Source organism: Magnolia sinica, chromosome 8, assembly GCF_029962835.1.
Source record: "Magnolia sinica isolate HGM2019 chromosome 8, MsV1, whole genome shotgun sequence".
Classification (NCBI taxonomy): Eukaryota; Viridiplantae; Streptophyta; class Magnoliopsida; order Magnoliales; family Magnoliaceae; genus Magnolia; species Magnolia sinica.
Genome location: NC_080580.1, coordinates 15794849 through 15908289, shown reverse-complemented (window position 1 = coordinate 15908289; position 113441 = coordinate 15794849). Strand labels below are relative to the sequence as shown.

The window sequence follows — 113441 nt, the reverse complement described above, 5'->3', positions numbered from 1 at the left end:
TTGAAATAATTAGATTATTAACTATATTACTAAAATTACTTCAATGGAATGATTTGAGCAGTCCAAACATTATTAAAATCATTGGTTAGTCACTCGGTTATGATATTATGCTGGTGGTTCATCCTATGCTTAGAATTTCATCATTTTCATTCAAAAAATATATATTTCAATGAGTTTATTATAATCATTTTGTCAAATATCATATACATATGCAGATTAGAAATATTAAATCTGATTTAGTAATTAAATTCAATTTTCTATAAACATACCATATAATTTAAATGCATAGCTACCTTTGGATTAGGGGATTCCAAATCTAAGGTGTCAAACACAATCCAAAAACTTTAAATTGAGGGTATTCCAAATTCAAGGGATTTCCAATTTAGGTATTTGGAATATGAGGTGCCAAATGAAGCCTAAAGAAATTGTCTTACCACGGGATAAGCTTAATTCAATGATATGCTTGTAATGCGGTGGTACATTGACTGGATATACCCACCATCATTTGAAATTATTGAGAATAACACATATGTGTTATATCCAAACCGCTCATCCATTTTGTAACCTCCTTTTATGGCATGGGCCTAAAATGAGGCAAATCCAAAGCTTATGTGGCCCCAAAGAAGTTTCAACGGTAGGTATTCAATCCCTGTGCATTCTATGGTGGGGTCCACTTGAGCTTTAGATCTACCCGATTTTTGGCCCATGCTCTAAAATGATCTCAAAAATGGGTGGACGGTGTGGATATAGCCTACACATCATAGTGAGACCTACACAATTGCTAACATTGAGTGGAATTGGCACGAGACCCAGGCTATTCCATCTAATCTAATTCCAAGCTTTTCGGTCTTTCCAAACATTGAGTGGAATTGGCATGGGACCAAATGCAATTCCATCCCACCTAATCCCATCTAATACCCCCAATTTAGGTATTTGGAATATGAGGTGCCAAATGAAGCCTAACCATGGTTTAGATTTGATGCTGCACGCCTACAGTTGTGGCAGACGTGTGAGCAATTAATAGAAAGAAATGGCATGGAATGCCTCAGCCGTGGATTCACATGAGTTTCAATACCAGGTCATGGGTTCAAGTACTCATTGGGGGTGAAATCCCACTTTAGTATGAGTGTATGGGTGTGAGTGATGTGTGAAAAAAAAAAAAAACAACTAGGATTATAGGATGCGGATTTTAATGTATGTGTTGTATATCCACCTGGTTCATCCATGTTCCATCCCATTTTAGTGCTTGGTCCCAAAAATGGAATTGATGGAAATATCAGGTGGACTCCACCACAGGAAACAGCTATCATTGATCACTCTACCGTTAAAAACTTCATTCAGTCCACATTAATGTTTATTGGTCATCCACCCATTGATAAAGTCACACATACACTTAAGTCACAGGTTGACTGCCTAAACAGTGGGGCCCCATAACCTAAAGGAGACCCATCAAATGCACGGTGTTGATGTTTGAAAACATCACGGTGGGCCCACGCAGTTCCCATGAGGTCAACCTCATAGTATCATTTCCCACGCACATATAGTAATACTCCCGTGTGCACCTTCTTACATGAACACTTGCATGCACCTTTACACACATGTCATAGGCACAAAATCTGAACGGTCCACATGATGCGGCACCCCTTTAAATGTCATTAAGCCAACTTTTAGTCCAGTATAATGGATTTTTGGATCTGGCTGAAAATTGGGCCCATCAAGTTTAAAGGGTGCCACATCATGTGGACCGTTCAGATTATATGCCCATAAAAGGTGTGCAAAGGTGGGTGAAAAGGTGGGGAGGTGAGCATACCTATATATATATATCAACATGGGCCCCACGGTCAAAGCCATACCCACCTAGCTGGATCTTGGGTCCCACTTAATCTGCGTTCAGGATCACAAAGGCAGGTGAGAGTGTGCATCATGCAACAATGGCACCCAGGAGATGGGTGGAGTGGATGCCAACAAAGGACATTGACTTTCGATTGAATGTCATACCATTGGATGATCTTATCCATCTCCATTTGAAATTCACCGTTCATGTAGATGGATGGTCCAGATTCATGTTTGCGATTGGCCCATTATCACATTGCAAGTACCGGTGAGCCATGAGAAAGGGACGCCAACCATATGTTTGTGTGTGGGGCCACCATCATAAAGTGTAACTCTCTGGTGGGCCACACAGCATGAACCTAGAAGCTTTAGGAGCAATTTTACACTGTTTCTATTAACGTAGCCCGTTCATCATTTTTTATTGGTTTGATCCTTTCTAGTGTACTGGTAAGATAAGGCTTCCAACTGATGGATGGTGTAGATTTTACATATTCAGCATGAAGGCCCTGCAGAGATTGAGAGTTTGATGGACTGGGTAAAACTGGGGCTGTATACGTTCCAATGTAACTCCTCTGGGACTGCTTATATGGTAGGCCCAGCTGTGGATGGGATGCATCGTTCCATCGCTACTTCTAGAAATGTTTATTGATGAGTCGCTCTCAAATGGGCGGTCAGGATTATCTGACTTGTGGGATAATTGCCCATGAGTCCCACTCAATTCATGGCTATTCAGATGAACGGTTCAGAGGCATGCTGACATGGCAATCTTGAGTCAAATTAGTTGTGCGATTCCTGTACTCGACTGTAGCCATTCAGTACTCTCTCCACGTGCTTATGGCACGTGTGCGAACGATGAGGAACTCAGGCCTGCGCAGTCAATAGGGTTGAGCACTCTACTGAAGTGACGTCACTAAGTTCTGTGAGCGCCATCAAAATTTATGTATTCTATCCACACCGTCCATCCATTTGGAGGGATAATTTTAGCGCAGAATCTAAAAAATAAGTCAGATCCAAAGCTCAAGTGGACCCACCACAGAAAACAGTGGGCATTGAACGCCTCCCATTTAAAAATTCTAAGGGCCACATAAGTTTTCGATCAATTTCTATGAGCCTCATCATAATGTATGTATTCTATCAACACCATCCGTCCAGTTGGAGGGATCATTTGAGCGTAGAATCCAAAAAATGAGCCAGATCCAAAGCGTAGAATCCAAAGAATGAATCAGATCCAAAGCTCGATGGACCCCACCACAAAAAAGAGTGGGATTGAACGTATACCATTAAAAAAATTTAAAGGCCACAGAAGTTTTCGATCAAGCCGATATTTGTGATTTCCCTTGGTTCATGTCTTTATTAACCTATCATGAACAGGTTGTATCTCAAATAAACATCACGGTGGATCTAGGAAAGTTTCAACGGTTGGCGTCACTCTTCCCACTGTTTTCTGTGGAGGGGTCCACTCCTGCTTCGGATCTGACTCATTCTTTGACTCGTGCCGTAAAATGATCTATTCAAATGGATAAACGGTGTGGATACAACACATGCATTATGGTGGCGTGAGTCTCGCTACTAAATCTATCAAGTTAATCCGCGTCAGATGATGACGAGGCCTGTCCAGTTTAGCGGGCTGGGACATCTATCTCTTCGGCTTCTTGGGCCATCAGCCGGCCTGATTTTTCGGGTCAAGGAATATAGAGAGTCGGACCCACCAGATGGACGGTCTGGATCTCATCATCCGTGCCACGTTGGCACCTGTGCAAATAGTAGGATGAGCGTGCTGTTTTGCCCTTCTCTGCGATGGGTCGCGGATTAGGTGGGGCAGGGGTAACAGTTTACCAGGGGAGGAAGCGGATTGCGTCCGGCGCGCTGGTCTTTAGCAAGGTACGAGTAGATCTGTGTGAGGGCTAACCATGATGTATCTGTTTATCCACGCCGTCCATTCCTTCTCTTGTACGATTTTAAATTATGATGTTGAAAATGGGTTAGATCCAACGCTCAATTGGACCACATCACAGTTGACTTTGCATTTAATGCAATCCGAGCTTACTATTTGGTGTGTTTCACTTGATCGCTGGATCTACCTCATTCTTTTGTTTATAGCTAAAAATGATCTCAGAAAAGGGATGGACGGCGTGGATAAACAGATACATCACGGTAGGCCCCACACAAATTTGTCCGTTCCTTGTTACATACGGCCCCGCCGGACGCAATCCACTTCCACTGGGTGTGGGCTCTCGTGGGCCCACCTAGACGTATGTGTTGTATATCAACGTCGTCTATCCGTATTTCCTGGTCATTTTTAGGGTGTAGCGGATCTAAATCCCAAGTGGATCACGTGTTCGGGATTAAATTTCCACATTTTAAAACTAACGTTGGGCGTTCAATGGCCGACAGACTGCCTACGGACGCTGCCAATAGCCAGGACAGTGCTATGTGGGCCCCACCGTCATACATTTGTTTTATCCAAGCCATTCATCTATTTATTATTATTATTATTATTTATAATCATTTATAATCATTTTAGGGCATGGGTTAAAAATGAAAAAATAAAAAAATAAAATAAAAAATCAATTCTTAAATGGTCCACACCACAAGAAAACAACGCTAATTAATTGCCCACCATTAAAAGCTTCCCAGGCGCAGCTATAATACAATCTATTTTCCATCTAACTTACAAATTTTTGTCAAAGAAATCTGATGAAGAGAAAACATAAATACCAGTTTCATTCAAAACTTTTGAAGCCCCTGAGAAGGTTCTAACTGTGGCATTTACTCGCCATGTTTTCCTAATGTGTGGCCCACCGTAAAATTTGAATCTACCTAATTTTTTATATATCAACTTTGGCAATTAAGAATGTTGCCACTTTCATGGTACTCACTTTGACGTGCTTTTGATGTGTATTCGACGTAATTTCTTCCATTCGGGTGAGCTTCTAAGTGCTATTATTATTATTATTATTATTTTTTAAAGATTTTCGGCTATACTATCCGACATATAAATTGTAATTGCCAGATGTAAGTTTAGGTTAGGATGCTAGTGACTTTTGTGTGTTTTTTATGAGTATTAATGGTGAGAGTTTGAGAAAATGGAGGATAGTATGGTGTTTTGCTTTATAATAATTATTATTTTTTATATGAATGGTGGGAATTTATAAAATATAAGAATGTTGTAATTGATGAATTTTGAAATGAAAGAATATTGTAATGGATGGATACAATAAATGTTAAAATGGAAGAATGTTGTAATGTGATTATTGATATTCACTGTGGATTGTTGACATTTAATGAGGATCGTCGATATTAATTGTGGATCACTGATATTTAGTGAGGATTGTCGATATTAATTGTGCATCGCTAATATTTACTGTGGATCGTTGATTCAACAAAAATAGTTATAACTACTTTGTTATATATTCGATTTGGGTAAATTTATATTCGTTGGAGAGATAATTTGATGAACTTCCAAAAAACTTTAGAATTATCTCATTTAAACACCGTTTGGTTGCCCAAAAGTATATCTAAAATTTATCAAGGGTTGTAGATCGTCGATATATATACTATGAATCATTTATCTGATGAAAAAAGGCGTAACTCCCTCATTATGAGGGTTATGACCGTTCATCCATTTTAATATTCTTCCGGTATAACATTCGTTAATTATAATATTCATCCATTTCAACGTTCGTTATATTTTGTTGATATAAAAAATTGGTTAGCCTTCCCTGGACCTTCGAATGCCTGCACAAGGAATGAACAAAAGAAACCCTAGCTAAGGTAGGGGACCCTCCGATGCCAAAGTTAGGCCGATGAATTTGGGTCTAGTCGAGAGTATGGTTTTAGGCATAGAATTGTGCGTACCTTTTACCATTGGAGGTGCTTATATTTATAGGTGAGAAGAGGTGGTGGCGTAAATGAAATCTCACTGTTTAACAGGAATGTGTCGTAGTAGGATCCTCCCTGGATTCTTAGTTACGATCTTGGGTAGATCCGTGTTGCGGTCGACTTCTTGGATCTCTGGATATGATCCCGGGTAGATACAGTTGGGATCAGGTCAGGAATGATAGAAGATGGGTTGTGCTGACCTGACTCTTTTGGTGAGTGGTCGAGCTTCTTTTCATGTTGAGTAGGTCAGGGGGTGTGCCGACTTGGGATTACATTGACCTACGGACGAGATACAAAGCTCGACTCCATTTCTCGCTTGATGTGTCGATCAGTGGATTTTCCGACTTGTTGGCGGGATATCGAGCCCAACCTTGTTTCTTGCTCGGTTTAAGGCCAAAAGTTGAATTTCTTAGGTTGCATCCTTCGTTGTTCAGTCTGGCGAAATGCATAGAGTCTCGACTTGGCCTTTTCTATTGAGACGATTCATTTTTCCCATAACAATATTCATTCATTTCAAAATTCATCCATTATAATATTCTTTCATTACAAAATTTAACCATTTCGCAAACTTCCATTATTTATACTCATGAAAAGAAAATAAATAAAATTATAAAAGGAACCACACACCCTCCTCTTTTTTTAACAAATTTACATCACTAATATCCACAAAAAAAAAAAAAAAAACACACACACACACACACACATACACACACATACACACAAAAGCTATTATTACCCCAACCTAAACTTACCTCTGAGTGTCACAACTTTTAGGTCAGAGCGTGGTTAGAAATCTTAAAAAAATAAAATAAAAATAAAAATAAAAATAAAAATTCAAAAGCTCGTTTGAATGAGTGCCACAAAAGTGGCAATGGTCCTAATGATATTATCATGAAAAAAATGAACAAAAAAGAGAAAAAAAAGGTTAAATGACCTTTCCGCTCAAGGGATTCACTTATTAGACCCATCCCATATATTGCGTGGGGTCTACTAGATCATCTTGTACCATATCAAAGCTGTCCACATGAAAATGATTTAAATTTCGTGCAACCTACTTAAGTTTAAGGGTAAAATTCATCATCAATGAGCTATGTCGGAGTAAAGAGTTTGAAATTAACTTACAACATTAATGACACCCAGATCCATGGATTTGGTGGTAGACTGAGTAAAAGATACCTCGTTTCAACATTGAGAACTTGGTATTGGATAATATATAGCTCCAATTTTTTAATTTATTTATTTTATAAATAAATTTATCATGTGTTCACAGCTATTCAATTTAAGTTAACATACCAGGTTGGTTGATGGGTGGCATCGATCCTTAATTTAGTGGGGCCATATTCTTTTCGTCAAGAGGATTCTTGACTTTTATGAAAGTTTTCAATTAATAACCTCCTCAATTCACTTTTATCCTGATGAGTAAATTTTGTTTGCCCCACTTGTAATGCATGTCATTTATTCAAGCCATTCATTTATTTTCTCCAGCTCATTTTAAGTTTTGAGATCAAAATTTATATATATCCAAATCTCAATTGAACAACACCATAAAAACCAATGGGAATAATGATTTTCATAGTAGAAACCTTCTTAAGGCCCACAATGATATTTATTTGTCATCCAACTTGTTTATAAGGTCACACACAAACGGCTTAAAGGAAAAAATATAACCTTTATCTAAAACTTCAATGGAAGAAATTTTCAACGGTGAAAGTTCAATTCACGCTGTTTCCTATGATGTGGTCCACTTGATATTTGGATATACTTTATTTTTGAGCTAAATACATGAAATTATATGTCAAAATGGATGCTAATGAGCGGATAAAATACATAAATGCTTCCCCTCCACAGTCAGCACGCAATCTAATTCCTCTCCCCCAGTTCACTTCGTTTTGCCTCTGTCGCGACTCAGATTACAGCATATATTGCAACCCACACGGTCCCACATGCTGAGCAGTTCGTTGATCATAACTGTTCATATTTTGGAATCAATGATATGCAGTCTAAAATTAGGAACTTACATTGAACGGATGGTTTTGATCATCACTTTCAGTAGATGAATTTAGCACAAGAGAAGAAAATTTCAATGGTTCGCATTCAATTTAAAAAATCATAGATAGGGATCATCACATAAGCTTCTCTGTATGATAATAGCTTATTTATATCAATTCTGATTAATATGGACGGCTTAAATCATCGGATTATGTCATCATGTTTGCCCCAGTGGCCGGCGACACACGTTGGACTCTAAGTCGCGACTGAGGCAAAACGATCTCACCTACTGTTTTTCCTCTACGCGGGAATAAAATAAAAAAAGAATAAAAAAAGAAAAACTCTAAAAAACCCCATTTTCCAATTTGAAAATATTGCAATATTTTAATCTACCAAACATGCATATTCAAACCTCATAAATCGTCTCTCTCTTCGATGATTTCAAGCTCTAACCATATTAAAAAATCCCATTCAGAAAATCAAAACAATCTCAAATCCATTTGCTTTCGTATGTCCTCTACCTCTCATGAATCTTGCCGGCAACCATCGCTCCTTTTTTTTTTCTCTATTTGATTCAACCGACTGAAGAAATCGAATTGCAATTGAGATAGATTCATTTTCCATTGCCATGGATTCCGTCGATTCCCGTGAAGAGGAAGCACCGCTTGTTGCTGCTGGCGAGCCGCTGATAAACCATGCAAGAGATGCTCATATCTTGAGCTTTGCATTCCTGTTCATATTCAGCGCCTATGGCGCAGCGCAGAATCTGGAGAGTACAGTGAATACGGTGAGTGGAGATTTTCAGGAACTTGTGATTTTTTTGGGGTTTTTGGTTTGATGGGTTTTGCTGGGATTGCATTTTTGTGTGTTTATTTAGGGAAATGGGAATGGAATTCTGGTATCTTGATTGATGGGTTTTGAGATCTGGTGATTAGGAATTATGTCATCCAGACCATTGGTTTTTTGGGCCACTCTGTGGATGGACCATACCAGAAGAATCTCATTGATATGTCAATTGTAGCATTTCAATTTATGGCCTGCAAATAGATGGTTTAGAAGATAAATACAACAGTGGTAATTGTTCAACTGACTCCCATGATTGGTGGAAAGATTATCCAATCTGGGAGATTATTGGGCACCGTCGATCCATGGTTGGGTCCAGTAAATGGATGGTTTGGATTACTGAACCATCAACTGCACTTGTGTACTGTTTCCTTGATGTTGTTTCTAGCAGATTCTGTCTATTGTGATGTGATTTTGGAAAATGGGGAACTTACCTTTATGGGTTTTGTAATTGCTGACAGGAATTTGGTTATCTTGATAGGTTTAATGGTTGATTTGGGTTGTTTTGTTTTATGTACTGGTCTGATTTTCTCTTTTACAAGTTTCTATTTTAGTGATTTGTCTTCCTTTTCTTTATCTCTTCTGCAAAATGGCAATTTGGGTTTATTATACACTGACACATACACATATTAGATGGGCTGTTATTGCCTTTCTAGGATTTGAAATTGATGGTTCAGATAGTATTGAGTTTGTGATGAAGTATTGAATTTAGTTGAATGCAGTAATTTAGTTCAGCTAAGAGGAAATAGGTGTTGGGATTTTGGCCTGCGGAATCACAAAGATCTAGATCTAGGATAGCAATACAATGGCACCAAGTAAACACAAGAGAACACACAGATTTAACGTGGAAAACCCTTTCGGGAAAAAACCACGGCACAAAGCGACAAAATTCCACTATGAAAGCATCAATTACAAAGAGAGAGGACTTACCTGATTCGAACAACCTCGAATCTCACCCTTGCTACACCCTTTGATAACCCGAGAACCCTTTAGAATACCTTTAGGAAGCCTTAGATTACCTAAGAATAGCCCTAGGGACCCCTATTTATAGTTTAGGAAACTCCACTTACGTACCTAGTTCGGAAAAGTCACCGCCTCAAATTTACGCAGTCCGCACAGGATCTGCGTAACATCGACTGGTTGAGCTGAGGCCTCGACTGGTCGAGGGACCCCCTCGACCGGTCGAGCCATCCCCTCGACTAGTTGAGCGACCCGGACACCAAAAATCTGTGCTTGCTGGACTTCGAGTCGAGATGGCTTCGACTAGCCTAGTGACCCGTTCACTCGACCGGTCGAGCAACCCAGAAGATTTATGACATCTTCTCTGACAACAATCTCCACCATGTCTTCAATCTTCAAACATGTAGCTCCTTGACCTCTTCTCTTATCTTTGCATCACATCATAGCTTCTCGTGCACACTCCATCCTACTTTTCTGCCATCGCTAAGCCCAGAGAAGTTTCACAGAACTTGAACTTCTTTGCAGGAACGATCTAGGTGAACATGCCTGCCGGATCCGAGTCTCCGTGCCTAACCACCTTTGTTCCCGTCTTCTCAAAAGGAAAGACGTAGTCTTCTTACCATCTCACCATTACCCAATATTGCTTGCCGGGGTACTTGCTCACAACACTGATAGCCTGTGAAATAACCTATCTAATCCAGACCTTGGCATACACTGCCAACCGCATTCGAATAAGGCTCATGAGATACATCTATTTTGGGACATGTCCTGAGGAAAACTTGATGAGAGATGCGTAGGGAATGCTCTCCGGCTTTACGTGGCCCATCACATCCTTGATTAATACCTACACACAAGGTATTCCTCCTATGATTACCAAAGCCTACTCCTCTTTCAGTCTCAATGCCGAGAACCATCTTTGCAGCCTCCCGATCGTTCATCCTGAATGTCCCACTTAACCGATTCTTTAGTACATTGATTTCAGACATGTCATAATTGGCGATTTACATGTCATCAATTCCTGACTCACCATGAAGGAATCAAACCACTGCCTAGGCGACAGGTCGAACCACGACCTCCTGCAAAGTCTTTTCTCAGCCCCTTTAACTTCGAACCGCTCTGGTTGCTTCATGTAGATCTGCTTTTCACTTTTCCTTGCAGAAGTGCAGACTCCACATCCATCCTTCCAGTTCAAGATCACATTGGCCAACAACGCCAATCACGGATCTAATAGACACCTGCTATACTGTCGGCGCGAATATCTCTAAGAAGCCGATCCCTTCTCTCTGAGCATAACCTTTCGCTACCAACTTCGCCCTGTATCTATGCTGTATCCTCCTGAAGATCCACCTGCATCCAACCGCTCTCTGGCCCATTGGAAGCTCCACCCGCTCCCATATGTCTGTCTGGTACAACGAATCCATCACATTGCATATAGTCACCTTTTACTTATTAACACCAGGTTCACCTAGAGCCATCTGTATAGAAGATGAATCCCCTGCGATATTGGAGTTGTTCATGTACCTCGCTGATATCATATGATCATGCCGTGTGATTCTTCTCACAGGTGGCTGCTCCATTTGCTCTATATCCCTGTCCGCACGTCTTAGCTTCCTGCCCTGCCTGCCTATGTGGCCATGCCTAGCATGCCACACATGTGTAGAGGTGGAATCCGCTATATTCACTGCAGCTCTACCTTTTGAAGTGCTTCTGATCAACCTGTACAAGTTACCGAGTCGTTGCCTTTTCATGATTACTCGTGCCCCCTTAGATACCTTAAGAACACCATCAATACCTGTGAACTTGCAGCCCATTGCCTCAAGTACACCAAGAGAAATCAGATTCTTCTTTAAGTCAGGAACGTGCCTGACATCAGTCAAGGTACGCTCCACCCCATCAAACATCTTGATACACACCGTACCAACAGCCACAACATTATAGGTAATATCATTGCCCATAAATACCTGTCCACCATCGCACTCCCTGTAGCTGGTGAACCAACTCCGATGAGGAATCATGTGAAAAGATGCCCCCGTGTCTAGAATCCACTCGCCCTTACGATCATCGTATGACCGTCTGATCGTGGACACAGACAAAACATTACCATCACATCCACTCGATCCATCTGACGTGGCAGCATTGGCCTCCCTGTATGAAGCCTCAGAATCTTCTCTCTTTGATTTAGAATTTTCACAATCCTTCTTCACATGTCCTTCATTCCCACAGTTCTAGCACTTTACCTTTCCTTTGTCCTTACCCTTGGATTTGGATCTAGAACCTGAAGAACCTGTACCTTGTTAAGAATTCCTACCCCTTGTAAACAGTGTATCAGAAGTTGCTCCCATGTCGCCGTTTAACTTTCTCATAGCCTTCCCTTGAAGGGCTAAGATAACGGTGTCGACACTCAGGGTTTTATTCGTGCTGCACATAGTGTTCTTGAATGACTCATACGACGCCGGAAGAGAATTCAACAACATACATGCTTGTTCTTCATCTTTCATCACTTCCTCCGTATCCAGCAATTTGCAAACCAATTTATTAAAGTTGCTGATGTGAACCTCCAGATCTCCACCTTCTGCCATCTTGAAGTTATACCATTGCCGCTTCAAGTGCAGGCGATTTTCAGAGGATTTTTTCGCATAGACATCCTTTAACTTCGCCCATAACGTAGCCGCAGTTTTCTCCCTCATGATGTTGTAGAGAGCCTCATCCGTGAGACATAAATGGATTGATGATAAGGCCTTCTTATTAAGAGTATTCCAATTATCATCAGTCATAGTAGACTTCCGCTCCTCAAGAGCACTATCTTCTCCTTGCTTGATTAAGGAACTCATCATCTTGATCTTCCATAACTCAAAATTATTTTTCCTTGAGTACTTCTCAATCTCATACCTAGTGCTTCCCATTATTACTAATCCCTCAGATTCGAATCTGTGCCCCAACGACTTCTTTGATACCACTTTTTGGGATTTTGGCCTGCGGAATCACACAGATCTAGATCTAGGATAGCAATACAATGACACCAAGCAAATACAAGAGAACACAAATTTAACGTGGAAAACCCTTTCGGGAAAAAAACCACGGCACAAAGCGACAAAATTCCACTATGAAAGCATCAATTACAAAGAGGGAGGACTTACTCGATTCGAACAACCTCGAATCTCACCCTTGCTACACCCTTTGATAACCCTAGAACCCTTTAGAATACCTTAGAATAGCCCCAGGGACCCCTATTTATAGTTTAGGAAACTCCATTTACGCACCTAGTTTGGAAAAGTTCGGAAACCGCTTCAAATTTATGCAATCCGCGCAGGATCTGCGTAACCTCGACTGGTCGAGGGACCCCCTCGACTGGTCGAGCCATCCCCTTGATTGGTCGAGCGGCCCGGACACCAAAAATCTGTGCTCGCTAGACTTCGAGTCGAGATGGCCTTGACTAGCCTAGCGACCCGCTTGACTGGTCGAGCAACTCAGAAGATTTAAGACATCTTCTCTGACAACAATAGGGCAGTTTTAGTTTCCTTATATTCATTTCTGAGGGACCTTAGGTTCTAAATTGCAACTTCACTGCTTTCAAGTCGATTTGAAAGAAGTGTAGCTGCAACTGAGGGCTACTTCACATGGTGAGTATCATGAGGTATCATTACAAGTTGGTTATTTTTCCTTTTCACTGAACTGCAGTTTTAGGGGTTGTTTGGATACTATAAGTTGAATTAGTTGGAACTTGTAAGTCACTTGCAGGTGGTGGTGGTTTTTATTTTTTATTTTATTTTTTTAATTTTAGGGGTGTTGACTTACAACATGCAAGTCACTTATAGGCAAAATGTCCAGGCAAGTTACATTGGGGAGGGGTGGGATTTCACTTATATAAGTTACAGGCAAATGGTGGAGGGGAAGATGCATAGCAGGCAGCGCTCATCTCTTTGAATTTATGGTGGAGGGGGAGATGCACAGCAAGCAGCGGTCTGTGTGTGTGTGTGTGTGTGTGTAAGTGAAATCTGGCTAGTACCACTCGTCCGCCCGAATCATCCATACCTCTGACTGGCTTCTCCTTTCTCCATCTTTCCCAACCTGTTTTCTCCTCCTTTGTTTTGTGGGGGTCGAGACAAGTGGAGAGCAAAGGTACTGTTGCATCGAGAAAAGGGAGATGGGATTTGCAGCCCCAAGCTTTGTGGCGTACTAGTAGTACCGTGATGTATGTCTTATATCCCCTCCTCTGTTCATTTTTTTCACCAGCTTATTTTAGGGCATGAGCTCAAATATGAGGCATATCTAAATCTCAAGTAGACCACACCACAGGAAACAATGGGGATTGAACACCCATCATTAAAAACTTTTTGGGGCCACATAAGTTTTGGATTGAGCTGATATTTGTGTTTATCTTCATCCAAGTTAGTGTAACCTTTGAACGAGTTGGATGGAAAATAAACACCATGATGGGCCCTAGGAAAATTTCAACTGTGGGCATCATTTTCCCCACTATTTCCTATGGCGTGGTCCTTTTGAGATCTGGATCTGCCTCATGTTTGGGTTCATCTCTTAAAATGAGTTGGTGAAAGAAATGGACGGCATTGTTATAACATGTATATCATGGTGAGGCCTACTGCCCATCCTAAAAATCATTTCAGCCCATTGATCATGTTGGGCGTGTGTACCTCGAACATAGACCGTTGGTCATCATTTTCTTAATTGTTTATTTTTTCTTCCACATGTGGCCCACTTGATGAATGGACTAGTGTACCCTTGATGGATGATTTTCCAAACATCCCCTATCCATGATAGATAAAAGCTCTAAAGACTTGGGATGTCTTGTGAGTGATTACGTCCGAACTTGGGATACTGTTTTGCCTATAGCCGAGTTAGCATATAATAGTTCCATTAATAGGTCCATAGGCATGAGTCCATTTGAGGTTATGCATAGCTACAAACCTAGGAAACCTATAGATCTCATACCTATGTCTGTGTCCCATAGGCCATATGAGTCGTCATATGAGTTTGCATGTCACATATATGAGTTGCATAGTGAGATCAGGAAGTGAATTAATTTAAGTACTGAAAAATACAAAGTGTTTGCTGATTCTAGTCGCATGTTTCATGAATTCTAAGTAGGAGATTATGTTATGATTTGTATGAGGTCTGAACAGTTCCCACATGAGGCTGTTAAAAAGTTACAAGCGTGTAACGCAGGACCATACAAAATAATGCAGGAACCGGGTCCCAATGCGTATGTAGTAGACATTCCACCTACCATGGGAATTAGTTGTACTTTTAATGTGGAAGATCTAGTACATACAAGGGTCTTGCTACTTCGCCCGTTGATCCATCCACAGACCATGACTTAGTCCCAAACCCATGGCCCTTACCTGATCAATCATCCAAGCCTTTGCCACCTTTACGCTCCTTGCTTGCTCGAAGTGAACAAATCGAAGACATACTGGATGCACAGGTGGTTTCCACTCGCCATAGGAGATTTTAGAAATTCCTCATCAAGTGGAAGCACAAGCTGATTTCAGATAGTATTTAGATCACAGAGGACGAGCTACTACATTTGGATACAAACATTTTGGAGCATTACAAGTGTTTTTAGTCCGCCAGAGGCGAACTCTTCTCAACCGAGGAGAGTTGATGAGGACATCACGTCATGTACACCTTTGCGTATGTATTAGAGGAGGAGGCGGGCCGCACCAGTTTCCTTGTGGTTAAGCGAGTATCCTTGATCGTGCTGAAGACCCCATGTGCATGTGTGAGTATCTAGAAGGCCCCACACTGGGAAGATGCACATGGGCTGCTTTATGGAGTGATGCAGACCGTTGGATTGGAGGGACGTGACGATTGGGCCGTTGGATCACATGATCGGGCTATTGATCGTGGATCATCCACACTAGTTTTCTTAGACTTTATCAGCTTATAGGATTTAGTTTTGTTTATGTTATGTTTGAACACCATTATGAGTGATTTTAGTTGATTTTATTTTGACTAGGGCTATTTTCGGTAAAATTCACAAGATGATGATATTTGTAATTTTTAAAACTTCTTGGAGCTATAAAAAGAGGAGGTGTGTGTGGCCTCTCTCTCATTGGATTTTGTAAAAAAAAAAAACAAAGAAGCTTTGCTCATTTTCTTCTTCTTTTTCCATCTTCATGAGATTTGAAGATACTTCTATGTGATTTGGAAGGGAGATTGATGTGAGGCTAATCTTCATCAATGGAAATGCGAGGTGTCCATGTATCCCCACATTATCATCTCTTTTCCCTCTATTAATGTATTTTCTTCAAAGTTCTTCAATTCTCCCATCGTAAATCTTCATCTTCTCCCAAACCTAACTTTCCCGTTACCCTTAAAATCAAAACTCCCTTTTCTCTTTTCCAAAATCGTAACCCTAAACCTAAAATCCTTGACTTTCTTACTTTCCCAAATTACCAAACCCTAACTTTTTCCATTCTTTAATTCACTCAAAATCCTTACACCCATTCTATCCAAAACCCTTATTCCCACATCCTAACCTATGAACCCTTTAATTCCTTTACCCAATTTGATCCCATAAACCATAATTTATATATTTCCCTAATACCCCTAACCCTAATTTTACCGTGTTGTATTAGGCATTTTACTTTGAAATAGACTTTTACCATATGCTAATTGGATGTCCCTACATCCATTAGATCCTAGTTTTATTTTATCTAATGATCTTGTGTGACAATGTTGGTAACCTAGGTTAGAATTATTATTCTTTTGGTTTTCGTGGTATTTGTGATGATTGTGGCAATGTTTGTGTTTTTTTTTTTTTTTGTTAATTATCATAATTTTGCTACTTGATCTCACATGATATTTGGTTCATACATCGGTCCTACATCATATAGGCATCCAAATGACCCCTTACAATTTGTTTTAGTTTTGGATCGAAACACAACCTTAGTTTCTTGATTGATTTGCAACAACATAAGGAAATATAGTTATTTCGATGGGTTTTTACTGGTGATTTGGGTTGTTTTCGTGGTATTTGTGATGATTGTGGCAATGTTTGTGTTTTTTTGTTAATTATCATAATTTTACTACTTGATCTCACATGATATTTGGTTCATACATTGGTCCTACATCATATAGGCATCCAAATGACCCCTTACAATTTGTTTTAGTTTTGGATCGAAACACAACCTTAGTTTCTTGATTGATTTGCAACAACATAAGGAAATATAGTTATTTCGATGGGTTTTTACTGGTGATTTGGGTTGTTTTATCTTATTTATTTTGTTTTTATAAGCAATTTAGGTTTGTTTTATTTTTTAGATGCATTTTTGGCAAGTGGGTGATTTGGGTGTTTTTATAGATTGGTAGTTGGCTGTTTGTCTTATTGACAGGTTTAACAATTGCAGATTGGAATTCCCACACACTTGATGATTTTGAAATGAGTGATTCAGATTATTTTAGTTTATATTCTTGATGATTTTTTATTTTTATTTTTTGCAAATTGGCAACACGTGTCATTTTATTTCCTTGGTGCCCGATGGTTCTTAAAAAAAATGCAGTACGGCATTTGTTATTCCTGATGGTTTATAAAGTTAGTGTTTTGGGTTGTTTCATTTTCTCGATAGCCTTCTTTTGTGGTTGGGTTTGCTATTTTGGCATTTTGATTCTTCTCTTTTTCCTTTGTAGGATTGTATTCCTGATGACTTCTTGCGCTGTGCTTTCTTCATGATGTGTTTTACATCAAAATGATTTTTGATTTTTGATATTTTACTCCTTTTGATTATTAGCTGGTTTTGCATTTGCTGATTTTGTTTTGTTTTTTGTCCCTTAATGGGTTTCCAAATATAGGTTTGGGTTTCTTCTGTTCTCATTGTGCTCTATGTAACTGGAAGCTAGGCCTTTTGTTTTCTTAACTGGTTTTGCAATCGATGTTTGTGCGTCTTCTCAGGAGCAAGACTTGGGAACTACTTCAATGGGAATATTGTATCTTTCGTTCACTTTGTTTTCATTAGTGGCTTCTCCCATGGTTAGGAATCTGGGATCAAAGAACGCTTTGGTTCTCGGCACTACTGGTTATTTGTTGTTCATCGCATCGAATTTGAAACCGTCCTGGTACACTTCATACCACAGTTCTCTTATCTTATTCTCAACTATGTAACTATTGGGATATAAATTGATACCATGCATGGACTTGAAAATGTTCACTTTCTTTTGTGTGTTTGGGCCCTTTATTCTAATTGCCTGATGACTGAAATCTAGGAGTTCGTTTGGTGGGGGAAAGAGAAGATTTCTATTGGAACTGATTTTATTTTATTTTTTCTTTTTCCCTTCTTCCTTGTGCAGGTATACAATGGTGCCTGCTTCTGTATACCTTGGTTTTGCTGCATCTTTAATTTGGGTTGGGCAGGTGGGCAGGCATATGCATAAGATCATTAATCATAATATTCTTGTTCTGTTCTCTTGAAAATCATTTCTTCAAGAATTGACAGAGAGACTAATCTCTTGGCTGCCCTTATTCTGGCATATCAGGGAACATATCTCACTTCTGCTGCTCGAAGCCATGCAAAAGATTGCCATTTACATGAAGGAACAGTCATTGGTAACTTCAATGGGGAATTTTGGGGGATGTTTGCAAGTACACAGGTGATTGGTTATTCTACTTCTACGAGGGTTGTAATTATTCCATTACCAGAACAATATATTCTCAGAGAAATTTTATGACCCTCAGCCTGAGGACACATACATTATCCTCAAGCCTTTCATTCATGCAAAGTGGGGCCAGTATTTTCGTGGTCCAGACCATTGATATGATGTGCCTCACCCCAGACTGTTAAGTGACCTCATGAGAGAAATTCCCATATTGGAAGATCGAGGCTATCGGCCTTTACGACCCCGTCACGTGTAACAGTTGCCACCGTTACCTTCACGTAACGGCCTTTACGGCACACCATGATCCAGTCCCATTTAATTCCAATTGTTGCTTTCTTCTTTTACCTGCTTTTTTCATGCCATTAATCAGTGGCTTTGGATTATCTTGTTAAATATTTGTGGCATCTTCCACACACTGGGGCCGACCACATCAACAGTTTGGATCGCCTAACCATCAGCCACTCATGGTTATATGCATATCCTTGGGCCAAGGATCATATAATTCCTCGTGTTCTCAATGGGTTCCCTTTTTGTTCGTCTTGTTTATTGGCATCTACTTAGCACATAATGCTGATTTTTCAAATATCAGGTCATCGGCAATTTACTCACTCTAGTGCTGTTGAAAAATGGAAAGGTATGTTATTTTTGCATTATAAGCTCTTTTAGATAGTTTTAGTTAACCCGATTTATTATCCTTTGTCGGTGATTGTTGGGTGTTTGTATTTGGGTTTTTTCTTATGGAAAAAACACCTTAGTGTGTCATATGATGTTTTATGCATTTTATCGGCTGTGTTTGAATCTTCTCTATGATAGTAGTGCTTGTCTAATTGTAGAGAAATACTGCTTATTTCTCCTTTGAGCAAATTCCTTAGATATTCTTAATGGGATTCTATGTATGTTTTCTGATCGTAATATATATTACATGTTAGAAAAATGGTGGTGGTTTTATTATATTGCCAGTGCTTTCATGTTGATAAACAGTGCTGAAAACCTGAATTAAAAATAACTTGCGCCCAAACGGTAACTATTTCATTTTCCTCTTTAATAATGATAACTAAAACGAAGAGTCATAATCCACACAACTATGTTGTCCTCAATCCACCCACATCCTCAGAGCCCAAAACTACATTGCAACATCGACCCACCACAAACTTTTCATCCAGCAACTACTCCTCAAGATCTCCCACCCATGCCCTAATACTTTTTTCCTTTGTTACTTATAAAATTTCATACCTTCCTACCTTTAAAAATATAAATAAATAAATAAAAAAAATTACACCTTCCTCATACGTCCTAATTATTACATTTTCTTTTGCATATTTTCTGATTTTTTTTTTAAATCTCTTTTCTAGTTTAGAAGTCAGTAATGGAATGGATCATATGATTCATGGTTTTAAACCAACTAAGCAAATTGAGTACTTTAGTGACTTTGGAGTGATATTTGATATCTCATTCCCATTGTGTTATTGTACGATCCTCAACCTTAGGATATATGCACAGCGTGCTTGGGTTTTACAATGGGTCCCATAGTTCATTGATCTGTTGGGTCTCATGGTGTGTCGACCATGCCCGAAAATATGCTTGATTGGGGCAATCCTAGCCTTTCAATCTGTGGCATGCAATGGATGGTTAAGCAGAGAAAAGGCCAGTCCACATTCAACCAAAAAGGCCCAAGATTGGCAGCTAGGATCTTCCAATCTGAGAGATTTTTGGCCATGGTCTACACACAGTGGGGCTAAATAGACTGATGGTCTAAATTATTGAACTATGGAGTATGGGCCCTGGGAGGGTGGGGTGTGTGTTCATGGTTCAGGCAACATTGTTCAGGTCATATAACTGATAATTGGCATTTTCACAATTTATTTGGCAGGAAGGTGAAAGCATCAGTGGCACAACTTTGTTATTCACTGTCTTCCTTGGGAGCATGATATTGGGTACCATATTAATGTGCTTCTTGCATAAAAGGGATGGAAATGGAGATCTTCAAAAACAGTCTGCCAGTTTCAGCTCTTCTGTTGGATCACTATTGATGTCGGTTATTTCGCCTCTGTGCGACAAAAAAATGCTGTTGATTATCCCTCTTCTTGCCTATTCAGGATTACAGCAAGCATTTGTGTGGTAAATGCTGGATTGCATACATATTTCTTGCTGATATTCGTAGTTATTTAAGTCAAGAGGAATTATTTTGTCCCAAGCATAAGCAAATGTCTTATTTTCTAGGGCTTTCAGCTCCGTACAGTGATGCTCGTGTTTCCATGATCTAGATTGTTGACATGGTTGGCCCCACTATGGAAGGGATGCCCCAAACATTTCCCAGATTGGAAGATTCTGATTCTTTGATCTTTGGTCATTTATTCATTGAATGTGGACGATTGTTGCTGGATTAAGTGTAGGTGACCAGTGAAAGTGAGATATTTCTATCTGGGGGACTTTTTAGGCATCTCCCATGGATGTTAGGTCTCATCAGTCAGACCAATGGTTGGATCAGTGAATCATGGGCCCCACATTGTACATTAGCGGCTTCGGGACCCCTAATTAGTCATGTATTACCTCTCTTCCACTACCTCTCTCTCTCTCTCTCTCTCTCTCTCTCTCTAATGTATCATTGCCTTTCTGACATCAGGGCTGAATTCACTAAACATGTTATAACACCAGCACTTGGGGCGTCAGGCGTTGGTGGTGCAATGGCAGTATATGGGGCTGCTGATGCAATAGTAAGTATGAAAATGCATCTTCCCCTATTAACTCGTGCAGTTAATCTTAACATCATGGAGTCTATTACAAAGTCATTGGTTTCTGATGACCTATCTCCTTAATATATCTTTGTTATTTTCGAATTGCATTTTTGTTCACAGATTTGCATCTCTTACAACTATGGGTGCTTATGAGGTTAGAGGATTCAATGAGAGGCATTCATTGAGAGATCCCTATCAAAGACCTGAATTTGCTATTGCAAGTTCCTTTTGCCAAAAATCCAAAGAATCCAAAAGATGATAAAACTTCATCAACTAGAAGTCTAGAAAGCTTTTAGGCCATGTTTACCACTTTAAATTAGTTTCTCGCATTTTTCAAAAATTACATGATTGTAAACCACAAAAATATTTTCATACAAACTAGAAGTGCAGGTTGTTGCAGATGTTCACGAGGAATACTATTGCCATAATCACCTAGGCTATTGCTATGATAATAGTCAAGATTGTCATTTTTTTGGGTGAGACCATATTCTGCTTTGTTTGAGCCATCCAACTACCAGTTATCAACTATTCCAGAAATTCCTTCATAAGACGAGACTAATCTTGAAAAATGACGCAAGTATTGGTTCATTGGAATAGTATGAATCTTGACAATTGAAGTAGATATTTTATTTGTTAATTTATTTTATTAGAAGTTGGAACCTTATCACTATAATGGTTTGTTATGTGGGGTACAGCCGCAACTCAAATCTAGAGACCCGCACCCAATGAATTGCACATAGAGTAACGCTGTCAGCACACGCTACAATGATCACGATCTCATGAGCAATCATCAGCACTATTAAAAACCATGTCATCTACAAACAACATAAACTACAAGACCTCTACCTGTAAATGCTAAGTTAGCTCTTCCATAACCAATTCAAAAATAGGTGGACTCAAAGCTCATCCTTGGTGTAGACTACGGTAACTGGAAACTCACTGCTCTCCACAAGTGGTCCTCACGTTAATTACCGCTCTCATGTAGATGTCCTCAACCATGTTGATATATCCACTTGTGACTTCTTTCCCAACACCCACTGGATTTTCCTCCATCGATTCTTTTTCTAAGTCAATAAAGACCAGTTTGAGACCCTTTCTCCTCTCCCTGAACTTCTCCACAACTGGTTAAGAAAATGGTCTTGGTGGTTGACATCCTAGTCTTAAATTAGAATCAATTTTCTAATACATTTCTTTCATGCCTTTTTCTTTGCTCAATCACTCTCGAAGTTTTATGTTTCCCATGTTAATCCAATTCTAAACTGATGTTACTCATAACAAGTCTCCCAGACAGAGATCACCTATAATTAAGTTCCAAACATGTCTAAACTGAGACTGGTCTTACTCATAGGGTGTGTTCGGGTGTAGTATTGAATTTTGTTGCAATTAATAGTCTAATGGAGTGGAAAGGACCAAGACGTGATTTCCTTACTGCTTATTTGAGTGACCACTCTCTAAAATCCAAATTGCGATTGCATTTTCTTCAAGTTGGACTTGAAATAATGGGCTGCAATTTTGAGGGCTGTATCCTCATTTCAACTGCTACTAGATGTCCTCATTTCTACCGCCACTAAATGTCAGTTTCTTTTTGTCATTTCCTCTTTGATTAAAATGAATGTTTGCAATCCATTTCACTTGTGCATCCAAATTCAGGCTTGGCGTCCTTTATCAAATCTTAAAATTTTTTTTTTTTTTTTTAAAAAAACTCCTTCCACAAGTTTTGTGTAATTTTAGTTTGATCAAGATGCATGTCATGACTTTTGATGGGCCGGTAAAACTGTTTGTGCCAGTGTTCATTGGTTGCTGGGCGTTTTACTTCTGGTCTATCTTCAATCACTCTGATCGTTTCTGGTGGAGCTTTTCTTCAGATGCTTGTACTCTTATGGCTTTTGCTGAAATACAGGTAAGATGTTTGCCAGTCAACTCTACTTTCTGAAAGTTCCTATAGGAGCGATGCTTATATACTTTTTTGAGCGCATCTAAGTGCAGGACTACACTTGCAACTTGTAAACAGTTGTATTTATTTGTCTTGTTATCAAGGTATGTGGTAACGTTAATGGTTGGCATAATGGCTGCCCGTATGGCTCTTATCATATGTGCTGTTACGACTGTTACTGGGGCTGTAATGGCTTTACAGCCTTGTAACGGACAAATTTTTTTAAAAAGGAAAAATATATCAGTCCTATATTTGTCTGTTATGGGCTTGTTAGTTGTAACAGCCATTACAAGCCTTAAATTTTATTTTATTTTATTTTTTAAATTTATTATTATTATTTTTTTATTTTTTAGATTGGGCTTTAAAGCCCTGTATTGCATAATGGGTCTCACCGTTACCTTTACGTAATGGCTGTTAGGCAACCGTTTTTGAATACCTCACTTGTGATCATTCCGGTAATATTAATATAATGGTTTCTAATCCTAGGTGCGTGTATATGGAAGCCATCCATAGTTCAAAACCCAAAAACTTACTCGACTCAACTCGATTTTTTTGAGGGGCTTGATTCATTATTTAATAACTAAATAACTTGAATGAAGTAATGTTTAAAATAGTTGTGAAAGTTCAATTTGCAACTCTCATCTGCCTCCTTTCTTCTTCTTCTTCTTCTTCTTCTTCTTTTTTTTTTTAAAAAAAAATAATAATTTAATTTTAAATAAATAAAACAAAACCCTTTTGACCCATTTTACAGTAAACTAAGTGAATTGGGTCATAATCTATGTTTTCCATATTGGTATCGACAGATGTGTCGCACCCTTGGGATACAAAAACATATTGGTTTTCCTTTGTATAGGATCTTAAACCATGCATTGTATGACAAAAGTGATGCAACTGTATTCAAAATCAATTCATGTTGTTTATAAATTTAAGAATGCATGTTGAAAACACAAGCAATTTCCCCCATTTTCCCCAAATCCCCAGATCAGAGATTTACAAAAAAAAAAAAAACCTCGTGGTTTCAAAATTGGGCACCCCCACTGTCCGATCTTGATTTCCACAAAAAAATCCGGTTTCTCCTCCAAATAATTGAAGGGACTTGGTCGGATTCACCTTAGGGATTAGAAGTCAAAGAATTGAGAAGAAAAAGTGATTACAGAGTTTTTTTTTTTTTTTTGAGAAAAAAGGGAAGGGTCGATATCGCCGTTGGTTTAAATAATATTGAATGTATCGTTGACACAACCTTATATATGCCGACAATATTGTGAAAATTTTGCATTGTATAGATGGTATTGTTGATACAATGCGATATATTGCGATACTATTGTCGATATGCTGAAATGGATGTATTTCAGTGGTGTTTCGTATCCCTGTGGTGCGATACTGATACTATCAGTTGATATTATCAATATCACAAACACTGGTTGTAATCTTTTTGAGTCTTTTTACGTGACTGAGTCAACTTGACGAGACTGACTCGGCTGAACTTTGAGTGGAATCGCCCAGTTTTAACCATGAGCTATCCACACACCACCACATGTGCCAACTTAGCACACAGGTGTGAGATTTAAGACATCGATCAGAGGGTTCCACTGTTTAGATGCCGTTGCCCAAAAGATCAGGCTGGTCCAATCATCTTGTGTTGTAAAAACAAATGGACGCCTTAGAAAAACTCGACCAGGTTTTCAGCAGTCTATTTGTTTAATAAACTGTGGCCCTTCCGATCAGTAGGCTGGTTTAATAGTTGGGCAATGACATCTATGCAGTGGGACCCACCTGATGGTTGGCTTGGATCTCATCATGTTGGCTCATGTCATGGCATGTGGATGGGCTGCCATATAGATGCTTGTGGCATTCGTGAAAGGGTATACGTTGAATGCCACTCAGTAGGTGTGTAAAGAGTTATTTGAGCTGTATAACATGGCTTTTATCTTCAATGAAATTCGGGACATTGCTTCTAGATTAAACATTGTTTGCCCATGTGGGAAGATTCTAAATTTCTTGGCTTATTCGTTGGCTGAAGGAGATCATTACTGCTGTCTTGATGTTCTTTTTGTTTCTCTTTAATAAATAGGAGTGGAATGTCTAAGAAATTGGCAGACATCTATTGGTTACTTACATTATGTTTTATTGCCATGAAGCTTAACTAGTGGAATACTCGGGTATGTATATCCACTGCTCATGAGCGTCATATGGGGCGTGGGCGATGGGGTTTTCAATACGCAGATCAATGCAATTCTCGGAATGCTCTTCAGGCGCAACACGGTAATATGACTCAAAGCCATTATATGCATGCATTTGATTAGCATTCTTTGAATGGTCTTTTCAGAGTCATTCTATGTGTTTTATTCCTATGAAGCATTAGAGCTTAGAAACTGAGAGTGTCTCAATCAAAGTTGATATTAGTCCATATCGTGGCATCAGTTTCCCTCCTCATATTCATAAATTCAGCTGTGCCAGTTATGGTTTGACATATCGTCTGAAATTGGTTTGTATCGCCTGATACGTATTGGTATTACCCGTGAATGATATGGATGTATCGGCCCAAAACAGCCTGAAAGAGGGCCAATATGGGGCGATGCAATCGGTGTGATGAATATTGCCAAGATTTTGAAAATCTTGCGATAGTATCAAGAAAAATACACTAAAAGATAGCGTTTTTAAAATCTTGTCAGATTTTAAAACATTGCGTTTTTTTGGTGATATTAACTCGAAAAATAGTAAAAAACCTTAAGGAATTTGTTATATAAATATATATTTAAAATTTAAATTTGTTTATTAATTTAGAATAAGTATTTTTTAATATTTTATTTTTTGCGAGATGTTCCTGAGAATAGCATGAGGAGAACCTCAAAATTTGAAAATCTCCCGAAAATTGCCTAGTACGAGATTTGTCACTATGGATAAAACCCGGTATCGATGGTGACTGGCATGGTACACTGAAACTGATTTGCAAACCTTAGTGCTGATTGGTTTCTGCATATTATTTTATTTGGTTACTTCCATATTGAACAATCTGGCATATACTATCGATGGTGACTTCACGTTTTTCTTTTGGCACCCCTTTAAAGCTCCATAATACTATTATTTGAGAGAAGATCCAGGAATATCAATGTTTATGCTGGTTAGTTATCAATCGTTCACAATCCATACATTCTGTACACAAGTACTAGATTCAACGTTTCATCTGTTGAGGCCTATACCAAAACTAACACCAGTCTGGGATCCAAGCCACTGATTGGAGGACTCAAGGATTAGAAATGGGTGATTAGGGAAAAGTCCAACCAATGTTTGATATTTAATGGGTGGAATTCACCAATCAATCACAAGTATGATTTTGGCCTATTCAGGGTTGGAACCCATTATTCAATGGTAGATTGCATGCATTTCAACATTTTGGTCTCGGGTTTGAACCCAGCTTGATGATGATGATGATGAAGAAGCTTGGTTCAAACCCGAGAGCCCAATGTTGAAACACATGATCTACCATTAAACAACGGGCTCCAACCATTAAAAGGCCAAATCATACTTGTGATTGATGGGCTCGAACATGCGATCTATCATTGAAGAATGTTGTGCTATTTTGTAAATCATGTTACACATAAATCTCTCTCTAGCCCAGACCCAACCTTTCAATTATTAGGGCTTCGAACTGAGGCCCATACCCAATGTGTCGGCCTTTATTACATGCCTGAACCTGACCTCTTTCAGACCTAAAACTTGATGGGCGTTTGCAGCCTTTTGCCACCCCTAAGAAAGGCAGAATGTGGTTGGCTTTAGGCTGATGCAAGCCCTAGTCTGGTCCAATTGATCATCAGGTCTAAAAGACTAAAACTCACGGTCCAGATCCAATCCACAGGCCTTGAGACTCAGCTGATACTCAGCCCAAAGCAGGCTGGATTTCGACCAGCCCGGCCAGCCCAGACCATTTGCCACCATTTTGATTTTTTGGCTGCCTAGATGTAATGCTAATACCAACTAAATATTGGACAGGAGGCGGCATTCGCGCAATTGAAGGTCTGGCAAAGTGCTACGACGGCGGTCGTGTTCTTCATCAGCCCACTCATCACAATGCATGCAATGCTGTTGGTGATGGTGGTTGGACTCTGTATTTCGATGGCCGGGTTTCTCATCCTAATACTTCACGTAGAAAAAGCCTTCTCTTCTGGATCTTGACGTCGTCCACCGGTTTATTTTTCCTGCAAAATTGTGGTGATATGTATATCGACCTGATCAGTGTGATCGATGGTCGAGATTGGATGTTTTTCTTTTTCCCCGTATATGTGGTCTTAAGATGATGTAATTTTGAGAAGGCCTGTGTTAAGGGGTTCATCCCTACAGGCCATGGCCATCCAAATGTGGGCACATTTGGTGAACATCCAAGCCGTCCATCAGGTGGGTCCCACTGGCCATTTTCCCTGGCCCAGAATCAGGCTGGTCCCCTCGTTGATGGGGAGATGAAGGAACTAGGTGTCCATTTGTTTTGCTACTCTGGCCCACATGATAAGTGGGCTGCCCAGATTTCCAAATCAGGGCATCGACATGGTGGGCCCACCTGATGGTGTAGCTAAATCTTGCACGTGCGTATTGGTGCATGGAGGTTCTGGGAGTTTTTCACGTGTGGGGTTAGCAAGCCTTCCCACTAGCACGTGAGAACTGTAGTTTTAATCGAGCATTGGGGGAAGGTGTGGGCCCACCTGAAAGGAAATGGGCCCTTTATTCGAGCAGGCTATGGTGATTATCATCATGTGGTGCACCCACAATATATCAAGGGTTAGGATTACACGAACAGGGGCCCTGCACGTGGAGATTTGAGCGTCTCAGATTACAAAGCGAGATTCTGATGTGGCATCCCAACCTTTGGATCACCTTCAAGTCACAATCGGACGGTGATTAGCCGCGTGAGCACCAATGTTGTGGTGTGGGCACCCACACAAGTTGTGTTGCTTGGAAGTCATTCGGTGTAAACGACGAAATGGGATTTTGACGGTTGGATTTGGGAGAGGATTAGGTGTTACACGGGTAGCACGTTACTGGGTGTTTCCCTGACCCTGGGGCCCACCTTGATGTATGTGTTGTATATCCACGCCAGCCATCAGTTTTCGAGCGCATTTTAGGGCATGGTCCCAAAAAATGAAGCAGATCCAAGTCTCAACCACACAGCAGGGATTGAATACCCACCATTAAAAACTTCATGTGGGGCACAAAATTTTTGGATCAAGCTGATATTTGTGTTTTACCTCTATCCAGGTATGTGTTACCTTATCAACAGGTTGGATAGAAAATAAACATTATGGTGGGCCCTAGGATTTTTAAAGGTGGGTATTCAACGATCGGGATCTAGTGGGGTCCACTAACCACTAGAAAGATTTGGTAGTCGGCAAATGATCATTGCAAACTATAGATGATCGCGTTCTTTTCAAGACATTGTAATTATCGCACATTTTAGCGGTGTGGATCTCAATCATGATGTGTATGTAGAATCCAAACCATTCATTTGTTGGGACTCCTCATGGGAACCGTAAGTCCTAAGACTCATACCTATCAAAAAGTTAGGTGGGACACCACAGAGTACTGTGCAATCATGCCTACAGCCTATATAAATTTACTTGTTGTGGCCCACCTAAAGTTTGGACTGTTTTGAGTTTCATTGTCCCTTAATCCTAGTGGGGTGCACCAGATGAACGGCTTGGATGACACATGCATAATACAGGGGATCCAATTTTCCATCTGGAAGTTCCAATGGTCTGCGTCCCTACGTTGGATCAGGCTGGATTTTTGCATCTAGGCCTAACATGGTGGGTTGCATCTAATGGACGGTTTGGATGGCACCCAAACGTCATGATGGGCTCCACACAGATTGGAGATATGGTAATTTACATGTGATCATTGCGAGTCACCCACATGATAGCCATCTGATGAGCCCCGCTGCTGATGGGCCATGCTGAAAAAAATCACAACAGAAGCTGGACGACACACTAGAAATTGGACGGTTCAAAACAATAATAGCAAATGGTCCGTAGTCAATGGGAAAATCCCATCCCTTGGTGTGTATTTTGAAGCCAACAGATCCAGCTTTTGGATCGTCCGATTAGCTGAGACTATTTCAACGGGAGCGGATTAGGTGCGGCCCTGACCCTGGGCCCACCTTGATGTATGTGTAGTATATCCACACCGTCCATCCATCATTTTTCCCCAATCATTTCATCCAGGTCTGTGTGACCTTATAACAGGCTGGATGGCAAATAAACATTACGGGGGGCCTAAGAAGTTTTTAACGGTGGTCGTTCAATCACCACTATTTCATGTAACGGTGTGGTCCAAATGAGATTTTTATCAGCTTCATTTTTGGGCTCATGCCCTTAAATGATCTGGCAAAACGGATGGACAGTGTGGATATACTACAAATACATCAAGGTGGGCCCCATCGTGAGGGCCGTACTGTATTGGGTGGCACCTAATCGGCTCCCTGGAAACAGTGGTGATTGAACTCCCTACCATTAAAAACTTCCCAAGTAATGTTTATTTGTCACATAAACCTAGATAAAGGGGAAAAAACATCATCTTGATCCAAAACATTTGTGGCCCATTAATGGTCAATCACCACCGTTTCCTATGGTATAGTCCATAAGATATTTGGATCTGCTTCATTTTTGGGCTCGTGCCCTAAAATGATATGGAAAAACGGATGGACGGTGTGGATATAGAATACATACATTAAGGTGGGTCCCACGGTGAGGACGAAGCCACACCTAATCCGCGCGTTTAACAGCGGATAATGGTGCGGGTCACAAAACAGGTCAAGTAGTTCAGTTAGTCGTTCTCCAAACTCACCCAAAAGTGGTTCGTGTGAGAAGATATCGAATAGAGAATCGCGTCACATATGTCACACTAGATACGTGTATGAAATCAAGGCCGTATATTATTGGTCTAACATTCCCTACCTACCTAAGATACAAGCTGGTTAAATCGTCAGACGGGCCAAAAGTATAGGATGAATTTGGACCGTCTATATTTTCCTCGTAGGAGTATTGCTCATACACTGAGTAGATTATCCTAATTTTCCAGAATGGCCGTTTTAATGGTTGGTTAAAGCTAATGGTTGGTCCAGATCATTCACATATGTGATATTTTGGCATGTGTATGTCCATTCATCTCTTGAGCCTCTCCTCGCGCGAATCTCCCTAGAATTCCACAATCCTGAAAGTGGTTGAGATTAGGTACTCGCTCCTCCTCAAAACAGACCCCCCTATGCACCCACTGCGCACAATAGCGAAAACAACACAACGTACCATGACCCTCTCTTTCCTACGCGAGATGATGCAGCGGCGCCCGCTGCTACTGTACGCCGCGTCGTGGACGGCCCTCCTAACGGCGACGGTGGCCGTGGCGTCCTTCTGTCCGGAGATGGCCTTCGTGTACGCGATATCCCCGTCCTCGGGTTTCTCATGGGCGTGCCGTCAAGACAGCTCCGTTAGGATCCCGTTAGATGGGCCAGGAGATGTGCTGTGCCTGCCATCTCAGTTCATCCGACGGTCGAGGATGGATCTCTTCGTCCCGCCAGCCTTCGCGGCGGCCGTCGTGGCTGCGTCCGCTTGCTTGGTTCGAGCCATTGGGCTGTGGGAAGACGATAGAGATGAGGAGACGTTCTAATCTGCGCACGTGGGTGTAACTGGCGTAAGCTGCGCACCGGGGCGATTTTTTCCTTGAGGTCGGATCCGATGCAAACGTTTCTATTTCGAGTTTAACGTACAAATCGACGTTTGGGGTCCACTGTGATCTTTTGATGAAATCCAATCCGTCCATCATTTACTACACATCCTAGTCTCGAAACCCAAAAAAATTCAGGTCGATCCAGAACTCAGGTGGGCCACACCATCTACGATCATCCCTGAAAACTCCAAAATTACGTGTTTTGGCCCACCTGAGTTTGGAAAGCCCTAATTTGTTCGGTGGCCATTCATCCTGGTAGGATGTATATTATTAATCAATTAGATAGAATATAGAAAGAATACAGTGGGCCCCACGTACTATTTGGAAGCTTTTCAATGGTGGGTATCCGCATCCCAACTGCTCCCTGTGGTGTGGCCCATCTCAGTTTTCAATCTGTCTGATTTCATGGCAGAAAGGAGCAAAATAGAGTGAAAATGATGGGCGGCTTGGATTTCATTAAAACATCACGGTGGGCCCCACACGCCGATTTGTAAGTTAAGCTTAAAGTGGAAACCTTTGCATTGGACGGGGCTTCTTTTTTTTTCTTCTCCTTCTGCTTTTGAGTTTTGTTTTATTTTCCTTTTCAGCTGTGTATGATATATGATATGAACGCAGATATCAAATAGGGGTATTCCAGTTCATTTTGATAGCTACCGTCTTCCAATATAGAAGATTGTGTGGTCCATCATGTCAACGGTCTGGATCAACTAATATGTGTTCCTTTTGTAACGACCAGGTGCATTAGCACCATACGGTTCTGATGCATCATGTCAACGCTCTGGATCACTTACAGCTAGTCTCAGGTTCACTCCACATGCAGGAACATCCGAGCCATGCAGGTGGTGCGATACACCATGGAGATGACACGGCGCGAAAAACCAGGCTAGAACACTGGTCAGGCGGGGCACACCGTCGAAAGGCTTGGTCCGCCTAATGAGGAAACGGATTGGCTACTCCCCCTGACAACAGCCAATGGCTGGTGATCGGTTCTCTGTGGGCCCCACCATGATGTATGTGTTTCATCTATGCCGTCCATATATTTTTCTGGATCATTTTATGGTATGAGACCAAAAATTATGTATACACCAATCTCAAATGCACCACATTACAGGAAACAGTGTTGAATGAACTTCTACTATTAAAAACATTTTGGGGGCCATAAAAGTTCTGGATCAAGCTGATATTTGTTTTTTCCCCTTAATCTGTTTCTGTATGACATAATCAACATATTAGATGTCAAATAAACAGTACAGTTGGCCTTAGGAGGATTTTAAGGGTGGATATCCAATCACTATTGTTTTCCTGTGGTGTGGTCCACCTGAGATTTATATCACTCTCATTTTTCGGATCGAGCCTAAAAGGATCTTTAAAAATGGATGAACGGAATGGATGAAATACATACATCATGGTGGAGCCCACGGAGCACCGACCATCAGCCACGGGCTGGTGGCAGGGGGAGTAGCCAATCCGTTTCCGCCTAAGGAGTGGATTGGCCTGATTCTCGAGGGAGAACGGATTAGGTACGGCCCCGGCCTCACCTAAGACGGTGCGGCTCTTACAATGGGGCCCACCTTGATGCCTATATTGTGTATCCATGCCGTCCATCTGTCTTTACAGATCATTTTAGGGCATGAGCCAAAAAATGAAGCATATCCAAATCTCAGGTGGACCATACTAGAAGAAACAGTGAGGATTGAATGCCCCACCATTAAAAGCTTCCTAGGACACACCATAATGTTTCCGTAATGTTTATTTGCCATCCAACCTGCTGATGAGGTCACACAAACCTCGATGAAGGGTGTAAAAAAAATCAGATTGATCCAAAACTTTTGTGGCCCACAAGAAGTTTTTAATAGTCAATCAGTACTGTTTCCTACGGTATGGTCCACCTGAGATTTGGATCTGCTTCATTTTTGGGATCATGCCCTAAAAAGATATGTCAAAATGGATGGATGGCGTGGATACAGAATACATAAATCAAGGTGGGCCCCACGGTGAGGGTCACACCTAATCCGCTCCCATTCTCGAGAGAGGCAATCTACATCGAGGGGCCCACTTCTTTGGTGGGTTGGACATGTCCTGCACAAACAAGAGTTTGGTGGGAAAGATGAGCTCGCGTGGGACTGAAACGTCTGCGGGCCTAAGTTTCAGTCCTTAGGTGGTTCGAGCCACTAAGGCCCACTGATCGGATGGTTGGCACCAGGTGGGTCCACTGGAGCGGTCTTGGCCGGAAAGTCATTCCAGTCAGGTATTGGTGGTTTTCCAAATGGATGGTTAATTAGAGTTATAGTCCACATTCAAATTTCTTAATGGATGGGTAGGATCATACAATCAAAGGGACATTATGGAAGTGGTCCACCTGCTTTATGTAATCTTGGGTGGGGCCCAGATCCCACCCAATTTCATGCAACTTGATGATGAAAGGCTTCATACAATCCACAAATATAAAAAACCCAACTTTAGATTTTCTAAAAATCCAATAAAATAAACGGATTTATGGGGCCAGATCTATATAGAAAACTAGAGATGTACAAGAGCCTAATCGAGTGGCGCTTGGCACGGCACAGCTTGGCTCGGCCAGCAGCCTACCTCTACTTAAACTCGGCTCAGCTTAGTCCTTAAACCTGACTGCCCAGCTCGAACTCGGCTCTGAGTTCGAGCCGAACTTGAGCTTGATCTTTTGAGCCGAGTTCAAGCATACCAGTTGAGTTCGAGTTTTAAGTTTTAGGGTTTTTAATATATATAATATATAATATATAATTTATTTAAATATATAAATATATACAAAATATTTATATTAAATGAACCTGATCCAAGTTGAATCAATTCGAACTGAGTTAAGTTCAGCTGAGTCGAGTTCGGTCTAGCTTAGACTTGGCTTGAAATTTTTTTGAGCTTAAAAAGTCAGCTCGACTAGGCTCGAACCGAATTTCGAGCCAAGTTGAGCCGAGTCAAGTGAGTTAACCGAGCTAACTTGGTTTGGGTGCAGCTCTAAGAAGTAGCAAAAACTATTTTAAATGATTTGTAATGTACATAAACAAGAGTCCAAGTAATAGCTATATTAAAAGAAATTTCAAATCCATATAAAATGGAGCTTATCTGTTTTATGAGACCACAAAAATTTTAGTAGAGGAGAAAAAGACATGAAGATGAGATATCAATCCACAAAACCCAGAGCAAAAAGAATAAAAAAGATAAGATCTTAAATCTAGCAAAGGTCCTGGCTGTGAAAATGAGAGATCAATGCCAAAAAACTCACAAAAACAAGAAAAATATAAGATTGTAAGTCTAGCAAAGGTCTTGCTAGCCAAGACCCACTCAATCACATTCATGTTGCTCAGCTGGAATCGACCACACGCCCGTGAGAAGAGAACCTTAGGAGAGTTCTCCCTTCATAGTCTATTCAATCCCATGTCACCCAATAAAGGAGCTTAGACGAGGTTGAAGAATCTTGCCAAAGATACAATGTAAGAATAAATGGTCCACTAATTCTGCATCCCAAAGGCACATAATACAAACATTTGGGATATGCTCATATGCCTTCTCTGCAAATCATCAATAGCAAGCACTGTGCTTTTATTAAATTAGGCCACCAAATGCAATTAGTTTTGGGTGGTCCCAAATGAGCTCCGTCCGATCCATAGAATTTTGACGGAGGGGAGATCAATTGCTACATGGAGGAGATCAATTGCTACATGGAATGATCTAAAAGAAAATCCACCAAATCTTTCCAATCTTCTCACCCATTATGATGGTTGAGAATGGAAGGAGCCTAACACTGCAAGAGGTCTAAAATGAAAGTAGCAAAATTTCGTTTTAAACTCGTATATTTGAAAAAGAAAGAAAAAGAAAAACCCTCATATAATTGATTAAAATGTTTGAAACTCGGTATATTTCAAAAGGGAGGAAAACAACTCGCGTTTTTTGGATAAACAAAATTAAACATTCTTTTTGGAAAAAAAAAGATGTGTTTTAATTTAAAAAATATTTTTGGAGTGATTTAAAAAATACAGAAAGGTGGCTGCCACCAATTAATAGAATTGAGTTGAATGTGAAAAGTTCAGTAGAATCTAGAGGTGGGATGATTTATACAAGGATTATTTGAAAATGAAGGATTTGAGAGAGGCAGAACTTACATATATTATCACTGATCCATGTTCAAATTCTAATTATTTTAATTGAAGTTTTCTATTTTAATGAGATTTATATATGATACACACACATGCACATATCTAGCCCCATTCTTTTTCTTTATTCTTTTTTCTTTTTTTCACTCGATTCTTTTTACTCCAAACCTCATTAAATCCAAACTTGTCATTCCCTGAAGTTTTAGGGTTTCTGTTTCTTTGACCGAATCTTGGCCTATCCTTTTAACAATTGAGACCGAATTAAACACGAATCTTTCCCATTTTTTTTTTGAACAGCCCGTATTACTTTTTCGCCCTATGCTATTGTTAGTAGTGAGCATGCAAAAGCAAAAAATCCAGCCCGAGAGAGAGAGCTGACTTGGCTGCCCAACAACAATAAAACTTCAGAAGTTGAGGCTGTGTTTGGATGTTTGAATTGCAACTGAATCGCAATAACTCAATTCAATAAAAAGTTGATAACCAAAGTGGGTCGGCCTCAAATCTGCCCAAGAGCAACAACTATCATACAAATTGCAATCTACAGCTTCAAGTTCAATCTAAAACACATGAATAAGAATTAAAAACACACTAACCCCCTGTCATCTCCTATAGAATGATGAATTGGATGAATTGCAATTCAGTTAAATCAACAATCCAAACACAACTCAATCCTATGCTTGGATCCACTGTAGGATTGGATTGCAAAGCTGGTCCAATATGAATACCAAGGTAACTACCATTTTGCAATTTCACCATTTCAATCTATTTAACTACTCGTTGCAATTCAATCCAACAGAACATCCAAACACACCCTAAAATATGAACAACACTGAAAAATGCGTGACTTTTTTCAAATAGGATTCAGTGCAAACCTCTCACATTCAAATCATATATGATATGATTTTAATGATATTGGCAACAAAAACATAGTTACTTGGGCAATAGGAGTGCAACATCCTCCATATAAAACATGCACACAGTAGTAGCACACTTCTATCATGATAATCACACCGTTATTATCAGATATGATGACATATATGGCCCACCCATCAGAACTACTATCATGCTAATTATGGGGGTATGCTTAGCTTTTTCATATTCAGTACTGGATCAGCTCTTCAGCGTTGCTGTGCTGAGTTAATCAACTTGTTGCTGAAGTCCCACAGTTTTTTTGCCAGCCCTTCGTCTCTGGCTAACGGGCTCGCTTTAAACTCATTGCAGTCGAGGAAGTACTTCCCTGTTTGGCCTTTGAGACTTGGGTGCAGAGCCACATAGCACGTTGTTGCCGCTCCCTGAAAATAGTTAGCTCCATATGGGTGTTATTCCACTATGAAATCCTCAATGTGTGCTGCTTTCATACGCCCCTTCATGTGGCCACATGTGCCAACCAGGTACATGTGTGGAAACAATGCTCCTGAAGTGGGTCCCTCTGTGTTCATGGTCTCACCCTAATGGGCTGGTCCACACAGAGTATGTTGAATGTGGACTGTTGGTTCTTTCACAGGTGGCTACCTAATAAGTCGATCCTTTTGGGTCAGCTATGTGGCGGGGCCCACTTAACGCGTGGTTTAGATGTCCCAGATGCATGTCAGGTTGGCATGTGTTGCCACATGTAGAGGTGTGTGTTCTCAGCAAAGCTGAACTACCCAAATAACATATTTATACTTGAATTTAAGCTTTGGAAATGGGTATGGCACCCATTTCAGAGTATGTGTAACATATCAGTAAAGTGCAATACATTAGGAAAAAAAAAAAAAAACATACCCAGAAACGGCTAATTTCCACTGTGTGAAAAAATGTTACCAAGTTAGCAAAACCAGCCACAGGATCTACAACTTCAACTCGAATTTGCAACTTGGAAGTTACTTCCTCTCAAGCCAATCCAATGCAGATACAAGACAAGTTGATATGGGAACAGATATCCTGCAGATGCTTCTTTAACTGTATGATGTAGATTTCCAGTATATGCTGTTTTAATAGGTGAATCAGGAGGTTGTTGGTGCGACTCATCCATATCGTTGCCCAACGATACAGATATGTATTGGGTGATACATATAGCATCTGATTACTGGGGTTGTAACATGCTGGGACCCCGAATATCAGATCGATTCGACCATCGGATGAATCATACCAGTCAGATGGCAATCCTAAATAAATCATGTAATTCTGAATGGTGTGGGCCATGGAGGTTTCAGATCAAGCTGATCAATGGACCTCTCTCCTAATCAATCATGGGAGGAGGGTCAATGGTCAGTTTGGATCTAACCAATATGCATAAATGGACCCTAAAACCGAGATTTAGAAAAAATCCCCAAATTATAATTTGGTTCATCAAAGCTGAATCGAGTCTAGAGACTGTCGAGTGTCGATTAGACATTCGACACTGTTGGTCTGACCGACAGATTGTCAATTTGATTGACAGGTCGGTCCGACCAACAGGAGGTGAAACAGCCTATTTGATTCTGATTTTGAGAATTTGAATTAATGGTTCAATTATAACTATAATTTTAAATCAGTTATACATGTCGAGACAATTGGAATGTCATTGGGATGATGGATGACCACTTTGATTGATCGAGTGGGTCCCGCTTGAGGTCTTAATGCCCCGTATGAAGGGTTAGATTTGAAGTTCATTTAAGATCTTAATACCCTGTATTAAGGGTTAGATCTAAAAGAACATGATTGGAGAGCGTTATGGACCCAAATCTAGAAATTGATCAATCAAGAGTGGGCCCCACTATGCGAATTCATCTAAATTGGAAAATGATTATAAATGTATACTATTTTAGGGAACACTTAGGTTTTGTTGATTGGATTAATTATTCGAATGGAATCAATCTCACCAGATTTTCCAGGTGAGTGATCCCAATGTATTTCCTCTCCTTAAAAATTAATTTAGTGTTTGCTATGTTGATTGTTTGATGTTTGTGGGTGATTTAGAATGATTTGATACTTATTCTTGTTTACATTTGTTAAATGTATAATTGCCTATAATTCGTTACTATTGTAAGCTTCCTTATTATATGTTGAATGATTTGTTTTAAAGTTTAATCGTTGAACCCTAGCATGCTGAGTGCACAATCCGTGCCAGTCGTTCCTGGGGACCACCGGGATAAAAATTTGTTCCCAGTAGCCATACTTCCAGATGCGGGATTAGCCCATGCCTACCGATAGGTAGATGCCTTCCCAAGCGGAGGATGCGTGTTGATGAAATTCCAACTCAAGCAAGTGGATGTAAATCCCCACTTGAAGCACTCTCACATTTCAATTAAGTACTGTTTATTCAATTTGATTCATGTTTGTTCTATATTAATTTTAATTAGATGAAACATGCTGGGATTTCTCACCAGGCTTGGGCAACTTACATTTTATTGATGGAAAAAACATACAGATGTAATGGATGTTGAGCTTGCGGCGTAATAGCAGGAGAACGTGGTTGAGCCTATGGATGACCCACGGGACACGTGGCCGTATTTAATAGGAGAAGAATTGGCTACATTGGATTAATTTCAATTTATTTATTTGATTGCTTCGAAAATGTTTATTTCCTAGTTTAAGTTCTATTTCTAGCTATTTGTTTAATTGGGAATATGATGTTGGGTTGTAGTTGGGTGTGATGGTCTTGGACATGGTTTAAATTATTGTTAAAGGGTTGATGATTATTACATCGGATTAAGGCCCCAGATGGGTGGGCCAATAGATATTTTAATTGAAAATTTATGAATTTATCTGGTTTGATTTGAGGTGTGTAAATGTTTGTAAATAAAACTTAGAGTGGACAACATAAACAGGGTTACGGCCTCTGAATAAATTGTGTTTTTTTATATTAGATGGAGTACACTAGCGTACTGGTCGCGATACGGAACTCAGGTTTGGATGCGAGCTTGGTACCCAAATTCCGGGTTGTGACAGAACCTGATATATCTCATTTATCATTTCACCTGCATTTATAGAATCCGCTTCAAGCCATGCATTACCTAAGTCTAAGATCAGCTCAAGTCCCTAAAGTCAGCCATCAACTCAACCAAGTAAATGAGGCTGTTAGCTACTCTCTCCATGAAAGCACAGGCATTCCAGACAGCTCCATTGGTACTTGATCCATCCTCAGGGTTTTTGACCATGCACACCCATTTCTTCCAATAATTCCAGATTTATTGGATGACCCCAGCTCTCCAAAATGTGCCTAGAATGCATCATTACCATTTTTGCTCCAATCTATACGGACCGAATGATTTTGAACATGTCGATGGATTTTCGTGAGCACCCTTGATTTATTCTCATCAGAACAGCTTGTTTGTATAGGAAGAATTCCAAACAGTGGACATGGAAAATCCTCAGCAAATGGAAAATTGCAGAATCCAACAGTTATTCTGTTGTTCTGTTTTTAGTGTTATTTTCCTTAGAAGTTCAAAAGGCCAAACAGCAAGAGCTCTCTTGTAACTGTGAAAATCTAGGTTTAACCAAAAAAAAAAAAACTTTGTTTCTTCTTCTTGGGAAATGGTTTTACCGTCTTTTCTTTTCTTTTTCTGTTTTTTTTTTTTTTTGGAGAAAAATCTCCGAGAAGGAAATTGATTTCCTCCTCTTTTTTAGTTTCTCAAATAGAGGAACTGTCACATCAGGAGAGTTCATACTCTTTTCCTCCACCTTCCCAAACTGGTTGCACTCATCTGAAAAACGTGTAAATCACTAAATGCTGACTTCCAAACTACGAACTTGCATGTTCAATGAAGGGTAGGCTTCTGCTTCTTCTTTCATATTTGAAACTGGAAACTGCAGATTTCCATAATGTTGAAAAAAGGAAAAGAAAAAAAAAAAAGGTCCACATTTTTCTTGTGGTCCCAACAAAGGAGATATTTAGAATATGAGAATCTGACATGATCAACTATGGAATTTTAGGATTGTCACCTTGGAACAATTTCTTCTTCTTCTTCTTTTTTTTTTTTTTTGAGCACATATTTATCCTTAAGTTCCCTCCAGATTTGAGACGAAACATGGCATTGGATTTTCGTGCCCGGATTATAATGTCACTTGTTAGTTCAGGAGAGAGCACAATTAGTGTACCAGTTTGCATCTGAAAAATCACAGTATATCTTGTCCCAATGTCTATTATATGGTGTGGATCAGTGGATCAGATAGCCTTTTCAATTACTGCATCCACAGCTTGTAGTCAACATCTGTCATACATGCGTCATAGATCCCGCTAGCTAACTATGCTGGAAAGAGGGCTAAAATATATGTTTGGCACAACTCACTAAGTTGTGGCAACTCATCCACCATATACGTCATCTACATGCATGTCGATCCAGACTAAGTCATGGGCCCTACAGAGGATGGAGCACACTCCAAAAGGTCACATTGACCTTATCATCCTAGCCATCCAATTGGTGGCCATTGAATTTTGGATAAAAAGGAAATGGTAGGCGCGAAATCAGATGGTTTGGGCTATGCATCATTTACCAAAGCAGGTCAATTGGAATTGTGTTGGTTTTTTGCAAAACTGGATGATTTTCAAACTGTGCCCAAGAAACCCAAGAAGCGGATCATGAACAGCAGCAGACTGCCAGTACAATTTAAGAATCATGTACCCTTTTTTTATACTAATTTTGGATAATCAAGGGCGTCTACATGATTTCATGGAAATAGCCACCTGCTTTTGTAGTTAGCCTAATCACTAATGTTATTGAGCATAAGGTCACATACCTGTGGTACATTTTTCCAGAACAGATATGTGAACACCATCAGAAACTCTGCAAGAAGTAGAAAGTCTTAGATAGTTGAAGCTGTCCATATGCTTTCATACCTAATTGAAGCTGTTTGGATTGGTGGAAACCAAAACGTGAATATGGAAAACCAAATTTCATATATGAGCAAGGGGAAATTCGGGGAAAAGAATCCACGTTAACCTATTGGTTTAAGCACACATGAATTCCATGGAAATATTCGAAGTTCAATAGCCAAAAGGCGAGAAATGTCTCTAGTTATAGTCAGTGTTCAGAATATTGGTATCATGTTATGTATCGCATCCTTGGGATACAAATATGTATCAATTATCACATAGGATATATCGTTTGTATTGGGTAATTTATCTCATTTTTTGGAAAATGTGGGGAAATATTGGGAAAATGGTTGAATTTTTGAATTTTGAATGAAACTTCAGGATTGTTGGAAAAAACCTTAATACGCACTTTAAATAATAACATCTCAAAAAATAAGTGCACATAATAGGTTTCCTTTGTATAGGGTCTTAAGCTATGCGTTGTCTAACTGAACTAACATTTGAGTGTATGTGATGATCATTTCATCAAACACCCCTACATACTTCGAAATTAGTCTTAACTGACAGCTAGTTCAAGGGAAATTTAAAAATAATAATATTTTAATATTTTTTTATTAATTTTTAATTAAAAATTATTTTTATTTTTCGAAAATTAACAAGGACTTGACAAATCAGTAGATCGGTTGTCGTACATGCTTGATTTCATGTTTGGAGTGCAACATTGTATGATGACTCCTAAATACTTCGAAATTAGTCTCAATTGACTGTTGGTTAAGGAAAATTTCAAAAAAAAAAAAAAAAAAACATGGAGAACATGAAGAACCAATGAATATTGAAATCAAAGAACCAAGTCCATGATTTTTCATGCAAAACATGAAGAACCAATAGATTTGTAACCATTTGACACTAATTTAATATAATTTCAATGAAAAAAAAAAGGATCAGAAATTGAAAATGCTCACCAGATCGAACATGTGGGATATATCGGACTACCTGTGCGTTTCGTATCCCATAGGTGTGATACAAGACATATCGTGGGATATATCGGCCGATATTGTCGATATTTAAAACATTGGCTATAGTGTAAATCTAGTATTAACAGGTTTTCCTAGAAATGGTTTTACCTTTTTCTTTTTCTTTTTTTGAGGGAAACTGTGGAAGTGGAAATTGATTTCATGCCTAGTTCTGTTTTCGCAAACAGGAAAGAAAAATAAAATCACATCTCTGGAAATTGATTTCACTTCCACGGATTTCAATTTTTTCCCACCAATCCAAACACCCACAAGCAAATATGAATAAGAGAAGCTAGAGATAGGAATTCTAAGCCCAGTCACATCTAGGAAAACCTCACCCGGTCCGAATGATGGTTGGTCAAATACCCACTTGGGGATTGTTCCCAACTTTCCCATATGCCCAAAGTTCCCCTACAGGACAGGGTACTTGACCAATTCTCATGAGAATAGGTAAGGTTTACCTGGTCGCCAGACTTGGCTTAATATTCCTCAGCTGGAAAACATACTCATTAGAAGGAAAGAGTGTCTCATCAGATTTGTCATTATTAGCCCCGGGTGAACAGAATTCGCTGTAATGTTCACACCTTCCTCCTGGTTTTCAATACATAGAAAGTATGCTTAGTAGAATCTAGAAAATTGCATAAGTAGTATTCTCTCTCCACATTCAACAATTAAGGTAATGAGAGAATATATTGATGAATGGAAAACCGAAGGGTGCATTTGGATGCACCAAATATCATGAAATTTCATGATATTTGGTGCAACCGAACGCATCCGTAAAGAGAGGTTGTCCACAGGCTCCAATTGCTTGTAGCCCTGGACCCACGAATGTCTTTGCATCAGTCCCCAACTGAAAATTGTAAGAAGCATAGTTATCATGGACTACTAAAATGGTTCTGTGAACTAAAGGAAGCATCAGTCACCTTAAAACGTCGAGACAGCTCATTGGCATGCAATATGTTTGATAATTTGGATTGCCCGTATGCCTTCTTGTCAGAATATCTGATAAAAGAACAAAAAATTCAGACTTTCAGTTTCTGAGTCCCACCATTTACTTCAAGAAATGTAATGCAGAAATCAATTCGTTTTTCTGATACAGCACACCAGAATAATTTATTTCAGAAAGGGGAAACTCTTCAGAACAGACATACCCGGCCTGATCGTTGATCCCATCAAACCGTATCCCTTCTTCGTAAGTATGAAGATGTGCTATGGATGACAGATTCACAATCCTTCCCTCAATCCCAGTTACTCCAGCCGTTTGTTTCATTTTTTCAAGTAGAAGATTCGTCAGGTGGAAATGACCTGACATGAAGAGGAGGAACAGATTGATTTTGCAATGGAATGTCCATCTCTTTTTTCTTAAACTGATGCATCTTTGTAAGTTTTGATTCTGTGAAGCAGAATATGATCATTGACCTGAGGCTATGCATAGCATCTTCAAATCCTCAATGTATACAAGTAGAGGTCCCCGGTTCAGTGATCCAGACTGTTGATCTGATGGGCCCCACCATGGGTGGACCGCACTCTGAGAATTTTTCTCATGTTGAATGTGGACTAGGGCTTCATTTCTTTTCTCAAATGTCTATTCATAGGCCATGAATCAAAGGATCACATTTGTTCCATGGAGGAGACTTTTCGGAAATTGTCGAGCCATTGTCGGGCCCAACTGATCAATCTAGATGACTGTACAATGGGCCGCACTCATACAACCTAATGATACAAGGATAAATACATATCCTCAGGTCACATATCATATAATTCCTGTTAATTTCATCAAAAACACTTGTGTGGCTGTGTAGTCGTGTGGGAGTATGGCTATTTGCTTCCTTGGATGAAGGACTCCATGTGGATGAGATCCACCCCATCCATTAGGGGTGCTAACCTGTGTTTGGAGTGGGGCCCAAAATCAAGAAGACTCGAAACACACGTGGGTGGGTTACACCATGGGCAACAATTGAGATGGGAAGTCCCACCATCAAAATTGTCTAAATTGAGTGTGGGGTCCACTGTGGTGTGTGTATGCCATTCAATTCACTCCCATGACGCGTGACAACGGGATGAATGGATTCCCTGAAAATCAGGTCATTCCATGAGTCATGGGCCACAACATGTGAATTTAGAGTTTTTAGGAATGATTTTACACCTTTACCTACAATGTGGCCCACCAAAGTCTTGTACTGGACTGATTTTCAGGACCCATGGTGAAAACGTGGCCGCACACCTGATGGACAGGTGGATCTGATGCAAATTCTCCCCCACATGGTGCTTGGTTAGTTGTTGGCACGCCACCATGTGACCGTGTAGTCAGGCTAGCACGCTTCTTATTTTATACCCTTACAGATCTTAATCTGATTACTTTTTCTTTTCATTTCATTAATACCTGGAATGACATGCATAAGAACAGAGTTTGAATAGACACTTACCAAGATGATTTGTTGCAAATTGCATCTCTATCCCATCTTGTGAGAGTTGATAAGGGCAAAACATTACACCGGCGTTGTTTCTGAAAAGTAGGGAAATAGGCTTTTGGTTTAGAAACAAAGAACACATTCCACCCAAACAAGATATACTAAAAGTCCAGGTCCATGTAAAGAACAACATTAATAAAATACACATTGCAACAACCGCGTTTTACACCACATAAAGCAAACATGATACAACCTTCCAGTGGCTGCGTTTGGCTGCATTATTGAATTGAATTCCAATAATTAGTACAATGTAAGTTCAGATCACCAAATTGCAATTACCTTAGTATTCAATATTCAAGCGCATATAATATATATATATATATATATATATATATATATATATATAATCTTAACTATGATTTTGAGGGCAACGTCAACCTAAGGTAACCACAAGTTGGTCATTACCTCTCTATGAAAATGATTAGTCAACTCAATAAATCATCCAAATGCAGCCCTATGAATAGAAGACCCGAATGAAATTTGGCACATTCTGATGATAAAGAGAGGGGAAGAGAGATTACATTAAGATGTTGAGAGGGAGATCCATCGCATTGAAATTATCTACAAATGCCCTGATAGACTTCAACGACGAAAGGTCAAGCTTCAAGATATCCACACGTGCAGCTGCATTGTCCTTGAGAATGAGCTGCTTTGCGTCATTTGCAGCATCGAGGTTCCTTGCAGCGATAATGACATGTGCCCCACGGAGAGCCAAGACTCTCACCGTCTCTGTGCCAATTCCACCTGCTCCTCCTGGACCACATTATCGTTTTGATTTGAAAATGGTTCGGTCATATTTAAATGAAGTAGAAATGGCATTTTGAGATTGAATAACATGCACTAATCAATACACTAAGACACTAGCACTTTTTTCCTTCTGTTAAAAAACATTGCTGGATGCAAAAAGCCAACAGACCGGTATTATACGATTCTGACTTCTGAGCTTCGACAAACATACGGTTTGTAGATGCTCTCATTCCATGTGCATTGAGCTCATGATTTATTAATCTAGATCATCAATTGATGGAACCACCATGTAAGGAGATGCCCCAAAATGTCCGTACTGGAATATCGTAATCCATTGATCAGTAGCCTACAAAGAGGCAAGAGAGAGAATAATCCAGGTCCATATCGAATAGAGAAAAGGCCAAAGATCGAATGTTAGGATATTCCAATATGGGGCCATCCCCTGTCCATGGCAGGGTCCATCCGGTCAAGTATGGACTACTGAACCATGGGCCCACATGTACAGAATAAAATATCAGCAAGTTGTATGTTTGCTGGGGCACCATTCAATTATCCAGTCATAGATATGGCATGATAAAACATCCAAATGATTAAGGGTGTGTTTGGTTGCACCAAATTTCATGAAATATCATAAAATTTGGCACCAAATTATACTGATTAAACATGAAATATCATGATATTTGGTGCAACCAAATGCAGCCTAAACAAACTCTAGACTGCCCTAATAACATAAATACTTCACTTTGTAGCCTTACATCTTACAAAGGTTTGGGGGGTTTGAAATACCTACTTCATAAAGAAGCTGTTATTTTCAACAATGGCATTTCCTCTTAATGCAAATACATCATTTTTTGGGTTGTTTGGTAGCTTGGATTTCATGAGATTTCGAATCAAAATCTCAAGGATTTTCTTTTAGGTGTTTTTGGTAGCTTGGAGTTCAAATATTGTGAAATTCAGAAATTGCATTTGGCAGCTTGGATTTAACTTAGAAATTATATTATGTATACTCACATGAAAATGAACTTGATGATGTAATTTGTCTCAAATTTTCCAACATAACCAATATGATCTTGAGACTGTAGGTTAGCAACAAAGGCTCAACACTTCAGCTGGTTTGGAATGAGCTAACCTACCAGGTGTACAATTTTTTTGGTGCATGTGTACCTAGTGCCATGCACAGGTGTAGTCTAAAAGAGGAGGATTTCAATCCTTGCATTTTGCACAACAACAATTTAGGAGGATTCCAAAATGGCCCTTCAAACGTCCTTAATAAAGGGTGATTTGGATTTTGAATCTATTTCCCCCAAAATCCTTGCCTTAGCGGGAAAAAGAGTAATTGGGAGCCAAACCCAAATACTGATATTGGAAAGTATTCAATGATTCTCCCGAATAATGGACTTGTTTGAGAATTATCTACCTGATTAAAACTAGAAACAACATTGTCTATGATGTTGGTATTGCTAACTACTTTAGGTGGAAACCTCCCCTTGACGTAAAATAATTGAAAAAAAGAAAAGAAAAAGGCATCGCCAGCTAATCTGATGAAGGTCACAGACATGTAGCCACTTATCAATGGTCAGCAACCCGTTACAGCCGGGTACTACCATATGCATTTGAAGGACATTGATGGCCTAGAAAAGCTAGAAACAGAACATCACATCAAGACCTAGCATCTCAAAGTAGAATGATATCCACAAATTGATGAATTCGAAGAACAAAACACTAAAAGAGCAGATAGGTAAAAGGATAACAGTAAGATGCCACCAGAACCCAGGTTCCTTCTCTACACCACCAAAGGGTCAGCCAGTGACCATGTGCTAAAACTGACCACCAGCCAAATAAGGGGAAACGATGCATTAGAGCCGGCTAAACAGTAATAAATTGGAGCATCAATCAGCGTATGCCATGTGGCATTCTAAAAGCACTTTCAAAAGAAATCAGATTTTTTTAAAAACTGCTTTTAGATTCCACTTGCCCCTTTCTGATTGGTGCTCTACCTTATTATGGTTCAGCAGGCTCTACTCTATCATTTCCATCATATCTATAGTTGCATGAATATTCCATTTTCGGGTGCTTTTTTTATTTGGCACTTACGTTGCTGTTTGCCTTTGATATCTTGCTATTTCTAGGCTCTTCAAATAATAAAATAGCTCCTTTTCTACCTTTTGCAGCTGCTCCCACTTCCTACTGCTTTTGATGACCGAGGCTGTGTTTGGGTGCACAAGTGAAATGCGTTGCAAAAATCCAGTTTAACTGAGAGGAATGACGAAAGACAATGACCTTTCCTAGTATTCATAAAGAGAAAGTAGCCCTTGCATTGCAGATGCATTCATTTCATTTCAAGTCCAACTTGAAGAAAACACATTGTAAACTGGAGCATGGTCCCTCAATATAAATGGTTAGAAGTAAATCAAAGTTTGGTCTTTAGCTTAGTAATGGCAATTCTTTTTTCTTTTTTTCTTTTGAAAGGCCTAGTAATGACAATTCAATTCGAATGTAAATCCAAATGCACCCTAAAAGTAGAAAACAACAAATGGTAGCAAACATCTAGCGAAAGGTCTCATGCAAACAACAAAAGCAAATCAACCATTCCAAAACCATTTATCTAACCCAACCATGGCATGAACTTGATTGATACTGAATTTTCAAATTGGGCATGTGAGTTTCTTGAATCTATTGAATTCTCATCGTCTTTGTCATACCAATTGTAGTAAAATATGTAAGAAAAAGGAAAAGCTTCTCGCTAGGGGCGATTTGGACCATTGATTTGGTTGTTAGCCATAGCCCAAAAATCACAGTGATTGTATGATCATAGCTGTCATATTTTTACTACAATGGCCCACCTTTTTGGTCAATTTTTTTTCCTGTCAATTTCCATACTTATGCAATGATTTAGTCCCACCATCATGGAATTTTCGACTATGGCCTGTCCATGTAGTAGCTGCTAGATTAATAGTCCGGATCACAATGGACATTATCCATGCTTAAAAGGTGGAGAGGATTGCTAGAATTCCATCAGTTCAAAACTGTTGAAAAATATTCCTAAAGAAAATCCCAAACTGGAATTCCATTCCCAGGGTGGCACATGTGCGCAGGAACAGGGACATTTATATGGTGGTCCCCATGGTTCTTGTTTCTTATCCAAAAAAATCAGAGCAGCCCACTGATCAGGAGAGCAACATATGCTCATTGAATGTAGACTGTGGTTATCATTTTCCCAATTGTCCACTTCTTCATAAATGTGTGGTCCACCTGATAAAAGGACCATCTTATGAACATACTGGATCCTAAACACATCATGTAATGTGTGGTGTGTTTGTGTTTGGAGCTTGAAGATGGGCCTCTGGAATTAGGCATACATCAGGAACGAAATAAAGGAGCAAATAGTTAAAAAATAAAAAATAAAAAAATCAATACAGATACAAAAGGACCGACATCAGCAACAAGGAAAATAATTCATTACTAAATCAAGACCAAAACACTTCTGAAAAAAAGGACATGCATATAAAATGGAGAAAAACTATAATTTCTGTGAAGTGCTATCCCCGTCATGCTCGTGGCAGATGATTGATCTGGTGGGCACAATGTGGTTGGGCCTGTGGTGGAAATGATCCGACCATCTGGTCTTTACAATATTTTCCTGTTGAATGTGGACTGTTGATCAATCTTTGAATTTTACAGGTCCATTTGCAGCCAGTTTACATTACGGAAGCCCAATCATCCAATTTTTCAACATGGGACATTAACAAGATGGTCCTGATCACTGTTCACAAGTGTCACTGGTGTAGAGTAGGTCGCGGACACTTTCATGTCCAAGATGGACTAGAGAAGGCCCAATCGAAGGCAGAAGTCATCAAGACCATCAAAACCTTAAAACAGGCATATTTTGGGGTAGCCCACGCCAAATTTGCAAGATTCCATCGGATTGACGGTCAAAAATCAATTTTATTTCCGTTTTTACTATTTTTAGTAAGTTTTGGGTTGACTGTTACTCTTCATCCGTTGGGCTTTAGGAGTTGTGCCCAACATGAAAAGTGTTTAGAAAAATTAGGAGAATAACATGGTTAAGCCACATGGGAAACTTACTATAAATAGTAAATTTACTATTTATAGTAAGTTACGAATTTTAGGGAGTTTTAGTTGTAGTTTAATTCCGAAACTTCTTCCCACACTTGGTATCCCTATTTAAAGTGTTGTAGACTCATTTATTTGGCAATCAATCAATTTACAAATTTTCATGAATATTATTTTTGTTTTCCTGCGTTTTCCTTGTGGATTCGAGGAGTCTATGTGAGGAGTTCAGAGAAGCTTCGTGGATTCGAAGTAGTTATGCCCCCTGAGGAAGACAGTGCTCGACCTCATCACGCCTATCCCTGTGTCAGTCACCTACATGTTTGAGATGTTTCGCACACACTTCATGGGGTGCAAATCATTGTAGGATTCCACCACTGCCGGAAATAGACTAGAGAACCAAATACCATCAATAGAAACTTGAGAAGTGTGATTGAAGGGGTGATTTGCAGCACACGTGCAAATGTGGCACACATGTGCGAGATCAAAACTATTCATTGGGTGGGGCCTCTGAATTACGCACTGTGGACCAAAATCCAGGGCAGTCTGCCCACAAGGTGGGTCATATGTGTAGAGAAAAATGGATGCTTAGAGAAAAAAGACACCACTACTCAAAATACAATTGAGGCCTGAGAGTGGAACAGCCTCATTTTTTTAGCCAGGGCAAGGGCAAGTTCAATCCAGCCTGAGAAATGGCCTGGATTTGGAACACATGCATGTGCCATGGCAAACATGTGCAGTGAATTGTATGGATCTCATGAATTTTTTTTATAAAAAAGACCAGTGCAACAAACCCAAATCAGATTCAAGAACATAGTCTCAGAAATGCACAAACACAGCTAACTAAGAATACAAAAATCCCAAAACATAGGCAGATCAACAAAAATAAATAAAAAAATAAATAAATCAAAGGAATAAAAAATCAGTTAGATTTCACTATCAATGAAAAAAACCCATTTAACAACTCCAAAACAGAAACAAGAAAAAAAATTCAACAATCAAGAAAAGCCATGCAAGATGTAGAAAAACTCAGATCAGTAACCATGAAAAGAGAATAAAAACCCAAATACAGGCTGGAGTCCCTACAAGTGGGGCCCATTTTTAGTTCCCCTTATGGCCCTACAGTGTATGAATGGGTGGACCATGCCCAAAGGTCTAGATTAGAAGATCTCATTAGCCATCCAATTCAGCCTTCTTGTGTTGAGTAAGGAACATTACTATCATAGGAGATCGATCCAACGGGTAGGATTGTCCTGTTGGGTAGATTTTAGGGGCATGGTCCACCTACTGTGGGCCCCATCAGATAAACAATCTGCATCACCAAACATGGGACCACTTGTTGGAACTCACGGCTAGAATACACACCAATCACCATACATATAGAACAAGGAAAACACGACTCCAATTACATGCAAGGACAATGCCATCAATCAAAACCTTGTAAAATACCCCAAAAAACCATCATTAGAGGAAAAAAGAAGAAGAAGAAGAAGAAGAAAGAGAGCACTCTAAATCTCGGGCAAAACATAATCAAAACCATATACATTTTTTTAAAAAAAAATCAGAAATTATATATCTATAAAAGGCCCAGATAACAACAACAACTAAACAAAGAGCACTCTAGACCTCAAGCAAAAGCATAATCAAAACCATATAATTTAAAAAAAAAATAATCAGAAATTATAAAAAATACCCAGATAACAACAACATCAACAACAAGAAACACCAAGATCAAAATGCAAAACCATGAAACGTACACAAAACCCATATCAGAAGGAAAAAAAAAAGACCAAGGAAAGAAAGGAAGAAAGAAAGAAAAGAACACCAACCTGTAACAATAGCAGTGAGATTGCTTGCATCAACACCCTCAGTAACCTGCTCAGCAGTTGAAGCAGATCCAAAACCACTTGCACCAGGCATTCCAGTCACCAATGAAATAATCCCCATCACTACCAAAACCCCCCTATAAAACCCTAATCTCCCAATCAATTTATCTGTTATAGCAAACAAACCAAATGCATTTAAAGAAAGAAAAAAGAAGAAGGAAAGCGACAAATGAGAGAGAATGAGTGAGGACGAGAGATGGAGATTGAAAATAAAAGCAAATGCAATGCGTGGGAAGGAGAATTTACAGTTGGGGAGTAGTTAGTAAATTAGTTGTGGTGACGAGACGGTGGGGAATTGAATGCAGGTGGGCCCCACACAGTGAAGCTTCCAACGATAAATGATATCCGTCTCTCTCTCTCTCTCTCTTTCTGTCTGTCTTCAGCCTTTTACAGCCATTGAATTGAATGGAAAGCAGGCTTGCTTTTGCGGACGTGTGCATGCACTGCAAAGCCGAGTTTTTGCACTGAAATTATGAATTTTCAGGACACAACTATCAAGAAGATGGAAGGAGTTTGAAAGTGGAGGAACGTTATAAGCTCCTGATGGGCCAGTTTTTACAGATGGTACGGTGGTTTGGAGATCCGATCCATTGATTTGAAGTATCCTAGAATGGATAGAGAGGAGCCAAAATTTAGCCAAGATTAGACGATCCTATCCCTTGGATTAGTAGCTTGAAAATAAACGGTTGGGTAGAACACCCAAAGATGGCGAGTAGCAACAGCACAGATGTACGCGTACCCCGCCCGTCTCTAGCAACGAACGGGCAGTTCTGTGGATGGGTCCACCGTCATGTATCTGTTTATCCACGCCGTCCATCCCTTCTCTCTTATCATTTCAACGTTGTGTAAAAAATATGATTCAGATCCAACGCTCAAGTGTACCACACCAAATAATAGGCTTAGGTCATGCTGTATGCACGAATCATTAAATGCATGAGTAACGAGAAATTTACTACTGTACGACCCATTTATGGCCCATTTTCCTTCTTATGCCCACTTCTTTTTACCTCACCAGTATAAGCCCCAGATGTACGGACGACTTGCCAAAGGTCGAAAATGCCCCCTGCTTTTTCCTTCAATTGGATCGCCTGGTGATTGAAGACGAGCGCAGACCCTCTCGAACACCGAGTCGTACGAACGGTTCAAAAGAGATCAAAGTTAGTGGCCCCACAGTTACGTATTTATTATATCCACAACGTTCATTCATATTTTGAGATAATTTCGGAGCATTATTCAGGAAAACGAAATCATATCCAAAGATCAACTGGACCACACCACAAAGAGCATGGGAAAATTGTTTTTCACCGTTAAAAATTGTGTAGAGCCCACATAACATTTATTTTCCATCTAATCTATTCATAAGGTCACAAAGGCCTGGATGAAGAGGAAAAACAAATTTCATAATGATCCAAAACTTCTTTAACCCCTAAAAAGGTTTAAGTGGTAGACGTTCAATTCCCCACTGCCTTTTACAGCGTGATCCACTTGATAGTGTGGTCCACTTGATAGCTAGATCTGTCTTATTTTATGTCTCAAACCTTAATACGAGTTCGCCAAATAGATGGACGGTTTGGATATAACACCGACCTCATGATGGGACCCACAAAAGCGACAGCAAAAAAAGTTCCGACTATGGCAACAGTCCTGCGTCAGTTAGTTTTTTTTTTTTTTTTTAAATAATAAAATTTACAAGGAGAACTTTTTCTCCATTACATTTTTCTCTAATACATAATTATATAAATACTCATCTATAAGTGTATAAAAATATTTTTCTATCTTTTAATTCATTTTTTTATTTTTATTTTTAACAAGCATATCTCCTAAACTAGAATGAGTTACTTAACATACCATATATGATATGATTTTAGGTAGGAGAAGCTAATTTATCCAACTAACCTAGTTATTTTTCAAGATTTCATCAGCTTGATAATTGAAAATCTATTTCATTCACTTTGCGGTCAATTTTAATCAATTCACGGTCGATTTCAGTCATTTCATTCACATCGCGGTCAATTTCATTCACTTCACGGTCAATTTCAATCAGTTCGCGGTAAATTTCATTAACTTCGTGATCAATTCTATGCATTTCGTGGTTAATTCTAGTGAATTCCCTTCACTTCATAGTCAACTCCATGCATTTCGAGGTCTATTCCGGCGATTCCCCATCACTTCTCGATCAATTTTATGCATTTTACGGTCAATTCCCCTCACTTCATGGTCAACTTCGTGCATTTAACAGTCAATTCCCTTCATTTCACGGTCAATTCCATGCATTTCATGGTTAATTCTGGTGATTCTACTTCACTTCACGATCAATTCCATGCATTTCATGGTCAATTCCCCTTACTTCACGGCCAATTCAATGCATTTCACGGTCAATTCCCTTCACTTCACGGTCAATTCCATGCATTTCATGGTCAATCACTGGAATTGAAGGGAATTGACAGTGAAATGCATTGAATTGACCATGAAGTGAAAGGGAATCGCTGGGATTAACCGTGAAATGAATGGAAATGACCGTGAAGTGAAGGGAATCGACCGTGAAATGCACGGAATTGACCATGAAGTGAAAGGGAATCAGCGGGATTGACCGTGAAATGCATGGAATTGACCGTGAAATGAAGGGAATTGACCATGAAATGCATGGAATTGACCGTGAAGTAAAGGGAATTGACCATGAAATGCATGGAATTGACCATGAAGTAAAGGGAATTCGCCGAGATTGGCCGTGAAATAAATGGAAATGACCGTGAAGTGAAGGGGATTGAACATGAAATGAATTGAATTGACCGTGAAGTGAATGGAAATTGCCGGAATTGACCGTGAAATAAACGGAATTGACTGTGAAATGCACGGAATTGACCATGAAGTGCAGGGAATTGACCATGAAATGCATTAAATTGACCGTGAAGTGAAGGGGAATCGTCGGGATTGACCGTGAAATGCATGAAATTGACTGTGAAATGAAGGGAATTGACCGCGAAATGCATGGAATTGACCGTGAAGTGAAGGGAATTGACCTTGAAATGCATGGAATTGACCGTGAAGTGAAGGAAATTCACCGAGATTGACCGTGAAATGAATGGAAATGACTGCGAAGCAAAGGGGATTGACTATGAAATGAATTGAATTGACCATGAAGTGAAGGGGAATCACCGAAATTGACCGTGAAATGCATGAAATTGACCATGAAATGCACGGAATTGACCATGAAATGCATTGAATTGACCGTGAAGGGAAGGGGAATCGCCGGGATTGACCATGAAATGCATGGAATTGACCGTGAAATGAAGGGAATTGACCGTGAAATGCACGGAATTGACCATGAAGTGAAGGGAATTGACTGTGAAGTGAAGGGAATTTGCCGGGATTGACCGTTAAATGAATGGAAATGACCGTGAAGTGAAGGGGATTGACTGTGAAATAAATTGAATTGACCGTGAAGTGAAGGGGAATCGCCGGAATTGACCGTGAAATGCATGAAATTGACCGTGAAATGAAGGGAATTGACTGTGAAATGCACGAAATTGACCATGAAGTGAAGGGAATTGACCATGAAATGCATTGAATTGACCGTGAAGTGAAGGGGAATCACCGGGATTGACCGTGAAATGCATGAAATTGACCGTGAAATGAATGGAATTGACCATGAAGTGCACGAAATTGACCGTGAAGTGAAGGGAATTGATCGTGAAATGTATGGAATTGACCGTGAAGTGAAGGGAATTCGCTGGGATTGACCATTAAATGAATGGAAATGACTGTAAAGTGAAGGGGATTGACTGTAAAATAAATTGAATTGACTGTGAAGTGAAGGGGAATCGCCGGAATTGACTGTAAAATGCATGAAATTGACCGTGAAATGAAGGGAATTGACCGTGAAATGCACGAAATTGACCGTGAAGTGAAGGGGAATCGCCGGAATTGATTGTGAAATGCATGAATTGACCGTGAAATGCACGGAATTGACCATGAAATGAATGGAAATGATCGTGAAGTGAAGGGAATTGACTGTGAAATGCATGGGATTGGCGGTGAAGTGAAGGGGACTAACCGTGAAGTGAAGGGGATTGACCATGAAGTGAAGGGGAATCGCCAGAATTGATCGTAAAATGCACGGAATTGACCGTGAAATGAAGGGAATTGACCGTGAAATGCATGGAATTGACCGTGAAATGCATGGAATTGACCGTGAAGTGAAGGGGAATCATCGGGATTGACCATAAAATGCATGGAATTGATCGTGAAGCGAAGGGAATTGACCGTGAAATGCACGGAATTGACCGTGAATGCATTTCATGGTCAATTCTGGCAATTCCCCTTCACTTCACGGCCAATTCAATTCATTTCACAGCCAATTCCCTTCACTTCACGGTCAATTCCATGCATTTCACAGTCAATTCCCTTTACTTCACGGTCAATTCCATGCATTTCACGGGAAATTCCCTTCATTTCACGGTCAATTCTATGCATTTCATGGTCAATCCCGACGATTCCCCTTCTCTTGATGGTCAATCCCGATGATTCCCCTTCTCTTCACGATCAATTCTATGCATTTCACGGTTAATTCCCTTCACTTCACGGTCAATTCCCTTCACTTCACGGTCAATTCTATGCATTTAACGGTCAATTCCCTTCATTTCAAGGTCAATTCTGTGCATTTCACGGTCAATTCCCTTCATTTCACGGTCAATTCCATACATTTCATGGTTAATCTCGGTGATTCCCCTTCACTTGACGGTCAATTCCGTGCATTTCACAGTCAATCGCTTTCATTTCACGGTCAATTTCATGCATTTCATGGGCAATTCCGGTGATTCCCCTTCACTTCAATTCAATTCATATCACGGTCAATCCCCTTCACTTCACGGTCATTTCCATTCATTTCATGGTCAATCCCGGGAATTCCCTTTCACTTCACGGTCAATTCAATGCATTTCACGGTCAATTCCCTTCACGGTCAATTTTGTGCATTTTCACGGTCGATTCCCTTCACTTCACGGTCATTTCCATTCATTTCATGGTTAATCCCGGCGATTCCCTTTCATTTCGTGGTCAATTCAATGCATTTCACGGTTAATTCCCTTCAATTCCGGTGATTGACCGTGAAATGTATGGAATTGATCGTGAAGTGAAAGGGAATCGTCGAAATTGACCGTGAAGTGAAGGGAATTGACCATGAAATGCATTGAATTGACGGTGAAGTAAAGGAAATTGACCGTATAATGCATGGAATTGACCGTGAAGTGAAGCGGAATCACCGGAATTGACTGTGAAGTAAAGGGAATTGACCGTGAAATGCATGGAATTGACCGTGAAGTGAAGGGAATTGACCTCGAAATGCATGGAATTGACCATGAAGTGAAGGGAATTTGTCGGAATTCACCACAAAATGCATGAAATTGATCATGAAGTTAATGAAATTTACTGCGAACTGATTGATATTGACTGTGAAGTAAATGAAATTGACTGCGAAGTGAATGAAATTGACCGCGAAGTGAATGAAATAGATTTTCGACTATCGACTAAATAAAATCTTGAAAAATAACTAAGTTGGTTGGCTAAATTAGCTTCTCCTACCCCAAAATCATATGGGGTACGTTCAGTAACTCATTCTAGTTTAGGAGATATGCTTGTTAAATAAATAGACAAAGAAATGAATTAAAAGATAGAAAAATATTTTTATATACTTATATATACTTATTTACATAATTATGCATTAGATAAAAATGTAAGGGGGGAAGCTCTCCTTGTAAATAAAAATAAAAATAAATCTGCCAAACGGCCGCGGCAGCCTAAGCTTCTTTTTTGTTTTTTTGTTGTTGCTTTTGTGGGTCCAATCATGAGGTCTGTGTTATATCCAAACGGTCCATCTATCTGGTGAGCTCATATTAAGTCTTAAGACCAAAAATAAAACAGATCTAACTATCAAGTGGACCACACTGTAAAAGGCAGTGGGGAATTGATAATCTACCATTGAAACCCTTTTAGGGGTTACAGAAGTTTTGGATCATTATGAAATTTGTTTTTCCTCTTCATCCACGTCTTTGTGACCTTATGAATAGATTGGATGGAAAAAAAATGTTATGTGGGCCCTACAAAATTTTTAACGGTGAAAATCAATTTTCTCGCTGCTCTTTGTGGTGTGGTCCAGTTGATCTTTGGATATGAATTTTTATTTTTATTTTGGATAATGATCCGAAATGATCTCGAAACATGGATGAACGTTGTAGATGTAATAAATATGTAACTGTGGGGCCATGTAACTTTGATCTCTTTTGAACCGTTCGTATGACTCGGAGTTCGAGGAGGGTCAGCGCTCGTCTTCGAGCACCAGCCGATCCGTTGAAGGAAAAAGCAGGGGCATTTTTGACCTTTGGCAAATCGTCTGGGCCTTATTCTGATGAGATAAAAACAAGTGGGCTTACAAAGGTAAATGGGCCATAAATACAGTGGTAAATTTCTCAAGAGTCATCTTTGGTGCGGCCGACTTCACCATTGGATCTAACTTAGGGCGTGTTTGGACGCGCGACTTAAGATGGAGTAGGGTGGAGTAGGTGGGATTGGATTGTCGAATCCCATCCTGTCCGTATGCAGGTCTGTTTGGGCAGCGAGGGATTGAAGACGGTGTGCAGATTTCGCTGGATTCGGTTGTCTTTCTGTGGGATTGCGAAATCCCGCGCTGGAGAACTCGTTGGATTAGGATCCCTTCATAGGGTTTGCATGTGGCGGGAGAGATGCTAGATGAAGGGTTTTTGATGAATCCATGGATGGCAGATGATGTATTTCTGGAGAACGGGCATTCAATCATTGAATCAAAGAGGCGGATCATCGGGAGAATTATTTACCGTTTGACAAAGATCGAGGAAGGGAGAGGAGAGGTGATCGGAGAAGGAGAGGGTTTTTTTTTTTTAAATTAATTTTCTTTTTCCCATTTTCAGGTTTTCTCCCTCTCGCTCAGTCCTCTCGCCATTTCTGATCGAATGGTGCAGAAATCTATCCCTTTCGTCATCTTTGAGAGCTTATTTTATGCTATTTGAGCAAAAATGAGGTGAATCCAAAACTCAAGTGGGCCACACGAGAGGAAACAACGAGGATTCACTGAGAACCGTTGAAAAATTCCTGTAACCATAAAACCTCTGTGTCAGGCTATTTTTTCATATTTTAATTTCACCAGTGGTAATGACCCTATAAACGGTTTGGATGTCATCTAAACCGAATCTGCCCATGTTTGGCATGCAATCCCACGCCCGTCCAAACACAATCACTCCATCAATCCCGTGAGCCGCCCGCCCGTCCAAACACGCCACTAGCTGGCCGCTGGATGTAGCAATCCGGTGGGATTGCATGTAATCCACTGACGCCATCTTGGAAGCCGTGCAATCCATCCTAATACAATCCAATCCCATCCAGGCCGCCCGTCCAAACAGGCCCTTATTTTCGTTCACATACCTTAATGGCCTGCTTGGATAGTTGTATTAAATGAGAGTGCATTACTAATTCCACTTTGAAATTTGAAATGACACGTTTGAAAGGAGCGTGAGATTAGATTAAATTAACTTTATAAGCTTTGAAAAATGAGCCTTATGTTGAAAAGTGTGAAAGCTTTGAAAAATAAGCCTTATGTTGAAAAGTGTGATATGAAATTACTAATATATGGATGATGGCTTTTTTATTCATGTTCAATTCAAATACAATTTGAAAATAAATTTTGAAATTTATTTTTTAATGTATACATCCTAAACATAGTATTAGAAAACATGGGATAAATTTAATCGAGGGATGATATGTTACACATGCATTTATTGTAATTTTTACAATTCCATCTACCTTAATCCCACCTAATGCAACTGTCCAACAGCTCTAACTTATTAATCCCACCAATGCAGCTGTCCAAACAGGCTCTAACTTATTTTCGCTTACGTACCTTAAAATGGTACAAGAGAAGGGACAGATACATCTGCCTGGGATCGTGGATAGAGCCGTTGTAGGACCCATGAGAGAAGGGACAGATACACATGCCCAGGTCGTGGCTAGAGATGAGGATAGGACGCCATCCGTGTCCCCCACAGGAGTCGGGATCCTCTGTTATCAGGTCAATAGAGAATTCCTGTTACCTTAATGGTTTGGCCTCCGAAGCTGTTTTTTATTATTTTTATTTTTTTAATGAGGGGTGACGTGGACCAATGAGAATTTGGGTATCAGGAATTCTCTATTGACCTGTTAACAGAGGATCCGGACTCCCCCTACAGATGGGGAAGCGGATTGCGTACGGAGCAAGTCTAGTAAACTCAGGTAGACCACATCACTGGAATGTGAATTGAATGCCCATCATGGATAGCTTCTTGTGCTTTGAATCAAGCTGATTTTTGTGTTTTACTTTCATCCATGTTTGTGTTACCTACGTCCGTGCTACCAGGATCCAGCATATATGTAGTATCACGTGCCATAGGAAATAGTGGTGATTGAATGCTCATCATTGAAGACTTATTATGGCGGTGAAAGTTGTTACCACTTAAATGTGGTTGAATAGATGTGATCAATTGCCTAGGTACAACTATTAATGGACCTATAAAGAAATAGAAAGATGTAGACAACGGGAGAGTTGATGATGGCCACTGACCCTCTAATGCTTTATGCCGGTAAACTTAGATTAAAGGCTTGAGCATAAGTTTATTTGCTTACTTCTCTTTAATTGTAACAACTCTACTTATAAGGTACTTAAGTGGTCTTAATGCCTGCATATCCCTGTGGGATTTGCTAGATTCACTGAAAGGTCCTTATTTGGATAGAAATCTACTCCCGAAAATACCGTCGAGCCGCCTTGGTCAGCATAATATTTAGGTAGGATCATTTTGAATATTTCCTTTTATTGATTCGAGGTGGGATTCTCTCCAGATTTCTGGTCCCGCCTCTGGCCGTTGTCGATTTGGTTAGCTTGGGAGATGATTCTCCCCTACCGAGCTTTGTCCACAAACAACTCAGCTTGAGGTTAGCGGGCTCATTTCTTCATCGGGAGAGTCACTTGCTATATCTTCCGAGCTATGTGCTCTATCAGTTAGAAATAGAAGCCCATCCTAGTCTTCTAGTCATTTCAGCTTCAAGACATCTCTCTCATGATTGGTTATCCTCCCTATATAGTGGACTCGTTTGGTTTTCCCACAACAATTGTCACTCACTTTCAGAAAGTAAAAGACTAAATTGATTTAAAAGTGCAGGAATCTAATTTTAAGTTTAAAGCAGGTTGGTCTTTTTTGAATTTTAAATCGAGCCTAGGTTTGTCATTTGCTGGTGAGCGCGAGAGCTAAAAATTCAACACCCGACGCAGAAATCAAATAGGTATGATTACTATTGCGAGATACAAGGGGGCGTGCATTGATGGTAGATCACCATTCGGATTCTGGACAAATCACAGTTTGACAGTTATCACCCGGGCCATCACATTTTACTCGGACGAATCCCTCGCGACCACGTGGAGGGGTGCATCAGTAGAAGCGTCTCCTCGGGCTCTCACATTGACATGTGGCACTATGTAGGAGTAAATGCATTGTCAGAGGAGTTATATAAATACTCTGATCTTCATTTTCTATTCATTTGTTTGCTTTGTAAAGGCCGAGCTCTGCCGACCAGCATCTAGTCTTCACCTCGGCACAACAGTCTTCTCTCCCCGGCATCTGCCAGTTCAAAATTCCTATGCCAGAGCTTTTTCCGGTACGCCAGAGTCCATCTCCCTTTCTCTTATGTTCCTCTTTCACTTTTTTTCTTTTTATGCCTTCCGGGGAGGACTCTAGGGCGGCCACTATCTCTAGCCTATTTCAAGAGGAGTCAATGGGTAGTAGCTCCAATTTCAGGCCCGCATCATATGTAGAGTTTGAGCCTCGGGAGCCCATCCCTTCACCTGAGGTGGAACCTCCATCAGGGTTGGAACCACAAACTGAGGCGACCTCCTCACAACAAGCTAAGCCGACCCCCTTGTCTTATAGAGATATGGCGCTTACAACCAATATTTTTGTGTCTAGGTTGAGGGTGACTGACTTGAAAGCCCTTACGTCCAAGTGCATGATTTCCAACTTAGTGGGGCTTCGACTTCCCTGAGCCCAAGAAGTCCTTAGCCAACTGAACCCTATATCCAGTGTTCTTCTCTTGCGGTCTTCATTTACCTCTCCATCCTGTCGTGAGAGAGCTACTTCACTGCCTTAGAGTCACCTCGTGACAGCTGAACCCTAACGTTTGGCAAGTTGTCTTCGGTTGTTGTGTTCTTTGGGAACTTATCAGAAATTCAGAGCTCATGGTGAATGAGCTCCTCTACTTGTACTAGGCCAAGAGCAGCCTTGACTCTCATGGCTAATATTACTTTTCTTCATGGCCAGGCAAGGGTCATGCTATTATTACCAACAATCTGTCCTCTAACAAAGGTTGGAAGGACAAATGTTCTTTACAACTGGGCAGTCGGAGGCTCCTATGGCAGAGTTGGAGGCCTTACAAGCTTGAGTCCCTACCTCCTTCACCTTCCCAGGTCAGAACACGTATCGAGACACTGTGCTTATGTAACACCTCATACATTTCAGTAATAGGGTGTTACCATTTACATCAAGTGTAGTATGAGTGTGTGTGAGAACACATATAACCTATAATTTACACATCGCTTGATTAATCATGATTGACCATTTTAACTACATAATGTCGGCCACACAACTACCTGTTTGATTTGATATAAATTTGCCCTTGATTGACCATTGACTTCTCAACGTAGCATTACATCATCTATGATTGTTCAACCCATGATCTGAACCTACCCGTTGAGACGTGTGATATCACACCTAAACACCTCATGTCGATCCAGATACAAAGATAAACCAATCCCTCGATTTTTGTCCTAAACTGACATGAACAATCTTCATCTTAACCACGGAATAAGGCCAATCATGTAATCGATCTTGAGATCAGCCTATAAAATCAAATATACATCAATCTAACCCTCTAGAATAATCTTCACCCATAGATCAAACCATCCATCCATTGATTTTTAAGATAGATCATCACATCAGCAAAGAATCCTATTTTTAGGATCTCGATCTCCTTAACAAATATATGTAACCATCCTTCTTAGATTTAGAAACCCGAATTATGAAATCCACCATTCATCGAGTCCACGACTTCCTGTGGGATGATTTGGCACTTATAAAACATAGCCATCGAATTATAAAAGCTACCATTAGAGTCTATCTATATTAGCTTGGAGATGTTTAGAAACATCGGTGACCAGATCAGAAAATGATCTGATTGTTAAATAGTTGGTAATCATTAGATAGACTCATAAAAGCAAGAAGTATGGCCCACCCGAGCTTTGGATTTGCCTGATTTTTGGTCAGAGAACTTGAGTGAGACCTTCAAAGTAAATGGATGGAGTGTATTTCATTAAATATCACTATGGACCCCACCCTTGGCTTGTGTGTGCACCAACGGGTGTGTACTCACAGAGCACCGAATCGGCCAGCCTGGTCAAACGGGGTTGACCTGATAGCCACCCAAAAAAGAGAGTTTTCTCTCTCCTTTCCTTTGTTTCCCACCAGCGACGGACAATGTCCGTTTGTTTAAATTATGGCCCACCATCAAGGACCTAGTGAATGATTTGAATTATCCATCTTGTAGACATGACAAATCTAACCCAACCTTACAACTTTTCATGTGCTAGCACACGTGTGCATGCACATGATTTTTGGCGCAAAATGTTGTGTGCGGATAGCTTCCAAAAATAGAAATTTCGTTTCCTCGTGAGCTGGCGATCCATGTACGTAGGAATCCTTTGATCTTAACCCTTTATTTTCAAGCAATCTCAATTGTGTATACCTCCTCGACATTAGGGTTTTACAACTTAAAGGAATGCAGAAAGAATCTTTCTGTTTGAGCATCAACTTGATCTCAACCATTCATGGGCTTCTAAAAGCCACTCCAAACCAATCCAAGGCATCCAAATCGGGATATAATATCCAAGGAAATCCCAAAACCCTAGCAACTTGGAAAAAATCTGCAACCGTAGCTAATTCTTCCCAATTTTTTTGAAATTTGTTCGTTTCCTTCTTCCTTCAAAACAACCACCCAAATCTCCTTAGAGCTTCATTTTCCTCCTTCAAGCTTCATGGGACATGTCAGAGCCCTCCAAAAGCTCCATTTTGGAGAAATACCCATTGGATGGTGAACTGCCATCGAAGCTTAACCTTTTTCTCTGTCGTCCTACCACACCGAGTTGACACAGTTCGAGTCAGGTTGATCCTAGTTGTCCAGTTGTTGATGTTGGACCTTCAGCAGATGGGAAGCAAAAAAGAAGAAGCAGGAGGAGGTAGAAGAAGAGAGAGAGAGAGAGAGAGAGAGAGAGAGAGAGAGAGGAAGTCGAGCGCCGCACTTGCCAAGCTGCCGAGTGTCGAGTTGGGTTGAGTTGCTGTCCAAGCGTGTCCGATCGAGCTCTGTCTAAATACATACATTGTTGGACTTTAAAAGAAAGAAGAAGAAAGGAAAAGAAAGAAGAGAAACAGAGAAAGAGTTGATGGTCAAGCCCTCTCGTAACTCCACACCTGATGAGTCGAGTTAGGATTCTGACTTGCTGCCGGGTCATGAACTCGAAGCGGGTCGAGTTTCGATCAGTTTTGTTGAATCTAGGCGAGCTTTGCCCGAGTTCATCGTCCGTTGATCATCTACTGAGACTAGGAAGAAAGAAAGAGAGGGTGAAGGAGAATAATGTTACTGAGTGACTCACTAGCTTGGGTTACTGCCGAGTCGAGTGGAGTCAAGAGTGGTTGAGTTTTACTAAGTTCGGGCCCTGTTTGGCATCTAGAGGAAAAGAAAGGATGGAAGATGTAGATGAAGGGAGGGAGACGCTGAATCGACTCGGTTGAATCGGGTCGCTAACTCTGCTCATACTCTCAAGTTAACTTGCTGGACATTTAGTTGGGTTCTATCCAACTTCCATTGAAGTAAAAACTCTCACCTCCCTTTTGTTTGGTTTTTAACCTAATTCTTTTGACTTGTACTAAATTAACTTAGTTGAAACCTATGTTCAAACATTTGTATTTGTTAATGTGTTGGATTGATGGGTTGTATTCAAAATAGATTGTAGGCAAGTTTAGCCGATTTTAGCTGAGTTTAGCCTGGTTTAACTCGGTTCAACTGAGTTTAGCCGAGTTTAGCTGAGTCCAACCAAGACTAGCCGAGTTTAGCCAAGATCAACCAGGTTCGGCTAAGTTCAGCCAAGTCAAGATCGAGTTAAGTCCCGGGTCGGATTGACTCGAGTGATTGAGGTATATTACTCTGTTTGGGATTGTCACTCTTATTAATTTTTAGTGTTTGAGCTATTATAATGGGGGAGATTGACAATTCTTGACCTTCAAATCTAGATTCACCACTCTTGGACCTCGGGTTGAGTCAAGTTGGAAGCAAAGTCAACTTGAAATCAACTCTCTCTACCCTCTTGTGTGGAAATTTAGATTTTATTATTTAAGTATATGTTATAATTATGAAACTTGTATTTCTCAAAACCCTAACCTTACGTTAGATTGTAGGTCAAAGTTCACTATATTACATAATTAAGGCCTTAACGTTGATCCTAACCATAGATAGTTTGTAGAACTTCGATCTAACTGTATAATTTCATAATTTGTGGTAGGATTCGATTCTAAGGGCGTGAGCTTCCTAGCAACATTAGTTGGTGATTAGACTCGTAAGGTGATGACTTTTCCCTTGAGCTTTCTGCTTTCATGTTAGTTTAATTTAGAGCTGGGCATGGGATGAATTGACTCGGCTGACTCGACTCATCCGACTCATTCAGACCCGACTTAATCCAAACCGAATGGGTGAGACTATCCAAATTGAGTAGACTTCGCTCAATCCGTACTCAATTTGAGTCGAGTCTGAGTTACCTAGTAACTCGACCCGAAACACGACTCGTTCAGACTTGACTCAATCCTAAACCCAACTCGACTTGGGTTCGGGTACTATATAAAAAAAACTAATTTTAATTTTCACCCTAACCCTACCCGCCGCACCCGACCGATCTCCACCCCTCATCATCCTCCTCTCTCGAGCCTAGCAGCCTCCCACGACGACCACCAATAGCCACCGAGCAGCCACCCTCCTCTCTCTCTCTCTCTCTCTCTCTCTCTCTCTCTCTCTCCCTCCCTCCCTCCCTCATTTCTCGAGCTCGGTAGACAACAACTCATCTCGAGCGTGGCAGGCAGCAGCTCGTCCAGATGATTCACACCCCCCCGACCACCCAGCTCTGCCTAATCAAGGTAATTATAGAGTTTTATTTTATTAATTTTTAATTTGGGGGATTTGTGAAATTGGGTGTGGTGTGTGTGTGTGTGTCCGGCCTAGCTCGAGTGCATACGGGCTGGTTGTGATGTGTCTAGGTTGCATGTGGTGTGTGTGTGTGTGTGTGTATGTGTCTGGCCTAGCTTGGGCGTGGCCGGGATGGGTGTGGAATGTAGACCATCTGGTATGGCGGGGCTGGCTGTGGTGCATCGGGTTGGGTGTGGACCGTGTGGTGCATCCAGGCTGGCTCGGGTGTGATCAGGTCTAGGCTAGCTCGAGTGCAAATGGGTTAGTTGTGGTACATTCGGGCTAGCTCAGGCTGAGCCATTTCTAAACCCTAAACTAACACTAACCCTAAATCCTAAAACCTAAAACTAAATACTAAACTTAAAACTTAAATCCTAAACCTAATCCCTAAACCTTAACCCTAAACCTAATCCCAAAACCCTAAAACCTAAACCCTAAACCTAATCCCAAAACCCTAATTCCTAAACCCTAAACCTAATCTCTAAACCCTAAAACTTAAACCCCAAATCTAATTCCTAAACCCTAAAACCTTATCCCTAAACCCTAAACATAAACCTAATCCCAAAACCCAAAAACCTAAACCCTAAACCAAAACCTAATCCCTAAACCCTAAAACCTAATCCCCAAACCCTAAATCCTAAATGGCTAATGTGTTTTTTTTTTTAATTAAATAATTAATGGTTTATTTTTACGAATTATGAGTTACATTGCTTATTACTTAGCTTATTATTATACATTAGACAGTTAGCCTAATGTGTATGGATTACATTGCTTATTGTTTAACTTATTATTGTGCATTAGGCAGTTAGCATAATGTGGTTTATTTTTGTGAATTAGAGAAGTAGTTGCCCATTTGAGGATTTCTATGTGGCCAGACATACACATAGTATGTTTTTGGTGGCATAAAAATCTTTCAAATAGTCTCATTTTGACAATTCAATGTTAGATAGATAGTATGCTTTTATATAATCTATTTGAATGCCCATACCTGTTCTGCGCTCCATCAACCCATTTCTCTCTGGATATGTTTTTTTCTTTCTGTTTCTCATGTCAAATATCTTCACATTGCTTAGATATTTGGCATGGAAATGAAATGGAAGATCATCGTATCTAGAAAGACATAGGGAGATGCTGCCGGAATTTTGACGTGGGCGTTTAAATGGGAATATGAAAGTATTATAATCTATCCAACCTTAGATGAGTGACTAATTTAGAGTTTAGTATAAAATTTTAAGGCAATATAATGCTAATCTGATTTAATATATTTCAACTAGTAGATGACTAGTGAAGAATTTCTGATACCTCCGTCGGTTTGTCAATCACTTCACCAATGATCTTGGATGAAGGATTGAGTCTACAAGATGAAGAGGTGTCATTTGATATTAGTACCCCACAGTCACAGAGTTTAGTAAAAGCAAAAAAATAAAAGAAAAAGAAAAAGAAAAGATCGGTAGTATGAGAAGATTTTGAATAAATCACCCTAAAAAATGGCACGATGAAGATACAATGGAAATACTGCAAGGCTTAATATACTAAACAATTAAATGGGTCAACCATAACTTTGAAAAAACACCTTTTGAAGTGACATAAAAAAGTGAGAATCCAGACGTCAGGCTAATAGACACTTTCATTTACTCAACATTTAGTGAATTCGTTGTAAGGTATCTTGTCCACCTGTAAGTATAACAAAGACCATGTGAATGAGTTGACGACTAAATTTATTATTGTCAATGAAAAACCATTTCATATGGTAGAGAGTTTATCTTTTGTCAAATTAGCTAGAGGCCTTAACTCCATATACGAGAAGGTCTTCTATACAACAATAAAGAGAGTGTACATGAAGATATATGCAAGCGAGAAGGTGAAGTTAAAATGACAATTGGCATCGGCTTTTCGAATTAGCTTGACATCAGATTTGTAGACGACATCCAATCAATAAAATGGGTATATGTCACTAATTGCCCACTACATTAATGTCGAATGAAGACTCTGCAAAAGAGTTATAAACTTCTGTTATCTTGTACTTCCTCATACTAGTTTGATGATTTCAGACTGCATTTACATATGCCTTATGGAGTAGGGTATTGAGAAAAAAAATCTTATCGATAACTTTAGATAATGCCTCTGCAAATGATAGCATGATAACAAATTTGTGGAACCAGTTTTTGTCTCAACTTAGTTCTTTTAGGTTAAAGAGTTCTGTAATACGCGAGATACCCACACACTCTAAGATATCATATATTAGGTTTTCTTCCTTTTCATATTTCGTATGAAGATGTCTTGGTTTTCTTAAATAAAATTCTATTCAGAATATGGTACGTAGCTAATAGTGCTTCTCCTCATAGGATTAATGACAACTTTGCTTGTATTAGCATTGAGTTGACCATTTTAACTAAAATCTTATGTTTTCTCTCGACCACACCATTTTGTTGTGATGTGTAAGGTGATGTGAACTGGTGTACTCTACTGTGTTATTCATAATAGTTAAAAAATTCATTAGAAAAATATTCACCTCCTCTATTACTACGAAGGATTTTAATCTTTTTAACTAATTGATTTTCTACTTCGGATTTATCGACATTGAATGCATTAAATGCCTCATCTTTATATTTTAGAAGGTACATATACACATATCTTGAATAATCATCTATAAATATTATAAAGTACCTGTTGTCTCCTTGAGTAAAAACACCATTTAGCTTACATATGTCAATATGCACTAGGTTTAATATCTGATACGATTTCTCGACACTAGGGAATGGTTTCTTAGTTATTTTACACCATATGCATACTTCACATTTATCATTCTCACTATTATTGTATGAGATTAAGTCATTTTTAACCATGATTTTTATAGTGTTATATCCAATATTTGCAAATCTACAATGCCATAAGGTTACAAACTCAACCATATAAACAAAAGAATTTTTTTTCATTCAGTGAAAACTTTATCATCCCATTACAAGTATAACCCTTTTCCCACAAAATTCTCATTCTTAGACATGATCAACTTGTCGTATTCAAACACGAATCTTATCTTAGGTTTGCTCAAATGATCCCCTAAGACTTAAGTTCCTTCTTATGTTTGGGACGTGCAGCATGTTAGTCAGGATTATCTTCTTTCTAGAGATAAATAGTAGTTTAATGGTTCCTTTGCCGATAATCGTCAATCGACCTTCATTTCTCATTTGAACCTCTTAACCATTGGTCACGTCTTCATAGGTTTTGAAGGCGGATCTATCATTACATACATGGACTATGGCACATATATCATACTACCAACCAGGTATTTTTCCTTGAACTATGTCAACTTCTATGACTCATTGCTATGATATCATTGTCTACCACATTAGCCTCTTTCTTAGGCTTTTTGTGGTCCCTACAGACTCGGGCGAAATATCCAGTCTTTCTACAAACATAACAAGGACCATTAGGTTTACTGTTTTTCTTCTTTTGAGTTTTCTTAAATTTTCATTGATCTTTATTGGGTTTCAGGGAATCATTTTTCTCAGAGTTATTATTCTGGAATGATTTTTCTACCGCATTCACTTTGGATGAGGATGCGCCATTGGCGTCATCCCTCTTATCCCGGTTACGAAATTCTTCCTCAATACGAAGATGTTTTTAGATATGTTCCAGGGTAAACTCTTCAGATTTATGCAGTAGCTTCTTCTTGTCGTCTTTCCAGCTCTGAGGCAATTTGACTATAATAGCTTTGACTTAAAAAGATTTAGGTAAGTTGATTTTTAAAGCCTTTATTTTATTTACGATCAACTATAATTCATGAATTTGGGCCAATAGAGGCTTATTATCTACCATCGTGAAATCGAAGCACCCGGCCATTAGGAATTTCTGTGTTCCTTCTTTTTCGACCTTGTACTTGTATTCTAGTGCACTCCAGATTTCCTTTGTTGAAGTAATTCCTATGTACCGATTGTCCAGCTGATCAGACAGAGCGTTGAGAATATGACCGCGACACAATAGTTCGTCTTCTTGTCGTTTAATTTTGGCAGCGATTTATTCTAGAGTGTCTTTATCTGTTGCTTCTGGTAGAGGCTGAAGATTAGGGTTCAGGATGTAAAATATGTTCAAAGCAGTAACAAGAAATTTCAACTTATCTTGCCACCTGGTGAAATTTGTACCGTCAAATCGGTTTAATCTGATTAGATCCTGGTTCATAGTTAGAGTCATGCAACATTTTCTGTATCCATTATCAAGCTTTAAGATTGTTAAAAAAAATATATTGGAAAAACTGAAAATAAAATTATTTTAATCTTAACACCAGGCTGAATCACGTATAAATACATTGTCCTTAATGCATGATTCACCCCTTTATTGATTGCGGATGGGTTATAGGGGAATTGCTTCCAGGATAAGACAAGTCTTCTCTCTCAGATCTTGCATGCAGCAATCACAAAGGGATCTACTTATGAACTCGGTAAGCATAGCTGGTTGTTTGGTAGACTTGATGAGTGATTGTCTGAAAATTTTCTTAGAAGGAGAATGCTTTGGAGAGATCAGATTGAATTCTGATGAGATCTGTTGGAGTTGATGATTCTAGACTAGGATGGTCCAATTTATATACGCATTAGAGGAGTGAACAGTTGCTAGGTGGTCATTAATGGTTCAAAATATTTGCTAATGGTCTGCTCGAGCCTGAGCGCGCACGTGCATACATGTGTTCCAATACATAGTGATACACACTGAAACACGTAAACTGAGATCTCATCCTCTATTTTTCCAAGTAAGAATACTACTCACTCCACCACTTATAAACCACAACTTTTCTCCTACTCTTTTCAATGTAAGACTAGAGAAAATACAATTTTTACTTGAAAATTTCAAAATTATTTTTGAAGGGAAAATGAAATTTTCAAAAACATTTATTTTTAAAACAAAAAATTTCAATAGTCACTGTGGCCCACCAATCCATTAATCACTCTTGAGATGGGAAAGCAACATCTACAAAAACTATTTATTTGTTACATGTCATTAATTAATGTGGATTTGCATACTCTTCAATGGTGTCCATGACCATCCCAAATTCTAAAAAAGCTTCTTTCTACGCTAACTCCATCAAAGTTTTAATTAAGATTGTCCACGTGAGTTGCTGCGCCCTTCATCACAGGAACTTTCTATGGTTGGAAGGCACGTGGGGTTGATGGGATGTCCTTTGAGAAATCTTACCCATCCATCAGTTCCTCCAGTTCATGTGAAAATCTTCATGAAAAGGTTGGAAAGCTCATTAGGGTGCTTTAGGCCTTTGTCAATCCTAAGGATCAGGGTTGTCCAAGATCAATTAAGGATATAATTCAAAAAATGAGACATATCTAAAACTCAAGTAGACCACACTACATGATATTGCGCAGCATGCTAACAACGCAATGAACCGAGATCCAATCTCCGGTCTCACCAACAAACGATAAACAGGAAGAAATATAAACTAGAAAAAGAATCAAAGAATTCCAAACAAAACCACAAGACAAGATATGCGTGAAAAACCCCAACAAGGGTAAAAAATCAGGGATGCAAACTTCCACTATGAAGAAAAACGAAGATTACAAGGCAATATACTAACCTCTCCCTTGGAAGTACAGAAAAAATCCTTTGCCCACACCTTAGAATTATTTCCCATCACCTAGAAAATCTCTAGGGACACCTATTTATAGTTTAGGCAACTTTCCTTTCATACTTCTGCGAAAACCGACTCAAATTTTCGCAGTCTGTATCAAATCTAGACTCAAATCTACGTAAGCTTGACTGGTCGTACGGAGTCTTCGACCAGTCGAACAGCACCATTGACCGGTTGAGCACATCCCACGACTGGTCAAGCACCTCAGAAATCTAAAATCCCAACTCGCTAGAAAACGAGTTGATCCAGTCCATGACTAGTCAAGTGGGCCACTCGACCGGTCGAGCAAGTCACTCGACTGGTCAAGCGGCAGTCCAGATGTGGCTCCACATCTCAACAATCTCCCACTTGGAGACACATCGCCATAAACCTTTGTCTTCTTCATCTGAAGTGTACTATTTCTGTCTTCAAGCCTAAAGATCAATCAAAGTTGAACAGAACTTTAGCTTCTCCCGTGTGACCACCTTGGTCAGCATATCTACAGGATTCTCACTTGTATGTATCTTCTCCAGAGTAATCGATCCATCTTCCAGTAACGATTGTATGAAGTGATGTCTGATGTCAATATACTTGGTCCTTGAATGAAAGGCTGAATTCTTAGCCAAGTGTATTGCATTCTAACTGTCACTGTACAGCTTGCAATCTGCTTGCTTCTTACCCAATTCTTCCATGAAACCTTGCATCCACACCATCTCCTTGCACGCTTCTGTAGCCGCAACATATTCTGCTTGTGTTGGCCTAATAGATATTATCTTTTGTAACTGAGAGACCCAACTAACTGTAGCACTACCCAGAGAAAAAACATAACTTGTAGTGCTTCTTCTGCTGTCGATATCTCCTGCCAAATCTAAATCCATGTAGCCTTGTAGCTTGATTTCTGATCCTCCATAACACAGCCCTACATCTTTAGTACCTACCAGGTATCTAAAGATCCACTTCACAGCTTCTCAATGTTCCTTCCCGGGATTGTTCATGAACCTGCTAACAACTCCCACTACTTAAGTAATGTTTGACCTCGTACTTACCATAGCATACATAAGACTCTCAATGGCTAACGCGTATGAGACTTTAGTCATGTAGTCCCGTTCCTCTTGCGTCTTTGCCTCTTGCTCCTTAGATGGCTTGAAGTGGTTGGTTAATGGAGTGCTAACTGGCTTAGCACCTCCCATATTTAATCGATCAAGTACCTTGGCTATGTACTCTGCCTGTGACAAAACTAATTTCTTGTTTTCTCTGTCACGCTTTATCCTCATGCCTAGGATTTGTTTTGCAGTTCCTAAATCCTTCATAGCAAATTCTCTAGACAGTTGTCTTTTAAGATCTGAGATGTCCTTCATACTTGAACTGGTCACAAGCATATCATTAACATACAAAAGAATGATGATGTACGATGTATCAAACTTTTTCAAATAGTAACAGTGGTCTGCATGACATCTCCTGAAACTATTTTTCAACATGAAACTGTTGAACTTTTTATACCACTACCTTGGGGTCTGCTTCAAGCCATATAAACTCTTATTCAATTTGCACACCTTGTTCTCCTTTCCTGGTGCCACGTATCATGTCGGCTAATGCATATATATCTCTTCTTCAAGGTCCCCATGAAGAAAGGTTGTCTTAACATCTAGCTGCTCTAGATATAAGTCCTCTGTATCCACTATACTAAAAACCATGCAAATGATAGACATTTTCACTACCAGTGAAAATATTTTAGTGAAATCGATACCTGCCTTTTGTTGAAACCTTTTCACAACTAATCTAGCTTTGTGCCGTTTTGAACCATCATGTTCCTCCTTCAGTCTGTAAACCTACTTGTTATGAATAGCTTTTTTACCAATGGGTAAAGTGACTAGCTCTCATGTATGATTAGACTTAAGAGAGTCTATCTTATCATTCATGGCTTGCTCCCATTTAACTCGTGTATCCGACTATAATGTCTTTTCAAAACACTCTGGTTCATCATTATCTGTCAGCAGTAAATAATATAAGGAGGGTGAGTATCGGACCATGGGTCTCTTCTCCCGAGTAGACCTCCCTACAACCAGTGTATGCGGCTCTGCCTCATAATGCTCCTGTGCATGATCATCCTGTGGCGCTGTAACACCCATGTCCTATAACTCTTTCAACTCTACGAATTCTTTCTCTTCGGCCTTATTTTCTTGTACACTGTCCTTATGCATCATTTTTTCATTGAAGACTACATCTTTGCTTCTGATGATTTTTCTGTTTTTTGCATCCCAAAACCTATAGCCAAAATCATGCTGCCCGTAGCCTATAAACGTGCACCTCTTGAACTTCGCATCCAGCTTGTTTCTGTGCTCTACATCAATGTGAACATATGAAGTGCAACCGAACACTCTGAGATATGTAAGGTTCACTTCTTTCCCAGTCACGTTTCTTTTGGTAGCTCACTATCCAATGGTGCTGAGGGGCTTCTATTGATGAAATATGTGGCAATATTCATAGCATCTGCCCAAAAGATCTTGTGCAACCCTGCATGTAACCTCATGCTCCTGGCGCGCTCAAGGATGGTGTTGTTAATGCGCTCAGTCACACCATTCTGCTGCGGTGTCTCTGGAATCGTTTTCTGATATTTGATTCAATTTGTTGCACAATACTCCTCAAATCTCTTATCATAGTGTTCTTCCCCATTATCTGATCTGAGACATTTTACTATTTTACCTGTCTCGTTTTCTACCATTATTTTTCACTTTTTAAATACATCAATCACATCAAGTTTGTGCTTTAAGAAATAAATCCACAGTTTTCTACTAGCATCATCAATAAAAGAGGCAAAGTAACGTGAGCCACCAAGAGATAATACCTGTGTCGGTCCCCACACATCAATGTGTACAAGCTCCAACAGATGCGTATTTGGAGCGTGTCCTATCTTCTTGAAACTTACCCTCTTCTTCTTGCCATACATGCAATCCTCGCAGAATTCTAAGTCAATAGACTTCAACCCTGATAGCTTCCCTTTTGAAAATAACACTTTCATCCATTTCTCACTCATATGTCTCAACCTCTGATACCATAATTGCTCATTCACTCCAGTTGATGCGACTGCGAATGAACTATACGATCCTGAAGTCACGTATAAAGTACATTCCTTCTTGCCTCGAGATATCACCAAGGCACCTTTTGTGATCTTGCAAGAATCGCTGGTGAATGTCATCACATAACCGGTATTGGCCAGCTGCCCCACTGAGATCAAGTTTCATTTCAAACTCGGTACATATCTGACATCCTTCAATTTCAAAGTCGTTCAGTATTTCTGATTTATATGAACGTCTCACTTTCCAACAATACTGCACGACTCATCATCACCCAGGTAGACTCTCCCGAAGTCACCTGATACATAGTTACGCAGAACTTCCTTACATGAAGTGGCATGAAACGAAGTACCCAAGTTTATAACCAGACTCATTCCTTGCATTAAGAGACAAGATCAACGCCTCCGTGTCACTCTCCTCAGATAGATTCACTGAATCCTTCCCACCTTGAGAGCTTTCTTCTCGTTTCTTAAGCGCCCTTGCAATCACGTTTCATGTGTCCCTTCTTGCCGTAATGCCAACACCCATCTTTGTCTTTCGGTCTCTTAGACTTCTTCCTCAACTTAGAACGTCAGTGTTTATTGCCTCATTTGTTCAGCGATCTTCCTCTTCCTTCAACGTTTAAAGCATTCCCTGAAGCTCTTGAAACTCCTGATACCTTTCTTCTAGATTTTTCGCTGAAAATTAGATCGGTCACATCATCAAATTTCAGCTTTGTCGACCCTAAAGAATTGCTCACAGCAATCACCAAACCATCTCAACTGTCTGACAGACTGGATAAGATCAATAACGCCCTGACCTCATCCTCAAAAATAATGTCAACGGATTCCAACTGGCTCGTAACTGTATTGAACTCGTTTAGATGTTCAGCCATGCTCCCACCATCTGACATCTTCATGTTGAATAGTTGTTTCATAAGATGAACATTGTTGGACGCTGATGGTTTTTCATACATGGTGGTTAAAGCTTTCATTAATTCTTTTGTAGTTTTCATCTTGGATATATTGAAGGCAACGCTCTTAGACAAAGAGAGTCGGATCGTTCCTAAAACCTTTCGATCTAATAAAAACCATTCACCATCTGTCATCCTTTCTGGTTTCTTCTTTTTTCCTCCTAGAGGAATATAGAGGTCATTCTGATACATATAATCCTCCATCTGCATTTTTTAGAAGGCAAAGTTTGAACCATCAAACTTCTCAATTCTACTCTTCCCTTTTTTCCATCATCGCTCTCAATAGAACTAAACTAATAGCTTTGATACCAGTTGTTGCGCAGCATGCCAACAATGCAGTGAACCGAGATCTAATCTCCGGTCTCACCCACAAACGAGAAACAGGAAGAAATCTAAACTAGAAAAAGAATCAAAACATTCCAAACAAAACCATAAGACAAGATATACGTGGAAAAACTCCAACAGGAGTAAAAAACCAGGGATGCAAACTTCCACTATGAAGAAAAACAAAGATTACAAGACAATATACTAACCTCTCCCTTGGAAGTACAGAGAAAACCCTTTACCCACACCTTAGATTTATTTCCCATAATCTAGAAAAGCCTTAGGGACACCTATTTATAGTTTAAGCAACTTCCTTTTCGCACATCTGCGAAAACTGACTCAAATTTCCGCAGTCCGTATCAAATCCGGACTCAAATTTGCGTAAGCTCGACTGGTCATGCGGAGTCTTCGACCGGTCGAGCAGCACCCTTGACCAGTCGAGCACATCCCACAACTGATCGAGCACATCGGAAATCTAAAATCCCAACTCGCTAGAAAATGAGTTGAGCCAGTTCACGACTGGTCGAGTGGGCAACTCGACCGGTCGAGCAGGTCACTCGACCGGTCAAGGGGCCGTCCAGATGTGGCTCCACATCTTAACACAATAAACAGTGAGGATGGAACAATCCAGATCCTCTGCTCGCTACAAGCAAAGATTTACTGCTTGTTGCAATGTGATTAGTCCATATCATTAATGGACCAATCACATTGCAATAAGTAAATCCCTACTTGTGACAAATAGAGGACCTAGACTTAGGATGAAATGGGACACAAGTTTTGGATCAGGCTAGTATTTGTGTTTTCAGTTTATCTCACTTAGAATGACCTTATATACATTTTGGATGGCATATAAACATTAGGGTGGACTTTAAATGGTTTCAATGATAGGCATTGCCATTTCAACCGTTTCTGGTGTGTAGTTTACTTAAGCTTTGGATTTGCTTCATTTTTTGGATAATGTCCTAACATGAGCCAGAGAAACTGATGGCCAGGATGAATTTCTACGGGAGAGAGCAGTGGCCCCCATGTGACTTCCAACCATAGGAACTTCCTGTGGTTGAGGCATAGGCAACTCGTGTCCTAAGACCATGGCCCAATATTCCACACCATGGTTTAAGGACCTTGGACGACTCGTATGAGTCAACTTGGATTTAATACTATCCATTCCAATTGGATACCACGAGTCAACCCTCCCTTCACCACTGAGTCACCTGCTACTCGGAGACTCAATGAGTTGATCTGAGTCACTGAGTCTAAGAACCATAATTTAGAGCTAGTCCGGACAACTAAACAACTAAACATTTTTATTTCTAGCCATATATATCCATTTGATGGCCCCCGACAAAGAGGACAACCTAACAATAAATTGTCTTCTTAAATATTTTTATTTTATTTATAGTGTGGCTGTCTTTATCAGATGCACAAGCAAATTGAATTATTAACATTTGGTAGGGAAGCGATTGCATCTTGCCCCATCATGGATTATAATCCATCCAAGTAGGGCCCCAAAGAGCCCATTGTAATATATGTGTTTTATCTACACCGTCCATCCACTTTTAAAATCATTTTAGAGTATGAGCCCAAAAATAAGTGGATCCAAGGCTCAAGTGGACCATGAATAGGGGATTGAACGCCGAGAGCCGCAGAAGTTTCCATTCATCAAGGTCGGTGTGACCTTATAAACATCATGCTAGGCCCTAGAAAAGTTTCAATGGTCAGAATCATTGGCTTTATATGGTGTGGTCCACTTCAGCTTTGGATCTGTCTCATTTTTAGGTTCATGGTATAAAATGATTCGGAGAGATGGATGGATAGAGTGGATAAAACCCATATATTATGGTGGGGCCCAAAGATTCCCTGGCAGGGGCAGGACGCAATCCTCTTCCATTTGGTTTAGGTTCCATTTCGCTGCATTTAGTGAAATTTAGGGCATTTGATGCGACCAAACAAACCCTTAAATAAACAGGAGATAATGCAAAAAGCAATTTTTTCTGCAAAATTATCAAGATTTTATATTTTTTTTCAAGAGAAACACTTCACTTTTCAAAGTCCAGCAATAATTTCTTTTGTCATGGGAACTTGGCTGCAACCATGTGGGTGGGACCCTAGCTCTAGGTCCTACTTTAATGTATGCATTGTATACCTATGTGGACTGTCTGTTTTGCCAGTTTATTTAAGGACATGGTCCCAAAAATGAAGCAGATACAAATTTTGGGTGGACCACACTACAGGAAACAATGATTGTTGAATGTCCACCATAATATTTGTTGACCATCCAACATATTGATAAGGTCACGCTGATCTTAGACAAGATCGAAAGGAGGAAAACAAATATCAGCTTGATTCAAAACTCTTGTCGCCCACGAAAGGTATCTAATGGTCAATAACCATTGTTTTTTAAAATTTATATCTACTTCATTTTTGGACCATGCCCTAAAATAAATTAGTAAAACAGATTGTCCACATTGGCATACAATGTTTATATCAAGGTGGTGTGGTCAAGGTCCTACCCACATCTTTCGGTCATAGCCAAGCTGTGCTCCAAAACATTGTGGCGCTGCCACATGTGTATGACATCAAACCTTATGATTATTTTATCTTAGTTTTTATGTATAATGGCTCCATGAGCACATCACCCAAAAACCAGGTTGATCCAGTCATTAGGTGGGCCACATGTGAATTTTGAGAGACCTTTGGCAGAGACTATTAGATGGGATTAGGTGGGATAGAATTGTATTTGATCCTATGCAATTCCATCCAGCTTGGAGGGGATGGGAAAGGTTGGAATTAGGTGGGATGGAATTGCATTTAGTCCCGTGGAATCGCATTTGGTCCCTTGAAGATCTCTGTGGATTTCGAAATCCATTACACATGTGGGCCCCACATTGATGCATGCATTTATCCATGTCATGCATTTATACATGCCATTTACACGTGACATTCTGGTTTTATATGGGTACAAGTCAACTAGGTCTGTTTGTGAATTTGATCCATTGATTACAATTCCATAGTTCACCGCCAAACACAACACCGTAATGTTAATTCTATCTGATACAATTCAATACCAAGCTCCACGGACCAAACACGCACAGTTTTATATTATTTGTCATTTTTCTTGAAAAAGTGGTGGTTGGCTATCAAGGAGCCTAGCTGGGCAACCGTTACATTTAAAATCCCAGCCTAAGTCAACCCTATCCAACCCTCGCATTGACAACCTTAAATGATTTAAATGGAGTCACGGTTTTTATGATGATGGGACGCGGATTGCGTACTACCCCGCCCTCTGCAGCTGGGATGGGGCAAGAGCTAAGAGTGGCCGCCGTGATCCACACCTTTCATTCGCTTTTTTTTCAAAAAAATAAATATATGCGTATCATTTTACAACGTAAGCCTAAAAATGAGGCATATCCAAGGCTCAAGTGGACTAAACGATGGAAATTAAACTCTTACATTGAAACCTTCGTATGGCCGACAGAAGTTGTGGATGGAGCTGATATTTGTGTTTTATCTTCATCCAAGTTTATACAACTTTATGAATAAGTTGGATGGAAAATAAACATCACGGTGGGCCCTAGAAAAGTTTCAACGGTGAGAATCATTATCACCGCTACTTCATGTGGTGTGGTCCACTTGAGCCTTGGATCTGCCTCATTTTTTAGGTTATATCCTAAAATGATACCAAAAAATGGATGGAAGGTGTAAGTAAGACTCATACATCATGGTGGCCACTCAAAGCCCCCGCTGGTTTTTGCCACTTGTGGTGCACAAAAAAAAAAAGGATAAAAACCTCCTAATTATCATCTTCTTTTTTAGTCATTTGCCATTTTTTATTAAATCCAATCATAAATGGGCTGAGAATAGGCTAGAAAATGAGATATTTTGAATAGGCTCGACTAAGGGCGTATACGAACCGAGCTAACTCAGTTAGCTCACTCGACTCGACTTGAAAAATCTCGATTCGACTCAGTTTGAAGTTGAGTTCAAGCTGAGTCGAGCTAATTTTTTTGAGCTCGAAAATGAGTTCGAGCTGGCCCCAACTCAACTTGACTCGGATCAAACCCAGCTCGAATCAAACCAGTTCGGTGACTCGGTTACTTTGATATTGATGTTGCTCACCAAGTGTTTGATGAAATGACTCAAAGAAGTGCGGCTGGTGGCAAGGAAGGTACATATATGAAACCAACACCCTCTTTTTCTTGATTTTTTTGTTGCTTAGAAGGTGTTTCATAAAATAGTTGTAAAACCATTGCTGCTATCTCAAATACAGTGAGATTTTAAAGGTGCAGTCTAGGTGTTTGTGAAAATGTCTCACTGGCGAGGGCTGATTTAGATAAAATGTATGAAACTTTCAGGGTGGTCAGAGCGAACATCAGTTTCTGTTTCCACCGTTTAAAGCATTGTCCAGCGAACGGTTAGATTTTGGCTAACTCAGTAAAAGCATTTACTGTTACTGTAGCCATAATCTATGTAATTCAACATTTCGATTTCAAGATTATTGGAATATTTGGTTGAATTAAATAGACTATTAAAAATCTAGCACCAAAAAGGAAAAGAAATTTTGAGAAAGAAGAACTTATTGAATTGAGTCGAGGCGTGACGAGTCACTCGGCTTGAAATCGAATTTGCTCCCCTTGGATAGCGTCCCAAGTGCAACAGTTTCCAGAGCAATCGACCTCGAGGATACAACGACTATGACCCGGTCCGGTGCACTCACTTGTACACGGGCTCGAACCACTTGCAGTTTAATCCGAAAGTGCAAGTTACTCAGCGATGAACTCGGTAGAAAAATGCTTAAAACCGAATATCCGAGAGCGTTTTATAAGAGAAGAATTTTTCGTATATTTGAAATCGAATCGGTTGTCTTTATATAGACTCAGAAGTGGTGCAAGCACCCTTTATAAAAGGTTAGGTCCGTTGGGTTTAAACCCAACCGAGGCGACCAACCGGAAGGGACGCATCTCTCTGGTTTAAAACGAAAAGGCGCAAGTGCGAGTACACTTCCGCATATACAGTCCTGCGAGTACCCATACACACACCCACGCGAGTACACACACACCGCACCCGCACCCGCGCCCAGCCCGGCCCGTCCCGTCCCGTCGCGCACGCGCACGCGCACACGGACTCGGACTCGGCTCGGCTCGGCGCGCGCGCGCGCGTGTGTGGTCAATGGCATAGATTAGAGCTATTGGCATAGCCCCCCCACAGGACCAAATTCACATGCCCCCTGAAAGGGGCTCAAGCCCTAGGCAAAAAGACTATCTTATATACAAGATAGTTTACTATGTCAAATCCGATGTGGGATAAAACCCACAACTCAAAAGTACTACAACTTTTCAAAATTGGAGGGAAATTACCGAAAATTTGAAAATTCAAATTTTAATGCTATTTTAAAACAAAATACAACAATCCCCCACATGTTTTAAAATAAAATCCTTTCGGATTAAAGCGTAATAGTTGTGCAATGGTGCCGGTGTCACCATAGACTTGAACCGACATTAGAGTAAGTAAGACAGGTCTACAGGAATCAGGTGACACCATAGTCTTAAACCTGAATCCTTTTAGTGTAGATCATAAGTACATGCTACTCACACAACTCTTCCTCTGCAAGTGATTCTGCAGTTTGGTGTGTTTCAACCATACACCATTATCTAGATTTCATGAGTGCTCTGGAGAATTCGCCCAGATTCTCATAGGAAGTAGCCTTCACCTCCACACCCATATAGGTGAATTCCATCAAGTGTATGCAAAAATGTATACACAACCAAATATATGGTTATGGATTCATTAAGAATTCTAAAAACTCATCCTTCTGTGTTATTGCTCGCACTATACACCATAAAAGGGGCTCATATAACTCAGTGCAATCGTCTACCTCATGTCTTGTTGTTTACCCATTGAACCTATCTCATGGGATCTCCACTTGTATAGGTTGGGTTGCCGACACTGGCAGCTCATATATTAGGTTCAGCCCCATTCCCTTTAATGTATTATTGATTAACCTTTTAGATAGTCTTTTAGTCAAAGGATCTGCTAGATTCTTTTCTGACATCACAAAGTCAATAGATATGACTCCATCACACAACATGTATTTCACTATATTGTGTTTGAGTCTAATATGCCTGCTCTTTCCATTATATATTTTACTCTTTTCTTTCGCTATAGCTGCTTAACAGTCACAATGAATAGACATGGCCGATACAGGCTTTGGCCACAATGGTATATCAGCTAAGAGATTTGTAAGCCACTCGGCTTCTGATCCAGCCTTTTCTAAGGCAATAAACTCGGATTCCATAGTCGACTGAGCGATACATGTCTGTTTGGTAGACTTCCAAGAGACTGCTCCTCCACCCAAAGAGAAGATATATCCATTAGTGGATTTTGTCTCATCTAAATCACTGATCCAGTTAGCATCACTATATCCTTATAATACAGCAGGATAACCATTATAATGTAAACCATAGGTCATACTGCCTTTTAGATATCTCAAAATCCTAGACAAAGCATTCTAATGCTCTTTTCCAGGGTTATATGTATATCTACTTAGCCTTCCTACTGCAAAAGCTATGTCTGGTCTAGTACAGTTTGTTAAATACATGAGGCTACCAATTATTCTGGAATACTCCAATTGAGACACTATTTTCTGTATTCTTCATGAGAGTCACACTATAATCATAAGGAGTACTGACAGGTAAACAGTCAAAATGGTTAAACTTTCTCAATATTTTCTCAATGTAATGAGATTGAGATAATATAATAACATCATTTTTTCTGGTTACTTCAATACCCAAGATTACACTAGCCTCTCCTAAGTCTTTTATGTCAAACTTAGATGACAAGAATTTCTTAGTTGTATTAACTAATTTAATATTAGTTCCAAAAATAGGCATGTCATCAACATAAAGGCATATAATAACATAATCATTTCCAGAAATTTTACTATATACACATCTATCTACATCATTTATATGATAACCATTTGATTTTAAAACACCATCAAATTTTTCATGCCATTGTTTAGGAGCCTGTTTTAAACCATATAATGATTTAATTAGTGTACATACTTTATTTTTTTTTCCTGATATCTTATAACCCTCAGGTTGTTCCATTTATATTTCTTCTTCTAAGTCTCCATTTAGGAAAGTTGTCTTAACGTCCATCTGGTGTACCACCAGTTTATATATGGAAGCTATCGCTATTAAGACCCTGATGGTTGTAATTCTAGTTACAGGAGAGTATGTATCAAAGTAATCTATTCCTTCTTTTTGTTTAAAGCCTTTCGCTACCAACCTAGCCTTAAACTTTTCAATAGTCCCATCTGGTTTTAGTTTCTTTCTAAACACCCATTTACATGCTATTGGTTTATTTTCATGTGGTAGGTCTACAATTTCCAAGTGTTATTAGATATAATAGAATCCAACTCATCATTTATTGCTTCCTTCTAAAAGGTTGCATCTTGAGAATTAATTCCTTCTGTATAGGTTGTAGAATCATCTTTTACTAAGAAGATGAAAAAACCATCTCCTAGGTTAGTTTCTCTTCTAACTCTGTACCTTTTCTTGGTTGTATCTCTTCTACTACTTTCTCATAAGCACTTTTACTTGTAGACGCGATATCTGATTCATTACCTTCCTATATTCCTATAGATTTAGATTTCATAGTGAATATGTTCTCAAAGAACTCTGCATCCCTAGCTGATCTAGAATATTATCTTTAGTTTTTAAAACTAGAAACCTGTAGGCTGCATTATTTTGTGTGTACCCTATAAATACACGGTCGGTCGTTTTAGGGCCTAACTTTCTTTTCTTAATTTTAGTAAATTCTACTTTAGCAAGACATCCTCATACTGTAATATATTTATAACTAGGAATATGATTCTTCCAAAGTTCGTAAGGGGTTTGTTCAGAAGATTTAGAAGGAATCCTATTTAGAATATAACAAGCAGATAGAATTGCTTCTCCCCACATATTTGAGGGTAAGCCTGAACTATTTAACATAACATTCATCATCTCTTTTAGAGTTCTATTCTTACGTTCTGCTATTCCATTCTGTTCTGGTGTATAAGGAGCTGTAGTTTCGTGAACTATTCCTCTTTGTTCACATAATTCTCTAAATTGAAAAGATTCATATTCACCTCCTCTATCTGTTCTAAGTCTTTTAATTTTTATATTTAACTGATTTTCAACTTCAATTTTGTATTTAGAAAAAGCATCTAAAGCTTCATCTTTGTTTCTTAATAGATAGACTCTAGTGAACCTAGAGTAATCATCTACAAAAGTTATGTAATATCTTTTTCCACCTCTAGACATGATTTCTAAAATCACCTAAGTCACTGTGTATTAACTCTAATAGAACAGATGATCTTTCTATTTGTTTAAAGGGTTTTCTAATGAATTTTGATTCGACACATGTTTCACATTTGTCAAATTCTTCATTAGATATATTAGGTAATAAACCTAATCTTTTCATTTTCTTCAAAGATGCTATATTCACATGACCTAATCTATTATGCCATAGATAAAAAGGTTCAACGATATAAACAGAACTGAATGTCTTCTTATTATTATCATTGGATACATTTATAATGAATAAACCATCCCTACAATACCCCTTACCAACAAAGGTTCCATTCTTAGTCATTACAAGCTTATCTGAATCAAATACTAATTTAACATCAGCTTTATTGAGGAGTGAATCAGAGACCAAGTTTCTTCTAATGTCGGGCACATGTAGGACATCATTCAACATCAGAGTCTTTCCAGAAGTGAGTTTCAGAAGTACTTTCCCTTTCCCTACAACTGGAGACGTTTTAGCATTACCCATGAACACCTATTCATCATCTCCTGATACTTGGTAGGAGGTAAACATGCTACGATCCTTTCACACGTGCCTAGTTGCACCAGTGTCTAGTACCCACTCCAAGTTATTTACAAGAAAGACTTCTGACACCACCGCTACTATCATGTCGATCATTCACTGTTTAGTAAGATTAGCTGCGGCTTATCTTTGGTTTTCTTAAGCCTGGGTTTTGACATGATGCCTAGACTTTGCACAGTTGTAGTAATTTTCCTTTTTCTTGAATTGATAGTTTGTATTTTTCTTTTTGAGCTTACATTCATTTGCGTAATGTCCAGGTTTGCCACAGTTATGACATTTGTCCATTTTTTTTTTATTTTTCCGACTTGATTCCACAAGATTCGCCTTTGAATCTATCTCATTTTCATTTTATTTTTGGTCCTTGATCTATTGGCCTCCTCTATTCGTATGTGTACGATAGTGGTTTTCAAAGAAATACCATTCTTTTATGTTTCATTCTATTATTATATTCTTTCCAAGAGGGCGGTAGCTTTTCTATTAGCGCTCCTGACAGAAATACTTTATCCAACTTAATTCCTTCTGTCGATAGTTCGTGAACTAGACTTTGAAAATCGTGAATCTAATTTGTGACAAGTGTATCGTCTGTTATTTCATAATGAAGGAAATTAGCAATTGCATGTTTCTTAGCACCTGCGTCTTCTAATATGTATTTCTTTTCCAAAGCAGTCCATATGTCTTTAGCAGACACATAAGAAGCATACATATCATATAGTTCGTTAGATAAAGAGTTTAGAATATAGTTTTTACAATTATTTTCATTTGCTATTTCAGTTTGATTTGCTGGATCAATAGTAAATGATTCAGATAAAATGTATGAAACTTTTAGGGTGATCAGAGCGAACATCAGTTTCTGTTTCCACCGTTTAAATGATTGTCCAGCGAACGGTTCGATTTTGGCTAACTCAGCAGAAGCATTTACTGTTACTGTAGCCATAGTCTATGTAATTCAACAAATTCGATTTCAAGATTGTTGAAATATTTGGTTGAATTAAATAGACTATTAAAATCGAGAACCAAAAAAGGAAAATAAAATTTTGAGAAAGAAGAACCTATTGAATTGAGTCGAGGCGTGATTGAGTCACTCGGCTTGAAATCGAATTTGCTCCCCTTGAATAGCGTCCCAAGTGCAACAGGTTTCCAAAGTAATCGACCTTCAGGATACAACGACTTTTAAAATTCATATCTACTTCATTTTTGGACCATGCCCTAAAATAAATTAGTAAAATGGATTTTTACATCAAGGTGGTATGGTCAAGGTCCTACCCACATCTTTCGGTCATAGCCAAGCTGTGCTCCAAAACATTGTGGCGCTGCCACATGTGTATGACATCAAACCTTATGATTTTTTTTTTTTCCTGCGTATAATGGCTCCATGAGCACATCACCCAAAAATCAGGTTGATCTAGTCATTAGGTGGGCCACATGTGAATTTAGGGAGACCTTTGGCAGAGAGTATTAGATGGGATTAGGTGGGTTAGAATTGTATTTGATCCTGTGCATTTCCATCCGGCTTGGAGGGGATGGGAAAGGTTGGGATTAGGTGGGACGGAATTGCATTAATTCCCGTGGAATCGCATTTGGTCCCTTGAAGATTTCTATGGATTTCAAAATCCATTACACATGTGGGCCCTACATTGATGCATGCATTTATTCATGTCATGCATTTATACATGCCATTTACACATGGCATTCTGGTTTTATATGTGTACAAGTCAACTACGTCTGTTTGTGAATTTGATCCATTGATTACAATTCCATAGTTCACCACTAAACATGGGATTAGATGGCTACAATACCATGGTATTTCCAAACACAACACCGTGATGTTAATTCTATCTAATACAATTCAATGCCAAGTTCCACGGACCAAACACGAATAGTTTTATATTATTTGTCATTTTTCTTGAAAAAGTGGTGGTTGGCTTTCAAGGAGCCTAGCTGGGCAACCGGTACATTTAAAATCCCAACCTAATTCAACCCTATCCAACCCTCGCATTGACAACCTTAAATGATTTAAATGGAGTCACGGTTTTTCTGATGATGGGACGCGGATTGCGTACTACCCCGCCCTCTCGAGCTGGGATGGCGCAAGAGCTAAGAGTGGCCGCCGTGATGTATGGGTCTTATCCACACCTTTCATTCACTTTTTTTTCAAAAAAAATATATATATACCATTTTACAACGTAAGCCTAAAAATGAGGCATTGCCAAGGCTCAAGTGGACTGGAAAATGGAAATTAAACTCTTACATTGAAACCTTCTTATAGCCGGCAGAAGTTGTGGATGGAGCTGATATTTGTGTTTTATCTTCATCCAAGTTTATACAACTTTATGAATAAGTTGGATGGAAAATAAACATCACTGTGGGCCCTAGAAAAGTTTCAACGGTGAGAATCATTATCACCGCTACTTCATGTGGTGTGGTCCACTTGAGCCTTGGATCTACCTCATTTTTTAGGTTATATCCTAAAATGATACCAAAAAATGGATGGAAGGTGTAAGTAAGACTCATACATCATGGTGGCCACTCAAAGCTCCCGCCAGTTTTGCCACTTGTGGTGCACAAAAAAAAGAAGATAAAAACCTCCTAATTATCATCTTCTTTTTTAGTCATTTGCCATTTTTTATTAAACCCAATCATAAATGGGCTAAGAATAGGCTAGAAAATGAGATAATTTGACTAGGCTCGACTAAGGGCATATACGAACTGAGCTAACTTGGTTAGCTCACTCGACTCGACTCGAAAAATCTCAATTCAACTTAGTTTGAAGCTGAGTTCAAGCTGAGTCGAGCTAATTTTTTTGAGCTTGAAAATGAGTTCGAGCTGAGTTCAAGCTGGCCCCAACTCAACTTGACTCGGATCAAACCCAGCTCGAATCAAACCAGTTTAGTGACTCGGTTACTTTGATATTGATGTTGCTCACCAAGTGTTTGATGAAATGACTCAAAGAAGTGCGGCTGGTGGCAAGGAAGGTACGTATCTAAAACCAACACCCTTTTTTTCTTGATTTTTATGTTGCTTAGAAGGTGTTTGATAAAATAGCTGTAAAACCATTGCTGCTATCTCAAATACAGTGGGATTTGGAAGGTGTAGTCTAGGTGTTTGTGAAAATGCCTCAATGGCGAACTGGGCTCGATCTTGGCTCGAACTCAGCCAAAGCTGGCCTGAGCTGCTGACCAAACCGAGCCGAGCTAGCCAATCAGGCTCGAGGACCGAGTCGAGCCGTGTTCAAGCTGAGGTCAGCTAGTGTCCGAGCCGAGTTGAGCTGGCCTCAGCTCAACTCAGTTCAACTTGATGTACACCCCTAGGCTCGACCTAATTATTGGAGCGGATTAGGTGAGACCCCCATCAAGGTGGATGGGACTCTTAACTATGGGGCTCACAGTGATGTATGTGACGACACCGTCCAACCATTTTGAACACTTATTTTGGGGCATGATCCAAAAAATGAAGCTGATTAAAATCTTAGGTGGAACACACCACAGGAAACAGTCGTGATTGAATCCTCACCATTAAAAACTTCATAAATTCCACCGGAATGGTTATTTTCCATCCAACCTAGACGAAGAGACCACACAAATATCATCTTGATCCAAAGCTTTTGTGGCCCACGAGAAGTTTTTAATAGTCAATCACCGCTATTTCCTCTACTATGGTCTATCTGGGATTTAGATCTGCTTCATGTTTTGGATCATGCCCTCAAATGAGCTTTCAATACAGATGGACGGCGTGGATGTAGTCACATACATCACAGTGGGCCCCACAGTCAAGGGTCCCACCCACGGTGGATCCGGAGATCCATGGAAGCCACGCTCCAGCCTAATGGCTCAAAATCAGGGCTAAGACAACATTAGGCTCCATTTCATTGGCAGCCCTGGTGGAGTCAGGTATTGTGGGGCAAACATGATGTGCCTATGATATTCAAACCCCCCAACACATTCACCCTACCATGTTGACCAGACGAGCTAAAAATTAGGTTCATATCATTAGGTGGGCCACATGTCAAAGTGAAGGTTTGGGCCTACATTTTCTTCCGTAAGCATTCATGACTTCATAGACTGGTGTATGGTAAGTTTCAGTTGTCCAAAGTAAAAACATTATTATGGATAGGTCATCATCTAAAAATCATATTACCTGAACAATCCTAACTTCTAAACAATAAAAAAAAAAATTTCTAAATTACATCTTGTAATGTATTATACAAGTATAATAATTACAAATTACAATACATATCTATTAAAATATAAAAATTTGACTAATAGTTCATATATAAGGATAGGTCTGGTAAAACATAATGACGATATTTTTACATTATTAGAATGCTAAATTAATTGAAAAATATATTGAATTTTATGTTTGAATGAAATATTTCCACCATAATATAATATAAAAATATAATGATTACAAATTCATTTATATATCTCTTATTATGTTACCGTTTAACTATAAATTATGTTCCTAATTACTTGTTTAAATAAATGTTGTAAAATCATAAATATAACACTTTTACATCAATAAGCGCTAATTAAGGACTCGTTTGGATAACCACTAAGAACGTTACTTTTCTCCTTACAACAATAGATATGTAACTAATTTGGGATACATATGTTTGGTTTAAGATTAATTGTAAGTAACTTTTTTCCCTGGAAATTACCTAACTGCTTCACGCTAATAAGTAAAAGCTAAGATAAGTTACTTGAGACATAAATAGCTTATCTTAAGTAACTTGCAATCCAAATGCACCTAAATACTACTGTAATAGCCCATGAAGGATATCAATCTACCTGAAATTTTCTCCAGAGATTTTCAAATTTTGATATATTTCTCAAGATATTATTGGAAAATATCACTGAAAATAGAATATTTAGAAATATTTTTTAAAATTATTTTTTTTAAATAATGATTATAAAAATATAACCTGAATCAGCTTCTAAATAAATTTTTGACTAAATTGTAATAATTTCATAATAAAATCATAAAAAAAATAGCAACTACCAAAATTCTGAAAATCTCACAATATTATGCAATAATAACAATTAATCAAGATTACCTCATATTATCGTGAGATTTTCAAAATCTCGTCAACCTGTGTCCTAATTGTACCATAACTAGAGTGGTTGCCACAATAAATAAAGGGGAGTTATGGGATACCCTAGCTGCCTGCCATGCTTGATATGTTGGTTAGTACTTAGAAATGGTACACATGGTATATGTTAATTCAAATGAAACTGACTAAATTGTGGGACCCACTTTTACAATTTCTGGTCCAAAGATCAGATGGTTTGAATTATACAAACCTTTCATTGATCAAAACTCGTTTTTCTAAAATAAGGCCACCGAGTATTTTTCATTTTTTAACTGTCCAATAAATATCCATCAATCTAATATTTAGACAACCAAATGAGAGTAAATTTTTTCGTTCACAGTGCATCTAAACTGGTGCCCATAATTTCTATGGTTTAGTTCGAATTATTTGTATGCTATGTATGTAATTTCTGACTGACGGTGTATCATCCATCATGCTCTACCAGAGTATCAGACTGTTTCTCATAAATAGAAGGATGGGTGGATTGATCAGTTAAAGTGGGTTTCAATATCTATTCCCACTTTGGTTGCACTTTTAATGCATTTAGGTGCACTTAAACAAGGTCACATGTTTGTGGGCCCACTCTACCCAGATGGCCCACTAAGAGAAGAGATGGGAAATGTTGATTTTCTGATGTAGGGATGTTGATATCTTCGTACTCTGGAGGCATGTTATATTTATAGGGTTATAAACTTGACTAGGTTGCACATGAATGGATGACTCATCCCAGTCGACTCGGACTTGATAGAGTCGGATTCGGTGTGTGAGTCAGCATCGAAATAGACCATCTAAAACCCTGTTGGATATGGGCCTATGAGATACTTTCTCACTAGAATTGGACGTGTGTGCATTATAATTGCATGTATTTATGCATCTTTGTGAATGATTTATTTATCACATTAATCATTAATTCGCTAGTGATCGGCTTTTTCATCATCTGTCAGACCCATTATCCGCTCCGGTGATCGTAGCGATCCGTTATCAACGCGCTAATGGTCAAAATCCATCATTAATGATTTCATACATAAAATTTACATTATTTTTTCATGAAGTCTTAGTGTTTGGTTCAAGTTGTTGTTGAAATTAAATATTATAGAGACATTTACTTTTATATCTATAAGCATTTATGAGATATTGTAATATACATGCAAATGAGATAAGATAATATACAACCGAAAGATTTTTGTTATTATTTTGAGTTCTTATTAGGGCAGTGTATAACTCACTCTCTTTCCCATATAAACTCTTTGGTACAATTAATACATGATAAACTAGAAAGTGGAAAACCATATGCATATATTTAGCTCATAAAATAGATAGCATTGATTTAAGTTCATCGGACCCATGATGTATAGATTATATCTACACTGCAATTATTTTAGGGCATGAGCCAAAAAATGAGAGAGATCTAAAACTCAAGTGACTAACCCGATGAAACCTTCGTAGAGTCCACCGTGACATTTATTTGCCATCTAACATGTTCATGAGTTCACACACGTTCAGCATGGGAAAACATAAATATAACTTTCATAGCCTCTTAAGGAGTTTTCAATGTTAGGCATTCAATCCCTACTGTTTCCTTTGTGGTCCACTTGAGCTTTGGATATGCGTCATTTTTGGGCTTATACCCTAAAATGATCTGGCAAAATGGATGGACGGTGTGGATGTAACACATGCAACAGGGTGAGTTCCACGTAGCTTTGACACGTCAACACATTACCAACCGTGCTGCGTCATCCTACACCAGGCTTCTCTTTTGCCTCATGTCTTGATATTGGACCACACGCATGTGGTACCAACGGGTACGTTAAAAGAGAGCGCGGCATCGGTGTATACCATATCCATCCCTGACTGTGGGCCCACCTTAATGTATGTACATTACATCTGTGCTGCTCATCCGTTTTGAAAGATTATTTTAGGGCATGATCAAAAAAAATAAAGATATCCAAATCTTAGGTGGACCACACCATATGGAATAATGGTGACTGAATACTCACCATTAAAAACTTCTTAGAGCCACCGGAATATTTATTTATCATCCAACCTACTGATAAGATCACAAAAACCTAGATAAATGGACCACACAAACATCAGCTTGATCCAAAACCTTTGTCGCGCTGAAAAGTTTTTAATGATCATCCACCACTGTTTCCTGTGGTGTGGTTCGCCTGAGATTTGGATCTGCTTATTTTTTTAGTTTATGCTCTAAAATGATCTTCCAAAACGAATGGACAGCACGGATGTAAGGAAAATACATCAAGGTGGGCCACACAGTCAGGTATCTACGGACCTCGTGGGATCCGGAGATCCACCGAAGCCGCTGCCGTAAACAGAGGCTTGAAAACAGCATGCGATCCTGGACACTCTGACGCACGTGCTACCCTGTCACGTGTAGGACATCCGAGCCGTTTGTCAGGCGATGCCTCTAGTTTAGACTTCGGATGGCCCACCTGACATTTGACCGGCCTAACTTTTCGGTCAGATGATCTCTATTGTGGGTCCCACGTGATACACGGCTGGGATGTCCTGCATACACGCTAGGTTGGCACGCACTTCCATGCGTACACAGTGGATGGTTTGATTATCCCATCCGTCCGTACATTGGGTCCTTGGATGGATTGGCTGTAGTTCAAAAATTACACCAAGATGAGATAATGACGGTCCAATATGTGATCTTTAAAAGAACGGTTAACATTCAAATCAAGAGGATGTTATGGCCGCAGACAAGACAAGCCGTCCAAAGTTACTATCCCTACACGTGGCAACATCGCATTTAATTGCGAGTTTGGAGCGGTTCACCGAATGGTCTAGCCATCTATGTTCAATGACCCAAATGTGGGGCCAGTTGATCATCAGATGGGCCACACTACACGTGTGCCTGAAATTTGGAGCAGGAGATTTATACTCTGGCAGAGTACTGTCCTTGATACGCAGGCACTGAGAACTTGTACACGTGTCATTCAATTGCTCATATTAAACCGACTAAAGTGTGGGACCCACCGTCTCTAAATCACGTTCCCAAAATCAGGTAGGTTGAAGGATCCTAACCTCTGAGTTGTGGACACTTGATTGTTGAAATAGGAGCATTGGATATTTTTCAATTTTAACCGTCCAATAAATGTCACCCAATCCAACGGTAAGATGATATAAAAAAGGGTAGGCACATCTAACCAGGGACCCATAATTTGTACAGTTCAAATTTGAATTACTTATACGCAACTTACGCAATTTCTGTGTAATTTTTAACTGCCCGAGTATCATCCATCACACTCTGCCAGAGTATCAAAGTTTGTCTTTTGTATAACTGTCCATTTTGACGTACGTGTGGCCCACATGATGCGTAGAATGGCCCATTTTCGGGTGCAACAAATAAACGGTGGGGGCCCATCAGGCCCACAACTTGGATCTCACACATGCCACCATCATATGGTGGAATCTCAAAACGGAATAGGCACCTGAACATATACGTTTAGTATTTTGGCCCACCGGATGAACGATCCGAATCGTTTTGATCATGCCATTACATGTACAATGGTAATGGACGTTGAATTGAAAGATGGGATGTATAAAGAATGGAAAGAGATCCAATGCAACAAGATGCATTGGATTTCTCCTGCCTCTATATCATGCACCGTACACGTGGCTTGTGTATGATTATCCGAACCATGCATCGTGCAGGCTGGGCCGTTGATTAGACACTATCAAAAATTGCCTTGATTTGGACCATCTAGCCATTTAATAAATGGAAAATTTCCCACCTAACATTACCCATCTCTTTATTTTTAATTTTTTTCCCATTTTTTGTTCTCATATTTTTAAATACGTTATAAATAAAATAAACCATTATCGTTCACGAATTGGGTCCATAGCTCAGTGGTAGAGCATTTGACTGCAGATCAAGAGGTCACCGGTTCGAACCCGGTTGGGCCCTTCTTAATTTTATTTTTTATTTTTTATTTTTTTTCCATCTTTATTTCTCCATTTGTCCACGTGGCTTCTTTTGCACCATCCATCTTGTATGCCTTTAACCTGAAAGATCTATAGTCATGACCACCCATCTTGTATGCCTTTTATCTGAGAGATCTATGTTATTTTTTTATTTTTTTTCCATCTTTATTTCTCCATTTGTCCACGTGGCTTCTTTTGCACCATCCATCTTGTATGCCTTTAACCTGAAAGATCTATAGTCATGACCACCCATCTTGTATGCCTTTTATCTGAGAGATCTATGATCATGACCACCCATCTTGTATGCCTTTTGACAGAGAGATTTATAATCATTACCATCCACTTACCAGGCCTTACCTTAATGTTTAGTCGATAGATTTATAAATCGTGGCCTTCCATCTAGAAGTCCTTATCTTTTGTACCATCCAGCATCACCCGTTGAACGCTTATTTTCTATCTGAAGGGCATTGATTGGATGGCTTGGATCATGCGATTGGTGTGTTTTTAGAACCATTTCCCATCTAACGTGGTGTGATGTTCGCGAGAAATCCAACCTGTCCATCCATCCATTTTGCCTGATCATGTTAAGACACTGGCCAAACATAAGGCAGATACAAAACTCAAGTGGACCGCACCACAGGAAAAGGTGGGAAGGAAAATTCCTACCATTGAATTCGTACCCTTCATAAGGTCATATCTATGAAATGAAAACACAAAAACCTTAACATCATCCTAAACTTCCTTGGTTCTACGAATGGTTCAACGGTGGACATTCAATCCTCACTGTTTCATTGTTGGGCCCGTGTCCGAACATCATTTGGTAAAACAGATAGATGGATTTCTCACGAACATCACAGTGGCCCTACCTAGCTTCTGGGAAAGGTTTGGGTCGTGCCTATTCAAAATTTTGCATTTCCTAGGCACATTGACAGCCCTACTTATATGCGAGCTCTTCCCGATTACACAGTTAAAATAAATGTGTAATGCGTGAGATAGAGACAAAGTACGCTGGAAATGTTGCCCGAATCTCTCTAAATGAGATTTTTGCCTTTTCGAGTCCATGTATATTTGCTGATGTTCATGATGATATAAGATGTAAAAGAGTGTTATAACGCACATTTGCCTTGAACTGGAATTGGAATTTTTTTAATTTAACTTCGTATGAAATAACTTAAAATTCAAATTTGAGTTCCAATGCTACAATAAGCACAGCTTCACGGTTCTATCATGCAAAAAAACGCATCAGAATAGGAATGCCAAACATCCCCTTATCTACCAACAATAATAATATATGCTGTACATATTCTAAGAAATGAGCCTCACTATAACACCCAACAATACAAGGTAGCAATTGATTGTGCCGCCATAACAAACGCTGTCGCTAGGGTTGCCGAGCAGAGGCCAGGCCATGGCCAAACCTTCAAATTAAAAATAAAAAAATTAAAATTAAAATAAAAATTAAAAAAAACAGAGAGAGAGAGAGAGAGAGAGAGAGAGAGAGAGAGAGAGAGAGAGAGAGAGAGAGCCTAGGTCTTGCAATAACAGCCCTAGAGGATGTTAATGTGGGACATCCAAGCCAAGCATAAAGTGGGCCATACTTTGCAGACCCTGGAGCAAAATTCAGGCTGGTCCACTCATCTAGTGGGACACACGTGCATGTTGAATGCGGACCATTGCTAAGTTTATTTAAACTAGAATAGATTACTTGAGAAACTGATACAAAATTTGAAAAACCCACATCCATTTAACTTGGGGCAAAAATTCCCTAATTAGCTGAATTTGTCCCACTTCCTCCATACTCTGATCGTGATCACCTATGCGTTCGCAGCCACAGCTCGCCAAGTTCCACTGTTCTAATATACAACCATGAAAATAAAATCACTTTAAAGCACAGACAATCTCGAAGTGCTGCACAACAAGCACAAACGTACATTCATGCAAGAATGTAGATGCATGCATGTGTGCATACAAATATCCATTCATGCATGCATCTATTGTGTACGAGGTTTGATGATCCCACCCACACCTACAGGTAGGCACAAATGCCAACATGTGCCATGTGCAGCATCCAAGCTGTTCATCAGGTGGTTCCCACTATGTAGATGATCAGGCCTAAAAATCTGACCGGTCCACCCATCAAGTGGGTCCCATATGTAGCAAGAAAATGGACAAAGAAACCCCACCAACAGTCCATTCAACATGCGTCAGCACTGCCTGATAAGGGGACCGGCATAAATTTTGGGGGATGAGCCCAGGCCCGACATTCAGCAAGAAAATCAACAGTGAAACAAATGGGATAGATGGTCCATTATCCAACATGTGCCGGAAGTAGTACTTGACAAGAAGACCGGCATGACTTTTGGGCTAGATCATGCACATGCTGAGGCCCGTGGCCTGCCTGATAAGCGGCTTGTATGTTGCACACTGTGTTTGGGAACATGCAAGTTGAACTCTGACGTGATTAGATTACCAAAGGATGATTGCTAACTGTAAAAATTACCTCTTAAGGAGGAAGTAATACTTTAGACTGCCAAGAGAGAGCCTCGGAACAGAGCCCTTCGCCTCTTACTTTCTGTATGTAATGCTCCAAAGTATGGGTGTTTTCATCAATCTTTTCATCGGACATTGTATCTTCAGCCAGCTTTACAGCAGCCCGTTGAGACAATTCAAAGTTCTCTCCCACCCTTTGCAGCTTCCTGGCAGTTTCTTCCTTGCCGAGCATCACAAGAGCATGTATGAGGGATTTAAGCTCGCGCTGTGCTCCAACAGTTAAAGACATGCCTTTCAAATGCTCTACTAGAGCCATCTCCTCACCAGGGCTGCCATGTTATATATTATATGGGAGGCAAGAGTAAGATTGGGACCGTGGAAAATGCAGTTGCAAAAACTGCCAAACAGGAATGAACATCATAGTGTGTACCTGCCGGCACGGATTTTTCCTCCCCTATTCCGTTGACGTCTCGTCCCTCTTGCCTTGCTGGTTGTACTTGAGATGACGGAAGCACGGGAACCCTTTCCCGTCCTGTTCAAACAGCAGGACTACTTAAATACACGTGGAAATAACACAAATAGCTTCAAGATGCATAGGCCAGTCATGCTGCACTTTAAGGAATCCACTGATGGAAAATTTGTGTAAGACGAATACTGCTTGCATACCACATATACAGACGCCAATCACAAGTTCCCTAAATGTCCTAACATAGCAGACATGAGATATCCTGGCTGTTCATCAGGTGTATCCTGGCCTAAAAATCAGGCTTCAGCTCAGTCCACTCATTGGGTGGGCCACACATGTATGAGAAAATGAAAGGTTAAAAATGACTCGATGAGTGCATGAGCTTGAGTTTTAGGTCAGGGCACATTCAATGAGACTATAAATAAACAAAATCATTCACGCATGCACCCCACATGTGCCAATGTGGTGCTTGGTTTTGCGACTGCATATGCGCCTGTAAGCAGCATTCCTTGTCTACCTACATGAACTGCAGAAGAAAAGCCAAAGGATCAGCAAAGAAATGTCACGAGAATATAGAGGCATACCCCCCAGTGTAAGCACTCATTCCACTGAATGTACTACTGGTTTCCGAAGCATTATCATCATCAACATCACTCATCGACCTGTCTTCCATTTGGAGCTTCGCAGCAAGGAGCAATCTTCTCTGGCGGACGGCTAAGTAACGGGCCAGGTACTTTCCAACCTTCTCCAGTCCTTCCTCATACTCACACATCAGTGTGTTAGCACATTCCATGGCCGAATTCTTCACTTCAGAGATCAAGTCCTCTCTCCAGTGCAAAAACCCAACCCTCAGAGCCTCTTCCCACTCCCGTGCAATTACAAAATATCCAATGGCACTAGAAACATCTCCAGAATACTCTAGAGCAATTCTGGCAGCCTCTGCTGGCTTCCCAAGTGCTTGAAGTTCTTCACAAAGCTCATTTGCAAGTTGCAGAACCTCTTCTTTTTCAAGTTTCAGGAGCCCAGCTACTGAAAACGCGCCTTTCCAATTACCACAAGCACGATATGCCTTCAAGGCTTTCTGTAAAGAGGAACAACACAAATAAGTTGCAGCAGCATCTTCAAAGCACTTTTCACCAGAGAGATGATCACCCCATGCCTCGAGTACTTGATTCCTCATGTTGCTGCCAGTGAACAGTTGAAGGCCCAGTGGAAAAAGCTGAGGGTTATTCTTCATGAGGTTCATGCAATCTTCGTGATAGGCATCACCTGCTGAAAATACATGTTTGAGTGCACTCTCATACCTGTGCAGCCTAAGGTCAATCGTATACTGCATAATAACAGGTGGCATACGTTCCAATCCCTGGAGAAAAGGAAGAAACTCCTTTGGATCCTTTTGAGAGTTCAACGCCACAATGGCGGCAAGGTTCAGATCATAAAGGCCTAGAGCAGTGTCATAAACAGCCTCGGAGTCTGATAACCACAGGAGATGCTTCAGGGCTTCTTCTGCGGAAGGGTGAGATTTTGTGCGGGAATCATTAACCCCCAGTAGTTCCATTTCACGAATGACTTTTATCCTCTTCAGGGCTTCCTCTAAAGCCGGAGGTTCGCTACGAGCTAAAGTGGTCAATATGCAGAGCTCCCTTGCAGGACTTTCAGGAACTTGTTCCTCAAGGGCCTTCCTGATTGCCAGCAGGATGGAAGAGACCTTGCTCTTTGAATCAAGCCCGATAGCCCTGGTGTTCTTGGTGCAAGGGAGGGTTATGATGTTCTTGTACAGCATCTCCATCACATTTTCGTTTTTTATAGAACAAACAAATTCAGCAATGTGGGTCAGATTATCGACTTGCCTGACAAACTCGGCCGCTGATTGAAGAAAAGATTGCCAACCACAGTGATCAACGATGACATTGAAGTCTATCCGGTGCCTTCTTACCATGAGCATTGCATCTTTGAAACGCCTCTGAACCAAAGCATTAACAATTGATACAAGGACCAGCTTTCTTGGATAGATGCATTCTAAGTTACCCCGAGAGGTTTGCAAAATGATTGCTGCCTCATCTCCATGAATAATACCAACCAACTTTGCACCTCTTTCCCATATATTTATGGAGTCTCTATTTTCTTCCCCCCGGCTTTTAATGCCGCTCTTGATGCAGTCATCGAATTTTATTTCTGGGTTTTCAAGCAAAATGTCATCAATACGTACAATGAACAGCAAATCCCGCTTAGTGGTGAGAATCAAGTGTGTAACCGCTTGCTGCATAATTCCTGTAGTGTTTGAATAGAATGAGAAACTGCTGCAATTATTACATAACACCTTCCCGCTAACATGCAGCCTGCCATTGTCATCGAGCCCAAAAACCAAAGGCCTCAACATCTCATTGTCACAAACAGGAACTGCACTCATCCAAGGGCAAGAAGATGAAAACCCAAGACCATAACTGAGCTTCTGGAGGAATGGTTCCGTTGGAGCTCCTGTGGTGCCCAACGTTGAAGAATATTCTACAACAGATCCTCCAAAAAACTGAACAAAAGCTGAACACTTTTTGACAGGATTAGGGACAACACCAATTACCGGCTCTTCAAGTGATAAACGCTTGGAAATCTTGGCATGCCAACCTGAAGCAGTCACTGAACCTGGAACAGAATTCTCTGAACATAGAAGCTCAATCTCCTGCAAGTAATAACCTTTATAGTGCTCCATCCCCTGCTGATAGGAAAAGTCATTTTCCCTGATATCATGATGGGATACACCAAGCAGAATGTGTGAATCCAACCAAATGAGGTGCCTGAAGGTCCCAAGCTTCATATCAGAATGAGCAGCTTCAACACTGAATTCCTCGCCTTCGAATTGTTCCCAAGTATCCATTGGCGGAAGCTCTACAACAGACAGCCTACCATCTGACAACGACACAGCCAAATGGTTCTTGGAGTTCTTCGAAAAGACGGCCATGTCCTGAACAGCACTGGGGAATTTTAGGTTGAATAAAGACATGGGGGGTGGCATGAGGGACAGAGAAAGGGGAGTTACTAGTATCTTGGAATTATCAATGACCAACGCCGTTGAGTCCGCCGTGACGGCTGTAGTCCACACAAAGTTGTGAGTAATGATCTTGCCAACTAATGTCCAACAAATCAATTGCAACGGTCTTGTTGGATCCCACATGAACTTCACACCATCCTTTTTTGAATGTCTTATTTCTTGTTTTAAGTACCGGTGATTGTTGCTAAATGACCAGATTTTGATGGCATCATATCCTTCGCATGTGACAGCAGCAGCAAGAAGATCTGAAGCACAATTCCACTTGAGGATTTCAACTGATGCTTCCATTGGCTCATCAATGCTTAATGAGCTTCTTTCTAGGCCATTCCTCTCAAAGAAAACAATTGAAGGACACTTTTCCTCACCCTTCCTGTCATATGCAGCTGCCACTTTTGCTCCACAGGGCATCCAATCCAAAGATGCTCCCATGAAAGGCTTGGATTCTGAAGCACCATGCAGTGTCCCAGATTCCCGTTCCCAAATTCTAAGCTTTTGCAAGGAAGAAGAATTATGAACTCCACTTAGAGTGGCAAAATATTTCCCGTCACCTCGCCAGGAAATACAACTTTCAAATGGAAAATCGGAAGAACCACTCATGTAACCTGAAACCATAGGCTGGCAACAAGCTTAATCAGATCAATGCATATTAAAATCCCTTGCATGCAATTTCTACAACCTTTTTTTCATTATAACTGACATCATGAAGCTCCGAGACAAGAATAGAAGTGCTTGCAAGTAATCATTCATCACTGCCAGCAGGACTGTCTTGGAAGTTTGAAATGAAATTGGAAATATTTGCACATAAATCATGCATGCAAATGGAAAATCGGAAGAACCACTCATGTAACCTGAAACCGTAGGCTGGCAACAAGCTTAATCAGATCAATGCATATTAAAATCCCTTGCATGCAATTTCTACAACCATTTTTTCATTATAACTGACATCATGAAGCTCCGAGACAAGAATAGAAGTGCTTGCAAGTAATCATTCATCACTGCCAGCAGGACTGTCTTGGAAGTTTGAAATGAAATTGGAAATATTTGCACATAAATCATGCATGAATATGAAAGCATGACGAATGGATATTCACAGGCAGTGGTGGCCTTTTTTAATATATATAAACTCAATTGTCAAAATTAAAGAGGAGACACTCTGATGACTGCTTTACAGAAAAGAGAGCCTCCGAATGCGGAGAGAAATTCTTACACCACAGTTTGAGGACAAATTCATAATACATTTCATGTAACTGAGGAATTGTCAGGTTCTGATGCATCAGAAATTGAGTTGTCCTGATGCACCCATTCTATAGCACAACTGTACAAGTGGGTCCATGATCTGGTGATTCAGACAGTTAATCTAATGGACCCACTGTACATGGTAACACCTCAAAAATTCGTCCAGATTGGAAGATCCTAAACCTTTTATTAGTGGTTTACAAGTGACTAGGAGATTCCAATCTGGAAGATTTGGGGCATCCCCGATCCACAGTGGGGCTCGTCAAATTAATGTTCTGATTCATCTGAATCACCTGATCTAACCATGGACCTCAGTGACACAGACTGGGTGCACCAGGGGTAGTTATGCCCTGACACATCAGGACCTGATAATTCCTCAATAAACTATGGTTCCATTCTAACTGTTATTGTTTAAAACAAGATTGGAAGTGTTTTCCAGGGAAAAAAGAAGAAGAAGAAGTTACGAGTTATATGGCAGCAGCTTTGCGGCAAAGACGAATCGGTAGAATGATATGCATATGAGCAAATGCAACAGCTACAGCTACATGTAAAAGACTAGATTCGACAATTACATAGAATGAGCAATGTATCAGAAAAGACAAAGAAGACCTTTTGTATGTCATTGAGTTCAGGAGGATCAAGTTTGGTTTCATAGAGCACTTCCCAATCATGAGTCATGACTAGCAACTGTCCAAGACCAGCTGTTATGGCAAGAAGAGCTCCATCTGGGCTAGGAGCAATACTCTTGACACCATCCTCCACTCTACCAACAACTTCAGTTGTATTGTCATCCACATTGTGCAGCAACAGATAACCATTCAAAGTTCCCAGTATAAGTGCCTCCTTCTCCATGAGGTAATCCATTGCTGTAATGCAGTCCCCAGGTTCTAAATCTATGGGTTCACACTGAAAAGAGGACTGGGTCTTGCTCCATGGCCTTTCTGTCTGGTACAGACATCATATATTAATACACAAGTCCATTTAAAAAAAATATATGTGTGATGAAAATGAGAACCTCAATATAAGCTTCCTGCTCATGTACCAAAACATAACACCCCTACAAAACTATCCTTCAATAGTTGTTAACCTAGTATAACAAAAGATGAAGCAAGTTGATACAAATACCATCTGACCTTTTTTAGTGGTATCATCTGAGATTCTTTACATACAAATATCACATGAGCTTAGATATGCTTATAATTCTTCTCATTAAAACAGGAGTTATACAACTTTGATTGAAATTAGTAAAGATCTCGACAATCATCATTATCATCACATAATCCTTAACCCAACTAACTGGGGTCGGCTACACAAATCATGTTCCGACATTCGGTAAAGATCTGATCAAAAGAAAAGAAAATTAGGATTCACGATATCCTGTCAACCAGATAAATGTGAAAATCTAGCAGGCTTCCAAAAAGAGACTAGTATATTCCCATTCACCTGAAGAACATAATACTCTGTAGGCAATTTAAGAAAATCAACTGCCAGATGTGCCAAAACAACACTGATACATGATCACAAGAAAAATCTGTGTAAATCAAGATGGCCTATACCGTCCATTGCTTATCATAGTCCCGTATTAAAATCATAATCTTGCTGTTATGTTACAGTTCACAAGGGAGGTCATACTATCCGCAAAAACAAAGCATATCTTATCCAACCAACCCATTATATATATATATATATATATATATATATATATATATATATATATATATATATTCTTGCAACATTTATGGTAATGAAAGAATCAAAATTCAGCGAGTGCTTGTGTACTGAAAATAGAAAGCAACTCTGTTTGCTTTCATATTTAAGAATGATATACTGACAACCAGACAGAAAAGAGGGGTAAAATCACAAACACAGATCAGACTGCACGATTTCACATAAATAAAATCAATTATCCTGCATCTAACCATTAGAATTGATGCATAATTACACTCATTGACTTTCCTTCAATACGGAAAATCTAAACATCTATGTGGGTAAATTACAATTGCATACATTTAAATGTTTTCAGGGGAAAAAACAGAAAAAATTAAAATTTTAAAAAAAAATCCTAGGAAACGAAAAGTGATCTATTCAGCTTCACAAGTTCCCATTCACGTCCAATGCTAGTGTTTTGGTATGGAAGAGGGATCTTTCAGAAGTATTCATAGTTATCTTTCTCCCATTATCTTCAATTAGGGGTGCAACTTGGGTAAGTTGGATCAGGTTGAGGGTCAACCCGAACCCTGCCCAACTTCAAGAGGACCCAACCCCACAATCTGACCCAAACCAATGTGCCCAACTTGAACCCAACCCAAATTCCTCTATACTCAACCCTAAACTAACTTGGCAAAAATACATTTGATTATTTCCAACCCGACCCAAATACATGTGATTATTCCCAACAAGACCTAAATTTCCTACCTGATCATTAGTGTGATGCATACCACAGTGGATGGACTTTGCCCACACAAAACAAAAAACCAAAAAAATAAAAATAAAAAATCCCCAGCGTACTATCTTAACTCTACAATTTGTGGCCTACAAATAAACAGTTAAGAAGAGAAATACGAAAACAGCCCCCATCCAACTTACAAAAATTAAAATTAAATTTAAAAATAAAATTAAAAAATTAAAATTTAAAAAAAAAAAAACATGAGCTCAACAAAACTGGGAGAATTTCAGGGCATGGTCCATCCATGGCGAAATGCAACAGACCAACGGTTTGGATCACTGAACCATGGTCCGACCTGTCAGAACTGAAAACCCAAGTATACTGTGGATAGCCCGTGATTGAGGATCCTAATAACTCCTATTACATGAACTTATCTTTAAAATTAGAACAATAAATAAATCATGTTACCCACGCAATGACACAAACGTGTGTGTAAATGTATTTCCAATAATTAAAGGACTGTTTTCTTGTACCAAATATCATGATATTTGATTATTAATCAGTCTAATTCGGTGCAAAATATCATGATATTTGGTGCAACCAAACGCATGAAATAGATGAAAATACAATTATTTCTTTTATTTAATTTTTTTTCTTTGCTCTTTTCTATTAATTTTCTGCCCTGTGGAATTAAAATGACTTACTTGGGATGAAGGAAGCTGAAGGGCGAATAAGGAATTTTCCGAAGAAGCAAAGAAAATGCGATTTCGCTCGATATCGATTGCGGAGAAGAGGAGATGTTCTTGTTCGGATTGGAGTTCGAGATCGAATCTAAGATCGGATAGTAGCCTTAGATTCTTCATCTCGACCTTCGCAAATAGATAGATAGAGAGAGAGGAGGAAGAGGGAAAAAAAAACCCTAGATTTCGAGAGTGTGTGGAAGTAATGGAGTTGAAGCAGGAGCTCTTTTGAGTTCTTCTATCGATTGCTTTTGAGCAAGAGAGTCGTTTTTACTTCTGAAGAGCATCTGGTTTTTGAGTTAGGTTTTGAGCCCGTTCGAGTCAACTCCTTCGGTTTCTGAGTCGACTCGGGGAATTTCGTAATGGAGAAGACTCGGGTAATGCCTTTAGTTGCCTTGCCTGATTCGCCGCACATGTGGCAACGCAATTCGTCAATCATGTATCCTACGCATCAGTAAATCGACACACGCTACATGGACGCGGATTGGCTACTAACAGCCACAGGTTGACTAGCGAGACTGCTACTGAAACGACGTTACCAAGCTCTGTGGGCCCCACCATGATGTGTGTTTTGCATCCACGCCGTCCATCCATCTGGAGAAATCATTTTAAGGTAGGATCCAAAGAATGGGAAGCGGATTGGCTGGTGTACCACACACCAGCTATATAGCTGCTGTAGGTACATGTCGTGCGAAGACGACCACTGACGCGCTCCTCGAGCTCCCAGCTGTACGAACGGTTCAAAGGAGATCAAAGTCACATGCCCCGCGGTAACGTATTTATTATATCTACCCCTTTAATCTATTTTTAAAAATCATTTTAGAGCAATATACAAAAAAATAATCATATCTAAAAATCATTTAGACCATGCCACAAATAGCAGCAGAGATTAGGGCTGTACACTAACCGGGCTAGCTCGATTAACTAGCTCTATTCGGCCTGATCCCAAACTGAGTTCAGGTCGGGATGGGCCATTTTCTTCGACCCGAAACTAAGTTCGAATAGGTTCTAGTTCGGCTCGACTTAGCCCGAAACCCTACTCGACCTAGCCTGGCTTAGCCTATATATATATATATATATATATATATATATATATATATATATATATATATATATATAGAGAGAGAGAGAGAGAGAGAGAGAGTCATGCTCCCCTATGCACCTATGCACGTGCGCACCTTTGCACACGTGTCATGAGTGTCTAATCTAAACAGTCCATGTGATGCAAAATTCCATGAAACCCCTTGTGATAAATTTTCACCCTGATCTAAAATTCTAGTGGGCCATAACAAAGAAAAACGCAAATCAATAAAGGAAACTCTTTTCATTTTTCATGGCCCACCAAAGTTTTGGATCAAAGTAAAAATTGGTCCCAAGGGTTTAATGAGGTGCTGCTTCACGTGGACCGTTCAGATTTTGGCCAATCCGATCCGGGATCCAATCCGATCATATCCAACCGCACAACGAGGCCCATTTTCCTCTCTCTCTCTCTCTCTCTCTCTCTCTCTCTCTCTCTCTCTCTCTCTCTCTATATATATATATATATATATATATATATATATATATATATATATATATATATATATATTCCTAAATTCTTACCCAGTTACTCTAACCATTTACAGCAATTCAGGCCGTCCAAATCGTTGGTCCCTTTGTAGATGAACTAAAGTCTCAAAAATCTATGACAAAAGCCATTCTCAAAAATCAAGGCCGTTCAAGTTACCTGCCAAAGCCCTTCCTATGAAGTGGATGGAGTAGAGTCAAAATATCAAGGCCGTCCAAATCGTGGCTCTAAAACTTAACTCGAACTCGCCCGATTGCTGACCGACCGGATTCGAGCTGGACAAGTTGGCCCGGTGACCAGGCGGGGCCAGGTTTGGGCTGGTTTGGTTGGTGACTGGGCCGAGCCGGGTTGAGCCCAGTTCAACTCGGTTCGGCCCGATGTACACCCCTAGCGGAGATAATGATTTTCACGGTTAAACAATTCGTAGGGCCCACCATAATGTTTATTTTCCATCCAATCTGTTCGTAAGGTCACAAAGACCTGAATTAAGAATAAAAGCAAATTTCATATTGATCCAAAACTTTTGTGACCCCGAAAAAGGTTTCAACGCTAGGCGTTCAATCCCCCACTGCTTTTTGCAGTGTCGTCCACTTGATAGTTAGATTTGTCTTACTTTTAGTCTCAAGCCTTAAGACTAGCTCACTATATGAATGGAGGGTTTAGGTATAACACATACCTCATCATTTGATTCACAGAACTTGCTAACCCCAATACAGTGGCTATATAGCCTGCCAGGGACGTGGATATCCTGCCAAAGGCTTGCCTGGGAACTTATGTATGCCCATAATGATGTTTTTGATAAATCTATGACGTCCATCCATTTCATTAGCTCATTTTAGAACAAGAGGCCAAAAATTATCCGGATCCAAGACTCAAGTGGGCCGAAAAGGGGAGAATTAAACGTCCACAGTTGAAATATTCACGGGGCCATAGAAGTTTTGAATCATGCTAGTATTTTTGTTTTCATTTCATCCTAGAAGGAATGATGTTATGAACGGTATGGATGGCATGTAAGCATCATTGTCGACCCTCAGGAAGGTTTCAACAGTAGGAATTTTCCAACCCACCTTTTCCTTTACTAAGGTCCACTCGAGTCTTGGATCCAGCTTATTTCTAGCCTCTTGTCCTAAAATGAGCTCAAAAGAGGATAAATATGTTGGATTTATCAAAAACATCATGGTGGGTCCCACATAGGTTCCCAGCGCAAGAACTTCTTACGAAAGCCCTTCATAGGAAATTTGCATCCCTGGTGTGAGTTACACTAGCTAATCCGTTTCCCAAAGAATGAGTCGCACACAAAGCTCCAGTGGACCCCACCAAAGAAAACAGTAGACCCTTTCCAGTGACGCCACCGTTAAAAACTTTTAAAAGCCACAAAAGTTTTCTACCAAGATGATATTTGTGTTTTCCCTTATTTAATATCTTTGTTAACTTTTGAACAGTTTGATTTAAATAAATAAATATTTAAAAAAAAAAAAAACAACATCATTGTGCACATTAGGAAAGTTTCAAAAGTGGGCATCAATCTTCCCTTCCGTTTTCTGTGGTGTGTCTACTAAAGCTTTGAATCTGCCTCATTTTTTGGCTCATGCCTTAAAATGATATCTCCAAGTAAATGGACGCTGTGGATACAACACATACATCTTAGTGGGGTCCACGAAACTTGCTGACATCACTTCAGTAGCGAGTCTCGCTACTCAACCTAGTATCTAATCCGTCTCCACGCTACATTATCATGATTAAACATACTAATTAATAAGGTAACATATTTAATGTATTTATAAAAGATGCATGGAGAGAACTTGTATTTCTGGCCATGATACACTAGGTGAATGTCATGATCAATCAACAGTCTCATAATCAATCTGATTGGTAGGCCATGAACATCTTTCATCAAAGGGATCGTCTGCCATAAGAATATCTTAAAAGCCAGAGTTCTGAATCTGTTCAAGAGATTTTCTAATCCGAAAAGCACGATGTAAACGTGAATGATTCATGATCAAAAAGGAAACCTAGCGAGGGTTTTATCACCTTGACAAGATATAAAAGGAGAACACGAAGAAGAGCTCGAGGTCATATGCCAAACACATTTATCTACTTTTTCAAATTATCTTTAATTTATCCTTTCTTAGCATAATGTAGCATAGTTTTAACATAATTCGTTATCATTTAGCGGTTCCCGCTACCCCTTCCTAACAATTAGGAGCACAAAGCAGTTAAGGCTATAAATTTGGATCTAGCCCATGTCGCAATGATTTTATAAGGATGAGTGAGCAGTTAGTTGCAAATATAAAAAGCATAAATAAGTTTTTCTAAAAAATAGAGAGATAGAGAGAGAATAATGTATAAAAATAGTTCAGCCACCGTTTGCATTAATGATAAAGTCCATTATAAATTACAACTCAAAAGATGCAAAACATTGCATCGACCCCTATACCTCTTCTAATTGACTTTTCACGGCTTGTAGCGTAGCCTTCCGTTTGGCCACTGATCGAGATAGACAACCAATGACGATCGTTTGGGACCATACAGTAGCAGTCAATTGATCGACCCTCCCCTTGTGTCAAAGGTATTCAATATGCCTCTCTGCAAACTCCCACTTCATAGTGCGCACCTCTGCCTTCAAAGTTGTGATCCTGACCTCTAAGTTTTCCAGCTCGATGCCAGAAGCCCTCAATGCAGCAGTCCTGGCTGTGAGGTCCTGGGTGATGTTAGTTGTAGATGCCCTCTGGGAATTAGCCGTGGAATCATCCTTCTCGAGCCGATCGATGATAGCGCAAACATGGTAATGTGTTTTGATAAGTCCTAGAAGCTCTTGAAGACTTGGTATTTTACCCATCGAGGGTTCTGACCATGAATGAATGCGGTACGACTCGACCAGTTGATCGAGTTTGGCATCGAGGGATCCCGATAACCCCATTTGCATAAGACTATAAAGCTCAGCCTCAATGTCTTGCAGGTTGCCCGAAAGAGAGGGAGACTTGGCCATAGCTATATTTCCTACAAGGGCTTTCACGAATGAATAAATGACATCTTCGTAAGAGAGGCTCACACTGAAAAAAGTGGGAGCATCATCCACTTGTACAGATGTCGAAGCATATGATGGATAAAAGCTAGGCCCTACAACCCGACCATTGATGTCTCTTCTGTTGCAACTACAGATTCTTCTGGAGTAAGGACTCCCTCAAACATTAGAAGAGTTGGTTTTGTAGTAGGGAGCATCAGCCGGACAAACAGTTTCTCGACCGATCAGTGGGAGAGAATTGCTTCATCTTCACTCTAATCAGCTGAAACAGAAGAATTGGGAGGGATCTGAATCATGTATTCTGAGTCAGTGGGGAGAGTACTGACTTCAAGAGGGCTATTAGAAGAAAGGCCCTCGGCGCTGGGTCTGAATTTCAGTGACCATGAGAGCGTCAACCATTGGTGATGTTTGTTATTGTTGTGGTTGTACCACGACAATCTATTTGTTTACAGTCGTGAGCTCCTGAGTCACTATAAAAGGAACAAAGAGAGTTAAAATAGGGAGTTCAGAACAGATAAACATGTATAAGCAAGCGATCTCCACCTAAGTTATATCAGACGATGTAGACGATGGGCCGATTACAAACAGCTCGAGGCTTTCTTATTATGGTCACAACGGTTGAGTTTAAGTAGGGAATGGTGGCGGATTAGGACAGTAAGGAGTGATATACTTCCCATCGAAGGGAAGATCAGGATCATTTAATCTCTTTACCCCACTACCATTTATTCTAGCATTTATTATAATGAACCTCCTGGTGACGTTTCAAGGCTTATTCGATCTCTTTTGAGTAATCATTGATAGAAAGACCCCGCCAGTACCTGGTTTTGAAATATGTTTCAAAAGAAGAGATGACCTCAGCCGAAGAAATACCTAATGGCTATTGAGGCTCAAAGGATGCCGACAACGGTCAATTCTCAGTTATTGTTGAAGGTTTGAGAGGACTGCTGCATTGGAGGGTTAGGATTGACGCCTTAAGAGGGAGACCAAGCGAGGCTTCCAAGTCCATGATCCTTCATGGAGCTATTGGAGGTTGAGGAGCTGGCACGGGAGCAGCAGAAGTTTCTATCACGACCTCTTGGCTTGCTGGAGCAACAACCTCGGTCATTGGAGCATTAGAAGGAGATGAGGTGGCCAATCTTGTCTTTGGCTTACTTTTTTTGGTCGGTGCTTTGGTGGCCGAGGGGGCCGCTGCTCTCTTCTTTCCCTCTGTCTCAAGTTGCGAGCACAAGTGGCAGATGATATATTTAGGGTGCTTTTGCCTCAACAACCTATAATATTGATTCTCCCACCATTCGAGAAAGCTATCCATTTCTTGTGGTAAGTTGGGAAGTTTGAGAGCGTTGGTGGCCTTACAGAAGGAAGAATAGAGAGATGTATAGAGGCCTGCATCGGTTGCCACTCTGAAGGGCAGTTAATTGCAAGTCTTATGATTAAGAGGGTAAGGGATGCACTGAACCAGGCTGAGGTACCGAGCAAACAATTGGAGGTAATACTGATCGACCCCAGCTTTAGCATTCTTGCCTTGCTCGTCATATGGAAGATCTCAGTCAATGAGATAGCTCCCCCACGCCTGATGCAATCGAATCGCAAAATCCTCATCATCTGATGAAAACTACCGGTGAGCCACCTAGACCATATTCTCCTTCTGAGAAAGGCATGAAAGTATTATTCTTCTTCATTTTATTCAAAAATAAAATAAAATAAAATAATGCAATCAGGTATACATTGCATGCAAGATTCTCCTGAAGGGAGTGGAGGATCCGATCATCGTATGAAGTGTAGGTCACGGCGTCATACATGAAATGTTGTACCAGGGAAGGGCAGAAGTACGCATATAACCATATATACAGGAGCCACAGTGGCTCTCCTGCGGAGTACAAATCCTTGTGGGTGATTTCGTAGATTCCCCTGTACAAGTGGCTGAGCACAAATGGATAGCAGTTGGGTTAGAGCCGAGACATCTAGCACGGTAGGGCTCATTGGACCACATCTAAGGAAGGTGTTCGTCGATGTGCTCCAGGAGGTTAAAGTAGCCAGAAGAATGGACAGGTTCACCAGAAACTCTTCGATGGAGATTTTGATACATTCCTAAATGTCCAATCTTCTCTAAGTCTCCTTGTGCTGAGAAGACACGATCAAACCAGGACTTCGATTCAAGGAGTGGCTTCGGCCATGTCTTGGGACTCTTCAGGGCGTTTGCAGCATCAGGGATAGATTTAAATAGGAACAACTGAGTTTCCCCACGGTAGAGAGGAAACAATGGATCCATTGCCTGAAACTCACTAATCTCCATTCCAGGGGAGAATGCAGGGCCCAAGCACATATATTCGCCCAATGGCGATTTGAAGACCATTTTCTCGACGCAGTTGTCAGTAAGAGCATCCATCATAGCCATCAGATCGATTTGATCAAAGGAAGGAGCATATGAAGAAGAGACATCCATCATCGAAAATCGGAGGAATGCAATGAAGTTTTCAACTAGAAAAAAAGGGAGTTTGAAGCAAGAAGATGAAGTGAGAGCGTAAAAATGAAATTCGAAACGGCGCTTATATCGATTGAGGGAATGAAAGATTTATTAAAGCATCATTATGATTTTGTTAAAATCGATGTGCTTACACGTGTCAACATGGGGCTCCTCCTTTGCCTCGATAAAACGCGATTGTCGCTAGCGTGTTGCAACGAATCGGCCGAAGGCGATTGGTCTCTTAGTGACGTGTGTATGCAATAAATGCGCAATTAATGAGGGGTCGTACGTCGCTGTCACCTTTCAGCCAAAGGTACAACGACGTGAGGGGAAGTTCATTTCTATTATCGCTATACCCTACTATAACCAATCAAAGAAAGTTACGTGTGATATGTACGTATGCGCATGGTGCATTCAGAGATTTGCAGATATGTACCGAGGAGATTTCTTGATAAGTGTACCGGGACATATCAGGTGGTGTCATGTGTTGCTTGACAACCGACGAATAAATGATCATGCTCAAATGGTTACATGACAGGTGATGAGAAGAGAATGAAAGAAGCTAGAACATGAGAAGCATCTAGAAGGCAGTAGTGAAGAATAATTATGGTAACCGTCGGAATGTGAGAAAGATTCAAAATGGCTGGATCAAAGCTATAAATAACAAAGCCAAAGAAGAAGAGAAATCATCTCATATCAACCCAAACAAACTAAATTTATCATGTCGATTTACATTCCGTAGTGTAATCTTTTACTATCATTGTTGAGAAAATTATATTTCATAATGTAATCTTTACTTTCCAAGCTTGTTGTTTTACATTCCTTAGTGTAATCTATAGTGGTAACCACATAACTGATAATCTCTAGCTGTTGTTTAAGTCTAAGCGCGAGCGTTAGATTCAGTTCATCCATCGGAAATGTGTCCTTCAACTGTTTTTCAAAACCAACTATAAGGATTTCTTTCGTATTCCATTCTGATTTGAGTTGAAAAGTCCTTTCATACGTAAGACAAAGGTGCAACCCATCACCAAAGAACGAACCCCACCCTCTGAATAGCACCTAATCCAATTTTACACACTAAGTGAGTGACTGAATAGGCGATCGATCTCTTTAGATCTCGGTCATACATTACGTGTCTGCCTATCTTGACACTTGGGGTCCTTGTTGTTCGGTTTGAATTGAAGCCGCAATTTCAATTATGGCATGCCCACCACCCAGTGCAGAAAATATCAGCAACAAACCTAACATTGGATTTTCACATCTAATGGATAGAGTGAATTCCACATATACATTATAATGGACCATTAAAACAGTTAATGGAACTTATGGATTCTACATATACATTACAATGGACCCTTTAAAACAATCAATGGAAGTTACCATAAGCTGTTTTTTCTGCTAGCTGTTCTCGAATTTTCGCTCACGCTGATAAAAAAACCTTTGTGGATGCCTGCCCTTGATTTTTGACCTGGCATACCTTGATATGCATGTGAGATTCACTACAACCATTAGATGTGTAATCACAAGTTCAATGGAAAGACTAAAAATAAGGTTGGTATATGCTTCAGGTGGGCCACACCAAAGGAAACAATTGGGAGAGACGTCCACCCTTGATGCTTTTAGGGCTCATGTAACACCTCGGATTTTCAGGGGCCGTGTAGGAACTCGGCCTCTAAATTCCCGAGTGTCACTTATATCCTAATTATGGTGATTTATACATAAATCAGTTTAAATGAGCAATAAAAGAATCGGCTGGAACATAAACCACCACCACAACCATTCTACTGAAATAAATACGACTAAGAAATACAAGTCTATAGGAATATCAAACGGGTCACACAAGGCGTCGCCCGACAAAATTTATATAAGAAATGCCCAAAGGAAATGGTGCGCCAGATCCCTACTCAACAACTCATAAATAACCCGCATGGTCCACGGTGATCCACCCATAAGCTGGACGTAGGAAAGCTCATCTTCCCTATCCATGCTCACCTCGCTCGGCTCGTCGAGCTCCGCCTCACCTGCATCTAGTGAAGAGTCTGGTTGGTGTTTTAAAACACCGTCCCAGAGTGGGAGTAACTAGCTAACTCAATGGTTACTATTAGCCTTAAGTTACAATAAGTATCAATTATATGATGAATTTAATGAAAATCATACATTCACAGATCCCTAAATAGTCTTGTTAATGCATATGCATGTATTATGATATGATGCATGACCTCTCAACAACACTCTCTCGAGCGACTTCGTCTAACGATCGCGCATGACCAACACTCCCTTATTGCGAACTTAACTGCCGAGTCGCTAACCTAACTAGTGCGATGCGATCGTGATCGTGTTAGCCGAGTTTTTAATTAATTTCGTTCATCCTGCAGATTGGAAAAACTGATACACCTCACGTATCATTGCCCTCAACTAGTTACGAGGCCAAAGCCCCTCAACGTGCGAGGCCAGGACCCCGCAATCCTTGATCCCATCGGATTCCCTATTCCCAATTTTAAGCACATGGGGAGTGATGAGAAGAGGGATCGCTCGCGATCACTATAGGGAGGCTCGTCACCCCTGCGTAGGCCAATAGCTCAAACACAGTGTCCCATTCCACCATGCCCGGCTTTCGAGTCAGTGGATTGGTTTTAAATGGTTATCAATAGGCTTCAGTGATTGAAGGGTGTTCCAGGTTCCATACAAGCGTGAGCAGACATAGCTAACAAACATGGTTAGTTAGTAAGTGAACTAGACCGTGTGAGTTCAGGCGAGTATGTGACGGACGACATCGAGTACAAGCGACCCATGTAATCTAACTATTGTCGCTCATTCGCATCCACCCAAACCTATTGGTTTAGCCGCAGGATGATCATACCAACGGGACCACCTTCTCCCACTTCAGTTCCCCGATCAACCTAGGGGTTTATGACATTCAATAATATTCCAACAATTCTGGATTCGCCTTTTAATACTAGTAAAGTCATGCACTCATACATCAAAGATAAAAATTCAGATTTTCTACAATGCAACTACTAACAAAAATACAAAATTAATGTGTGTGCGTGTTGAGTGGGGTTACTGAAGAGATCAAGAACTATACATCATTCATAGTACAAACATACAATAAGGATTAATGCTAGCACAAACATACAATAAAGATTTATGCAAGCACCAACATACAACAAAGATTTTATGCAATCATAAATGCCACAAGGAAGGTTATACTAGAATTACATATGAGATG

The 113441-nt window shown here is 39.8% G+C and overlaps 4 protein-coding genes and 1 non-coding gene across 9 annotated transcripts; 3 read left to right on the top strand and 2 right to left on the bottom strand.

Moving 5' to 3' along the window:
• Window positions 1–8000: 8000 nt before the first annotated feature.
• On the top strand, window positions 8001–27097 carry LOC131252976 (UNC93-like protein 3). Of its 2 annotated transcripts, XM_058253791.1 has the most exons (10): window positions 8003–8491; window positions 17420–17583; window positions 17815–17878; window positions 18001–18114; window positions 18710–18754; window positions 19991–20238; window positions 20744–20834; window positions 22643–22755; window positions 24927–25050; window positions 26779–27097. In XM_058253791.1, exons 1-10 carry the CDS (start codon window positions 8333–8335, stop codon window positions 26959–26961), a joined length of 1305 nt encoding a protein of 434 aa, XP_058109774.1. In that variant the 5' UTR covers window positions 8003–8332; the 3' UTR covers window positions 26962–27097. The 2 variants fall into 2 exon arrangements, with proteins under 2 accessions (XP_058109775.1, XP_058109774.1); XM_058253792.1 differs by lacking the exons at window positions 17420–17583; window positions 17815–17878 and having other exon boundaries at window positions 8001–8491.
• Window positions 27098–29920: 2823 nt separating this feature from the next.
• On the top strand, window positions 29921–31187 carry LOC131252975 (uncharacterized). Its single transcript, XM_058253789.1, has 2 exons — window positions 29921–30496; window positions 30911–31187. The coding sequence occupies exon 1, from the start codon at window positions 30037–30039 to the stop codon at window positions 30436–30438; it is 402 nt and encodes a 133-aa protein (XP_058109772.1). The 5' UTR covers window positions 29921–30036; the 3' UTR covers window positions 30439–30496; window positions 30911–31187.
• A 4318-nt stretch (window positions 31188–35505) lies between these two features.
• On the bottom strand, window positions 35506–50981 carry LOC131252974 (short-chain dehydrogenase TIC 32 B, chloroplastic-like). Of its 2 annotated transcripts, XM_058253787.1 has the most exons (9): window positions 50836–50981; window positions 50533–50697; window positions 44407–44638; window positions 43841–43920; window positions 42566–42719; window positions 42338–42416; window positions 41921–42005; window positions 40326–40372; window positions 35506–35917 (listed from the first exon to the last, which is right to left on the bottom strand). In XM_058253787.1, exons 2-9 carry the CDS (start codon window positions 50648–50650, stop codon window positions 35744–35746), a joined length of 969 nt encoding a protein of 322 aa, XP_058109770.1. In that variant the 5' UTR covers window positions 50651–50697; window positions 50836–50981; the 3' UTR covers window positions 35506–35743. The 2 variants fall into 2 exon arrangements, with proteins under 2 accessions (XP_058109770.1, XP_058109771.1); XM_058253788.1 differs by lacking the exons at window positions 40326–40372; window positions 41921–42005; window positions 50836–50981 and having other exon boundaries at window positions 50533–50772.
• A 41722-nt stretch (window positions 50982–92703) lies between these two features.
• On the top strand, window positions 92704–92775 carry TRNAC-GCA (transfer RNA cysteine (anticodon GCA)). The gene has a single exon. It is a non-coding gene; the product is annotated as a tRNA-Cys (tRNA).
• A 1259-nt stretch (window positions 92776–94034) lies between these two features.
• LOC131252973 (elongator complex protein 1) lies at window positions 94035–103526 on the bottom strand. 3 transcript variants are annotated; one of them, XM_058253784.1, is made up of 6 exons: window positions 103121–103526; window positions 100640–100975; window positions 96333–99409; window positions 95713–95814; window positions 95293–95611; window positions 94035–94645 (listed from the first exon to the last, which is right to left on the bottom strand). In XM_058253784.1, the coding sequence occupies exons 1-5, from the start codon at window positions 103277–103279 to the stop codon at window positions 95296–95298; spliced, it is 3990 nt and encodes a 1329-aa protein (XP_058109767.1). In that variant the 5' UTR covers window positions 103280–103526; the 3' UTR covers window positions 94035–94645; window positions 95293–95295. The 3 variants fall into 3 exon arrangements, with proteins under 3 accessions (XP_058109767.1, XP_058109768.1, XP_058109769.1); XM_058253785.1 differs by having other exon boundaries at window positions 94035–94640; XM_058253786.1 differs by lacking the exon at window positions 103121–103526 and having other exon boundaries at window positions 96333–99396; window positions 100640–100742.
• Window positions 103527–113441: the final 9915 nt, after the last annotated feature.

Bases quoted from the DNA above. Each gene is read 5' to 3' on its own strand.
- LOC131252976 (XM_058253791.1), top strand. From the start codon at position 8,333: ATGGATTCCGTCGATTCCCGTGAAGAGGAAGCACCGCTTGTTGCTGCT. The intron at 17,584-17,814 runs GTACACTTCATA...TTCCTTGTGCAG, and splicing joins TCGAATTTGAAACCGTCCTG to GTATACAATGGTGCCTGCTT. The intron at 25,051-26,778 runs GTAATATGACTC...AATATTGGACAG, and splicing joins TGCTCTTCAGGCGCAACACG to GAGGCGGCATTCGCGCAATT.
- LOC131252975 (XM_058253789.1), top strand. From the start codon at position 30,037: ATGCACCCACTGCGCACAATAGCGAAAACAACACAACGTACCATGACC.
- LOC131252974 (XM_058253787.1), bottom strand. From the start codon at position 50,650: ATGGGGATTATTTCATTGGTGACTGGAATGCCTGGTGCAAGTGGTTTT. The intron at 42,720-43,840 runs GTAAGTGTCTAT...TCTTCATGTCAG, and splicing joins ATTTGCAACAAATCATCTTG to GTCATTTCCACCTGACGAAT. The intron at 42,006-42,337 runs GTGACTGATGCT...ATTGAAAACCAG, and splicing joins AGCTGTCTCGACGTTTTAAG to GAGGAAGGTGTGAACATTAC.
- LOC131252973 (XM_058253784.1), bottom strand. From the start codon at position 103,279: ATGAAGAATCTAAGGCTACTATCCGATCTTAGATTCGATCTCGAACTC. The intron at 100,976-103,120 runs GTAAGTCATTTT...TGTCTGTACCAG, and splicing joins TTCAGCTTCCTTCATCCCAA to ACAGAAAGGCCATGGAGCAA. The intron at 99,410-100,639 runs GTCTTCTTTGTC...GCTTGTTGCCAG, and splicing joins AACTCAATGACATACAAAAG to CCTATGGTTTCAGGTTACAT.